We start from the raw sequence: 127,365 nt of genomic DNA on the forward strand, positions 1-127,365 counted from the left end.
AATAACCATGTCTTTAACATAAAAACAACCTCCATGTAGTTTTCGAGTGACAAGTTCATTTGCACTTTGATTAAAAATCCTTCTTTCGATAAAAGTTCAATTTAATCGGAGCTAACAGTTTTCCAAATATAAAGGTTAGTTATTATGTTCCGAAAAATATTTTCTCGCAAAGGTTATCGATGGAAAATTTAAATTTTCGATGAAGTTACGTTTTTGGGCTTTTAAAAAACGGGAGTTCGTGTGTATTTTGTCAAAGGTGCATAATAGCTTTAGCATTATGTATATAGCCCTTGGACCAAAATTTATTTTAAAATATCCTACTTACGGTACATTTGTCTCTTTTTGTTAATATGATTATTATTATATGATTATTTGGTCGTTTAACAGATTTTATATATATATATATATATATATATATATATATTAATAGTTGATATGATGAAAGAAACTGTTAAAGTCGTAAAAGTTATAAGTCTGCACTTTTCTACCTTTGATGTTGTGATTGCGGACCTTTTCCACAAACGCAGAAATAACACGAAATTAAATTATTCCAGTTTTCTTTTAAGACTTTTTATCGTTTGAGGACTTTGATGTGGTTGAAAGATCAAAAATAAACGTCAGTAATTTTATTTTAGCGTTTTGCAAATGGTAATATTTTCATGTTTATGCAGAGGCATGAATTAGAATAGGGCTTAAAAAAATGTATTGAGAACTTTTTGTTCCTCGCTCTTTTAGTCATTATAATTAACATTTGCATGCTCGACAATTGCCTTAGGATTATTTTGAGATTCGTGGTAAGATTGCTAAGCTCTAAGTTTTTAGTTTTCCGAATAATATCATCAACATCACTTTGCTTGGACACAGTAACCTTTAGGAGCCTTCCTGTTGACTTTGGCGGGTCTACTTTATCTAATCTCTGTATTTTCTATCGTACAGTTAACACTAAGAACACAACAGCTAAGACTTATAATGAATATGTGTAACACGAATCTTAAGCGTTTATATTTTCATAACGTGCCATCTAGGCATCTAGTGGTTTACATTCCTTATGAAAATCCAGATGACCTTAAAAAGATCCAGAAATTTTAACTACCTGTATTGGAAGAGATAGAAGTTCTGGAATTTGATTTCAACAACATCCAGTATGGGTTTGCAGAGAGTTTACGTCAGTACTTTTTATGCAAAATCTGTATTGTTATGACGAATTCATAAGTATTGATAAAATTATCAGTTTTCACGATAATGCTTCAAAAAGTAAACAAAAAAAAAAATAAAAGTTTTTATTACGTCAACTACGTGTACCACTAGTCTACCACTAGCCATCCCTTATAAATCCTGAACAACTCATTAAATTATATCTCATTTAAATTGACTTATTTACTAAAAAACAGTTATTGGGAAATGTTGCAAATTAATAAATAGAAACTGTTACGAATTATATGTTGCTGATTGAAAACAATACAGAAATATAATTTCTTAAATAAAGTAAGATAGTTTGATGGTATTCGATAGAATTTTTTGTACAAGTTTCCATCTAGTTTATCTTATTCTAAGTGCGTAACAATTTTAAGAATGTAATAGTGTGACAATTTAAAAAATGTTTGCACTTCCTTTTTTCTTAAATATTTTTCATGAATGTTAGCAGCACGTCCAGCTACAATTAAAAAATACAACACTTATTAGAAATTTTTGTAGATATAAACAAACATATATAAATATATGTGGTTCATCAGAAATAACAGTATTTTGTCGTAATATGTAATATAAGCTTAAGATAATTAAATATACAGGGTGAGGTTTTTAAAGCATTAAAATGATTCTATCCAAGACAAGTCTACATATTTTAGTAGCATTTTAACAGCGTTGTATTGATTCAGGGGGACCAATTTTGCGTACTTTTACACATAAAACTTCTTATACAATAAATTTTTGATTAATTTTTTTAGTTCTGTTAACTTTCTTTAAATTCTTTGAAACTTAGGCTATATATGAGACTATATACCACTATTGATCATCTCAAAGTGTGGCATACAGAAAAATTATTTTTTTTCAATTGCAAAATTAGTTTTATTTTTAATTTATGGTATGTATTTATTTATTTAAATTATTAACATAAAACAATTAAATTTCGAGGGTTTAAATTATCGTAAGTTGTATGACGCATGAATGAATGACTGTTAAAAGTCTGATAAAGCAAAAAGATTTCAAATTACAAATCGTGATGACAGGAATAATGTGTAACAGAGCGCAAAATAATATTTTTATGTCATTGAGATGCCGCATTGTTATACTTTTAGACCTTTACCCTGTACGTCCAATCTTTTAATTAATATTTGTTTTATGCTTTTCTTATAATAAACTTAAACTTAAACCTAGACTTTAGGGACATTATTGTTGTCATTGTTAAGGATCAAAGAATTTTATTGTAAATTATCTGTGAGATGTTATACGCTTGAAAAATTTTATATTAATAAATTTTTAACTGTGAACATTAAACAAATTTTGCTAATAGCTTTTAATTAGATATATAACTTCATATGTTCAAACGTAAACAATTAGACTCTAAGAAATATATCATGTTTATTATGAATATTGTAATTGTGTCTTTTTGTGATGTTCTGTATATTTCAAGGCATTTTTGTACGTAAACGCATTTATTGATGTTTAATAACTAATTGTAGGATAATATTATGGGTTAAAAGTGTGTAAAATAAATTCTTTTATTTTTGGTAAAATAGCTGAATATTTGTAATTTATCTTGTGTGATTAGTATTATATAGTGAAAATATTCATTTTTTTACAGTTATTTAGCGATAAAGTTAGTTAAAATTGTTGTTGTTATTTTAAAAATGTAACATCAATTTAAAATTAAATATTTTGAATGGAAAGTATTTTTATTTATCTTTTTTAGATTTTAATATTTGCAAATTTAGGAATACCTTCGTTAGTTAGAAGTAAAACAAAAAAATTGCTTAAATTATGATATGCCTATTTTATTCAATTTATTGTCTATATTTTTATGAAAGCGAAGGTTTGACCCATAAAATGACGGTTAAAACTTGGACTGGATATTAGATTTTCAATAAAAATTTAAATGACACAATTGTTTATTGTACATTTAAAGGTAAAAACATAGAGTAGACAAACTCAAAAGACTTTTTAATTCCTAACAGATTACGTTGGTATTATATATCTGTCGAAACGTTTTGTCAAATGTTTGTTTTATATAGAAATTTCAAATAGATTCATTATCAATAAAATGATGAGTTAATCTTGATATAGACTTTTTACTATTGCTTTAACTTCCATTGTATATTGCTAAAAATAAATTAAATGCGCTTCCTAAAATGTTTTCTCTTTTAAATACTTAATAAGATTTTAAATTAAGTGCCGGTAAGTAGAGCCAATTTTGTTTCCAAAAGAAATAGCTTTAGTTAGTATGCAACAGATTTCTTTTTTTTTTAAACTTTAAGAATTGAAAAACTGGGAGTGACCTTTAAGTTCTGGTATTGTATTGCCATAAAATCCTGCCAGTCTTCTTATAAGTTAGACGACATTTCCAAAATTTAACAGCATAATACTTTCTCAGTTTACACTGGGTAAGGTTCTTATGAATATCTTGATAACTCTGAAGATTACAATCATTTATTTTCATGTATATTGAATTCTCATGGATATTAATAATGGAAAGGTAAGTATCTCTCTATAGCCTAGTCCCACTATGAGTGGCAGGCCTGTAAGTTACAACGAAATTAGACATGGAAAAGTCGAGCACTATGAAATACACTGTTGGAACTACAACTTAAGAATTATATGTTTTTAGATTGCGTAGTAAATCAATCTCGCAAGTCAAACTAGGCTATCTATATATCTATTTTATAAAAGTACAAGATCTCCATTCAAACATTTTAAGGTAAAGATCACTCATTCCAAATACAAGTCTTTTCCTACTTCAAGCTGTAGCTTTTTAGTTGCGTACCTACCATTCCTCAGTCATCTCGGGGAAGAAATCTCAAGGATATTGGGATCGTATCTGTATAGATAAATTTATTGAATTTTCATGCTCTATGATTGTGGTACCATCAGCAAATGAAGTAATTTTACTTACTTGGCTTATTAAAGAAAGATCATTAATATAAATTAGTAACAAGAGTGGACCAAGTACGGATCCACAATATTTAATACACTATTTACCGTTCATACATTATCTCATCTAACGCGCCTCTTAAGCAAGATTCTAGACTTTCAATAGGTTATACATTGCTAGGTTATTATTGAGGGAACTGTTGTGAGGTTATAAAATTAAAGTTTTTGTATAAGAATCCCGTGCAGTCAAACCCTTTGGTTAATGATGTGATTGAGCTTTGAAAACCATCCAGGATATCAGAAAGTAGATCCAATAATACCCTATTAGATCTAATATTTTTTTCATTTTTAAATTCAAATTGACTTTCTGAGCAAGAGTTCTTACTTTCAAGAAAAGCAATGCAAAAGTTGTTTTGCTAGTAATCTTTTCATGACTTTAAATACAATGAGCAGTTTCAGATATTGGTCTATAAGATTAAAATTTACAATTGTCCTTTATAAAGAATCCTAAGCTCCTAATTTAAATAAATATTTTCCAATCCAATAATTTGAAAGTATAGTTTTAATTAAAAATAACAAGTAGGTCAGAATTTAATTTTAGGAATTTAAATTGTGACCAATTTATTATTTTTCTATTAATTTTTGATAAAACAAACAACCTATGACCACGAAACAATATAACCAGAAACAGAAAAACAGAAAAACCCAAACTCAAAACACTTTCCAATATTTAACAAATTACATTGGTTTTGTGGATCTGATGTTGAAATATTTGGTTTATACGAACATTTCAAATATATCTATTTATGATGGTTTAATCTTGATATAGACTTTTTATTTCCAGTTGAAATTTCAATACTTCTAGCTGTATTATTGCTAAATTTAAATTAAATAATAAAATGCAGCTTATATAAAACATACGTTGTTCTATATATTAGTTTGATTAATTTTTTAAAATATTATCTTATAATAAGAGTGTAGGTATTTGGAATAGAAAACAAAAGTATGTTTCTTTTAAAAAATTACTTATCTAAAATATTGCCCATTTTAAAAACTTCCTAAGGTAAAGAGCGATAAGTATATTGAACAGGACTTACGTATACAGAGAAAAAATGAAAAGTCTCAGTCTTAAAATATCTTTTTATGTATTAATCAGGTAACATGTTTCGCTAATAAAGCATCATCAGACCTTATAGCTAGATGACCTGCTAAGTACAGTACTTTTTATTATTAATTGTTTGAAAAAATATCAACATTAAAATTAAATTTAAAAAAAGGCGCAAGAATTAAGAGCTTCATTTAATTTAAGAGAATTTGATAGTTAATTTAAAGTTAAATTTAACATTCTAACGGTCTGGTATAACTATAAAAAAATATTCCTGCTTCAAAGTACGGATACTCTATAAGAAGGTCAGACTAACTAACAAGAGTTAGTTATAATAAGGAAGATATTTTCTTAAGGGAAGTTTTTCCCACAAGACAAATGCCAATCTTGTTTATTAACAAGGACTTTTTTTAAAACTTTTATTAAAAAGTAAAACGTCTAAAATCTATCTAAATATTATAAGTCAATATTTTTCGAAAAAATTTTATTATTGAAATAATTGTTAAATAAATAATAATTAATTGACTCATTCATACGTCTTTTTTCAGCCTTGAAGATGGATAGACCTTAAAACAAGATCAAAACATAATAAATTTATTATCAACTATATTCAAAAGAATGCTTTGCAAAGAATAAATAAGAATTCACAAGTAATAAAACAAACATTTTGGATATATCATAAGGTACTAAATATAAATCTGTTTTCCTACCCTCCCTACCACCGCTTTGTAAATTCAGAAGTTTATTCTGATTGAATTAATAGTTTGTCAAATACCCAAAGATCTCGTAAGCCCTATGTCTTTGGTCTAAGTTATAAACTTATTAGAACTATAATTAATGCGATGCAAACTGCAGTAATAATTCTAGGAATTTCTAAAGGAATATAGAAGATAAAAGAAATAATCAGTCAATATTACTTGTAAAAAGGTTAAAAAGTTCTTCCTAAGAAGCGTCGCTTTGACTCACACAAACGGCTTTAATTGCCCATGGAGAGAAGTGTCAACTGCATCTTTCTGTGACTTATAGAAGGCCTATATTCGACTGTCTTTGTCACATAATTAAATTTTATTACTATTTTTTTTGTAGAATATGCTTGATTCTCGCTTGTCATCTAAGCCCTAAACCTGCATTATACTTCACAGTGACAACATATATGTTCAGGTGTTTCTTCCTCCTCCTGGCAGAGCCTACAAATATTATTGTCTATGATTTTTAAGGTTGTCAGGTGTATGTTTATTTTGCTGTGGTCTGTTAGAAGATCGACAATTATTCTTATTACCTTCTTCTGTTATCCTACTATTCCTAAACTGTTCCTTATGAACCTTTTTAGCCTGCCTTTTTTTCACCTTCATTCCGATGGTCTTCAAAGCCTGGTATATTATAATATATACTTCCCGCAATTGTGTTTTTTGAACGAAATTTACCCATTTAACCTAATCTTTAAATGTATGATGGTTCAGTTCGTTCTATCCGGTTACAAATCGAAATAACACTGGGCTGCTTTACAACAAAACTGTTCTTGAGCATTTCGCATATGAGCATTAGAAAAATCATTGTGACGCGGACTCTAAAATGATTCTAACCTGATACCTTGGATTGAGCCGTCTTTCTAGTGTGTACCTCGAACCACTCGTATTATAATATGTTAGCCACCACTGGACATAACAGCAAGCCAATTGGAAGTCCTTCGTCTTAAGCTTAAAGCCTATCTTTGAATTGAAAATAGGAGTTACGAAGACAAACTTTCCAATTGAATCATCAATTACTTTTTGCAAGTGTTGCGTCCTTTTTGAGTCTCTCCCTGGTTATCTTAAGGAATTCTCCGACGGGCACATTTGTATAAAGACTCTCGACATCAAAGCTTACTACCTTATCGGTGAGTCTAACTCTAGTGGCTTGAAGCAGTTCGATAATGCTCATCAGAGTTCATACTCTCAAGAGCTCGAACATGATCATTTGGCAAATTCCAAAGTTGGCGAATCCCTGGAGCTGGTGGTAGGTCACACAGGCATTGTTTCTTTGTATATTTTAAGAAGCATCTAGAAATGTAGAAGTCCTTGCTATCAGAGATGTAAGCAGAATACTTTTTAAGAGCTCTGCAAATTTTTTCCTCTACTGTTGGTGTAGGATTTTTAGTCAGTAGTTTATTTTCACCTTTATTCAATACTTCTTTAAACTTGCTGTAGTTTTCTGCATACATTACAACTGCTGCGTTGCCCTTATTGTCAGGATCTTGCTGTTGGTATCTCTTTTTAGATTTTTCAATACAGTCTGTTCGTGGCTGGAGATATTTGTGTTTGATGGTTTCCTTGCCGGTTAGTGCAGAGTACTTCTTATCTCATAGCGAAATTCGTCCGCTCCTGCCCGATGTAAGCTAATAGACTCCAGAGAAGTGATAACACCTAGGACTGAACGTTTCTATCCGATTTAATCTTTGCTTAATACCTTTTCATTAGTATTGGAAAGGGTTCTCTCGGATACGTTCACTATGGTTTACAAATGGTGGAAATTTCAGTCGAAAACCCATCGGAATAACATCGTTATCCCTGGCTTGTGTTACCTCATCCGATCAATAATAAGAATACACCAAATTTTACTTCAATTAGTCTATATTCCAATGAATGCCTTTCAAAAAGCTTGCGAAAATCAATACAATTTTGCTAAAAAACTCCTACACGATTTCAGGACTCTTAGCAGTTTCACGCGCTTCTTTACAATGTCAAAATAACATCCATTAAAAGAAATATCAAGAAAATAAACTTTTAAAAAATAATTATTTTCTCGTAACAAGTTTTACAGCATACAAGTCATTAAAAGTGTTTCCTATTAAAGAAACATTTTAAATTTCAATGGTGTTCCAAGTTAAAGGCGGTAGTTAAAAATCTTATTAGGACTCACTTTATTTTCGAAACGAATGCAATAATAATAGTTAAAAGTTCGCCAATTAGTTTTAAAGGTAAAGAAACAGCATTTGTAAAATTAAATGATTTTATTCAAGTAATAACTATACAAAATTTTAAGTACAACAATTTTAACAGGGTAAAGTTAGCAAAAATTTCCCTCAAAACATTCTTAATGGAAAAAAAGTTACTTATTTAATTTCCTAGATGAGATTTTTGGGTTTTTCTACATTATTTTTTGGTATCTTTATTTTTAACTATACACTAAAGCTAAAAATACATATTACACACGATTTAACAATTATTTAAAAATTATCTAAATTATTTAGAGTTAAAATTTATCAAATTTTAGATAATTTAACTTTTGGTGAGACTAGCAATATGATAAAATATTAAAAACCAAAACTACTTTACAAGTACTAAATAAATAATAATAATACTATAAAGAAAGCAAGAAATATTGGTTAAAAATTTACAATATTAATTGAATTTTTACAAAAGAAGCAGAGATCTGTGGCACCGAAATTGAATTGGCAAAGCATTTATTTCCTTGGCTACCCTTATTAATTAGACTTTACCAGTTTATTCATTTATATGCATCTCAGTATTTTCAAGTTACAGAAAATATTTCGCGCGTTCGATTTATCGAGGAGGAAAATTATACTCGAGTTTTTACTTGAAAATTTTCATCGACACTTTAACTGAACGAGTTAAGGCATCAAGTGAATTTACAATAGATGCGGGGGTGTTACTATTTGCATAGATGTCAAAGAACGGCATCCTAGCAACTTTCTTTTATATTTTCGTGTATTTATTTATTGGCACTATTGTTATTTATTATATTTATTGTTTGTTATTTATTTTTTTATATATTTATTGGAGCTCCTTTTTATCACATATACCTACTGCTGATGTTTTAAAAATCCCCTTAATTTGTGCACAGTTCTAGTATTCGCCGAGAATACCCAATCTTTATTGTCACTTTTAGGATTGTAACATACGTTTGATAATATAAATAGGGCTCAGTAAATAATATTTCACATTGTTAAAAATCTCATAGAAAGCATACACATCATTAAAAGAAATACTTTACTATCCGTTAAATTTTAACAGTTACTTTAATAAAGAGGTTATCAGAAGCCCTTGATGTCAAATTGACCAATAAATTTAGTTACGCAGATTTCACATTTATGGATTAAGCAACCAGATACATTAGATACAAAATGTGTTTCCGTTTAATATTTACCTAAGAGAATATAATCTCTCACAAAATTAATTGGTTAAACATTTCAAAGATAAAACTTTTGCACTTTGGTACTTTTTCCATAAAATTATTAATATGCAGAATAATTTTTAATTCTAATAAACACTTCAAAGATACTAGGAATAAGGCCAATACCATTATTCTCAAACTCAAAACTTCATTTAAAACTTTTTTATATTCATTAATTATACAACTCTAATTTTTTAAAGAGACTTAAAGAAATACTCAACAACTAACTATAATTCTGAATTAAGATCAAACGATAATTCTGAATTATAAAGGAGTAGGTAAAAAAAGATATAAGGAGCACTAAACTGTTATAAAATGGTATTCACTGGGCCAGGTTTAACATTTAACTTTTATGCCCAGAATATTATATATTTTACATTTATTGCTGTATTTATTATAAATGTACAATAAATTTATATTATACATATTATTGCTGTTTTGACCCAATATTAAAGCTGTTATGTGGTCTCCTTCTAATCCCACATGATTTGAAGGAATATAAGGATATTTTAGAGGTAAGTCCAAATATGACAACACTTTCTCTTAAATATGCGAAAGCTTATTTCCGATATTTTTTACATGATATTTTTTTACACCTACATGACGTTATTGATGATGTCAAATCTCCCGAATTATTGTCTTTGATACCCTTTAATTTTATTATCCGACAAGGTAAAAAACGAAACTTTTTAATATGCTATATAAGCAAATTCTAAGCTGATATTACTTTATTTAAATAATTACTCTGACAACAGAGTCGACGCGACGGTCAACAAATTAAATGTCTTTAATTTAAAAAATGATTTTTGATAAATGAATGATGAATAAAATTTACTAATCGACTTTAAACTTAACTTGACACCTTTTCTTGACATCTTCAACAGCTTAATCATGAATAAATATTTTGATAAAATAAAGACAAAATATTCATTTAATCATAAAATTATTAAAATATACTGAATTTTATTTGTTTGTAAGACAAAAAATGTTGATTCCGATATCTATTATTTGGTTACTTTTATAAAATTCTATTAAATCTCTTTTGAGTTAATTTCACCGACCTCAAGTTGTAATATACCGGGTGGCCCCGAATAACAAAAACACTCTATAAGTTAATTTTTTTGGAGCAAAACAAATGAAAATAAGTACGTTGTATAAATGTTAATTTTTCTACGTAATTCATTTTTTTATTCCCAGGTTAAATTGCCTTTATTTTAAGTGGTACACCTCCTTTTTTTCTTACATATTTCGATAGAAATTTATGCTAATAACAAGGATATGTATTATTTTTTGAGACAACGTACACATAAAAAAAAATTAATGTTTTAAATTTTGATATAGAGTGCTATACGTCTTATACCATAAATCCCATATAAAATTATAAAATTAAGGTAAAGTAAAAACTGAATGTGACAAAAAAAAGCGAATAAAAATTTCAATTTATTTACTTACAAAGCAACGAACTTATAGAGTACACCTATGACCCTTGGCCACCGGTATAAATAGATCAATTTAGCAATAGGAAATTTCTTTATATAAAAAACAGTTGTTGGTCGCCACAGATTCATCTTCGTTTAACAAAAAACGTCAAAAATTATTGACTGATAACATACTATAAATAAAGCTTATAAAACAAATAAACAGACTATACAGGGTGTATAATTTAGGTAACTCAATTGCAGCTATCTTTCTGTCGAGGCAAAAAAATCATCTTGTTCACAGTTGTATGAATTTATTAACCGAAGAGTTCGCAATATTAAGTTTCGCATATTATTGTTTTTTCCGAATTATATATCCTGTATAAAAGTCATCAAAATAATACGCTTTAAAGAAAATAAAATAACAATAAATTAAGAAAAAAGTAAATGCAACAAAAAAAATGACTTCAGTTTTAGGTATAAAGCAGTGACCTAGGAAGTTTTTAAACTTCTAAAACCTTATTTTCTTATAATAATGAAATGCATCATTACTCTAAAAATGGCAGTGGATTTATATATTATATAATCAAAACACGGAAAAAAGCATTGGTTAAAAACTCTCCTTATTGTGGATATATATTTCAGACCCTTCTGGCATATTTAACATAATTTCTTATATAATAATATTAAAGAACATTAGTTTTACTGCTATAAATATTATGGCACATAGGTGGTTGAGTTTTAATTATATAATGTTTATTATTATTAAAACGTTAGAATACAGTTAAAGGAAAATCTTTAGTAAATGACCACTATAACTGTTTTATTTTCATTCTTTTTAAATCATCATTAAATAACTCGTGATTAGCTAAAATTTGCCGCTGCTTGCGGCATAAGTATATTTATAATGTATCTTCTCATTTCTGTATGGTGATTATCTATTAATAAATATGACATATACTATTTTATGGTAAGATATTGTATTTTTTGGTTTTGTGTGCCAAAAAGATGCCATTTTTGCAACCGAGATTTTACCCATATTTAAATTAATATACTCGTTATAACCTGTTGATATATTTTCAATCTTTAGTAAGTAAATAATGTCATGAATATGTTTTTTATTCAAATTATTAAAAATGCGAATTAATACAGAGTCAATTAAGAATATATTACTTAAAATGCATTAATTTTCTTAGTATATGGCGATAGCATATTTAAAAGATATTGTTTTAAAAATGTGGATTTTTATATTTCGGATAAGCTAATTTTATCGTTTTTACTTCTTTTATTTAAGTACCTCTCCTAAAGGTTATTATGAAATAGAAGTGATCTTCAAATTATTTTCCTCTTTAGATTTTTAATCTTTTATTTAATAACCAGCATATCTAATTAACAGTCTCATTTAAAATTGAAGTTAAAATAAAAGAAACAAAGCAGCTTTTTAAGCTATTATCTGCACAACTCCACTTAATATTGATAAATAGTAGATGATTAAAATAATACAAATTAACTGGACATTTGTTGGTAACAATACTTTAATTTTAAGAATTATTATCTTTAAGAAGGTATTAAAATATTGACATTTTTCATGCAAATACGAGAACAACCGGACATATTGTGAATATGAGACCCAAATATCTTGTTGATGTTCAAAAGCATAATAAGGATTTTTCGTTATAAAATCTTATCAATAGATATAAAATCTGTAACTTGTTTATATCATTTAAATGGTTTAAAATTCTTAGAACAATATATACATTTTCTATATGTATTAGAACCTTGCATTTCCTTTTTTCACTTTTCTGCTTAAATCTTCTTATTTTCAATTCCATAATATTTTAAATAAACATTTATTAGCCATTCCATGTAAAAACTTTTATAATAAATACCTACTTAAGTAAAACACTAATTCTTGATAGTAAAAAATAATACTGCTTTGTTTCTCTTTAATAAACGCCAAATAAAATTTTTGGTTTTAATCCATATTTCATATATTAATAAAAATATATTTAGATAAGACCATACAGAAATATTTTCTTCATACTCGATAATTCAATAGTGATTATAGGCCAAAAAAATACTTACTGGGGTAAAACAAAAAATTATCAGAAAAATGTCTAAAATAAATCTGTTGCATGAACGATTGTCTTGAATTTTTGAAATAAACAATTCGTTCAAAATCGTCGATGAAATATTATATTTGCCGCTGATTGAGTGATATGGGGTACACAAAATACCTATTATTGTTTTTACATCCTTAAAGAGTCTTTTTTTACAGGGAGTTCTTAATTGTCACATCAATATTCAAGCAGATAATAAATAAATAATGTCTTGAATGAATAATAAAATCGTTAAGACATATTAAAAAAGAGTGATCCAACTTAAGTTTTCATACTTCAAAACAAAAGTGAATACACAAATATATTAAAATATAATTATTTTACTCGGTTCCAAATTATAATATGTATTTCTTTATACACGTGCGCTTGAAAATTTTCGAATATGATTTTTGCATAATGTGTAATGAGACGGAGTAGAGCCAGAAGAAACTTGGCTCCACCCTAGGTGGCTATCGCGTCGTCGCACAGTGTTGCAACCAATGGACAAAAATGCACAAATAAAGTATTTAATTTTTAAAACATTATTGGTGTTACGTTTAGCAAAATACCCGAGTAAGATAAGGCTTTAACTTTTTTTATTTAGAAATTTTTGGATAATAAAAACATTTTATACCGATAAAGATTTGTGATTATTTTTAGAAGTTTAGTTTAAAATAAAATTGTTGTAGTGTGCACTAGTGTTTTAAATTAATATATTTTTAATATGTACACTTAAGTATGAACAACATTTTCGAAGGTAAGTTATCATTTTCATGTTAAGCCTTTTGCAGATATATAATTAAAAGTGTTAAAATACCCTTTTTCTCACTTTCATCAAGATTTACAAAAAGTAGTTTAAAGTTGCTTCATAAAATTTTTAGGATCAATCCTCCAAAGTGTTTGCTTTTAAATGACCCCATCACTTTTTGCGGAATAATGCGGAATTTATGTTTTTTAGAAAAAACCATACCTAATACAATCCTATATGGAAAATGGCTAAGTTGCAAAAGAATAGAAAGGCATCAAGAATAATGGAAACAATTAAAACTTATTTTGCATTAGATAATTCTTCAACTGACATTGAAACAAAGCTGCTAAATAGCAGCAAGCTATTTTCTGTTTCGTTATTTACTCTATCTTCAACCAAATATTCCAACTGAAGCAACTGACATGGAAGTGGATCCTCAACCAAGACCTAGTCGTGGAAGACCGCATGTGCCTTTTGAAGCTGCATCAAAAAGAACCAAATTGCGCAGAGTACAAGAGTTGTTGACAAATTATACGCCAGAAGAAATATGTTTTGCGGCAGAGAGGATTAATTCTCAACGAAAGGAAATTCCTTCAGAGCCAAAAAAATTAACACCTGAAGACGCCTTAGCACTTTACCACGACCTAAACCTTTCGGTTGAGAGATAACATACTGCGTTCTAAGATTAATTCTTTGCATACAAACTGTTTTCCCAGCTATCGCACTCTATTTGAATGTAAAAAAACATTTTTACCCTCGCAAATTATTGTGACTGACACTTCAGCTGAAGTTAATCTTCAAGAGCTTCTAAATAAAACTGCAGAGTATTTTAAAAATCCAGGATAAAAGAATACATTCTGACAAAAATTTTAAATTAATTTGCAAATGGGGGTTTGACGGTAGCTCGGGGCATAGTCTTTATAAGCAAAAATTTGAAGATAGTTTGTCAACAGATGAGTACATGTTTCTTGTCGCATTAGTTCCTCTTAGATTAATTGATAATGAAAATGGAGAAAGTATATGGTCTAACCCACGTTCATCATCATCAATGTATTGTCGACCAATTGCATTTAAATTTACAAAAGAAACTTCAGATGTTGTTCGAACCGTTCATGGCGAAATTGAGTCATTAATAACTAATCTTAATAATCTTTTTATTTCAGAAAAAAATATAAATGTTTCTTACGAAATGTTATTCACTATGTTTGACGGTAGTGTGGCCAATATCCTTTCAGAAACCTGTTCTACATCCAGGTGCATTATTTGTGGAGCCACGCCAAGGCAAATGAACCAGGACTCAGTGCTTCAAAGAACACCAAATGCTGAAAATTATCGCTTTGGCCTATCGACACTTCATTGCTGGATTCGTTTTTTTGAGTGTGTATTGCACATCGCCTATCGCTTACAATTAAAAACGTAAGGTATACAATTAAAAGCTTACAATTAAAAACGTGGCAAGTAAAAGGTGGTGAAAGTAAGGGAATTTTTGAAAATACAAAAAAAAGCATTCAGTTAGAATTTAAAGACAAATTGGGATTAATTGTCGATAAGCCAAAGCCCGGGTATGGTTCCACAAATGATGGAAATACTGCCAGGACATTTTTTAAAAACGTAGAAATTAGCTCTGAAATAACAGGTATCGACTCAACTATAATTAAAAACTTTCAATTAATTTTAAGAGTACTTCCTTCAGGTTCTAAGATTAAAGTACCTAAATTTCAGTCCTTACTTATTGATACTAAGAGCATTTATTTCAATTTTTATGAATGGTACTACATGCCTAGTACTGTTCATAAAATTTTAACGCACGGTTGCGAAGTTATTAGCTTTTTTGAACTTCCTGTAGGGCAGCTGGCAGAAGATGCTCTCGAAGCCAGACACAAAGAATTTAGAAAAATTCGTTTACATCACACACGAAAAGTATCGAGAATTCAAAGCAATACAGACCTCATTAGAACTCTTTTGATAACTTCCGAACCTAACTTGGCTTATCTTAAAAATCAGTCAAAAAAACAAAACAAACCCATAACGTGGGATATGGATATTGTAGAATATTTAAATGACCATATAGAAACAGATTCGTTACTTTTAGAAAATGATAATGTACCCGAAGAAGTTTAGTGTTGTAAATAACTTTTTTTTTCACCCTGTATAAAGACACCAATTTCTATTCAAACTATGTATAATTTGATAGGTGTCTGAAAGTCAGTCTTTGAAAGTGTCCATGTATAAATAAAACCAAAAAAATGGTTACTTTAACTTATAGTTGAATAATGATTTTTGTCCTGATTTGTTTCACCCTGTATAGAGACACCAATACACTTTTTTGTTTAAAATATGATTTAATGTTATTGGTTAAAGTGTCCATGTATAAATAAAAAATTAAAAGTGGTTAGTTTTAACTTTTATCTAGTGATAATGATTTTTGTCCTGATTTCCCTATAAGTTGCAATAATGTGCGTCGTTGCGCTCATCAGTCCGGTTGCAATTCCTTGCATACCTATGTACGTGTTAGCCGATCATGTTTACAATTTATTTCAACCTGTGATACGAAGACGGATACAGTAATAAAATAAAAATGGTTTTCACTGTTGATCAAAAGATTAATATCATGAAATAGTATTGTCATGCGGATAGTGCAGAAGAAGTTGTCTGCCGTTTTATATTTGCATATCCTGATGAGCAAGTCCCTACTGCTAAAACAATTTATAAACCCCATTTATAGTGTAAATCGGTGTGCAAAATGTTCTAGTGGCGATCAGGAACCTCGTCGAACACCTGACGCTAGGATTGAAAAGGAGATCAATGTGTGTGCTTTTGTTGAAGTAAGTGAACCTTGTTTTAGCTCCCAAATTTCTGAAGAACTTGATATTCCAAGTCGTACAGTGCGTGATATTTTGAAAAGAAATAAGTACAAAGCCTATAAAATTAAAAACACTCAAGAAATTTTTCCAGAAGATCAAATAAAACGCTTGGAGTTTTGTAAAACTTTTTCTCTTCTAGGTCGACATAATTCTTCAGTCGTGAGTTATTGGTCTCGGGAAAATCTACATTTGAGTGTACCATTACGAACTCAATACCCACAAAAGGTAAAGTAGGCCCCTTTTTTTAATTAATGGTACCTTAAACTCTGAGAGATATTTACTTTTATTGCAACAAAATATTATAACCGCTGTACGAAACTTGGATGTTAATTTTGAGGAAATTTGGTTTTAACAACACGGATGTCCCGCTCACAACGCTAGACCAGTGCAGGACTAATTAACAAACACTTTTCCTGAACGGCTTATTTCCACAATAGGTACTATACCATGGCCTCCGCGATTTCCAGATCTGACGCCATGCGACTACTTCTTATAGGGCTATTTGACGGAAATTCTTTACCAACACCGACATGAAAGAGCCGTTAATTTGGACGAATTACGTATTAGAATTATTAATATTTATAGGTCCATTACACGTGAAATTTTAGCCAATGTACGTAGAGAATTTTACGACAGGTTGGGATACTGTGAAGCCCAACAAGGAGATGTATTTGAACACCTTATTAAATAATTTAATTAGAATTATTATTTTGCTTAAGTTTTAAGAGTTATTTTTCATTTTATTTTAAAATATTGTATTTAGTTTTCACCAAAGATTTTTAAGATTGAGTGCAGTTCTAGATCTTCAATAGCGTTCGATCCTTTTAAGGTAAAGATTAATTAATACCTCAAACATTTTGTGAAGTATCTCAGCGACGACTTAACATGAAATTAAAAAATATGCAAAAAAAACTTAACCCAGCGTTGCTATGTTCATAAGAAACTTAAACATACTTAGTCTTAAAATATGTCAGAATGATCCCTCTTCGTTTGTACAGGACATTTAGGAACACCCTTTATAAAATCATACAAGAGTAAATCAGCATTTTAATTATTATTTGTTATGATTATATTATCTGATTAAGAAATGCACGTGTAATAAAATAATAAAATATGCAGCTAAAACTGGATCACCTTTTCTTACCTTAATGTAATTGTAAAATGGACCAAAAAATAATCTCCTTCAATATTGATTTCTTAGTTAAGAACTCCCTATATAATGACATAAAACTTTTATTGTTTCCCTAAATTGCATTGTGGTAGGTGAGGTTAAACTGAAATAAGTAAACCTCACAGTCTAACTTACATTCTTGCTTAACGGCCAGCCTAAATTTCAAATTTTAAAATGACATGTGCAAAAAGAGAATATTTTTAATCTAAAAACGGGTCTATTCGAGGCCACTACAAAACTAAAGATATATGAGTGTTTTCTTTTTATTGAACCCACGAGGCCGGTACCCACAAGGGTTCCGTTTCAACCCTGTTTACTGCCGACAGGAGCTTACCGAACGCCACGGCCAAGCTGTCGTTCACGATTGTTTCGTCGAAGTAGTGATCGTATAGGAATTCGATACGTTCTGCGTGTTTAATCATGTCCTCGAATTCTTCTTCCTAAAAGTAACAAATCACTGAGGTAAGCGCAAAACAATGTTTTAATGAATGAAGATTATACAGGTTGTGGGGAATTGAAGATTACGTATTGTCCAAAAATAATAGCCACACCAAACCGCCTCATTTTGATGTGCGACTTCACGCTGCACTGTTGAATTTTAAAGCGCTATTTTTTCTCAACCTATTATGGCTGTTTTTACTTCTTCCAAAAGTGTTCAAATTATTAACTTATTTTATGGAAGCAATTCGGCAGCACAATGTAAGGATTTGTTTTCAATTATATTTACATGGTTTTTCTTTAACTCAGGGAGCGGATATTTTGCATGAGTGCTCAAAAGGCAAAAAACTGGACTTGTTAGAAAAAATGGAAATAACTAAAGCTAAGAAGAGCCCTGTCCTTGTATGTGTGAACGATATTTTCACGTTTGAACCTCACCTCATTTATAACAACCTCTCTTAAAAAGTCTTTTCTTCTTTTTTTCTTTTTCGATTTTAGATATTTTTAGTTTTTATTGTTAAGATTGTTTACTTATATTCACACATATTAGTATAGTTCGGATTGTTCCCCATTTTTGATCATGTTACTCGGTGGCCTATGGGTTAGACGCGCGCCTGTGAATCTAAAGGTTGCTGGATCGTTCCCCACTGCTGACATTTTACATTTTTACTTTTTTATTTTTTTAAGCATATATTTTTACCTATGGTGGGAATTGTTAACTTAACCTAGCTTTTCTTTTGTCGTTAGTTGTAATGTGATCTGTGTAGGTCTAGGTACTGAGTTTTATAAGCGTTCTTTTTGTGAAAAATATCTTAATGTACTTTTTAGGCCTAATGATGCTCCGATAGGAGCGAAACACGTGTAGCTTTAAAAAAAAAAATTATATGGATTTGATGAGACCGTGACTTTGTGTTTTAACCTTTCTTTTGTTTTCGTTTGGTCTTTTAGAGAAAAAATGGATGATACGTTTCTATTTCAATTTTAAAAGTGGTTTTGAATTTTGAAACATCGTTTGTCTTTAAGATGTCATACATGCCACACTAAAGTACAAGAAACAGAAGAACGACTGGACCCTAGAAGTAGATTCAACAATACCAAGTAGAAGTGTTGGAGAGGAACTGGACGTGGAAAAAGAATTTTTTTTACTATTTTCAGATTAATCTTATTACAGAACTTTTCAATTCTCTACTCAATATCCTCAAAAATTGAATGTTTGGGCTGGTATTTTGTACGATCATAATATAGGGACATTTTTATTGATTGTTCTTTAAACGCCCAAAAATACCTTGAATTGCTGCAAATCTAAGTTCTTCCTTCCACATTCAAATCATCCCTGATTTAGATCGTGGATCGGTTTATTTTCAACAAGACAGCTGTCCTGTTCATAATGTGGGTATGTTAAAAGAATTCTTAACAAAAAATACTTTTCCTATCCTCTTATTTTCAAGAGATTTATTTTTGTATATGATTTAAATTTTTCTAATTTCATCACAGTTTAATTAATTTTTTATTAAAATAACGCTTTAATTTTTATTATGCAATACAGTATTATAACAGAGTATAATAAACATTTTGAGGTGATCATGATTCTATGTAGGTTATTATGTAAATGCCTGAATCAGAAAAATATATTAAAACGGCCTGAATTTTCGCGTAATACTTATTGGAACTAATACAGTTACCCCTATCAAAGTTGAGAAAAATAACGGCGTAACAGGCAAGTAGGAGAACACGCGAAATACATGAGTATGCGTTGCATATCGCATATTGATCTCTTGACTGATCACCCGAGCATTCAAGTTTCAATTGGGCTTTTTGGAGCTCATTATGTTTTCAAAAAAACTCCTATTTATAAACAAGTAACAGTAATTTTCCCCATGAAAGGATATTCCAAAATTCATCTCCAAATATGTCAGTATTATCAATGTTAAGTCATATAGCTTATCTATGATTTAATGGATGAATATAAATAAAAACATTTTGTGGTAACGTTTTTCCTTTCAGTACCTCTTTACGCGTAGTGATAGATTCCCCCAACCTGCATAGAAGAGGGTTTACAGTATCCTTCAGTTTCACAAGAGTCAAATATTCATCCCAATAAATTCCAAACTACATCATGTCAAATTTGATGCTCACATTTGATACAATGTTTACTATTCATCGCAGATTTTGCTTTTTAGGTTTTTTTATGAGACAAACTGAGACCAAAAGAATCAGAGCTCAGAAATACTCTTTATTCACTATAAATTCCATAACACATATCATGATTAATACATTTTATAAGTCCACTGAAAATGACTTATGCAGCGATTATTAACGATGTATTATACTATTATCAAAAGACTACGTAAAGTAGCACAAATTAAAAAAAATATTTGTATAAAAAAGAAAATAATAGAATCATCAATAAATAAAAAGTAAATAAATGTTACAAATACCACGGAAGAAAGGAAGTTTTTAAAACTTCTTTTAGTTAAAACGTAATAAAGGTAAAATGGGCGTATGAGATATGTAAAAATTTATTAATTCGATATATATGTCAGTATTATGATTTATTTGATATTTTTAACCACTTGCTTTATAATCTTTTTAATTTTTTTTTCTTAGGTTCAGCGCGATACGCTTTTGACAGAAATAAAGCACAATGATTTTATACCTGGTGGATGATTAAATGCTAATATCAAATATCCTGAAATCAAGATTATTAAAAAAAAATGATTCCATAGGGAATTCCATTGTAAAAATTAATATGGTTGGCTTATACAAGGATTAATAAAAAAGAATAGTTAAATAAATTCAACAATGAATCTCTCAGAAGTCTGTATAATATTAATTTTTCAATGAAACTGGAAACACTAAAGAATAGATCGAGGAGAAGTCGTGTAAGACTCATTACAGGCAGTCCATTCGACAAACCCTGACAGGTGAAAAGTCTGTTGATTTAATTATTCAACCTGCAGTCAGGTTCTGAGAGCTAGAGCAAGATAATGCACCTCCACGTATGCAAATATAGTTGCAAAATGTTTCTTAGAAGGTGAAGGTGCGGCAGCTTTGGAGTGGCCTTCTTGTTCACCAGATCTTAATCCTATAAATAACTTATAGGATGAAATCAAAAGAAAGAGCAAATAGACCTCGTCAAAATAACCCTGGTAAAAGAGAACAACTTATATAGACAGTTTCAAGGGAAATGGGTAAATGTTCCCCAAGAAGAAATTAACAACTTGGTAGATAGCATGCCGCGTCGAATTCGTGCTTGCATCGATGTTAGAGATGGTCATGGTAATTAAAAGAAATGACTCGGTGGGTGATCGGGCTAACACTTTACAAGTAATTGTTTGAGCTTTATAATATTTCATATGGTATTAAATTTTGAGCACTTAAAAGCATCAATAATAAGTTTCCCTCATACGAGGTCTGGCTATTAAATAACGAGACTGGTTACGAAAAAGGGTTTTATTATAAAAATTATTATACATTCGAATGCTCCCCTTTAATATACTCTCCTCTCCTCGCCACACATTTTTCCATACGTTTTTTCCATTGATCAAAGCCGTGCTGGAAGTCTTCTTTGGTAAGGGCCTTTAGGAGCTCTGCCGTTTTTTGCTTTACCGCTTCCATCGACTCAAATCGGGTCGCTTTCAAAGCAGATTTTATCTTTGGAAACAAAAAGTAGTCGCACAGGGCCAAATCTGGCGAATACGGCGCGTGCTCGAGCACTGGAGTGCGCTTACCGGCCAAATACTGCTTTACAGATAGCGCGTTATGGGCAGGTGCGTTGTCCTCGTGCAAAATCCACGAGTTGTTTTTCTACAACTCGGGCCGTTTCTTACGAACTCGTTCTCGCAGTGTTGCCAAAACTGACAAATAGTAAGTCTGGTTGACAGTCTGACCCTCTGGAACCTATTTAGTCATCACGATACCGTTAATGTCGAAAAAAACGATCAACATTGCCTTGAATTTTGATTTGGACATCCTTGCTTTATTTATTCTGGGCGATTCAGGCGTCTTCCAATGCATCGATTGCCGCTTGGTTTCAACATCTTATTGAAAAATCCACGTTTCGTCGCAAGTAATAATGTTTCTCATCAGTCCGGGATCTTTTTCTAACCTTTCAAGGAAATCTGAGCAGATCTGTTGACGCAAGAGCTTTTAGTCAGGAGTCAGGTTTTTTGGCACCAACTTCGCACAGACTTTTGTCATGTGTAATTCCCCGTGTAAAATTTTTCTAACCGTTTCTTTATCGGCGTTTACAGCCTCGGCAATCATCTGGGTGCTCATTCGACGATCTGCACGCACAATTTGGTTGATTTTGGTCAGTGACAGGGCGACCTGAGCGCTGGTCATTTTCAGTGCTCTCTCGGCCCTCACTAAAGCGCTTACACCTCTCAAAAACACGCGCACGAGAAAGAGAATTTTCTCCATAGGCCTCTTGCAACAATTTATAGCACTCAGTCGGAGTTTTTTTCAATTTAACGAGAAATTTAAGATTGATGCGTTGCCCTTGTTTTTCGTCACACATGGTTTTCGGCACGAGAAAAAAACACGTTCGTTTCAAACCGCTACTGCACGAATACTATAATAGTGACGAAAACGTGTTTTGGTACGTGCATAGACAAGATATCTAGATACCCAACGCACTACTCGTTTTTTCCCCACCCGTCTAGGGCGCCCTCTAGGCACACAGTCTCGTTATTTAATAGCCAAACCTCGTATTTCTCCCCAAATACAATAAAGCTAATAATTAAGAAACATAAGATACACACAAATTGGACAAGGATCCCAATGATTTATTTAAACTACTTTGATCACAAACTAAATAATGCATTACTACTGATTATTATTATTAAAAATATATAAAGAAAAATACCACATAATAATACAAAATTTGGCAATTTGTCTCAAAAAGCGGATCCCATCTTGGTCCTTTACATTAATATAAAATAGTCATTTAATTAAACACACTCCATTAAAAAATAATATTTCTTACCGTGAATCCTCTAGAATTATTTACATCGAAAGTACTCCTAGCATGGCTGGCATTCCTCGTCTCTTTCAATACATCCAAACTCGGTGGCTTAATGTAAATGATATAAGGCTTAAGTTGAGGCGTCCGCAGCGTTTTTAGCGCTTGATAATGCGGATTTAGAATGCATACGTGACCTGAGTTTACGATTGCTTTTACACTATCGGCACTTGTTCCTAAAAATCAAATAATATAAGATTTTGAATACAGATTCAGAACAAAAGTAGTAATAACTAGTTACCGTAAAGGTTTCCTTTATATTCGCCGTACTCAATAAATTTTCCCTTTTCAATATCTGCTTCCATTTCTTCTCTGGAAATGAAAAAGTATTCTTTTCCGTCCACTTCGCCTGGTTTCATGGATCGACTTGTAACTAAAATTAATATCTTAGTTGTAGAAAAATTATGCATAAACCGATTATAAAGTCAATAACTCCCAATTTTAAGATAGCACCAGAAGACTTCTTGCAGGCTAATCCTAAAACTTTTAAAATACCTTAAGGTAGAACTAATTGTGGGTCATACAACAAAATTATATTTTAGGAATTATAATGTATTTTAATCATTGTGGAGGTTGGCGACCTAATAGTTTTCAAGGTTAGTAGCATTGGACAATTAGGACAGAACTAATAAAATCATATCAATCATCAATCACTCTTTTGATAAGTTAATCAAAAGTACAGCTTTTAACGAATTTTACTAAATTAAATGTTGGAAATAGCCCTTAATATACCTAGAAGAGGGAAGTGGCTGTGTTGCTCGAAGGATAATATAAATTAATCAAGCTAGTTGTATTCAAAGTAATTTATTTTTAGAAGCTTAGCAGAGCGCTTTTGGCGTATGAGCTATTCGGCGATATATTTTATTATATAATTAAATAACCCCTTTTTAAATACTGTTCGTCCTGTTTAGTGTTCTGTATAGTCTTAAGTGTGTCTAAATGTACTATCGTTCCTTACAATAATTTTCATACCATCAAATGTGTTCCCACTACTGAAAACTTCTGGGCTTAACTGACAATTAGCACTAATGATGGCTTATACGCCGAAAGCTCTGCTAAGCTTCTAAAAATAAATTGCTTTGAATACAATACGCTGTAAGGTGTTCCCAGAAAAAATTACCTAAAGGATTCATGTCGGGCGAGCGAGGGGGCCAGAGTTATGGGCCTGCCCACCCACTCCAGCGATTATGATAATTTACATCCAAAAATTGCTGCGTGGTAAAGTGGGGTGATGCCCCATCGTGCATGTACCATATATGAAATCTTTCCATGCTTGATAGTTTTTCTAAAAGTCCTGGTAAAACAAATTCTAAATACATTCTGGACAAAAAATTACCCGAAAAATAACCACCAAAAACCAATATATAGATTGAAAACAACTTTACTGTCAAGTTGTTTACTAAATGTTGCAATTGTTTTCAAAGACAACCCTTGATTATTCTTTATAATCTACTACATATTCCCTAATTACTTAAGAAAAAACCACCAGTTTAGGTGTTGTGTAATGTAATTTAATTTAGTGTTTATTAAAATCTATTGTTGCTGTTACATGATTGTTCATAAAAAAGAGTTTCTTGTGTGGTCTAGAGTCGTGCAATTAAGTAACTATATTTTCTTAAAAATTAAACAAGATACGAAAAACATTTAACAGACAAAAAAGATGAAGTTTTAATTGGTTTATTTAAAAAGAATGAAAAAAATCTACAAAAGTCAGTGACGTGCATTTTTATAGTCAAAAATAGTCGTGTCAAAATTGCTTTTAAGGGCTCCAAAAATACCTTTAAAGACGCCATTGGACTTGAAAACATCTTGTCGGACTTGCATTGTCTTATTTATTTAATGTAACACTGTAAAATAATGCAAGTCCGACAAGATGTTTTCACTGTACCATTGTCTACCACCTTCAAAAACAAAGCCATTGGACTTGGAACAAAACGTAATTAAACTACAACTAAAACAAGACCCTACTAGTATAAATTAAACCGCCAAATTACAACAAAAATGGGATAAAGGATAATTAAGGTATTCAAGAAAACCCAAATTATTTACTTCAAATTTAACACACGCTGTGTCTCATAGATGAACTACCAATAATATGATTACTTATAGATCGTCCAGCATGCGCCATTTCTTCCTGAAGGCTTATCACTTGGCAAATTATTTAAATATCTTCTGTTTATACAATGTCCAAGATAAGGATGTCTATCATGGGGATCTTAGAGAACAAAAGAGATAAGCAGATTGTTAAATTAGAGAGAAGTTGCGCATTTTCAATTCTAACAATATGCCGTTTAGAAATTTTTAGAATTCCGAGTAGTTCCGGAGATATGCCTAAAAACCCGAAATTTGCCGATTTTGTTCTTTTTTTTCTGACGTTATTTAAAGATATATGGAAAAACAAAAGTCACTTTTTAAGCTTCACAAAACAAACTTGAGAGGTTTTCCGTCCGATGTCTCGTGTACCAACAACCATAATCCTTTTTATTATTTATATGGCGCGAGTAATATCCACAAACCATACTAATACTGCTGATTAGTGCTGAGACACCATAATTCCCTATATAAATAGAAATAGTATTATTAATAATTAACATTAGATCCGTGTCAAAGCTAGTTGCTGTTCGGCTAATCGTTCAACCTAAACTTAAGTTTTAATTAATCATTTATACAGTGTGTGTAACCCTTTTGTAGTAAATAAAAGGAAGTTTGCCGGCTTGTGTATTTAATTCGCGTAAAAAAGGTGGGATTTTATTTAATTCCGAATGTTTTGGTGTAATAGGCGGTGGAATAATGGCGCTGAGAAAATTTCAAAATATTTTTATTGGCATATTGACACATAGTGTTGAACTTTGTTCTTGCGTCTTGTTGCTAGTTTTTTTTCTGTTACAAAATGGAATGTTCTTTCCATCTGAGAAAAAGTTTGATATGTTGAAATGTTATATCCTATCCTACAGCAATGCCGTTGAAGCTGATCGTATGTATTTAAATAACTATTGAAAGAGAAAATAACCCAGGGCAAATAATTTCGAACGATTGGCTTCGAATCTTAAGCACTAGTGAATTTAAGAAACCAGTACTGTCAAAAAATTAGCCCTGCAATAAAGCAAAAGAAAATAATGTAGTGTTAACTATAACTGTATATTAGAAAAATTGATAATACCACTGGAATACCGAAATGTATTGCCTATTTCATTTTGAGAAAACAGATATTCCACCCGTTCAAATTCAGAATTTGTTAAAGCCTCAAACCTGGTGACGAGAAAAGGCGAAGAACATCTTGTGAATGATATACCAAGAAGTGCCAGGAAAGTAAAACCTTTTTCCTCAGCATTATGTGGTCGCATGAGAGTATGGTAACAAATAATGGACTTTTTAAGCGGATAAATACCTATTATTGGTCAAGGGACAATCCCCGAATACATTAAATGGCTAGACATCAGCACCATTTTGGTTTTAATATATGAGTTGCTGAATAGATTTTATAGCCCCCTTTTTTTACAAAAATTCCCTTACCTCGGAGCTTTATCGCAAATAATTGGAACGCGATCTGAAAGAATCGTTGGACAACTTAACCTATAAGAATCTTTACCGCTAGCAAAGGTTAGAAACTGTTGGTTTCAGCAGGAGTTTCAGCAGAATGGTGCGCTCGCTATCAAGGCCCCAATCGTACGCGAGTATCTATCGAACAGATTTCCAGGAAAATGGAGAGGTATACACATTCAACAATTCCGTGGCCCCCTAGTTCACCGGACATAACTCCCCTCGACTTTTTTCTCTGGGGGTATTGCAAAAATTATGTTTACAGCCGTGTTTTTGAATCTGAGGAGAACAGTTCTCGAAGCGTTCAAGAGCATTGTACCTGATATGTTAAGAAGTATTTTAAATTCGGCAGTTAGGAGGTGTTATTTGTGTTTGGAGAATAATGGTAATTTGTTTGAACATTCTCTATAACCTAAATTAGTTTTCTTGGGTTTCTAGTAAGTAGTTCTAAACTAATTTGTTTAATTAATCAATTTCACATCATTTCACCATCTACTATACTAAAACATTAGGATATTAATGAACCTATTTTTTTCAATTTAAATACTGCGATATTATCATATTGGGTTATAGGTTGTTGTATTCGTAATAAAATATGCTATTCAATAACGGGTATACTTTTTTTAGCTTCAAAAATACGAGGATTTATTAGCTTTAATATATTGCCACCACAATTATGACCGCCAAGAGTACCTTAAATATATCTTTATAAAAAGAGATTTTTGAAAAACGTTTAATGAATTAAAAAACAATCAATATAATACCTTACACTTACATGGGGTAGGCGTCCGAAACTTCTCAGGATCCGTATCAATCAATCTCCTCTTCAATTCGTTTCTACCAACACCCGGAGGTCCGATAAGCACCACGGGTCTATATTGTCCCGGTCTCGGATAAAGTTTCGCCACCTCTTCATAGGTGGCAATCAATTCTCGATCGAAATCGTCGTTTTCCGCTGTATCGTAAATGATTTTTTTAGTTTTGTTACGCATTTCGGCAACTATAAGGCATCGCGAGGGTTTCGGGCTACAGGTTAAGCCGTCCTCAGGCACTACGGACACGTTGCACAGCCCTAAGCAGGGAAAAGGGCGGGGATTAGCCTTTGATGGAGCCGCTGGTGGGTCGAAAACGAACGGTTTTTGATACATGCAGTAAGGATAAAGCAAATAAAAATTACATTAATATACAAGGTAGTCTTTCGGGAACTATATTGATGGATTATAGGAAAATGTTGCAAATTTCCCATCATGGCAGGGTTATTGCCAAATTTTTCATAGTTTACCTATAATCAATCAATATAGTTCCCGAAGAACTACAGGACAGAAAAATACAGGGCTTTTTAAATAGTTGTAATAACAAACATTAATGATTCAAAAGAATCAGTCATAGATGAATCAGAAGATAATGCACGGCTTAAGCTATTAGTTGTAAAAAAGCATTTAAACAAAATAAAAAAGGAAATATACAAAAATTTGCTACATGTTTTAAATAACTGTGGCTAAGAAAAATAACAAGCACTAAATGGCAAATAATAATGAAAAAACTAGAAGTTTTTTGTGTGATCAACGTCAATAAACTTACCACCATTTTCTTCTTTTTCCTCCTTTTCTTGCTGGGTCCTCTGGTGAATAATTCGTTTTTCTTGTAACGCCCTGCTGGGTATCAAACCAGCCCTCATCAGTTTATCTCCTTCTTTTCTTGCTTGCCACCTAAAAAATGTTAAACGAATAAAGAAATATAATCAATAAAAGGATCTCTTACCAATACTGATCATCTTGACAAACAATATGCAAGACATCCCCTTTCTTAAAATCCAAACCCGCCTCCTTACATGGAATATAAGGATCTGTGGAGCTTTCATAATCAAAATGCGCTCTAACTCTCACTTTACTTTCCCTCATGTTTATTTTGCTCTCGGCTGGGATTAGTTTAAAGGTGATTGTACCTTCGGAGCTTTGCTTTAAAAAAATAATAAAACTAGTATGCGGAAAGCAACATTTTATAAATATTTACCAATATGGCCAAAACATCATTTGGTTCTTTCCCTTCGACATTAATCGCGTTTACTTCAACTACTTCATCGCCAACATGAATTAATCCAGATCTGTCGGCAGCACCACCGTGCATAACGCGAGCGATTACAATTTTACCAGTTGCTTCATCGGTTTTAATAGTGGCACCCTATATTAGAAAATTTTAAATAGCGGAAAAGTTACGCATAAAAATATCAGCAAGGCAAAGAAATATACTTCAAAATATTAATTAACCAGTTCCAGAACCAAGAGTGATTTTTTTTTCATTAATACCCATTCATAAGATCAACATCAATGCCTATTATCTACATTCCACACAAATTGATAATGCTGATGTGAGCTCTGACAAGTCTTGTAATTGGTGGTGTTGTAAGATTTTTTAACATTTTACAACCTATCATCATGATTTAAAGAAACAGAAGTTAATTGAAGCCAGCTTTCTCTTTTTTTGTTTTAAAATTAATTAAATGGATCTTTAACAATAATAATAAAAATAACTAGTATAAACGACTCTGTCAACATGGAGTAATTTTTTTAAAATGTGGTTTCAACTTCTAGATCACCTATTAAAATCTAAAGGATATATACGGTGGGGCATCGAAAACTAAACACGAGCTTTTTAAAAAACGCTCGAACCCGTCGATTTTATTTACGTGAAGGACTTTAATTAATCACAGAATCACCTTCATACGTATAACTCCCTAAGAGAGGGTGGCACCAACCCTAAAAGCTTAAATGGAAACAAGGGTCGAGTGATATTGTAAAGTAAAAGGTTTTCTAGCGCCTCCACCATTTATTGTAACTTATAACTTCATACATGTTCGCCTTTAGTTCTTAATGTAAACCTTGCTTAATGTAAATAGTTATTTTTATAGGAATATTTAGTTTTATTTGGTTGGCAATTGTGAGTTATAAAAGCGCATGAGGGGGCTCTCCCCCCCCCCTTTTTGATCTGTACATAGAATGGTAAAGAACAGCAAGACCAATATAAACACTGAAGACTGAAAAACAGGTGATTTTAATTTCCCTCGAAATTCCTAAAAAACATATAAAATATTAAGAAAACTAAACGTTACAATATATCCTTAGAAAGATATTCCAAATCTCTTTACAATGATTCCTAATAAGATGTGGTTCAAGTTAGTACTTTTTAAGAATTTCGCAGTTAAACTTTAAAAGGCAATTAAAAAAAACTTTATTACAGGTTCTTTTAAGAAAAAATAATATCTACTTTTAAAAATTAAGGATATTGCATAACACGACAGAATTATTTAACGAGCACCACGAGAACAGCAGGGTGCAACAAAAATATATACTTAAACTTGATTCTAACTTTCGAGAAACTTAGCGAATAGGAAACGCAATATTGAAAATCCCGTAAAGAATGAAGATATACGGAGATGGCTATTCTAGAAAATGTTAATGTAGCTCCTACGTTAAGCCTCCGTCAATTTAAAGCTGTAATCGGTTAGTCAACGTAATAAGTATTCAAAGAACTATAAAAGCAAAATACATATGATTTTGACCGATCAAAATTTTGTGAAATTATGAAAAAACGAATTAAACAGAAGAGGAACAGTTGATGATAGGTTCATGTGTCAGTAAGACCCGTTGTTCGTTCGACAATATTTGGATTACATGTTTGCAGCACGGTGGTTGGAAGAAAAGGTGCTATTGAATGGCCTCCTCGGACATCTGATTTATGATCTATAGACTTCCTTTGGACCACAAAAAGACTGAGAATGGAGCTGGCCATTTCCAGCATTTATTTAAAAAACCCATAATAATCTGTAAAATATTTTAAGTTACCTTTTAAAGTTTAAATGCGATAAGATATATAAAACAAAATAAGTGTGTAAACTGATTACCTGACGTGGCTTTTGGCCCATCTATTTTATAAAAACTTTTTTACATGCCTTTTTATATATATTATTTTTTTATTGAACATCTTCAATCGTTTTTCTTGGATTATTATTCATCCTACTATACAGATTTATGTACAAAAAGTAAAACTTATAAATAATACTAAAATCATATTAAGTGTTTAAGATAATCAGTTTTTTGCATAATATGGAAAAGTGCATTGCTAGTAAATGTATAAAAAGAAGTAAAAGTCGGCATGCTAATATAAAAATTAAATACAAAGAACTTATAGCTAATAATAGCAAAATTGTAAACATACAAGTGGATGAATTTTTAAAAAAATATTGGATAAGCTGCAAAACATTTTGTTTTAGACATTGTCATAACCATAGCTTATAAAACCTCAAGGTCTTAAGATAATGATTGACACAATTTTTTTTACTACTGTAAAAGTGATAGTGGTCGTGAGTGTATCGATCAAACACTAAAGAATACTATTTATTTCTAACCACGGTATTTTAACGAAATCTTCACATTCAATTCTTTATTTTACCGTTGGTAGCAACCTTTTGAGGAATGAGTTCTTGTATTCCGTACAATATTATAAAAAATCTAAAATAACCAACACCAAAGTTTAAGAATATACATAGTGTTCCATGCCTCAAAGTAATTGGTTCATGACAATAAAAATCGGCTTTAGCAAGATAAATCATTGGCAAATTCTTTTTTCTTAATAATGTAAAGTTAATAAGGTTTCTAACAACAACTATTTTTTTTTAACTTTAGATGTATCCACTGCCTGCTAACTTTCAAAATGCTGGTCACAAAATTGTAAAAAAGTTTTCGTTAGTAGTTAACCAATACTCAAACAACCACCACTCTATTTGGTTACTAATATTTTTGCAAATTCAAAAAGGATAATAAAGCAACTATAAGAGAAGCATAATAAATACCGAGGAAGGGAAGCCTAAAAGTTGATAATATATGAGCGATACACATATACTTACAACGATCGGCTCAGCACCTTGTTGTGTACCAGTCTTTGCAAAAAAGAAAAATTTTGCATAAATCACAGTGGCAAAAATTAATGTTTAAGCGCAACAACTATGCACTACATAAAATGTTTATCAGTTATTGTGACATATAAAATATTGAATTGGGTTGCCTTTATCACAAATATTTACTTTGATATAGATAACCCATACAAAATATCATTTTCATAGCTAATTAATCTAAGCACATATAGAGTTCTTACCAGTGGTTCGTTACTTTTTACTAACTGAACAATCTTTATAGTTTGTTCACTCTCATCTTCTTCTTCTTCTCTTGGTACATCAGGTAGATGAGGATAATAATCTTTTTGAGCTACTGCATCATGAGCACAAAGTAAACCCTAAAATTCCAACAATGCCACATATCCTAAGAGGAAAAAAATAAGAAGCATATACCTGCAAATGAGGTATTTGCAGCATAAGAAATAGCTCTTGCAAATCTTGACTTCTTCTAGGGTGTTGCAGTATCATTTCTAATACATCAGCAAGAACTTGCATGCTATCTGATAGGGCTGGAACAGGAAAACATCTAAAAATATCATTGATAAAAATATGACACTATTGTTTTAAACTGCAACCTTTTTCTGTCGGCATTGCTTATGATTTTATTGTGAATGTTCACCAAGGCGTTAAGTTCCTTTGATTGTAGCAGTTCATTGAGAAAAGTGAGCTCTTCATCCGTGCTGGGGAGATTTGATGCCTGCTGAAGGTTTTGGTATAAATCTGTCAGAACTGGGAAATAATTCAATAAGTTAATATGCCTAGTTCCATAAGCTTAACTAAAAAAGTTATACCTGGATCTATTTTTTTCTTCGTAGTGCCTAGAATTTCAGATGTCATCCTGAAAGATCTGTAAGTTTAGGAAAGCAAAAGTTAACACAAGTATAATTATACAGAGTGACTTAAAGAGTCATTACTCACTACGTATGAATTACTACTATTTAATATTGATAAATAACGTCTAAATTTGATGATACAGATGACTATACTATATTTCTGCCAAATGCTTGCAGTTATAGCAATGCTGTTGGGACCATTCTTGTAAGCTAACAATTTAACATTTTTAAATAGTAATTATTTCAAAATAAGATTGTAAAAGAGCTTGGTATTGACAGTTACAGATAAAATATGTCTGATAAAAAACTCAAGAAAGCTGCATTAAACTTTACTTTTTTACACTGATCTTAAGGTATAATCATATATTTTTTACACCAGGGAAGTTGTGTTAAATCCATTGTTGGACTATGATGCAGACACTGTTTATCCTCCATTTAGAAAACACCAAAATAATATCAGGCATAAAACAGATATATATACCTCATAGATACCTTGATACCTCAAAACAATATTTTCAAAAGAAAACATAGTAGTAGGTATTAAGTACTAAATTTCACAGTGATTCCTACTATTTTAAGTGTGATTTCACTAAATGTTTTTAAACAAATAATCAACATTCCCTTCAGTCAGAATTGTTCCTGTCAATAGATTGCGAATAAATTCTCCCTGATTTTGCAGCTGAAAAATCAATACACAAAAACTTGTGAATGTAAGTGTTGGAAAAAGGGGTTCTTGACTGGGCTGTAATAATTTGAATAAAATAAATCGGATTCCGAGCATTGTTTTTTTATTAATGTTGTAAACTGATTGAACCATTAAATTAAACATCTTTTTCTAGACAATAACAGAAAGATAATTATTAAATTTATTATGTACTTAAGTCTAAAATTATTTTAAAGTGGAATTGTTATAGTTTAAAGCATGTTGCTTATTATGACTTATAAATCATAAATGCTTTATAAAAAGCGTAAGCATAAATGCATAAATTCTACATCATGTTCAATTTACCCATGTCATATTGATTTGATTGAGTTTGTTTAGTGCAGGTTTGCTAAGTACTTAGCCTATCAACTTAGTGGTATATACAGCATTTAAGGGATTTTGACAATGGCCAACTTTTGACCTCTTTTATCTACATCCAATGCACCTGGGAAAAAGTAACCTTTTTGTTAAATCTTTATATGGTTTAATTAATAGTTTAATAGACTGTCCTGTTCTCCCTTATAATTTTTTCTTGGTCCCTAGGTTTAATACTAGATACCAACAAACTTTCTTCTTACCAAGCCTTGCTCCAATATGTTGTTAAAATCACTTTTATATGATGTAGTGTGCAATATATTTAATAAAGTGTCTCAGTTGTGCCACATAAATATTTCTTCAATAAATGTGATTGTTGATGATGGTATTGGTGATCAGTAATCGATTTATATTATCTTGACTTGGATTAGACTCTATTTTGGTTAGTTGTATTCAAATATTATTTTTAGATTTTTAATATTATCGGATTATAAAGAGCCATTTATATAGAGTGATCGTAGTTAACCATGCGTGGTGTTTGTCAACCAGGTGGATGGTTGTGATTGTTTTGTGCACAGGTAAATCATGTCAACATGTGAGTAATGTTTTATATTGTTGTTGTATAAGGCCATGCCCATTATATATAAGTCCATTATTGTCGATTTCTGAGCCTCTTCATTGATGAGAGTTTAAGGTTTGACAACCACATTTTGGTCCTCGCTGCTAAACTTTCTTCTGGTTGTTTTGCAGTCAGGGTTGCCAGGCATGAGTTGAGGGGGCTGTTTGCTCATTCAGTTTATTTCGCTTTAATAGACTCTCATATCCGTTATGGGTTGCCATTTTGGGGTTTGTGCTCCAAGGGACTCCTTAACATAATTTTTACTATTCAGAAAAAAGCATTAAGGTATTTGTGTGGTGTTGGTCTGAGAGTTACCTAGTTAACCTCTTTTTGTAGCTAAAAGAATTTTAACAGTTTTCTCACTGTTTATATTGGAAACTGCAACACTCATACATAAGTCCGTAAGTCCACCATCCTGCACCAGTCATAATACTTGTCAAGTGGGCAACTTATCTCTTCCAATCCCCACCTCCTCACTTACGAGAAACTCTCTTATATTTATTAGTCGTAAAATATTTGATCATATTCCTTTTTCGATTAGGACTGTTACAGACCTTAAAAAGTTTAGGAGAGAACTAAAGAAATTAATCTTACCAAAAGCTTACTACAGCATTGAAGAGTATTTTAAGGACTCATTTTAATATTTAAAATTAATTATATATCTGTTGATCAGATTAATTTTATTTATTTTGTTCTTTTTTTTTTTATTATTCTTGTTTTATGTTGGTTCTCGCCTTTTCTTCTTTTTTGGTTTTTTCTTTGATTATATAAAATATGCTTCTATGTACAATCTAAATTGATTCTGTATTCTGTTTTTGTCCTGTATCCTGTATAACCAAATAAATACTTGTATTAGGAAGCTTTTAGCACAAGTTTGTAAACTTAGCAAATAAAGTATATTTTGACTTGACTTGACCATGGCTAGAGTTTTATGGTATACCAGAGTTTGTCACTGTTTAGCGAGGTATTACCAGGTTGTGGTTGATTGTGTAGCAATCAACAGGGATGCCCTGTGAGGGTGCAGTTCCTTTGAGTTGGTCTTGTGAGTTATAGAGGGCCCTCACTTGTCTTCTCGATTGACACATTTGGATTCTAAGATCTCAGTATATGTTATCTTAGTTTCCGAGTGTTGAGATGTTTACTGCTTAGTGGCAGCGAAGCTTCTGGGGTAGCCTTAAGTATTTTGAGGGACACTAGCTAGTCATTGAAGAACACAGATATGTATATATATGTAAAATATTAGCAAACATAAAAAGTAACTATATTGATGGTTGTTGGCATGACTGAATCAAGAGGACCGAGGTTGCCCGGTGAGTAAACTTAATCTTTATTAGATGGGTCAGTACAGTAAATCTTAGACATTTTTGTTTGATGGTACTCTCAATCTCTTGCTGTATACATGGTGGAGCTCACTGAATGAATTGCATTGTTAATACTCACATAAGTTTAATTTTAAAATACCCAATTTTTACACATAAGTGAATAAATTTATTGTACTGTATTAATATTATTATTAATACTGCAAAGAAAATGTTAGTCATAAATCAGTAGATAAAATGTAAATTGTGGGAACCTGACAGGATTATAACTTGCTTGCATAATAAAATTTTACTGTTAATAATGTGTGCTAGAAGCAGCCAATTAATTATACCCTATTTCATATTACCTGCTTCCTTTCATACCCTTTAGTTTACTATTAAAGTGCATAATTTAAATAAAATTACCTAATTTCACTAAAATCACTGGTCTGATAGGTAATTATTTAAAAAAAAACTAAACGTAACAGTAACATAACACTAGTTCAAAGGTGAATAACCCAAATGCATGAAAATGCAGAGTTTTGCAAATTACTACCCATCAAAACAAATAATAACATAAACAAATTACCACCAATGTTGTTTATTCTAACCTATAAGTTGAATATCACCGAATTTTCATGCCTTTAACACTGCATGTCAGGAATTCTTGGAGAAAATCTTTTTAGAAAATAAACATGAGAACATGGCGATCCGGGAAAACTTGACAGTTAGAGGAAAAATATCCGAGTTTTCCTGTCGTCGCTTTTCCGCAGCTTTTCCAATTGATATTTTAGTAAATCCGCAGTTATAGCGCAGCGCAGCGGAATAATTTGCGCTTAAGGGCCAACTATAACAAATGATCCCGGAATCCGTGAACTGGGCGGAACCGATTTTCAGCTCGACGTACATATACAGGGTGTCAATTTGAAAACTTTCAATGGGCATATCTCTCAAATTAGAAAAATCAAATCTGGAACAAATGTTTTATAGGTAGGGGGAAGAAGAACTATCATATCATTTATGGTACTACTGAAATATGACGTAATTGGTGTCTCTGAGCCTGAATCCACATTGATATTGTAATAGAATATGTAATAGAACATAATAGAATAGTAATGTTGTATAAGAGTACGCACTTAGTAAAAACTCTAAAACAATTTCTCAGTTTTAGGCAAAGTGTAAATTTTTAAAATCTTATAATATAAAGTAATCACAGTCAAACATGTTTTAAACATGTTATGCTGTATTGTTTACTAATAAAATGAAAAGATTTCATATAGAAAAGGTAAGTTTATAAGTAATACAAAATTAAAAAATATTCCTTAAAGGAAAATGAAAAACGTAGTATCTGCTTAAAGTCGTCACTCTGAACAATTAAAACAAAGTCTCCCATTACATATGTGGTGCAAGATTCATGCCACCAACTGTTATACCAGGAACACATAATCCAGTCAACATCTTCAAACGATTCTGAGTGCAATTCTCCACATCCTGGGCAACGTTCTTCCTTTTCGACACCTTTATTAATTTTCTTTTTTCCCTTTTTTGTTTTCTGAGATTTTGAGCCAGTAACAACTAGTTTTCTCTTTACTGCTTCAATTTTTTTTTCTTCTTTTCCTTTCTTAATTCCGGCAAGTTTTTGAAGTTCATCCTTGAATAGAGTAAGAGTACTAGAGAGTATTTTGAATTTCTGTGATCTTGGTCTAGAGCGATTTGGTTTTTCTTTTATTTGCGGCAAAGATAAAATTTCTGATGCTGGGATCGACCGATTTAAAGCCTCCTCAAAAGTAGACGAATTCTTTAATATAAGTACCCCGTCTTCACAGACTATATCAAGGCTGGCAATATCCAACGGTGGCGCAAAATCATCATCGTTAAACTGATCCGGATTATAGGGATATATTCCGGAAGCTCTGAATAAGTTTTCTGATTTTCCAATATTGGCGACGCTGGTGTAAGCTTGGTTAAATAGTCCGGCAACTTGCATCTGCGTTATTACCTTTCCAGGGTTACTTACCATCCACTTATCACACTCTCTACTGTAAGCACACTTTAATAGGCCAAAGAAACCAACATCCAGAAATGCCTTAAAATTCCGCAACCACTGACAAAATAATTCTTTGTTTTTAAACCCAGAATCCGATATCATTTTGCAGGTATCAGTAGGTGCATTTAAAACGAGCTCATCTTTTATCTTTTTTCTGGGAAATATCATAGCCGTAGGAATATACAATGTCCCCGTAACGCTAAAACAACATACCGCCGTAACGAGCTGTCCCCGATCTGCACTAGCTACTTTTCCGACCAGTTTTTTGCCTTTGCTGGATAAAACCTTGGGTAATCTATTAGGTACTCTGGATACCCCTGTTTCGTCCATGTTGTATATTGAATTTGGTAGGTAGTTTCTTTTTTCATAAAGAGTCTTAAGATTTTTAAAAAAACCGATCTACTTGGCTTTTATTGAAACCCATTATTCGACATTATTTTGTATCTTTGACAAGACCCTTTTAGCCACGATTCACCTGCCATTTTTTTAATATTACTGAACCTGTGCTGAAGTTTGTTAGCTTCAGCAAACTTATTACTCTTAAAAAAACTTAAGCAAACTTAAGCCTCTATTTTCAAATCTTTCTTTGTAATCCCATAAAATCTAAAATCCAGGTCCCTTACTTGTTGGGCTAAATCAGCCTCCATATCTAAAGGTATATCAGTTTTGAATCGTCCTAAGGAGCTGGGAATCGTTCCTGCTTTTAACCGTTTTCTTAGTGTTGCTTCATTTATTCCAATTTCCCTGGCTACTTCTTTTACTAAAACAATCTGCAATTTTTTGTCTAATTTCTTCCATATTGCCTGAACACTAGCTTCCGCTCACTTTTTCTTTTGTAACGGCTCATATTTTAAATTTGTTAATCTGAAAAAAAATCTTGATTTTTATGCTATATGCACAAGAGCTTTATTACTTATAAGAGTACGCACTGCAAAGTCTAAGAGGATGCACTGCGTACTCTTATGCATTGCTTACTGCATACTCTTGTGCATATGTTGATAATTTTAGATTTTGCTTAATATCTTCATTATTAACCTACTTCTCCTCACAAAGGTTCTCAAAAAGGTACCTCACAAAATACTAATTATCAAGCACCAATAATTAGATCGCCAACCCATGCAAACACTTCTTGGCCATTTTTAAAACAAGTGTGTCGATAATGTATATTTCTATCGTCGTATGCTATTTGGAACATGACTGACTGCATAGATAATTTAATACATGGCGATATGTATTAAAAATAAGCCTGCGTACTCTTATATAAAATTACCCCATCAATATGGATTCAGGCTGAAACATGACTGCATTCTGACTTTGATAATGAATATCGAGCTTCGAAGACGTGTAAGGCAGGATCGACAATCTAGAGGAGGCGGCGTAATTTGGTACGCATTAAAAGAGGCATATATTTTGAAATGATCTTGAAATAAACCAAACAATTTATTGAACATTTGATTTTTAGTCTACATATATAATAATAAAAAACATTTTTAAATCGGTAATTAAAGAACTTAATAAAGAATTAAAGAGACTTTGGACTGGACTCCCTCTGACCTGAATTATATTTAAAATGCCTAAAGATACAAAATCTGACGCCCATGTAATCATTTTTTTTTAGAAGGAGTTATGCTTAACCCAAAATTTACACAAGTTACATGTAATGATAATGAGATATGTCATGGTTGCGCCACACCCCTGCAAGGCTAGCACCTAAAAAATAAAAATCGTCACGGTATATTATTAAAATAAAATTATTTTTTTCCAAAATATACCCCTTTGTATAGTTTTTCTACAAGCCCTTTTATATCTATCTATAAATATCCAAAAAACGTAAATATTTTTGTCCCATATACATCTACTGGACAGCCAATAAGGCCCCCCTTACGTTTATAGTAATATTCAAAGGACGTCTATGAGATCAACTTGGGATGATCCGATTTCAAGCCCCTACTGCTCTAAAAGCACGTCCCTGGGAAGTGAGACATCCCTAAGATTTCATGAGATGTTACAGGACGTCTCTGCGATGTCTCATTTTTGCGCCATTGAGACGCCTAAGGGACCGACTTTTGCTGCCTGGGAATCATTATACTTGGAAATTTTAATATAAATATGTCTGACCCTGACAACAGAGTTTCGTGCTTGCTTAGTGACTCCTATTACCATTTAACTTTATACAAATTATTTATAGTTCCACTCCAGTTGCACACACCTGTCTAGTGGTGCTACCCTAACAGATCTTATATTTTGCAATCCGGATCTGGTCAACGAGTATTTAATTTGTATTTAACTGTCCTTTTTAATTCCGGTTTTGCGTTTTGTTTTCGGAAATTACACAATATTGATATGGGACTCTTTTATGCATGGCATTCATAGTATATCATGGAATACTATGTATAGAATGAGAGATATTGATAGTGGAGTGCATTTATTGATTAGTCATATCTTAGATGTTTTTGACCGTGGATTACAAACAATATAGGCCTAATACAGAAGGGTCGAAACAATGCTCTAATTTCTAAATAAATATAAAAAAACCAGAAATCAGATACACTGGAATTAATACTTACTTACTTAGATTCCTTAAATTACCTTACAACAACGGTGACTTGGTTTGGCTCTATGATTCTAAGAGAGGGAAGGGTCTGTTACCGAAACTGTAAACATGCAGGGTCATACAAAGTACTGGCAGCCATTCACGATGTTCTTTACAGAATACAAAAGCGCCGAGGTAGTAGGCTTGAGTCAATCACCTGAACCGACTGACCTCTTATTATGGAAACCAGGAAGACTCTGAGCTGTGGCAAATCCAACCAGAGTCAGATCTGACATTCGATGCACATCATTTTAATGACCGAAAGAGTCGGTGCGGCGTAATATGTGAAGTGCAGCAAGACCTGTTTACTGCTCCAGCTAAGTATATGGTCTGGCACATTGTGTCGCTAAGGATTTACAAATTTCTGGAGGAATAGCTGAAGTTTTCCGTAGAAAGTTCTAAAGAAATTCAAGAGCTGCGTCGAACTCCAAAGTCCGGCAAGCACTCAAGTTAACTCATGAAGGGACTGGTAGAAAGATCTTCTACCGGAGGACCATAGAAAAGCCGCGCACCAGAAGACAACCCATGAAGACGTTTGGGATGATTTGTGTTCTCTAAAAGAGGAGTTGTTTGCCGACGATCTGAGAAGCCTAGTCATTTCCAAACTATCATGCGCACTCTAGAGCATGATTTCCAGCATGTTGGAAGTGGTCTTCCGGAACACCATTCTACCGAGTATATAAGGAGCCGCATGCCGGAATTATTTTTCTGGTTTGTATTCCTGGATAAGAAAAATAATAATACAACACTATCATTTTATGTAGTTTAATTTAGACAAAGATGAAATAATATTTTATACAGATATGATATAATTATATGTATGTATATGTAAGTATTTATATCACATTTAGGTACAATAAAATCATACGATCCAACGGCATTTTTACACAAATATCAAATATTATGCAACAGTTTATTTGTTCTTTTTCTTTCAATTGACTTATAGTTTTCCAGATATAAACTATCATATGAAACACAATAACTCGTAACAGTTATAAATAAGTGTAAAACAAATAATTTACGTAAAACGTTACAATATATTTTTGTGCAGTAATTTATTTAATGTGCGCCCATTAATAAAAAAGAACATACAAAACTAATTTAACTCTTAAACACAACGATTAACACTTTTTAATTTTACAACAAGTTTTTTTTTTTACAGTGAAAAATAGAACTTGGAATAAACTACAATTTTAGATGTAAAACGCACCTCGGTTTAATCAGAGAAAATAAACCTGTTTTCGAGTAACAAGGATAGTGCGTTTTTAAATTGACTTACTGAAAAGCCTTTATTAAACCTTTTATCATAATGTCGTTTCTAGTTTATAAGCTTTTTTGTGGGTATTTAATGATTTCCTCCTTTACATCCTTTACATCCGAACATTCTCCTTTAATCTACCTCTAATTTACACCAGATAATTTTTTATGGTAGATTTAAAAAATATATTTGGTATACGTGTATCAGATAAATCCAGATTAAAAAAGAATTGGTGTTAAGAAGTGACAAGATATAATTACAGAATTTCATTTTTTACCAAAATATGTAACAATATACTGAGTGCTCAATTTTAACTTGTCTTATGGCCATAAGCAGAGAGAAATTCAATCTGGATTTATCTTGTATGTATATATTCCCAACTTTAAAATCTTTCATCAAAAAAGAAAAAAGGTTGCTACTTATTATTTAATTATACAAGGTGTATGTGTCGATCTTAACTATCCCAGTTATTATAAGAGACAATAAGCCCTTAAATTTGATAAACCATGAGTTATCTATTGAATTAGAAATTACCAAAATTATAAAGATTTGATTTTTTTTTCAATAATTTTCATTTGTAATTTCTATTTGTAAAACTCTTTAATTTAAAAGTAAGTGGCTTTGTTTTTCTTTGATTTTAAAAACTGTGATAATAAATAATAATTACGTAATTATGTATAGTATATAATTAAATGAAAATTATATATAATGTTTTTCGATAACCTTAAATGTGTGGATACATTTTTTGTGAAGAACATCCTAATTTACCCATTCCTCTCTAACTGTTTCTGTTCAATAATTTGTAAACTATAAAAAAAATTATTATTAAGCTAAGTATATTAAAAAAACTATTATTTCTGTGATAAAATATTAGTTAATTTGTTGCATGCCTTACAAAAATATTTTAATTACTTTATTTTATGCGAATTTTCGAGTATTGGTCAGATTGATTGAGGAGGAAACGTATTATCAATGAAATACCATTTTTAAAGCAAAAAAAAAACATGTAGCAAATGAAAATGATTTCATGATGATTAATTTAAGAATTATGAGCCAAAAATCACTTTCAACGGCTGAATGGTAGTCTCTTCCTTAGGGGCCTTGAAGTACTAGCTCGAACTTTCGTAACACCCTGTACATCACATATTTCTAGACACTGATTTATCTAATACTTCAACAGATTTTATTAAAAAAAACACGATCACAGGTTTTTCTCTGATCAAAATAACATTCTAAAAAGCATAGGAAGCTGTAGATATATAATAGATTTCCAATACAGTAAGCTGTAGATATATATATATAGTATATTACTCAAAAAAGCTATTTGTTGCGTTCGTATATATAAAATTAAGGATTTGATTGTAAAATAATTTTTCACCCTGTATTTTATCGGCTTCGCATTTCAGATATGTAAAAGTTTGATTTGTAATAATTCTATTTTTGATTGTATATTTTCTTTTTAGCAAACTGTAGCTATTTTTGTTGAGTTAGTAGATTTCGTTATGTTATTAAGCTATGGACAATAATGCAGTAAATTAATAGCGTTTTTACTGTGAAGTCCCTAATAATTAATATATCGCTTAAAATTTGTCACAACATATAAAATATATTTTATTCATCAGGAGATTGTCAGTATACTTTTTAAAATCATAAATAGATAAAATTCTATAAATATGTATACTATAATAGGTATAAATATATTTCTGGGATATAAAGGTAAATAATTTTTAATAAAATAATAGGATAATAAGACAGGTAAGAGATTAAATCTAAACAGATAAGCTACTATATTTCCAGCACTAAATAAGCTACTTCACCAATAATTTCGATTCTTACCATGATATTTTGATAAGAACTCAATATGATAGTTTAGCCCTATAATGGAATCAACTTAAATCTAATGGTCATATAAAAAGACGAATATTTACACAGTCAGTGCGTTGATAGAGAAGTCGATATATATAATATCGATACAAAATATCGATACCATAGCGGCCTAAAGACAAACAACTCAAGCTAAATATGTTTGCCTTTAAAGTCAATGTTTGTCATTAGGTTTTATAGATGTGTCTGTTAATTGTAACATACTCTTTACGTAGAAAAAATAGAAGGATACATTCTTTTACTAGAAGGGATATACAAAAACTAAATTTAGCATACATATGATGTCAATTATATAAGTACGAATCTACTTGATGGCCATCCTAAGTTTCTGCTTCCGGACAAATTCCACCGCCATCCGGTCATTGTTTCTTGATTCTAGAATTTGCAGTATTGGGTGGTCTGCATGTTGCATAAAAAAGTTTTATTATTTAGGGTTAGTTTATGTAAAGAATACTTACTTTTATTGTGTTGCTGCATTAGGACTAAATCAACCGGTTTCAAGCCGTGGAAATTATCTGCAGAAGAGTTTTCTGCTACTCCTGATATTGTTCCTAGCGCTAGGAAAGCTTCTCCTGCAAAATCGTTTGCTGTTAAGACGTCGTGGTCCATTGCAGTGAAGGCTACCATCGCTCCAGGTGCTCTATAGGGATTTTAAGAAAATAACAAAATTAAAAGTTTTTCCTAAATATATGGAAACAAATGACTTCAGGTTATATTTTTTTATAAGATTTTTAATATACCCCAGTTTGGTTTCCAGCAAGAATACGATTGTTTTCATTCAAGCCTAACCAACAGGAAAAACCTTACAATATTATTATAGCTTTCTTTTGAACCTGGATAATATAAGTATGTATATAATCTAAAATATTGCATAAAAAGGATATTTCTGGCATATCAGTGATCCATCTTATTAAGGCTAGATCAATAATTGTTTTTGCCTTTCGATTTATATATTTTCCCTTTTTCCTACCTTTAAAGTTTAATTTACTTCTGATTATAAAAGAAACAAATAAAAGCTATTTAAAATAAAAAAATAAATAAAACGTGACCTACCTGCATTGCTCTAAGGTAACACTAAATTCAAAACATTCATCAAATATCGGATGTAAAGTCTTCTTATGAACGTTTGTCTGTTGCTCGTTGCAATGCGGAAATATTCTCTTTGGCAAAAGTTCTATTATAACAAACGGATCGCTAAACCCATTAGGATCTAACGGAATTATGTCTCTAGCATGTAGCACCTACAAAACGAAAATGTGTGCTTAACATCACTTTGCTATATATCTACATGCTTATTTACCTCCACACATAAAGAATCATGATTAAAATAAGCCCTTACGGCTAAAGTCCCATACGGACTAGCAGTTGTGGCATACTGATCCTGTAACCTCTGACCGTAAAATATCTCTATCAGCTTTTCGGTATCTGTTCTATGGTACTGCAATCTTTGCTCGATCTGACAAAATGTTGGAGAATGCAAAAGCTCGGTACAAAGACCTTGGCCTTCAGCATGGAAGAAATCTACCATGAGTTCCAGGGCGGAGTGAAGCCGTTCGTGAAACATTGCTGGAAGATCCTCGTTGGTTGCACCTCCGTCCATTTGGTGATTTAATTCGTTTAACGTGTATTCCCATACCTTAAAATTTAGTTTTCTTTGGTAATTCCATACCTTAAAATTTACTAGTTGCTACAAAAAGGATCCAAAGAAAAATCTCGGAAATTAAACAAAGATCAAGTATTTAAAGGTGATTATGGAAAAAGTAAGGCCTAAGTCATTATGATTCCACCTATTTTTTCATATTTCAGTTTTTCTGAATTTAAAGATTATTGGAAAGCTTTTGACTCAACCATCAGCTGTTTTATCTGTAATCAGAGTCTATATTTTAGAAACACTAGAGAGGGCCCTCACTGACACTAAAGTCTGTGGAACTGTTATGTACAATATATATCGATGCCTGAAGAAGATAAACCAGACAAATATTCTTAAACATTAAGATATTTTTTATAAGGTCAAGTGTAACGTTGAATTCGCATAATCAGATGCAACGTTTTTCTTGTTTTATTGAATGAAATTAAAATGGATTCCCAAGGAATTAATACTTCGGCGACTGAAAAAAGAAAATATATTGCTCAAGATTATCAAAGATAGACAAATGTATTACCTCGGTCATATGTAGAAGGTTATAGGATAAGAAAAAAAAAAGAACGAGAAGAAGAAATAAATGATAAATACTCGAAGTATCATGGATTTCTCAACTTCATAAGATAATTGAAGACCCTGTCTTTATAATTTCAATTGTAGTTCCACAATCGCTACAGGTTCTCGATTTCACAGATTATAAACTTATTGATCTGAACTTAAACCGATTTGGTTGAAATTTGGTGTAAGTATTTGAATTAATAATGCGCTTATTCGGCTCTAATTAGATTACAATTAATAGGGGCACTGGTGTATTAGACGGCACTACAATGATATAAAACAAAACACTACGCCAATGACTTTTTCTTGTAGTTTTTAGAATTTTTAGGATAATCAATTTGAAGTCTCTTGTGCTTTCTTTGTCTTAAAGAAAAAAATCGCTTGATTCATATCGGGATTGCAAGCTGGCCAATTTTGAGTTTCTGCAAGTTTAATCCAGAGATACTAAAATTAGGTGGAGCTCCATCGTGCATAAATAATATATTTACTCTAACTTGTAACTCTTCTAGTAAAATGTGTTACGTATTTCGCAAAAAATCCGTGTAGGAATTAATTGTTATAAAAATATATAAATTATCTTGCTAATAAAAAATGGGCTAATTTTGGACTATGGACTAATGCACTAAGGGGAAAATTAGAGGACATTTTTGAAGCTTTCCAATTGGTTTCTGTAAACTTTAAGCCTTTGTGAAATTTTATTAGTATTGTTTAAAAAACCCTTTTTTTATTTTAAATTTGTAGGACATTGAAAGTCTAGAATTAGCATTGCAGCAGCCTGTTTGTTTGTGACATATATGATGAAATGATGCTAAATACTTTTCTAGAAAAGGGAAAAAACTTTATATTATTATAAAAATTTATCACTTACTTTTACTATCACAAAACCCAAATACTGTTGCTCTCTATAAAGAAGTCAATATTTAAAATTAAATGAATGCAGATAACGTATATTAGAGAAAAAGTCAACAACATCGCAATGCCGGTCGATGGCATTGTTGATTCCACCGACACAAGGAATCCTTACCAGTGACGTCGTCAAAAAGTATTTACATAATAATAAATTATGCTTTAAATTATAAAAATTATTAACGTTTATGAACTCTGTATGCGTTTTTTTAACGTACTTCATTAAAAGTAGTAATCTAGAGTAAAAGTACCTATCTAATAAAAAGTATTTATTAAAACAATTATGAGGTTTTTATTTAGGCTTATTTCTATGATTCCCTACGTTTATGATGACGGTTCTCCCTTGATATTATATTATGACAGTAACGGTATTTACTTGTGAAAAGATCGGCTTGAATCGATTTTTCTCATGGCGGGCGCGGCAAAAACTCTATTTTACCATTGTTTACCAAAACACTCCTCGAATGAGAACTTTTTCTTTTTTCAACCGAAAACTAAAGAAAAAACACAGAACTTCACAAATGCCGAATATAAACATAAAGCCGTTTGGCAAGTTGATATCAGCTTTTGCTTGCGGCGTTACCACTCCAAATTTTTTAGAAGCGGCTTTAGGAATAAGAATCTTAATAAACTTTTTTGCTTCAAAGATATTATTTTCTCGCTTAGAATAAGTAATAATCAATTTTTACTTTTTACTTTTAATCCAAAATCTAACAGCAATGAGAACTTCTCAAACAAAGTTGTTGTATACTAATTCTAGTCTTTAAATGTTCTAAGTTTAAACTGCAAAAAAATCATTGGCGTACTCTGTTTTTTTTTTGCTACTGCATTAGCTAGTATTCAACAGAAATTCATAGGCTCTAGTTTGTAGAGAGGGAGTAGGAGAAACACCATAGTTTTTAGTTAGCCAGATATATATACATTATATGTATACATGCGCCCTATTACTTTAAATAAAAACAAATTTTGACCAAATAAATGTATGATTTTATGAAATTCTATTAATACTATTTTTTTTCGCTGGTTTATAGAAACCTTTTTTTTAAACGACTTATTGAATCAGCCTCTTTTCCATTACCCTTGTAAAACTCCAATACAAATGAATACCTACCTCACAAAGCACTTTCTGAAAATTTTGAGGTAACAATGCTACATTTAACCCCTTTAGGTGTGTGTATAAATAGTCAAATAAGGGATCAACAGCTTGTTGTGTCGGTAACGTATCAGGAGACCAAGCTACATGAAACATCGCTTTTCTCAGGGCTTCCTGCATTTGAGGACCTACACGTTTTAAGATGTCTGCTATTCTAACCTATAAAACCATTGAGAATTCATTAATAAATTATAACAGAAACGCAGTCTGGAATACCTGAAATTGGCTTAAAGTGCTATCTAGTTGATTGGTCAATGTTGCGAAATGTAGTTCTGGCGCTATAGACTCTAAGGTAACAAAGTCAAAGTAGTTTTCTACAAAACAATGCGAAAAACAACATATGGATGTAATATTAGTGTTTCGAATTTACCTAGAAGTGACACGAACTTATAAACATACTCTAAATTATTCACCGCAATGCACATCTCGTCAGAGAGTCGAAAAGGACCCAGTTTATCGAAATAACCGGTCTCCATTAGGTTCTGGTATGTCATGTCTGCATATAGTAGAGCCGCCGAACATATACAGTCCAATAGCTGACTTAGCAAACATACGCTGTTTACTTTAGGCCATTGAAGTAATCTCCAAAAATCACGAAGTTGACAAAACATTGCAACGACGTCTACCGCTGATGAACTGTGTTTTACTAATTTATCGCCTTCGCATGGTTTTTGAAGCTCTACTCCAGTACGAACCTTTAAAACAATACATACATGTTAGAAACTGCTAAATTAGTTTTTCACTACTAGATTAAGTAGTCTTATTTTGTGTTTATTCGCGGTTAAAATTAAACAAAATGAATAACGATTGGGCTCCTTCTATGTGAAATCATAGAGTTTTAGTCTACCTTACGGAAGAATACATTCTTCAAAAAGACTCAGATTATGATGATTTATCTGAGTGTCTATCTATGGTGATTATTGTCAAAATATGATTTTTGGGGTCAATGAAATGAAGTTGAAATTTTGAAAAATAAAAAAAAAACCAAAAATACAAAAATATTATTATTTTGTTTAGAGAATGAGCTGAAAGATAGGTATTTTAAAGTCCGTAGTATTTCAGCTTAGCTTAAAAAAAATTTTTTCAAACGTTTGTCTAAGGCTCCAGTAACGTCATCATTAACAGTAGTTGTTACTGATGTCTGAAAATTTTGCCTAAAACCTCACTGTGCACTTTAATATTCAGTGTCTGTGTTCTGGAATTCAATACTCAGAAATCCTTCATCTTTTCAAATATTTTGGGAATTGCATGTAGAATGCTTATGATTTAAAGGTCATTGAAGGTATATGGAGTAGAAATGGAGGTCGGATTACTATCGTTTTTTTTTTAATTGAGAATTCTATTGGTAAACGATAACATTCTTCAATGAAACATTATATATGTTATATTTTAATGAAAGACTCTTTATATATTTTTTTCATTTGGGTATAACAGTATTTTATATAAATATACATTTTAAATTTTTGTTAATTCAGTTTTTACAATATTAGGTTTATAGATTTTTTTATTTAAAAGTAATTCATAGGATAATATCTGAAATTTAATGAAATTTTGTTAATTTGTTGATAAATGTTAGTTGTATTTTTATGTGTCAAAAAAATAAAGATAAAATAATTATTTTCATTACAAGAAGAGTGATATATATACAGGGTGTTTCATTTAAAATAAATAACTGCCAGTTAAAGTAATTTTTGAAAAATTTTTATGGTGCATGATGCGTTTAAGGGTGGATAAGCAAAGGTGGGACCTCTAATACTGAATTTACCTTAAATATTTTAACATTTTCCAAACTTGATAGTTCATTTCATCAAAATGAATACATTCTGAATACTTAACATATCTAAACGAACGTTAGAAAAAAGATGAGTATCTTACCCTTTGTAATGCCTTTCCCTTACAAACGCTCAGCCAATGACTGACAGGAGGTTCGAACCACTCATGGCAACGGACTAACAAAAGCTTATGGTCTCCCCCCGATGGTAAGTTTTGCTGAAACGTCGCCAAGTCCTTTACTTCCATGTAAATTGAGAAAATCAGGCGACTGTAGGCCGCATCCGGGTGCTCATTTTGATTTAGGAAATTGATTACTTCGTCTGCTAGCAATTTGTCGATTTGTTTGAATACCACGCTGAAATATGGGATTCCATTTGTCCTAAAAATAAAATATTACATAAATTATTAAATAGATGTTTTTATTCTTAGGGTAATGCAATGAAATGTGCAGGGCTTTAAATAAGTATGTGATAAGATATAAGAACAATTAAGACTTACATTAAAGTTAAGAATTTACATTAAAGTTTCCATAAAACTAGAAGTGCCTTAATATGCTATGCTATGAATATACAGTAACCCACGAACTTAATAAATATACCTGGCTGTTGGCCGTATTTTTGAAACCATTCGACTTTGATTCGCATACGAAATTGGAGGATTTCGCACGAAAAATCGATATTCGTATTTTCGGCCGCTTCGTATGCGAAAAAGTTCGCATACGAAGCGGTCGAAAATATATATACGAAAGCTTTGTTTCTTTTTAAATTTGTGTGAGTTGGTTAAGTATTTTCGTAGTGTTTTTTTGTTGTTTATTAAAAAAAAATAACAATAATCAAATGGCAAGATTAAACAATCTTGTGCAAAGAAACGTCGTCGATGCACTGGAAGAGACTGAAACTTTGGCAGATAGAAGGAATAGGATGTACTCTTCATTTCTTGACCCATTTAAAATGTATTCAGATGCTCAATTTAATAAATTATATAGATCAAGCAAGCCTATTACGATGGAATTGATGTGCTCTTTATGTGCTCCAGAGACTGTGTAATCTGTCCCCTACTTTTATCCACAAGGCTTGTAAAGTTTTAGCTGAAAAATCTTGGGTGAATTTGCCCGACTTTAATTCCGGGTGCTCTTCCATAAATGAAATTAGTTCTTTCTTTTGCTCACTTGGCACAAAACCGCAATATTTTTTATTTTTTGAATCCATCTTAAAAAAAAGTCAATTTGAAAAATGCAAGAAACGCCAAGAAAAAAACCTCAAAATTCCCTGATGTTTTTAAACTTAAATTTCGCATGGTCTCGGAAATACGGCCCGGACTGCCAATTCAATGAAAAGTAAATGACCATTACTAGGTGGCCGCCATTTTCCGTGATCGTGTTCTTTCGATGTTGGTCACTCTGGCAAATTTCAGGTGTGCCAATTGTAGGGAAATAAAACAATTAAGGGGGAGGATACGTTTAAAAAAAAAACTAAATAAATAGTCTATGCATTTGTGTTCTGTGCATTTAGTTAAGAATAAATGCGAATAGATAGTTGCGTTATTAGATCTGAGTATTTTTCTTGTATTTCTTTAAGAATTTCGTTAATTTATGAAAGAAAGTAATCCTCACCTAAAATGAGATAAAGTTTTATTTAACTTGGGACAGATGCATGCACTTGTTGTTTAGAATCAGTCATATCGAGTGATGTGTCGAGATTTTAGTGCCTCATTTTGGAATACCATTGATGATTTAAAAACGTCAATTAAATAAATAAATTTAGTTCGTCACAGGTCACACGTCAAACGTCAGCGTCGTCAACTTCATTACTGGTATTTCATTTATTTTTTATTGGCAACACTGAAAATGTTTAGAGTGACCAACATCAAAAGGACACAACTAGTATAAAAATGGCGGCCACCAGGCAGTGGTCATTTTTGGGTATATGGGCCATATGCATTAGCAGTCCAGGTATATTTATTAATTTCGTGTTGTAACCATATTGGAAACGCGGAAAAACCAGCTAGAGGATCAGCTGGTTATTCCGGAATGATACAAGTGACATACCGCACGACGTCTTGAAAGTCACTGAATCTTCCGGAATTATGGTCAGCCGAATATAAAAGGATCCGCGTCTGAGAATCGACTAAGAGTCAATTGTCAGTTCAGTGCTTTAAAGTTTTGAATATTGGCGCCAGATATAAATGAGACATAAATAGTTGAAAATAATATTTAAATAAATACAATAAAAATAAATATTTTTTCTAGTCGTGAGTGATCGTGTATCGTAGTGTAAGTATGTAAATAAATTAGTTGACTATTTTCGATTGTTTTAATTCATACCTAACGAACGAGAAAAATGCTACAATACTATATATAAAATATAAAATAGTTAAATTACAAAAAATAAGTTGCTAAAGAAAGACAAAAAAAAAATTCCGCAATTGAGTAACTCCAAGTTAAAACGTTAAAAAGAAAATCACTAAAAAAACAAATTATGTTTGTGGTTTTGGCGCACTTTGTTCCCCTTAGTTATGCAGCTTTACTCTCAAATTGTAGGCAATATAATTATTTTTATATTTTGTTCAATAGATTTTTCTGTACAAATTATGGTTCAAGCAAAAATTTTTATATAGTGTCACCATGAGAATGACCAAACACATATCTTTCTTAATCTTTTCAAATTAATCACTAATTACTGACAAAAAAAACGACTGAGTTGATTTTTTAGATTTACAGACCTCTTTTGATGTCACATTGACTATAGTATAGCCATTTACCTTAGATATAATAAAACCAATATTATCAGGTAGAAAATAAATAGATATGTTGACGTTAACGCCAAAGAAAAATGGAAAAAAACAGTATTAAAAATTTTCTACAATTTTTATTGGGAAAAAAATTGATTTTTCTATCATTAAAAAAAAACAATCAAATTTAAGTATTTAATATTTGAATTTTTTATTATAAAAACGCACACTGAAAAAAAACCGAAAAAATTACCTTAGTAAATAATTATTTAAATCTTTTTTATTTCCACTGAATACAATTTGTTTCAATAAACTAATTCTTGCTTGTGTCAAATAAATGTATGTATTTGAATATTTTTAGTCATTTGTACTACATATTTAAAAAGTTCTTTTTTTCAAAAAAAATCAAATAAAAAACTACATTTTGGTACGCTGTGTCTACTCAAGCGTCGCTTTCCATTAGTCGCCCGTCGAGATGAAAACATTTTTAAAACCATAACAAGCAATAAAGAAGAGACAACAAAAGGCTTATCGTTGCTATTCATATTGCCGCATTACTACCCTGTCCATGTAAACAACCCTGTTGATTCTATTAATCTGCCTTTTCATCTGCTTGTATGGATGAATTGCCAATATGAAAACCACCCGATTTTATTAAGTTTATTATATAAAAGGCTCCCATTTTCCGAAACTGTCTTTTTGTTTATCGTTGTTCGAAATGGAAAATGAAAATTCGTATTGTTAGTCTCGATAATAATGGATTTAATATAACTTATTCAAAAAAATAAGGGGACATTTTAAAATTGGATTGTTATCTCGATTGAGAATGCCACTTAAAGTCAAGTTGGGAATAATACATTTTTGTGAGAAATTTTATAGTTAAACTTAAAAGCCTACATATTTTAGGCAAAGTGCTGGTAATAAAAATAATTCAATTTCTGGTTATATGCTTAAATAAAATTTTGCGGTTTTCTGCTATTCGTGGTATTAAAATGATCCTAATATTTTGTTAAATAAGTTTTATAAAGTATTTTGTTTTTATGATTCTAGATAGTCTTTTAAAAAGCTAACAACCGATTCCCGCTTTTAAGCAAATAAATAAACAGACTTAAAGCATCAAAACACTAATACTTCTTTCAATAATTGAACCAATACTTTTTACACTATTTCTTACCCTTCAAATAAAGGATGATAATGATTGAGTCCATGTTTCAACTGGACATAAACCTCTGCACAAAAGTCGACGAATGAGGCATCGTACTCGTCAGGATTCATAATTACATGCTTAAGTCCTTTAAACCATTCGGGAGTTCCCTTTCTTAGGGTCGCCACTATTTCACCACGTATCTCTTTGTTAAATGGGCAGCACTTCCAGAAAGATTTCTAAAAAAAAAAATAATTAAATGGTTATTGCATTGTTTATTGGGTAATGTATAAGATGAATAATTTTGAGCATCCATGTATTGGATCTATATACTGATTACACAATTTTTATTCTTTTATATCCATCCCGGTCTGGATTATCATAATTAATAATAATAAAATATTATTTTTTTATCATAATTGAGTAAACTATTTAAGAAAAATGTAATTTTCAGAAGATCCAGGTAAAAGAATTAAATCAAACGTTGATATAAAAAAAAGGTAAATTTTTTGTATCTTCCATTCAGTATGAGTTATCATAAAAAATGATAATGAAGTAATGCTTTTTTATTGCAATGAAAAATACAATTATGTATTATAAATATAAAATGTTTGTATTATATTTTGGTAAACCATTCAGGACAAACATAATTTCTAAAAGGTATACATAGTGTGTAAGAAGAAAATTATTATATAGGAAAAATTGAAAAAGTTTAATTTTCAATCTCATCTCAGTAAGAGGTATCATGAAGAATGGTAATGGCATGATGTTTTTTCATAGCATTTAGGTAAACTAATCGAGAAAAACAGAATTGTCAAAGAATCCAGAGAGTAGAGTAGAAATGAATATAAAATGGAAAAAAAGGAAGGTTTATTTTTTTCATATTTCTATCTATTATTACAATTGAGTAAACTATTTAGAACAAATTCCATTTTTCAGTAATAAAATAATACTTTATATTGTAATTAGCTAAACTATGAGAGACCAAGACTTCAGAAGATCCACATAGAAGTATAGAAATGTATAGTTCCATCTAATATTATACATTTTATATTATAATCACAATATTTATTTTATTTACCATATTTGATAAATAGGCCAAGCATCTGAGTAGGTATTCCAGTCTTACTAACGATGGTGAATGTAATACTGGAAATAACTGTCGGTGGTGACGTAATTCGTGTAACCATCTATCTGGAATTTAACAAATAAATAAAATAATTATATGAAATAAAGTTAATAAATAAAATTTTAACGTGACATAGAAAATAATGATACCACTGATTTAACAATATTTCTAAAAAGTGATTACATATGACAAATAAAAGATACTGAACTAGGTAGAAGGGGAATGATATTTTAGCCATAAATGATTTTAAAGAAGTAAGTTAATATGTAATAAGCAATCTGACTAAAATAATTAATAATAAAAAAAATAAAAGCAAAACACAAAATAGCAAAACCATGGTTTTAATTAGACCATTTGTGGGTCTAATTAAAACTGTTGAAAAAAAAAGCTCAAATGAAAAAAAATTTAAAACCCACTAACCAAAATTCAAAAAAATTTACTAATTACCTAAATAGATTAAAAAAGCTGACCACAATTACCAAAGCTGACTATTAAAAAAATGAAGCACGAACATGCCGTTAAAAAATTGTACAAATTAATTAATGAGACCACAAATCAAAATAACAAAAAAAATCACAAGCATTTCAAATAAAAAATCAAAATATTATCTTGACTAACAAAAAAAATAGAAATTTTACCAAGGATAATTTCATTAATATTGGTAATCATATTTCTAATGCAATTAATGTTTCAATTATGCCAACAGCTATAAACCACTGAATTTCTAGCTCTATGTATTTGAAACTTACAATATATTTGGTATACTAGAAATAGAAAATTGCAAAAATTCCCTTAAATGACGTTTATATTCCTCACACCCAAAAACCTCTGATTACAGGTTTTTATGTCGAAATCTCAAAAATAGCTTAAGCTATAGAGAAGAAATATATTCCAAAATTATATTTTAACTGCCTGTATCTTATTTATGAGCTGAATTTTACTAAGACACATTTGGTTCAACTTCGACATTTTCACGAGTTTAACCTATAATTGCTTGTTGGCGTATTCATAACGATTATCCTATATACATTCGCACATGAATTTTTAATTTTAAATTAATAAATTTATTGTAGATACAAGCATGCGTTTAATATTAAATTCTTTATCCTAAATACAGCGAATATATTTACAACTAATTTTAATTGCTGTTCTTATAAATGATGTTTAAGTTTTGTTTAATTATTATTATTTAATAATAGAAATAGGAAATGTTTTAAAATCCAATTAATTTAATTAATTTTCCAAAGAAGACTGTCACGTACATCTATTTCAATATCAATTATGCAATGATATCGATTTACACAAAAGAAAATTGCTTTTATATATTTTAGAGTAGCTAGTTTATAGAAGTTTTAATAATTCATTTTTATACTTTATGTAAAATAATTTTTAAACATAATTTAAAAGGAAAAAATGTGTGCATTTGCAAAACCTAATTTTTAAGGATTACTAAACAAACTATAAATTCATAAAACTTTAGTTCAAAAAACTATAGCAAAACTTACCTTCCATAGCGCTGAACTTCTCGGCTAACCACATTTCTTCCTCCCTAGTAAGCGTGAAGTTATTCCAAGAGTTTTCAACATCGGTCAAGAGCTGCAACATCCATCGCGGATCCAGTGGGGTTTTTAAATAAATTCTAGATGCGGCAACAAATCTAGCTAACGCAGTCTGAAGTTCGGTCAAATCGCCTAAAAAACAATAAATATTTTAATAACTTTCATCCCTTCTAAATCTTATTTCATAAGAATTCAATACTCATAAATAAAAACAGTTTTCTCTTTCACCAAATATTGCAAATATAGGCGGGTGATGGCTTAACGTAAATCCTCAAACTCGAAAAGACTAAAAAGAACAGTGAGTTTTAGGGCGGCTCTAAATCCCTCTATATGTGGAAAAAGGATTTTATTCGGACGAACAGCGGTTTTTTCAAATGGGTCCTGGCACAGCGAAAAAAAGTGAAATAATGAAAAAAGTTTCCAGATCAAATAAATACTTTGTATTGCTTTTTATTGTATTAAATTTCTTAGAGTTTATACAGAAAAAAAATAAATTTATACGTTTTATTGAGGCATAAACTTCTGTTATTGTAGTTTATTTTACTTAACTTTTTTATTTGCACTTTTGTTGAACACTGCTTATAAAGGAATAATAAATCTTATATATTTGTATCGTTGGCTTATGGAAGTTGCAAATATAACTTTGATTTTTGCTTGTAACTGCTATACCTTGTACAGCATGTTGATGAAGAATGGTAAGAGCCGGACCTGGTAAGTCTCCAGGCCAAGTCCAAGTTTCCCTGCTCCAGTTTCTCAATTCGTAATCCACGAAGGTTGCAAAAAGGCTCTCGTGTTGGGTAAGCTCTGTCCAATTATCATCATCTGCTACCCCGCGGTTTTCTCTGGTAGAAAGCCACATTTTTAATCTGGAATAAAATTATTAGAATTAACCTTTGACTACTAATTTTACATAATGGTTCATTTTAGAAGACATAATCTCATCTATCTCAAAGTAATATTTACGCGTAATGAAACAAAAAAAATTAATAATTAATATAGTTAAATATATTATTATATTAATTTACTTTAATTAAAAGATATATAATTCTAAACTGAAATAAAAGCTACCATTTAGTTGATGAATAAAAGGTATATTTACTCAAACTATATAGGGTAATGCTATAACATATCTTTATTGCATTATGTTACAATGCCTCTTAAATTAAATATAGGTCTATATATCCATTCTCGTCATTTCAAAGACCATTCTGGTTTCCTCGTAAAACGTATTTTATCTCATCGGTGATTTTCCAATAAATCATATTACGAAAGTTTTATACTTTCATAAATAGCGCAGTTTCTGGCTTTGTACCATTTAACTTTAGGCAATTTAAAAGTAAATAAAATAGTTATATTCCTTTATAAATACACTATATAAATTTTCTTAGTAAAACTATCTTCATACATTTTAGAGGAAATACAGAGGAGTCTTCGAATTAAACTCGAGCTAACTAACTTTTAAATATATTACTTTAGATTTCATATGGCGTGCCATTTCCATTTTAGTTATGCATTTATATTTATATTACAAGTAAAAACCGCAATCTAAAAATGATAGAATAATATAATCAAGTCATTCTGAATCCAACGAGACCATCCGCAAGATCGTAGCTTTTACGATAGCCGAGATATGGCATTTTTGATGCCCATTTTTGGCCTCAAAAACGGACGTCGAAAACGACTTTTTCAGGATTTTCAAAGTGCTCTCATTCCCTTGGTTCTGCTCGGATCCTGTTATAACCCGGTGTTTTCGTAATCTAGGTGATCAGAATAAGACGCTAGGATACTTAGTTTGATTTCGAAAAAAATCAATTTTTGGTGAAAAAATTCGATACGGGGAGGTATACCCGAAAAATGAAAAATTGGAGCAAAAGATTACCTAAAGCTCAAAGCCCTCTGCCCATTAATAAATTTTATTGCTCGAAAGTATAAATTGTATGATTTCCTGATGAATACTAACTAATATTTCATTACGAATAATTAGTTTTGTGAGAAGCATTATTGTTGCCAACAGGTTAAGTGCCTGAAAATTAGTTCGCAAACTAATTTGTAGCCTTCTAACTGGATTTCCTGACTAGTTTGAAACTGTTGTACGAACAAACTTTATTTATAAAGCTATATATTGTTAAAATGGGGGTATAAAAGACATACAAGTCCCTATTCAGAATGTTTTTGTAATTCAAGAGTATATTTAAAATGCTGCAAATATACAAGCTGATAAATTTAGCGGCAGCTGGGGACACATAAGACTTCTAAGATTAATACTTCTAATACGTTAATATATAAAGGGTGTTTTTTTTTAGAGGCGGAGAACTTTTATTTGGCATCACTGTTTTTTATGACAGCCGACCATCGATTCATCATGAACAGACGCACGCCGAAACAACGTTTCCAAATTGTTCAAATTTATTTTGAAAGACATGGTTCTATTCGAGAAACACATCGGGCATTACGTGAGTTTTATGGTGCTCATAATCGTCCTTCAGAGAGATTAATTCGAGAAACTGTTGATCGTTTTCGCAATACTTTTACTCTAGTCGATAATACGCATCCCGTAAGACGCCGTACAGTGCGCACGCAACAAGCGATAGCTGTGTCATCCAAATGTGTCAATTCGTCGTCGTTCTCAACAAGTGAACTTATGTCCTTCTTACTTCCACTTTATGGAAAATTTTGCGCAAAGATCTCGAATTGCGAGCATATAAAATTCAACTTGTCCAGGAGTTAAAACCCTAGGATCATCTTTTGTACCGTACATTAGCTGAATGGGCGGAAGGAAAAATTGCTGTTGATCCACGATTTCATATGAAAATTTTGTTCAGTGATGAAGCACACTTTTGGTTAAATGGCTATGTAAACAAGCAGAATTGCCGAATTTGGGGGATGAGAATCCACGAGCTATTACCGTTACATCCAGAAAATCTAACCGTTTGGTGCGCTTTATAGGCCGGTGGAATCATTGGTCCTTATGTCTTCAGAAATGCTGATGGTCAGAACGTTACAGTAAACGGTGAGCGATACAGAAACATGATAACCAACTTTTTTGTGCCTCAATTGGAAGCCGTTGCAGGCGTTGCAGAAATGTGGTTTCAGCAGGACGGTGCCACGTGCCATACAGCGTGCCAAACAATTAATTTACTGCAAGAGACATTCGAGCAACGAATAATTTCACGGAATGGATCTGTAAACTGGCCAGCTCGTTCGTGCGACTTGACGCCATTAGATTATTTTCTTTGGGGCTATGTTAAGCCGCATGTCTAATGTCTACGCTGATAAACCTGAAACACTTGAGCACTTGAAAGCCAACATACGACGCGTGATTGCCGAAATACAGCCTGCAGTACTGAAAAGAGTGTGTGAAAATTGGACCTCTAGATTACGCCACGTACGCGCCAGCCGTGGAGGTCACATGCCCGAAATCATTTTTAAATATTAATGCCAAAAAAAATTCTTTAATATAAAAGCAAATTCGTTCATATCAATAAAATATTTTGTGTTTAATTTCAATTTAAAGTTCTCCGCCTCTAAAAAAACACCGTTTATAATAGTTTGTATACGTTTTCAATTTAAAAAAGCATTTTATTTTATATTCATGGAGCATACATTGTTATTAAACATAAAAAAGTATTATCACTTCACTTTTAATACTGTGTTTTACGAGTAAAATGCAGTAGATCTCTATCATACCTGAAAAATATTAAAATTCTTGGGTGGATAACATTTTTGTAAGAATTAATAAAGAGGAAATAATAAATAATAGATCTCTTAATTGCAAGCTATATATAAGCTTCCAATTAAGAGATCTCCTAAAAATCTTACCTAAATATTTAAGAAAAATTAATACTGATGGGATTTTTTTTATAGGAATCTCATAGTAATAGTAATGCTTGAATTAAAGGAGTATAATCATCGGGTTTTTACAGTTTCCCGAATTAACTTATGGCATTGGTGGAGATTGATTCTAGATGTTGCTTGATTTTACGAAGAAAAGGGTCCTCGAATTCAGAGTTCTAGCTAAAGGACTTTATAATTAAATGATTGCGTGAGAGATTTAATGATTAAGACATTTATTTACAGAAATTAGTGAAGCTCTAGAAATAATATTTTCGGCTGGTCGATACTCGAATAGTCGATAGTCGAAATACCCTGTATTTCCTGTTCATTTCCTGTATAAGTGAGAACTTTATTAAAAAATATAATTAAAAATATGTATAGCTTAAAATAACGAGTTTTCGAAAACATGCCATCGAAACTAATAAACAACCAAATTTAATTATAAAATTAATTAAGCATTAGCTAATTTATTTTATAATGTCAAACATATTCACACAATAATACCTTTTTAGGCGCCATTATTTTGATATTTTATAAACCACCGATATTTAGTTAACACAAAACATGAATTCGTTCAATCAAATCTAGCCTAAATCAGATTTCCATAATTTATGAAATAACTCAATTTAGTTTGTTTAGCCCTGCTCCTATGGGGATTCGCAGTAATAACATACATAATGAAAATAAATGAAATGAAATTATTCGTTATATAGGCATCTGCTTTTAAATGAATAATAATAATTAAAATGAAATTTGTTTATAAAGTTATGTTTGGTTTTTTTTAAATGCTTATGTATAAATTTGATAAATTATGGGTTGACATTTTATATATAGAATATTACACCCGACTAGACATCATTTGTCACTGATTACTAGATAAATTTTTTAATAGTAGATTTTTTAATTTTTGTCAACTTTAAACGATTGTTATATTATCAACAAAATAGCTATTTAACAGAGGAAAAAAGCACATAAAATAAATTCCATAATAAATAAAAGAGAAATATTTCGGTGGATATTGGAAGTAAAAATAGGCATTTTATTTTTCGAAACTAATTAGTGTTACTAGTAGAGGTTTTTGTATTTTTTAAATATAATAAGTAGCAACGGCAATCACTAACTTTCGAATTTTGAATTAAACACTATAATCAAAATTTTTTCTTTCAAAAAAATTTAATATTTCAGGTAGAATCCCTATACTAAAACATTCAAAATATATATTTATTTCATAAATCATACCCATATGAATTTTCAATAAATATTTTTATTGCAATAAATATATACTAATAAGGATTATATATTTTATGCAATAAATGGAATCTGCAGCAGCTTTTTTAGTTTACATACATTATAATTATATTAAATGTATAGATATGATGACGTTTAATAATTGTACTGAAACAAAAGAATTTAGAGTTATATGACATACCCCATTTAAAAAATAATTAAAAAAAAACTACTATGAGAAAAGTTATGTTGGTACATTACAATTATTGTTTCTTGTTTGTCTATTTAATAATTACAATTAGCGGTTATTTTTATAAAATTCTTATTTTAGAAGAGTAAAAATATTTTATAGGATTTGTTTCTGATTAATAAAAACGTTAGTACATAACTCGTAAATGAAAAAGCTTTAATTTGTCCCATCTTAAGTGATAATCAAATATTATATTTTTGCATTTTTTATTTATCCTCAATTAATGTATTATTTATGATAAATTCTATTTTATTACTGGAGGGTAAGCTACTTATTTAATAATTTGCGCTTAGCGTCTGAAAATCTTTAGCTACTATTATGAAAAAAAAAAAGAATTGCTAGAACTGGTACAAAGCTTACATTAGTCTTTTGCAGCCATTGTAAATATAAATAAGAAAGGTATAGTAAATATGCCTACCTTATCAAACTATTAAATAACTTGAAATTGGCTCCATATAAAAACGAAAGTACATACAAAAATTAAAGAAGCAAAAAATTCATTAGATTTCTAAAAAGTACGAAAGGCCAATTAAAAGCAATATGTACATGTTTAAATCTATAGTATTTCCTTCCAAAATAAAACAATGTTAAATTTTCATGTAGTACATGTTAAACAATTTGCAGAAGCGGGTAATAGGAAACGCAATTTGATTTTCGGCTGCCACTTTATACAGAGGATAGAGAGAATTCCAATAACAATAATGAACAATTTGAAGCACAAACACTTAATCGATTTTCATTAAAAGTGTGCTTCATCACCGTTAATTGGAGCACCGTTTAAGATTTAAGCTCTTTTATATGTGTTCATACACTCATGCTGCTATTGGATACACTTTAATTAATTGCCAATAAATTATATTTTTAAACTAAGTTGTTGATTTATGGTCGCTTTTCTCTTCAGATGTTGCAAAATTATGTTCCTCAACAATATTTTCTAATATGTTTAAAATTAACGTAAAAGTCAAACATAATAATACTGTGAATTAAATCGTTGGCTCAATAATTTTCTCTCTCTAGTATATATTTAGAACTGTATTTTTTATAATTAAATAATTTTTTTTTGTTGCAAAATAATGTCTTGAAATATTGACATAAAATGTTTGTAATTTTATTTTTTAATACTATTAGACATAATCACTTACTATATTGCTGAATAATCCCTAAAAAGAAATATTTATTTTAAAATAATATATGACAAAAGGTCAAGAGCCAGAAAAAACAGTTAATATTGGATTACTAATATTTTAATATTACTGGTATACTTGTTGTTATAAAGTTATTATTTATATAGTTTATTATATTTATAATATCATTTAGTCCTAATGAGTTTTTTCAAGGTTGTATATATCCAAAAATATTACCAGTTTAAGTGTTTCAAAAAAAATTAGTTGAAGCATTTCACAATATTGTAAGGATACTTAAGAGAACGGGAAAAACGCTACAATTGGTTGCGCAACCTAAACGATTAAGAATAAAGAAAATGTTTTTTTTTTAATCAAAATCACCAATATAAAATATAGGCTAGTATTAACTAAAAATATTCCTAAAAAATGTCTAAAAAAAAACAAAAAAAATATGTTTATATGTAAGGGTTTTATTTTATTTTAAATTTCTGAGTTTTTATATTGAAATTTCGTATATTTAAAATAGCTAAGCAGAAGTACTAAATATGTGAATTTATTTCAATTTACACTGAAAAATTACGGTAGGTTAAGATTTTAGGTTAATTACTACTGGTATGAAGAATATATAAATTTTATTAGGTTAGTAGGACTGAGGCTACTGAGAAAGATAATCATGTTGATGCGTTTTTCGTAATTTTAAAGATTTTGGGGAAAACTGTTTCTAAGTACCAATCTTATTTTACCAGTAAGAAATTGTGTTATTTAAATAAAAAGTTAATAAATAAATACCGCCTATTACATATATTAAAAGTCAAATTACTAATTATCTTTGATACAATAAATAAAATGGTAAAATGGCTTAAAGAACAATAGTATAATTAAGAAAAGTCTGATGTCTGAAGATTTGAAGTTTAAACATTTTTTTGAGGTATTATATAACCTAATATAAACTTAATATTAAACACACTCGGTACTAGATCGTCTAACTGTTAATAACCATTTTTACGACCTGTGTTTGCGCGGCCTTCCGCAAAAACCTCCTGTGTTATCCTGATCCTGACTGACCCCTAGGTAAGTCTTTTTACTTTTAATTTAATTCAATCACTTTTATATTTTTCGTCAGCAGGCTGTGGTGTAAAACCGTCCAAAGGTACATGAACCATTGCAACCTATAAATTTTACAGTCTATAGGGCCTCAATTGATTAGAACCATTTTCTAATCAATGGCACCCTATTACCATGAAGGCCGCGCAAACACTGGTCTCAAATTTATATTGATTTATAAAATTATTAATAATTTAATAGACTGCCCTTTCTGTCTGGAAAATTTACATATCAACGTTAATCCTTATATTTTGCGTAATAGATCGACCTTTAGCATCTCAAGATATTCTTCAAACTATTTGTCTAACTCTCCATTGTTCAGATGCGCCCGTAGTTTTAATAATTTTCAAGAAACTAATTTGAATAATGATATATGTTTCTATAGTATGGCTTCATTTAAGCGATACTTAAAAAATCTACCTAATTTCGCAAAGAACGATAAATATTGTCCTTTTTTTCCCTATTGTCATTATTCATATGTATATATGCTTCTTTATTGTTTATAAGAGATACTATTAAATAAGTTAGTTAGGTTTATATTGCTTGGTGTATTTGTTGGGTTTGGTGAAAATGTAATGGTTGGCAAAGCGCTTACTTGTATTTAAATTCATAAGATACTTTGTGCTTTCCTATTATTGGATTGCTTAGTCTATCTGTAGGAGAGCCTTGTACTTAAATAAATAAATAAATAAATGTTTTAAGATTTAAAATATTAGTTAGTAGTTGTTTATATAATTCTTTTTAAGTATTCACCGTATAAAAATTATATCTGAAAAAGTCCTTGAGGTTGTTTAAATAAAAAAAAATTTTCGGTGCATTAAGATATTTGTATTATCTATTTTTGAATCTCTTAACCTAACCTCAACTCTACTAATGACGTAATAATTATTATGTTATTTGTCAACCATATTTTCAAAGTACCAAAATGCGCGAAAAAACTTTATTTATATAAAATTATGTGTTACTATTTCAAGTCATTATTTTACTAGAAAAAAATTAATTCACTTAAAAGAAACTAATATTAAATGTATACTAGAGAAAGGAAATATGAGGGAGCTAACCTCTAGACAAAAATAAATAAAAATAAAATAAAAACACATAAACTTTTTAGACCTATGTGAGGTAATCTTGTCAGACTACCTTAATACTGTCAAAGTGGACTGTAACTAAAAAACATCCTTTACTTAGGATTACTTTATTAAGCAACAATACAAAAATGCTTCATGTCAGAAGCCCTGTCTTGCTTAAAGTTACTTACTGACTAACTGCGTTTTTATTCAAGTGTCCTCGTGCACGCAATGTTAAATTAATCTTAAATCTACTACAAAGAATATATTGTGTCTCACTTAAAAAACACTACATGATTATCGTCAAACTGAAAAGTCAGCGTTTTCACTAAATCCGGCGAATGTCTTCTTGAGCGGTATATCTGATGGATTGTTCAGGCTATAATTTTGCCGATTTATTTTTGTGGTTATTTTTCAATAACGAATACCGAACAACCTATTTTACATAGTAATAAGACAGAAACTTTGTCCCAAACAAAAAACTCTAAATATAATTATGTCTACAAAATCTATTTTATTTGGTTATATATACAATATACAATATGCTAATATAAGAATATTTCTTAAAGGGTCTAAACCTTTTTGCAAAGTATATTCAATCAAATATAATAAAGAATGAAAGATTGAAAAGTTTAATATATTTTGCTCAAATATTAACCAAAATCCGAAGAATACGAATTACGTATATAGTATACTCACAACAGACAAATATTTCCCGACGTTCCATTTCCCCGAATGATAACATAAAATAAATGAAACGATGCTGTTTACATTCCAATTTTTCGAGTTGTTCCATTGTAAAATGACGATATTTCAGTGTAACATATGTATGACCGGATTTCGATTATATTACGGAATTGTCGGAATGCAATAACTGCGATTTCTGTCGGAGCGGTGTCGAATATTGATAATAATTTTCCGTTTTTCGAATATTTAATTAAATTTTCGTTTAACACAAGGGCACGTATTGAATATTTAAGTTTTATCTATTTTTTGCAGCTGTTTCATATTATCTTCATAAGCTCGCTTAATAAAATGTATAAAAGATACAATTTTAGAACAAATATTTTACGAATTATATAAGGCTTTAAAAGAGAAAATTAAAAGTAGTCAATTAGAATTTTGTCTGTTTTTAAATCATCATCTAATTTACAAGAATGGAATCAATACAGTCGAATAACAATAATGAACGCGCGTCTAGGGATTATAGAATTCCTTAAGTTTTGATACAATCAAAAGGGTTCTAGTAGTCGACAAAGGCTAAATGTAGTGCTCGAAAAGTGGTTGATCGTGATTGATAATCAACCGGTTTGTTATTATTATAAGTCATTTATATACTAAGGAGGCAAAATTCTATTTCTAGGAACCCATACTCATCAAGAAAATGATTAGATGATATAAAAAAGGTAGAAAAATCGAATTCTTATTTACATATCTCTATCTCAGTCTGAGAATTAGAAGAGTATAAAAAGGAAGTGATATTTTCCGGTTATATTTTGACAAACCAAGGGAGAAAAAAAAAGGTGGAAAAGTCGAATTCTCGACTTTTCTGAATTTCTGAAATTCTGAAATGAATCTCAGTCTCATAATTAGAAAAGTATGAAATTGAGGTGATGTTTTTCGAGTACAATCTAACAAACTAAGGAAGAAAAACACTCTTTTCAGGCAATCCAGACAGTGTTAAGAAAATTAAGCGATGATGTGAAAAAGTCGAATTCTCATTTATATATTTCTATCTCAGTCTTATAAATAGAAGAATGGAAATAAAGTGACATTTTCTGAGTATCTTTTGGCATGTTAAGAGAGAAAAACGCTATTTCCAGGCAATACAGATACTGTTAAGGGAATGAGGCGATGATATAGAAAATATAGAAAAGTCGAATTCTCATTTATATATTTCTATCTCAGTCTAATAGTCTTCTAATATCTCTTTTAACAGTCAATTAGAAGAGTATGGAAGTAAAGTGATGTTTTTCGAGTATCTTTTAACATGTTAAGTGAGAAAAACGCTATTTCCAGTCAGTCCAGACATTAAAAAAAACGACGCGGTGATGAGTCATATTCTCATTTATACAGTTTATATAATTCTAAAATTGCACTGAACTTTCGTAATATCTAAATTGATTTTTGTTTATTAGTTTCTTTTTGACCAGGTATATGTAATGTAATTAAAATATAATAAGGATAATGGATATGTCTGTAATTTGATACTGTATTGCTATTTAGTCCCTTAAATTAATATTTTTTAAGGTTAATAACTTCTAAGTGAACATCATTTATTGTCTTTATTTGGCACGCTATGCACGCCATCTGCTAAACAACTTTAGTTACAAAATAGCTAATACGTATTTAATTTACTAATTAAACCAAAAAGTTGAATATTGTATCTAAGCCAATTTTTTTATATGAAACAGTGACAAATTTATTTTTGATTTAGGTAATTTGTCATTTATCAGTTTCTTATAAATTTGATTATTGTATTGAGGAAAAAGTTATAATGCCAAATTACGTTTATTTTTAGAAACTTATTTTAATTGAAATAACAATGTACAAATATTTTACCAACATATCGATTACAGAGTAAATACTTCCTTAAAATCCTATCGTTAATTAGTAAAATTTCACAAATCATTGGTTGGCCAATATACTCACCTAAAATCAACAACCTTCGTTTATGCGAAATTCCATTTAGATTAATGAGCAATTTGGAGGAACAAACATCAGAATAATCGATTATTTGAACGAAATGCTGTTTTATTTTAATGTAATTGGGGTTGACTAATTAAAAATTAACTAACTTTTGAAGTATGATAAGAAACTTTGTTTTATGTAAAAAAAAATCATTTATAATATCTACATGAATTTTTTTTAAATTACTCTGGAATATCATGTAAATACCACGAATTAAATAATAAATAATTTTACCTGATTCGTCCTTGTACGGAACTTCTTTGTGATCTTGCATCCAGTTTAAACCAACCTTCCAATCCTGTTGAAGGAATATCTTGTAAAGGTATCGTCACACATCCCAAAAAATCATCTTGAGAGCTCTGACGGGCTGACTGGCATACTTGCTTAAAGAATCGACCCAATCCTTAAACAAGAAATTATTGATTTAATATCTCAGATTAAACCACTCTTTTATTACCTAAAAAATAAGAAAAATATGAAGAAATAACAGTTAAAAAATATACTTTACCTCTTACTCCTCTAACTTCATTAAGTTTGCTAACTGCTTCTAGAACTGAGCTTTCGTCATCATGGTCCCAAATGTCTAAGTGAAGTGAGTCACCATTTATGTCATCTATATCGCTAAAGAAAGAATGTAGAAATGTAGTGTTCTCAGTGATGATCTTAAAGAATTTGGATACGATTGGATACATTTATCCCGTCTCTTTTTTGTAACCAAATGTTTGTTTTAAGAAAAACATTTTTCTTTCTTATCAATTTAAAATTATATTTTTGTGAATTTTCAAAATCATCGAATGGAAGCTACTATAAACTTTCTTTTTTAATTTAATTAAAAATTAATTACTTCAGAAGTGATTTTAAGAATTCATCGATGCGGAATTAGTTCATTTTTTGCCCTATTTGAATTGCAAATTATTAAATATTCATCGTAGCATTAAATTGACCATGGAGACGGTAAATTTTTTTTTTTAACTTGAAAATAAGAAAAGGATTATTTCAAAAAGAAATTAAAGAATATAATAATAAACGATATTTATATACAGGGTGATTGAGGGTTGATGGGACCTTAGACGTTTACTACATAGAATGGAAAATGGATTTTTTTTTTGAAAATTTGACATGATGGATTTTAGCTGGTGATCTAACGATTAAAAATATCTTTAGCGATACAGCGTTGCCGCTTATACCAAAAAATAGTAGCAACTTTGTTATTTTAAATAGAATACCCTGTATATTATTTTATTTTCCGATCCGTTATCACTTCGTGATAGCGTTTTTGTATGTAAGTCGTTTCTATACCTATCTTTAGTGGTTTTCGAGAAATTAATTATTTTCTTTATTTTTTGACCAAAACATAGCTCCAAATAAATTTTTATTATTACGGCACTGGAACGCGCAGAAAATTGAAATGATAAAGGTAATTTACGGAAGTATTGTACATTAGTTTTCACTATAAAAATTTGTTCTACGTTATACAGGGTTGCTCAAAATTAGCGATTTTACTGCTAGATACAAAAATTGTAATATATACTATATGTATTCTAAAAGGAAATTGAAATCCCTTTCTAACGAGGTATTATGTTCTTATATCTAAGTAGTTCAGTTTCTGAAATAAAAGTAATTTTCTGTAAAAATCGGAATATTTTGACATATTTGCTTTATTGATGTTTGACCGTTACATTTTGTTGATTAATAGTAAATACCTATGGCCTAAAAATTCATTAAAATGGAAAGAAACATGAAGTTTTGGATGAATCTATTTATTATTCATGGGCAATGTGACAAAATGGTAGCAAGAACATGCAGAAAGTTTACCGAAATTAAGAAAATAATAGAAATATTTTTATTATTATTTATCTTATTATTTTAACTGTGATTTAATAGTTTAACACTAAAAGTAATACAAAATAATTCCTTATTGCCTTTAAAATTAAAAAAAATCATAATTAGCTTAGTAGTGAATCCGGTCTAGATCCAGAGCTTCGGAACTTATCTTAAAAATTATATTTTGTAATAATTAATTTAAAAATTATTTTTAAAAAATTTTGTACTATATCTGCATCTATAGGCCTTTAAAATAACTTCTGAGATAACTACTCTTTTATTTCCTTAAGTTCCGTTTAGTTTATTGGAGCCTGTAAATACCAAATGCCAACTTTGATCTAGGTCCTACTCAAATCGTAAAATATCTATTTAGACTTTAATTAATATAATTTAGGGCTTCAAAAAGTACGGTAAAAAAATATATTTTTCTAGACCTATAAATTATAAAACATTTACTCAAACAGAGCCAACTTAAATCAGTAGAGATGTTTTTTTCCTTTAGTGCCTAATTATAAATATTTTAACCTAGAAAGTTGAAAACATAATTTTTTTATTACTTTTAAAATAAAAAAATGTAATAATTATCTTGGTAGTGAATCACTGTCAATCCAAATAATAAATTTGGTAGAATATTTTTAAATGTATAATCCTAACAAAAACAGAAATTTGATAGGTCAACAAAATTAAAAGAAAATATTTCTCGATGATCTAATTAGAAACATCGCCGTGATAATTGAAATAAGAAATTAATATCTTGATTAACAATCGATTACTTTTATTGGACTAATGGATTTTGTAGAATTGGGTGATATTTTAAAAAAATATCTCTTGTTAGCTTAGAGGGCAATAATAATTATCTTTTTGGAAAAACATTTGGAGCCACTAATTTTCTAAATTTTATCGACTTGGACCCAAAAAATTATATATGTTTAAAGATTCATCGATACTAATTTTTTTGCTCTACATGGATTGTAATAATAAAATATTTATTAAAGCATTGATTTTTTTACCTTTTTAATACAGTATGTATTAAATCTAGAATTTATTTATAATTTAAAATAATAAGTCGTCAACATCATCTGAGACATAAAATTAACATATTTTCTTCAGTAGTAATAAAAATTTTATATTATACATGTCCAACATCCTTTTTTTCATTCATTTTAGACATTTGTTCCATAAATAAATATACTTCTTAAGGACTTGGCAATAATGATCTTAGTGGTAAATTTAAAGAGTCACCATCACGAAACCATTACATCGGAAATAAAAAAAAACATTATCTCAATCTTCAACTTTAAGATCAGTAAGCCCCAAACCAAGTACAAAAAATATTTGATTGTTACTGCCTTGGAAACAATACTCAGATAAATTATTGTCTAAAAAAACTAATTCATTTGTATTATTTGTTTCATTCCTTTCCTACAAAGCAATAAATCACACCGCAATACTTCGTCTATATTCAAATCCGAACTCGAGAAAATAAATATTTATAGGCGATAACGATTCGTATACCTCAGAAAATCAGTCAGGGGATTTCATATCCAAAGCTTTTAAGTAAATGAGTTACAACCTCTTATCGCGACCCTCGTTCCTTCTAATGTAAAGTCCCATTCCAGGAATTGAGGCTCTATCCCCCTTGAATTATTTTACTTCTTTTCGCCTTAGTTTTTCGGGTTAAATACAGAAACAGACGATATCATTTATTTCATTCAGCACTTTGTAATTCAGTTTGGAAGTAAAAAGGAGAGAAAAATAATTATTGTACTGCCGTTAAATATAATTTCAAGGTACAGAGGTAAGAGTAATGATCGTCATTATTATCGAGCGGGATTTCATTTCAATTATAATCGAAATTATTTTAAATTATCCTGATATAGGATGGTTATCTGAAAACTGCGTCAATGGATTATAAGAAAATATTGAAAATTTGGTAACAAGATAAGTTCTTTGGAGAATACGCAACTAAATTACTTTTATAATGTGGAATTTTCTTTTATAATGGAAGTAGATTGACAAATAACGGAATAGCCTATACAGGTTGGGAAATCGATCATTAAGTGTTTAAAGGCAAAATACGGAAACGCGCAGGCAATGGTTCACTCAGCTACTTACCTGCTATACCATTGTTGTTTAGTTCGACGTTAGTAAGCATCTTACTTTGATAGGGGTAACTATATTACTTGCAACAAAATGATTACGCTGAAATTCAGGCATTTCTAAAATATTTTTCTGATGCAATCTTTAAATACATAAGTATACAACCCACATAGAATCGTAATCTCAAAATTTTTAATATGCTATTTCCAGAAGAGTTTCCGGTTGATGAAATTGGCACAAGCAACAATTATCTCTCGCAGCTTCTCCAAATTTGTTGGTCTACTATATTCGTGTTTGTAAACGGTCTCCTTAAGATAATTTTTAAAATAAAAGACATTTGGGGATAAAAGTCTGTGTAGTCGTTTTTTCCTGATTTCGAGATAAAGACAACTTGCACCTCTCACCATAACTTGCAAGGGAAGTAGCCCTGGGAAAACATCAATAACTTGATGATATATGAAGTAAGTAACTTTAACCCATTTTGCAGGAGGCATGGGATATACATGCTCAAAGATTTAAAGCGTAACCTTTTAAGTGTATTATCTTTTGTTAGTATAGCATACTATACTTTCGATCGTTTTAAATAAATTCAATTTTCTGCTTTAAAAAGCAGTCTTAGAGTGAAAGTTTTGTGAGTTAGCAATAACAACCAAATTTAAGAAGGGTATAATTTTTTTTCACAGAAGAATGTAGAATTTTCAAAGAATATAAAAGCTGAATTTAATGTTTTTGAACTTAAATTACCCGAAATTGATTAATTAGAGATCGACTACTATATATGAGTTAAATTGTTTGTTTTTGCATTTGAAGATTAATAATATTGATTCTTTTTTTTAATTACACCAAGCTAACAATTTATAAAAGATTTCTCTAAATTTATAGTTGACTTGAAAACATATGTTCTAATATTTAATCTAATTTATTTTTGCTTACCAACATACCTCACATTTATCATATTTCTATTCTTGTTGATATTAAATAAATAAGTTTTTAAAGACGTATTTGGTAAACTGAAAATGTATTAAGTACAATTTTTGCTGCCAGTGTATCGAGAACTTTTTTAATTGTGCGTGTAACATAATCAATATGCCAAAGTTACCATCTTAATTGTAAAACACAGTTACGAGCTTATACACGCTTATTACGAGGTATGATACAGGGTGGTATTAATATCCGCGATGTCATAGAAGCTGTATATTTTACCAAGAGCCTTATAGGAACGTTTTGGCAGAGATTTAAAAAAAAATAGTGATATGAAAGAAAAACATACTGATCCAATAAGAGCAACAGAATCTATACATGATAATCTTTCAGGCATTACTAACCCCCAATATTACGTCCCCCTTCAAATCTGTGGGCATGGAGCGGTTATATCCATGCCTCCTGCAAAACGGGTTAAATATAATATTAATTACTTCGCTTGCTCAGAACCACTTCCCTTGCAAGTTATGGCGATTTCTACTTCTACGGGCCTGACTCTACAGCATCACGTGACAAAGGTGGAGAATGCTCTGGGATATAGAAAAATCTTCCTAGGCGTATTCCTAGATAGTTAAGGGTCGTTTGAAAATACTACTTTCGCAGTAATCTGCCAAGCACTGAAAGAATGTTATGACCCAGGACCCTGTTTAGTGAGATGAGTCTAAAGAGTTGCTGTTAGCAAAAGCAAAAGCTACAAATTATTGAAGTTAAGTTGGTTCAACAGTCGAGGTATTCATAGGCTCTGTTAACAAGTACTTTTCCTCTTGTATTTACTTTTCTTTAAATTTTATTATTTCGAATTTTCTATCTATTACTTTTTTTAATTGTAATACATTATTATTTTCCCAGTATACTACGATAAAGTTTTGTGTTTTTGATAAATTAATGTTCAGCAGTGTTTCAAAATAAATTCAGATAGGTTGGATTTTAATATTTTTCTAATCAATTTAAAATTTTATTTAATTGTTTTAATATCTTTATCCCCTATAGACCATTTTGATGTGTGATTTGATGTATTTGATTTAAATTATTTCTATTGTAATTATAACCTTTTTTATTTTATTTTTTATCGCAAGTATGTATTTAACTAACTTCTTAAATAAATGTAACAAAGTAATTTGACTTTCATTGATTTTTTTACTTTTCCAGACATTTTTTAATTTCACACTTTGGCTTTGGCACCCATTTTTTTAATTGTGCTAAATACACTCAAATATATTATTTCGCTAGAATAAAGTGAATTATAGCAATAAACCGCTCTAAGTTAACAGCAGCTAGTTGAGTCGAACGCACAAAAGTAATTTTAAGTCGAACGAATCTTAAAGGCATACATTTTTAAGGATTTTGTGTTGAAACTTTAAGTCAAATAAAATCTGTGATAAACTACTTAATTTATAGTTTTACTACAATTCACCGAAGCAGTTTCCGTAGAATCACCCTATGTAGAATGATTTACAGTTATTACAGGAACGAACCTGTGACCCAAATTAGAAAAAAAGTCAAAAGAGCCATTTAAAAGTGGATTTAAACTTTCGCTGCGCCTTTACATTTTGTTCTGGTTTCTATGTTCCCATGGGTATAATACCGCAAAAACGTGCTTGAGGGGTGTATCCACCCACTACGTTTTTTTCAAGCGCTTTAAATATAATTACTTATTTAATATGCTCCTGGCATCCTAACCCAATAGTTTACAATTTCGAGTACGGGTTTTGTGTCAAATTTAATTAAAAAAAGAAACTTTTATTTTATAAGGGAAAAATGTTAATGAATGCGTTTGAGTTTAATATAATGAAAACAAGGGTTTTATTAAATATATTTTATGGGAAATAACAGGGCTACGATCGTTTTTAATTGTTTTGTTCATTGTAATTTTCTGACAGTTATAAATGAATTCAAATCGGTTACCAGGAATTATTTTGTGTAATTGTAATTAAATACTAAAATTAGATATATTTAATATAATTTTTGTTGTATGTTTTAAAGGAATTTTACTATTATTGTATTAAATGTAAAAAAAGTGAAAGAAAGAAACTATAAGGCACAAGCGTATCGTTTTTTTTTTTATTTTTAAGCCAAATGAATGCCTAGAAATAATAAAACATAAAATACTTCATATTTTAATGGGAATTATTTTAGAGGTTATGTTTGATCTGTATACTTTTTATCTTTTTTCAGTTCTACTAAAAAAATATGCATTTTTCATGTTTGTTTAATTTTTTCAGGAGTCTTAAAATAATGAAATTTCCTTTGAAATGTCCACACAAGAAGAGAACATTTTTTCTAAAAAACATTTTTTTTCTCTTTTTCCAATAGCGTGTTCTAAACAAGTTTAGTTATAGTATTGTAAAAAATTTCTGTCAGTAGTTCAGTATTCATCAGTCTTTAAATTATTTTTTTACCAGATCAGATCCCCTTTAATCATATGGTCGCTGTGATTTCACTCTTCTCTACTTGGATACAAAGTTTCTAAAAAAGTGTAGGTTTTATGGCTTCTGTTATACCTCAGCAAGCGAGTATTTTACTTTGCTTTGATCTTACTTTAATTTGCAGTGTCTTTAGCTATTATGTCAGAGCTGTATAAGCGCCATATAGCAGCACTTGGGTTGTAAGATTCATATCTGTTTCTGCATTTAGATTTATGCAAGTATTTAACTTCTCTCAGTTGTAAAAGTTTTAAGGCCCGTAATTTCCACCTATTTATAAACAACACTATTATAAATTTAAGTGAACTGATATTTAAACCTTCTTTTTTTGTCAATTCTCTCATAGTATTTTTGTCTGATTATAGTCATCTGCATATCCTGCTGGGTTTGGCTTTATTTAGTTTTAGGAGCACCCGCTTTATAAAAGGGGGGACAAGACCCCTCAGTAGAGGTTTTCATTTAATTTGCTACTTTATAATCTGCTTTTGGGCATACAGTCAATTTATTTGTATCAACTTCAAGTCCCTTTGCGACTCTTGTTAGAGATTTAAATAATGTTTTGTCAAACACGCCTTTTATGTCTAGAGAGGTGACCATCATCACTCTTTGTTCTTCAAAGTCTTATTTACTTTGGATGCTAATAGGTGTAGTGCTGTATTTTATTGAATTAAAAAAAAAGGACGATTAACTAGGGCTCCGTCTCTAGTGTGGATGTATATTAATTTTTCATGTGTCTTTGGAGCAGATCATAGCAGACTGACATTAAGAACGGTTGGTTTTTCCAGGCTTGGTTATAGCTTAGGACCTAATAATGAAAAAAGCCTTCTTCAGGTAACAAAAATACATTCTCCAATTTTTTTTCCTTTTCTCTCGTGTAAATGATAAATTAAAATACGATTAAGAAAAGATTGGGAGAGCCCAAAAAGTACAAACAAATATTTATAGTTTTAAGATTTTTTAAATAATCAAGAACTATTGTATTGTAGGGTTTTTATATATATTAAGGCGACCCTGTACCCTCCAGTTACTTTTAGAGTTTCCCTGCTGTATGTTTTTAATAAGACCATTATTTTCTGGATCTATAGGTGATTGATCCATAGTTATTCTTACATGAATTTAAGTTGACGATAGTTTTCCCAGTTATATGATATCTTGACCCTTTTGCATTTGTACAAAATATTTGTAAAAAATTTATATATATTCTAAGATGGTTCCAATATTAGTTATAAAAGTTTAATAAAACTTTAAAAATATTGATTTTATTATTTTAAGGCTACTTGGGTTACTCGCATTACTAAAAATTATATTACTAAAATTAAATTAATGCAGATTTAAATTGCATTCCTCTATACCAAATTCATAATTATTCTCTTGATAAATAACTAACATAAAAACACTTATTGGGGTTACTCGGATAACTAACAACTGCATGCCCAGCGAGTAATAACGGAAGCGAATTATTTAAATTAAACAAGTTCTAAGAAAATTTCGACGCACGTTCCCGTTTGTAAGCTGTAATTTTAAACTAATCCCTTAGGAACGGTCTAGAATCATATTTCCGAGAATATAACTCAATTTATCTTAAAGGCACACATAATCGCCCCAAGTTTTAAGTGGTCTAATAACTAAAAGTAAACAAATAGTAAATGACGGAGCGTTCGATTAATTTAATATTTTATGAACTGTAAAATGTCCCATAAAAGTTTTATCAAAGTACCCTCTTTTTTAGGCCACAGACATCGAATTCACGTAGCATCAATAATTAAACAAATACTTACAATCGAAACTTCTCATTCCATTTTGGATTTAGGGTATGAGGTTTCACGGAAGTGGCCCTTATAAACTTTGCAGGAAGGGCTCCGCCCAAGCTATCCCGGTGTTCCCTTACTCTTCCTTCTTTTCTTTTAAAACTTAATTTGAAGCTGCAAAAGAATTTATTAATTTGAAACTTCATGTCCATTTTTTAATTAAATAGTTTGGTATTAATTCAATGATCGATGAGGAAATATTTCCTCATCTATCACAGATACTACGCAAAAAGGTGAAACTTTTAGAAGCGGGAATTTTTACAAATAAAATACGATTTTGAGATAATTCTGGTAGTAGCAAAAAAATGAATTAGAGGGAAATGGAATTTAGTTGGAAAATTCATTATTTTTTAATTTTTTTTGAATTTTTAATCATAATAACCTCTTATATTTAGCTATCATAGAGGATATTAAAATTATGCCTATTAATACCATTGAGCTAAATTATATATAAAGGTAGAGTCAAAATTGCTTAGGTCGTAAAAAAAAATTTTTTCTTAGTCTTAGCTATACAAAGTGACCAAACGAATTTTATATATGAGTTTCCTAATATATTTTGAGAAAAGCGCTCAATTAAGTCAAAATACTTTTAGAGAGATTTATTTGGATCTCTAGGCGTACAATAATATTCAAAAATAGATAAATTGTAACGTCCATATTTTTAAAATTTTTAAATTATTTTTTCCATCTTTTTTGATCCTACTAAACTTAACACCGCCTCTGTTGCTTTAAATAGTAATTTCAAACTACTAATCTAAATTTGAAAAAATCGAACCTGAAAAAAAATTGATAAATATATTGCTTATCTTTATCTTTAGCGCCTTATATAACCCGAACTTTGTTTTGAAATCTTATTTTCAAGATTTTCACGAACAATATTTTTTTCAAATTATTTGTATTTATTAATTCACCACCTGTCGCCAACACGTCTCCCACGTTTACTTTTTTTAAAACTTTTTTGCTTCTTAAACTTGGTTTATCATAACTCGATTCCATAACTTTTTTTTCCTACTAAAAGAAATCAACTTTTTGGCTTCTTTACCCGAAATATTTATTACAGCTGAATGTTAGAAGCAAATATTTAAAAAAAATAATCAAACTGTAATGGCTTGTATGACTCAATTATTCAAACAATAATAATATTTTGATTTAATTTCTTAAAATTTCACTGGAGTTAATAATTTAATTATGCCTCAATTAGGAAAGGGATTACAGGTCGTGATTATAAAAACTTTTTTTTACCTAAGTCCTCTATCATGAAAATTATTTATTCTTAAAATGATGTTTATAAGGACTTCTTGCGTATTTCTTATTAAACAATAAGCCTCTAAAATTTGGCCGTTTATTTTTTACAATATTGCAAAAGTTATTAATAGAAAATATCATAAAAAAAGTGATTCTATACCTGTGATGTTTTCGTAATTTTTCTCCTACCCCACTATGATTTAGTTCACCCATGACACTTCCTAAGCTGGGTGAACAGGCATCTGATAGGGTACGATTAGGAGTCAGAGGTTGAGGAGAGCTGGGAGCAGCCATTGGCTTAATGCCCAACATACAATACGGGTCACTAAAACCTGTAAACAAAATTACTACTCAAATGACACCATTTAATCATTAATATCAAGATCATAGCTATTAAATTAGGAATAATATATGTAACAACAATTGCATAAAATTAGTAAATTTACAATTTAAGTACAAAAAATTTAAGTTAAACAACGTGTGCATTTAAGTTATGCCAAAACACCAACGTACGTAGGGAGGGCTGCTATATTTTTATTTTATTTTAAATAGCATATACTTAATATATGTAGTCAATGAATATAATTTTAGATTACTGAGAATTTAAAATAATAGACAACATTTTTTAAGTAAAATTACTTGTCAAAAATTATGAATTTCCTAATTGAATTGTGTTTAATATGTAAATAGAGTATTCAAAATATAAAATTTTGTTACAAGAGTGAATTCTTAGGATATCACTTTTTAAACTACTCATATAATAAGAAAATAATAAATAAAAGCCGTATACTAAGAAACTAATAATTTTTACTACTATGAAAAAAACAACCTAAATTCCAAATTAAAATAGATAAATACCACTGCGCAGTTAATTAGCAAAGGTTAGTTTGAAGTGGCATTCATTCAAAAATTCAAAGCGAATATTTCTAAAGATCAAAGAATGTTCCCATCTAAAGAGAAAAGAGCTTAAAAACAGACTCAAACGACTAGAGCTATTATCTGTACGTTTTTTGTCATTTACAGTTAAACTAACGTTCAGGCTCAGCTTTTTTACGCTAGAGGGAGACTAATTTTGCGGTTTGGATAAAAAGAAAAATAAATTTGAATTTTTCAATAAAAGAAAGTGTGTGCGTTAGTTTCATTTTTATTTGCTACACCTTTATAACTTAATTAACCATATTAAGTTATAATAACTTATAATGTTAATGTTGAGTATTTAGATTTCGAAGTGGACAATATCGAATAAAACCTTTAAAAAAATTTGTAAATAAAGGTTTTTAATACATTTTCCGTTTTTAACTTTTTTTTGATTATTTTCTTTTTCACAAAATGCAAAGACCTATCAATTTTACACTTTTATACTTTTTTGAGAGTTGTTAGCTTTCTGCATGACGCTGTTCATTTATAGGAACTCCATTAATTTATGGTTAGATATTATATAAAATGATACAAGATGAAGCTAAATCACGAGTTATTATTATTTATTGATAAATAGGTTTTTAGTTTATTACAGGTAAGTATAGCAAGTCATTGTGCAAGTATTTAAATACAAAAAAAAACGGGCGCTAAAAAATCTGGTATGAAACGCGCATAAAACAATTTTAAAGCTCTTGTATCAATAGACTTTTAAATAAAGCACAATACTTACAAATAAAGATTGACATTAATGACAATTTAACCCAAAATTTTAAAAAATATAGAAATTAAAAAAGGCAAAAAAAAGAGAAAATAATCACGTTATGTGAAACAATGTGAAATATTAAATTATTTATTCAAAATTGTTCATCCAAAAATCAAGTTTTATAACATTGTTTAAATTATAACATTGAAATATTATATATCAATATTCAAGAATAAATATTATAAATAAATATTTATTTATTATAAAATAGTATAATATATTTATTAATAAATGACTATAAATTAGGTCTCAGACGATTACAAATTAATACAGCATTACATGAGATAAAAACGGTGGTATGATGCAATAAAAGTTTAATTACTCAAACGTAGCAACCGCTTAATAAACTTACTCGGCATAATTTAAATGGATACGATTAAAATTTTTTTCTTTATTAACTTTAGTGTGAAATCTCCTGCAAAGTCTATTCTATGTTATTTGTATTTCTTTTCAATTTTATAAGTTATTGATCAAAATGGTCTTAAAAATGGTTAATATCTTCGGAAACGTTGTAGGTATATCCTTTATTTCGCATCAACAATAAAGTTGAACCTTGAATATTAAAAAACCTTGTTTTTTAATAATCCTCTTATATCTAAATAATTAATTTGCTAAGTTTATTTTTATAATTTTTATATTTAATATTTCTTTCAGGAATCGGAATATTTTTTTAATAAGTTTATTTGAGTTAAACCTTTTCTGAGTTAAATCTTTTTTTTTTTTTTTAATTGAACATGATTGCGATGTTTTACACCTATTTATTATTCAGGTTTTTGTTAAGCTTAAGGGTAATTATAATTAAAAAATTCCTTTTGGTTTAGCATTTTTTCATGGTAAATATAGCTACCAAATAATTACAGAAAATGGAATAAATAAATAATAATAATAATAATAATTTAACCATTTTTTTCGGCATAACTTAAACAGATAAGACTCCTTTTTCCCTATTTTTTATTTATTACGTTTAGTTTTAAATCTCCTACCAATATAACGAGATTGTTAACAGTTACTACTTGCATTTTTCTTTCGCAATTTTTCTTATACCACATCTCATCTTGTGTAATTACTTGATTATTTTTGTATTTTTTTACTGCAAGTATAAGTGTTTTGTGAAAAAGGTTTTAACAATCAAAAAAGGTAACAAGCGAGAAAGGACTGGCCATAGAGTTTTCTTTTAAATATTTTTGGATGCTTAATTTTTTGTTTATTATTAAATTTTATAAATCTATTAAATAATTTTTTTTTACTATCGAGTTTTTTACATTATTTTATTTCCATTTAAATATAAAAAATTATCCTAAATACGGACACCATTCTTAAACTTTTCTAAATTTGAATTAAAACTAATTAAAATTTTAGTACAAAAGTTAAACCTCTATGAAATAAAAATTCAACTTTATATCTTATTTTGAAAAATTGCACTTTTTAAATACAACTGTGTAACTGTTAATAATAAGCTAATATAAAATGCGTATATAAAATTTTTTACTAACTTTCCACTAACATTACCTATAAAAATGGCATAAACTGATATAATGTACGTACATACATTATTCTGTTTTTATAGCCCGGTAGCTACCCCCACTACTTGTTGCCCTATAAAACCGTTAATTTTTAAAAGTTTTACGGCGAACAAATTTTATTACTGCTATTAGTTCCTTCAGTCTTTACAGCGACGCTTTTGCAGTTTATCACCCAAACGTTTATTTTTTCATGTTTGGCGTTTATAATCTAAGTTAATAGTTGTTTTAAATGTAGGCCTTAATCATAATAAAATATTACTTAACTCTAAGTTTAAAATACTTAATTATTCTTAGTAAAGAGAATCAAAAGCCTTCATATAAAGTTACTTATTTAATTGCCATTAAAAACTTTGAATTAGGCAACGTGACATGCCATTTACACTGACTTCAATAAGGTTTTCGACAAGTTAAATCTCTTAAATTATATATTTCTATTGTAAGATCTTTACCTGAATTTTCATTTGGTTTTTACTTGAGGTTTGAGTTGGAAGCTTTATTTGTCGTGCTTTTAATCAAATCTATATTGGCCGAGCTGCAAATGTTTAAAACAAATTTCTAACATTTTCCAGTTTTGTAATTTTTAAGTCAAGGATTGAACTGTCTGATTGAAATTTATCCAGATTATGATAAGATCTGAGGTTACGAGATATTGTCTGCCAGAAGGGTATATTCTGATACTTGTTTTACCTACAATGCTTTGATTAACTTAATAAATAGTCGGGAGTGACTAGAAATGTTTAAATTGTATGTATCAGAAAGCACGACTTATACCCCTTCTACAAATTTTATACTGCAGAATATTTTATTTGCTTTGCAGTCTAATTAATAGATTCTTCTGATTTTCACCGCCTTGATAAAATTTAAGCATATTATTGTTATTATAATTATTCATATTATTGTTTTTTTTTAAATTTTATGCCATATTAATATTAGTTGACAAGGGAATCAGAGCTTGCAACAAAAGCAAACATTTTTGTAATCTTTTTTTGCGTCAGTTGAAATATGAACAAAAACTTGCAGTAGGGTATTCTTCTTTTAAGCTTTATGGTTTAAGCATATCTCCTAATGTAAAATGGCTGCAACGTTGTTATGACTGTTATGCTTGCGCTAGAGTTTTTACAAAGTCTGTTGCATCGATCGTTGGTATGTTGCTGATAGTACTTTACTATAATTTTTTGTGTTAATTACGTGTATTATTATTATTAATTTGTTAGTTTGTGAGTTCTTCATCGTTGTTTTCTATTAATTTCAGGTCGTTAATGTTTAAAAAAATGGCTTGCTTTTTGGGTTTCCAGTATTTGTACTATTCAAAATCGAACTTAATGCAAACAAGGCTATACAGAAAATCAGTGAAAAGAAAGAGTCTCCTTGATAGATGGAGATTAGTGTTCCAGAGAGGCATAATTCTGATTATAAACGAGAATAATAATGGAGATTTTCTGTATATGTTCATCGTATCAATTAATTAGCTATGAGGTACAATGTCAAAAGATCTTGTAATCATTATATTCTATTGAGAGGCTTTTTCTTGAGTTTTTGCAGTTTTTTTGAAGCATATTACTTATGAGGAGTGATCTTTACATTCATACATACTTACATTCTGACACTTTTTAACTTAGAGCGCTATTAAGAGCTGCTTTGAGTTAAACTTCTGTAATAATTTTCTTTATAATTCATTTAGTTTTAGTTGTCTTCATATATTCTTTCTGTATCCAGAATTCTGCTTTTTAGTTGTCTTTAAATTTTTTTCCCATATGCTTTTTTAATATTTTTCTATTTCCTCTTGCTTTGGTTTGCTTGCATTGCCTAAAAATTATTTGCTTTGTACGTCAGGTATATAGAAAGTATTATTATAAAGAATTAAAGCTGAAAATTTTTAAAATAACTATAAAGGCTTAAGAGTATTTTCAATTAAAAATAAAATTTCTGTTAAAAATACATTTTATAGCTTGAAAGTTATATACGGCTTTTAAAAAGTTTTTTTGAACTTTGTCAAAAAACTTCTTAATAGAGACCTAAATGGTTTTTTATTTTAAAAAACGCCGTAAGAAAGTTTTGCGGTATACTACGAAACTACAAAGTAAACCTATAAAAGCTCATTTTCTTTAATAACTTCCCTGAAAGACTTTTTCAATTATTTAATATTGTGATTTTTTTAAATTATATTGTACTAAGTCGAAAACAGAATTTCTCGGAACTGTATCAATTAATTATAGGAAAACTATAAATAGAACAATACTAAAATTAATCATTCTGTATTAATATTTGGCATATTTTATGCAAGTAGATCCTTTTCTTTGAAGATTTTATAATATGATAATAAAAACATCTATATATATAGGCAAAAATTAAATTTCTTAATATCCTGCAAACGTCATTTTTGTATAAAATTAAAATATTTTGGTATAGAACATTATACATAAAATGTGCCTAAATTAGTAGTTTCTGAAAAGAACAGTTTCTAAAAATATGAAAATCTATACAAAATCAGATTCAGATTCATTAGGATCATGGGTGGCTATTTTTGTAAATAAATTGAATCAAGGATCAGAGGGTTCAAATTTTATGCCAGAATTCTTGAAATCTCCTTATAAAATTAAAAAAAAAATAAAATTGTAGCTGATTTAATAAAAACAACATGCATATACAACTAGCAAATTACATTATCGAAGACATTCTAAAAAATAATGAAAGTTCTTGAAGTTTGAAAATAATCTTATTTATTTATCTAAATTAAAAATTTGATATTAATTTAATACACTATTATAGATATTACCGGTAGACTAATAAAACTTCCTATTTTATTACTTAAGAGATAAATTCATTATTATTCATCATTTATCTTAAAAAAATATCCAGCGGTTTCCTACAAGTGTCAGTTATGATTTTAGTCAAGAATAATAAATCATCCAAATCCGCAGGGAAACTCTTAAAGTTGCTTATCTTGTCAAGGGAGTTTTTTTTTGAGTTTTTATGTTGATATTAAAGGCGACGTTCTCATTCTTTTACATCATGAAAAATATTGTGCTTACACTTTTTTTAGTTTTATTACAGCTATAAAACAAAATTAGCATTTGAAAATTATATTTTAAATTATGTAAATAAAAGCTACGTGATATATTTTTTTTAAACAATTGAATAACGGCTTTGTATTTAATATGGTACGGGGCAGCATTCCTAATCAATTTAAGAAACATACAAAATATTAAATTTATTATTGAAAACCTAAATAATGTTGGCATTTACAAACCAAATTGTTTATATTTTAAACGGTTATTGATTTGAAACATATTCTATACCTATATTATAAATATATAATAAAAATATTTTATAATTTCATTAGGTTTAAAAAAGTTGCTTTTGTAAATATTATTTTAAGCAATTTAATAAAAGATTTACATTTTATATGTCCCTACTTTTATTCCTGCTTGATTTAAAATTATAAAAACATCCTTAGAAAAATTTTTCCTTAGAAAAGTTTTTATTTTATCTTGATGTTATGGTTGTTTTTGTTGAATTTTCGTTTTTTCGGGTTACATAATTTTAATTATTGTTTAAGTCTGATGATGCTCTAGTTGAGCGAAACATGTAACCTTTGTAATTTTATTAAATGTATTTGTGATGCTGTAGATTTTGTGTTTTTACCTTTTATAAAAGTGTATGACCAGCATCTTTGGGATAATGGATGCATTTTTCGAGTTAAATAATGCTAATCAAGCTTCACTCATCCGCCTCTACCAGAAAAACCTTATCTCAAGGAAGAATTACCTACTAAAGATATGGTTTATTCAACAATGCTTGCTTTTTCATGGCTGAAAGAAGAAATCAAAGACCACTACAGGAAATTAAACAACGTCAATGTAAAATTGAAGTTTCTATTTTTCAAACTTAACAACGTATTACATTATACGGAATTTTTTTTATTTGGATTGTAAATTTAGAGATGAAGTAACAACTTTCGGCTCTACTACTTTTAATAGATTACACAAGAAACTTAGTAACCTTAAAAACAAATATATAACTTCACTTAGACTCAATGATTTCCACGAATATCGCAAAAGTTATTTTAGTCATGTTTTTTACGATAGATTTATGAACCTTGTGGTGTGGTGTTTCTTTTTCTGAAGTCGAATTAAAATTTCTTAACAACAATTTAAAATTTAATCTTCCTACTAGAACCGACCGATGTGTTAGGGAAACATTGGCTGTAGAGGCTGAAAATGCTCTACAGTCAACGGATATATCAAATAAGAGCATTTTAGGAGCAAGAATAATTTTCTTTTTAAATCAAAATTATTTCCTTAACAATAAACAGAGAATAAATCAAAACAACAACAAAATATTAAGACCAATAAAAAAGAAAATGAGGGACAACGATATAGTTTTCACAAAAGCCGATAAGGGATCATGCTTACTTTCCTTAAAAAGAGACGATTACATAAATAAAGTAATGGATTTTCTAAACACAGATGACTTTGAAAAGGTCGACAGAGATCCGACAGGTCCATTCTTTAATAAATTAAAAAAAGTCTTAGACATGACCTTGGTAACCTTAGAATATTTTAATTCCACAAAACAAAAACTATATCCCATGAACCCTAAAACACCTCTATTATATGGGTTGCTAAAAGTCCATAAAACTAGCATGCCAATTAGACCTGTGGCTTCCTTTGTTGCCTCCCCTTGTTACCAGTTATCATCTTGGCTTAATAAAGTTCTTAAAAATGTCTCAAACTTCAAAGCGCCATATTCTGTAACAAATTCAGTGAATTTTGCCAAAAGCATTCAGAGTGTTCACGTTCCAGATACAGCCCAGCTTATATCGCTAGACATGAAAAACTTATTTCCAAGCATTCTACCCGCTGATTGTCTGGTCCTAGTCAAAGATCTTCTCAGGGGGAAACTTGATTCACTCTTGGTGCAAAATCTACTTTTGCTCCTTTCTACTGTCAAAATTTTGCGTAAACGTGCCTTAAGGTACAGTTTTGGATCCCTTGCTATTTTTATTATGTATTAATGATAATGCAGAGGTAATCCATGTGTAGTCTTGTTTGCGGATGACCCTATGCTTGTAGTAGACAGAGACAAACAGATGCAAATAAATTTAAATAATCGCTCAATAAGGACAAACTCTTAAATAAAAGTTTAAATAAGTATCTCAAAGACTTGTATATTTGGCAAAAAATTTCGAATAAGTCCTTCTATAGACATCGATGGCATAAGTATCTGTAAATGGGGAGAGAATTGCTTATCAAAGCGAAATAAAATACTTTTGGCACAGTTTTGAATGACAACTTAAATTTTCATTGTTACGCTGATTATGTGATAAGGAAATTTTGAAAGAAAGTCGTTGTTTTTTACATAAGCAAGGAAACTATCAATGCGTGCTAACCTAATGCTTTACAAAGCAATTATTTTTTCTTTTTCAGTATTGTTTTACCATACTATTTGACTTAATAAATAAAAAATATATTAAATGACTTAGCTGTGAGGATAATTTGTCATAATTTTAATTCTTAAGCGTTTTTTTTTAATTAATAAATAACTTAAATACCTTTATTATTAATGACTTAAGCTATTTTCCTTATATTCAAAATTTTTTTTATTCTAAACATTTATTTCGATATAATACATACATACCACAAAATATCCAATTTTTAATTGGATTTGACACCTATAACCAGAATTTATAACGAAACCTTTACAGTATAGGCGGAAAGTCGATCATTAATTCTCGACTGCGTTCCTAACCGCATACGACAATTAATTTACTAACTCCCGAACTATTACTGTCATTTCTCTTTTCACTTGCTGTTTCTTCCCTTTTAAATTAACTTAGTTTCCATATGGTCGAGTTTAGTTAATGAACTTTTTCATTTCATTACCGAAATCGGTTTAGTTGTAGTTCTTCGTAAAATAGCCGGTCTTATTTAGAAACGTGCGAAATTGGATTATACATTATACCTGTCGTTTAAAAAATTAGTGTTTCTATTTTTTTAATTACATTTTTGGTATTCTTACTTATGCTTGCTGGTTTGTTTTAAACTGCTTTCTTTCGTTTTTATAATATGTTTAATTTTTTGTATTTTTATTTGTATTATCTTGATATTTTTGTTTTTATTGACTTCGAGTCCGACTTATTGCACTGGAACATAAGATTTTTTTCTGAAGATGTTTGCTTTTACTAATTTAAATTAAATATACAAGTAAAATCTAATTTTTGAAATTTATACTTATTATTTAAACCTATAGACTCTATTATAGCTACTTTAATAGGCACCATTTAATACAAGAGGTACTATTAGGATATATTTTAAATTTAATTTCATTAGTGATTTACATAAAAAATTATATTAAGGCTATTTGTTACCACTTATATTATTCTAAGATAAAGGGTATATAAAAATACAATTCAAAGTCGGACATGACGCAAAGTTTTGTATTACCTCAAATGTAAAAAAAAATCGAAAATTCATAAAAAAAATTTTTACAGAAGTTGTTTACACCTTAGCGTAAACTTACTGTACAGCTTGTTACAGAATAAGATGCTTATCCTTAAGGGTTTTGATTTTTAGGTTATTTAAGAAGAAAAGATCGTTTCGTCATCATAACTTTAATAGCTAGCTTTATGTTTATAAAATTATTAAATATTTTAAAAAATACGTACTCTACTGCATTTCCCTAAAAATAAAAACTATTTTTATAATTCTCATTAATTTTAGGGCAAATTTGATTTCTTGACTTTTTTCCTCCGACATGCGATTACCGCGGAAAAAAAAATAAAAACATTTTGCATAGTCAATTTATTAGTAAAAAAAATTATTTATTTTATAAAGATATGTACATACAGTATTTTAACATTAAATTAAAAAAGCAATAGGTGAACAAAAATGAAAATGGCCACGATTGTGATCCTCCCAATATTAAAATAATCCAATTTTTTGATTATTTTAATATTGATTTTTAAATCAAGTAGCTGGACACTGAAGGAGGCAAGTGCACCATTATGCATTAACTCTCGTACATACGATGTTTCGCGAAAACAGGGATGTCGTCTGGCAAATTTCGTAAATCCTGTTCAAAAAACCGGTGATCAATGGGATTCCCTGATGCCATGCCAATTTTCTTCAACCTAGGGTTGTTACGGCCCCACGTTGGGCTCCATCTTGTTATGTTATAAATAATATTCCGGAAAGACTAACCGGTTTACAGGGACTATTTCTAGGGAGTTGAGTTTGTTCGGCAGTCTTAATTTAAAAGTTTTAAACAACAAGAAGAATAACTGATAGGTTACAGAAACCCTGTTAAATTTAAATGATGAAACAAAAAGAACCTATCAGTTCGGCTTCGTGGATTCTCTGTATAGTCAGTTGTCTCGTACTTATAAAGTTTCGAAAGAAAAATTTAGAATAAAGTCATTTTTAAATATTTTAACCAAATGAATAAAAGTTAGGATTCTCCAGATCCCGTCTAAAGCGTAATTAATCCTGTAACAAATTTCTTATGTAGTTCTTGGAAAAATTAGCTTCATTCGTGAACAAATGTTGACTTCAAATTGGAGATCCTTTAAAGAAACCATACGGAAATTTATCCGTAATGGAAAATCCTGGACTCGTTGGACATGATATGGATACAGTAAATAATCATAAAGGATTCGCGATACTAGAACATGAATATTATTTAAAATATTTCCAAGTTTTCTGGTACAGTATGGTGTGGTCCTTTTAGATACTTTTTTGGTTCAAAAGATTTTCGTGAGTATTTCTATTTGATATTAAAGTACCACTAGCCTTCTAAAGCTAGATTTTTTATAGTGTAATGATAAAATAATATACATATGTTTATATTTTTATATGTTTATAAAATAATTGAATTTAATTTATATATATATATTTTTTTACTAGTAAATTGACCATGCATAAAACATTTTATTTTTTTTTCGCGAAACTCCCATGACCGAGGAAAAAAAAGTCAAGAAGAACTAAATCTCTCCTAAAATGTATGTGGGTTTTAAAATTAGTTTTTATTTTACGAAAAAGTAGTGGCATACATAATACTTTTCAAATATTTTGAGTCTACATTCCTGTACGGATGCCACTAGTTAAATTTAAAAAAAATACCTACACCAAAAAATGCTTGATATCAGAGGGCGATGAGGCTAAATTTCATAAAAATATCTAGAAAGTTACTAAAGTTATCATAAAAAAAAGGATTTTTGTAGATCAAAAGCTAAGGAGTTTAGGACATAGCTTTATTTAAACTTTTCTTCTTAAAATCACCTAGGATTATTGGCCTTAAGGATCAGCATCTTATTCTGTAATACCTTGTTATAATATTATCTGTTGTTGCATAGAGAATTAAATTAAAACTCAATTTTTAATCCAAATCGTTCAAATTAATAAAAGAATAATATGTCAACCTACATAAAAATAGTAAATTACTTACCATTAGCATCTTTAGCCTCCAGCCCTTCAGCCTCGATAACAATTACACTGAGCACCACAATAGGAGGTTGCTCCTCTCCTGCTACATGAAGCATCCTATAATGTCTCTCTGGAGGCATAGCGAAAGCTCTCTGACCATACAAGTAAAGATCCTCCTTATAGTGTGCAAATTGCCCTCCGGGGGCTGGGGCTCCCACCTGATATATATCTATTATTAGTATATTTAATTTAACAAAGTGTGATTTTTTTCAAAATGTTATTGAAGTAATTAAAGATGTTTTTAATTTATTATAACATTATGCTCATTAAGGTTATTAAAACCAGCAAAAAATTTGGGTGTTTCTTTGGTACCTATTTTAAGAAAGCATTTAACAGGTGTTCAAACAAACCGCTCTCTGATTCTCACGGCACAGACGAACAGTGAAATCAAACGTAAGATACTTGAAATAAATATAAGAGCTCGTTATTTTTCCATCATTTCCCCAGAAGTTTTTACTCGAGAATCTGCGTCTCCTGTGGAGCGGTGAAAAACTTCGACGTAGGAAAGTTTAGATGGAAAAACTTGAGGAGGGAAACGGGATTTTTTTTTGGTCGGTTGTCCCGATCTCGCTTTTCATATTATTTCGGTCGGAATGTTGGCAACTTATATAAGCAGAAAGGTCATAAGATATTTTCGATTAAACAAATATTTAATAGTTGTGTAAAAATTTGACGATAAAAGGAAATATCATAGTTTAATAAAACTAACATTAGACTACTTAAAAGTACCTAGAAAGATTTTTCTTTATTAACCTACCGTATTAGCAATGGTGTAAAGCATCTCGACATAAAGCTTGTCTTTTTCGTTCTGAGAACTAGAATAGTCTATGGGATTAATACCAAGATCTTGCTCAGGAGGTGGAGCCTCTGAGGCAATAGTCTCAGCATTTCTGAGTACTGCCTGTCGTTGATTTTCTTGTTTCCAGGCCAGAGCCGTGAATGATTCGAAGTAGGAGCCATCTATGTCTTGAACTCTGAAACAACAGCAAGGCAGACCTTAAAGGAATTGTTTACAATAAGGAAGGTTTACAATAAACAATATACATCCAATATATTAAGTTTAATTTAATAATGAATTGAACAGGCCTGACAAGAAACTTTGCTTCCTTGAGGAAAAGGTTTTAATAAATTACTTATACACTGATAGGCAAAGGTAATTTTCTATATTATTTAAATTATAAAGTATTTTCGTTTACAAGTCACTTGGGGCGAATTTGGCTTAGTCTTTTAATTTACTTTTATTGAATAATTTTTTTTAACCAGTTGCTTTATTTAATATTTACAGCTCATTTTTATTAAACAATAGACAACTTCAATAAGGTTCAATACCTCAAATGTGATTGATTTCAAACTTGGTGAAATGTTGCCCAGTGGTCCAGATGTAAACGGAAATACGATATACTTCAAATTTAGTTGTACATTGAGCGAATGGGATACTAGGATATAAATATGCGGCATTTATGTGCAACAAATATCATAAAAGAGTGGTCCATTTGGTGAACTATTATTATTTTATTTAGCCCTTTTTAAATTATTTTCTCCACAATCTTTAAAAGGAAAAAGGTGACTAATAATGACATTTATTCTCTTTGATATCAGGCTTAAGATAAAACTTTCTTGGAATATATATGTGAATACTCTATGAACAGAAATAGAACTAGAAGAGTATTGATTGGAGAAACATGGGATGGAATCTAAAAATTAATAGTATAATGACCAAAAATTAAATAATTTATAGTAAAAATGGAGTTCTAAGCAAAAAGGCTTAAATATCTTTCTTTTGTACTTTTTTTTCGCATTAATTTTAATTCTATTTCGTAAAAGAAAGTACATAAAATATTTCTTTGCGATATGAGACGTATTTTCAAGTTGAACAGGGTAAATTCACTAAAAAAGGTACAACAACGTATTAAAAGGAATCCAGGACTATAATATAGAGCATACACCATAGTCTTTAAAGCTATAGGTAACATAAAGTTATGCGTGCTCGAGGATTGATCCAATAGAATTATATATCTTATAAATACGTGATCATTTATAGACCGTTTTCACAAACAGCCAGACTATAAGATTGAGAAAACATTTGGGGATACCAACAAATAAATTCAAAAGTAGTACAATTTCTTCAGAAAAAAGTATTTAGGTGTAAATAAAAGAAGCAAATCTAAGCAAAGAGGTATCTCGTTAAGTTTATATGATTTGCCTTTCTCGTATTAGAAATAAAGAATATATTACATTAAAGAAGATACTGAGACATAGAGGCAAATTTAATAGAGGCCAAGATACTGGAGAAGAGTATTGCAATTAATTTTTAATTACATACCTCGATCATAGTTCCACAAAAGTATTACCCTCTAGTGCTGTCAGAATTCTTAAGCCTACCTCAGCTTAACTCTTCCAGATAAGGGTAATTATTAGGAATTTACAAATTTTAAATATCAAAAAGGGTTCTCGTAATGCTTTAATTAATGGGTTTTTTATCCTGATATTTCGGTATCTTATACTTTTAAAAGCCGTTAAACAGTTATAAAGTTATGACCTATTAAGTTTCTTAACATAAGTCATTACACAGCGTTATCTAGACATATATAAAACCGTGTTTATTCTAAATGTTTATTATCTCTAAATTGTCATTAGTTTATCGAGCATTACCCCTTTTTTATGCACCGTATGAAACTTTTTATTTGTAAAAGGAAAAATGCATTTAAGCTCCTTTCAAAAAAACCTAATTTTAGAAGAATTACATTGTTTTAATTTAACGTTTCCAACACCATTTTCTTAGCAAAAACATCGCTTTTAAAGAGCCATAGAAAAAGGATAACATATTTTGCTTTCTGTACGCATATATATGTGCTTCTATATTCCTCTGAAATCGAACACCCTTTTTATATTCCGTACCGCGTCGGGAGCCTTTCTCACTTCGAAAATTTGCAAAGGAAAATAGAAAATGGATTGGCCCTGATGTTTGCCAAGACACGAAAATTTAATACATCTCCACATCCGAGTAGGTGTGATCTTTGGGAAAATGCTTTTAAATATTGATTATGTTAGTTTCAATTCACGAAAACTTTGCATAACTTAAGTATTTATGTTAAGGAAACAGTAAGATAAATATTTTTTTTAAATGTTTTATTAAAACAGAAACAATTTACTTACTAGAAAGAGCCTCATTAGTCCAAATAAATGGAGGTAAAAATCCTCACCTTTTTTAAATAATCAAATAAGCATAAAATAAATACCAGTTAATCATGTTATGACGTATAAACTAAATATCAACATAATTAACGAACTCCTGGTATTGACATCCTAATTTAAAGTTGCTTAAATACTTATAGGCGATAATTAATTATTTAATACCAAAACATATTGTTAATCCTGATTGTCTCATTTAAAGTTAGTTATAATTCGGTATATAATAACAACTTGCTAATAATAAGCTGAGTTTCTGAATATATACGGTTAGTTTATCTACACGCCTATGACCCCAATACGATGAAGTTTGAAATGATCAACACCGATTTGGCGTATATTCTAGATGGGTATTATTATGGTTTATAATTAAACCGTATACATACTCAAGAGGAATAATATCCATTTATGTTATGCCACATGATATATTTAATAACAACATAATTAAATTCGTGGTCTTGACGCTCTAATGTAAAGTTGTTTATTTCCCTAAAGGGATATATAAATTAAAATTATTTATTTAAAACTAGAATATATATGATAGTATATACATAATCTATAAAATCTATAAACTGCAAACCATCCTTATTAATTTATTATAAAATTTACTTTTCTTTAAAAACAGACTTTATTAGTAAAAAAATAATTCATTATCTTAAAACTGCAGAACAATCAAAAGATCTACAAAATAAGCGTCCTACAGGTTGCTTAATTTATAAGCTTATAATACTAAGATGACAAAATTCGATATAGTCAACACCAAATTAACATATGTCTAGATGGATATTATAGTTTATAATTAAATAATGTAGCTCAAATCCCAATTTAGATTGTATGCAGTTGTATTACAAATATCTATATAATTAACGAAGTGGCATCGCTGTCTCAATTTAAAGCTGTTTGTTTGCTTACCTAAATATATAATGTATAATTACCTATTTAATGGCAAAGATAATTAAAAAAATATTTATAACCATTTCAAATATAGTCATACAGAGATGTACCGAATGATTATGAAATATATATATTCTATTTTTCTAGGGGTAATTCTTATATTACACAGTTTTAAACAAATTTGTTATTTAATTTAAATGTGTATTATACTTGCTTACGGTTAAACTATATATAAACCAAAAAATATGCATTTAAATTATCAGATGTAGATGTAAACATAATTAATAAACTTGTTGTCTCGACTGCCTAATTTAAAGTTATTGAATTGTTTTGAAAATTCTGTTAATATTAAGATAATAACAGTCTAGTTTTTTAAAGACCTCAATAATAGTTAAAGATTATTGTGAATTTTGAAAATCGATTAAAAGAAATTGGTTTTATTCGCATCATTTTGCATTAAATTAAGTGAGTTTGATGTTGATCATATATTAAATAATTTTCATTGACTAATAAATATAATTTAGGAATATTCTCAACTTATATCATATGATCTTAATTCTGTGAAAATGTAGCAACCAGTTTGATCGTGGTTCAGCCTAAATGTGACTCAGTACATTTAATAACTATGTTATTGAAAGCAGGAGTCTGCTTTATTAGACTTTTTACTTAGACTATCTTAAAACGCACAACCGCATTTTCTAACATAACCAGAACGCAAAGAAAATATTTCAAATATTTGTAAGGTATGTTTCGTGTGATATTTACTAAAATATGTTTTGTCTTTTGATTTTTATTGATTGCTATTATTTGTATTTGGATTAGTTATCTAAGCTATAGTGGATCGTTTTTTAAAAAGGTATAAATAATTGATCTTATACTCGATTATAATAATATAATCGAGTATAAGAGAGTTAGAGTGATTGCAATTTGAATGAGCTATAAATTTCTCAACAGTTTAGGTTTTAACGGTCATGAAATAAACTAAATATTGGTGATTTATCCAAAGTATATGAATATACTGCTCATAAGTGGCATATTTTTATACGTCTAACTGCATTCAGACTAATGATTGCATATTTAATATTAGTCAATTCGAAAAAGACACTGTAATAAAAAAATTACAAAACATCACTGCCAGTCTTTAACAGGTATCTTAAAATAAGTATAGTGTAAATTTAATATATCTAGGTGAAATTCATAGATAGTTATAATTTTTTAAGTAAACCCTTCAAAAGATACAAAAAAATCACAAGAATGTATTAACTTGTTAATGCCGTTTGCAAATTTTATCATTGTTATATTAAAGTAAAGCTATCTTCCCGCCTAATCATTGTGTGAAATAATATGCAGGGTATTTTATTTAAGAAAATACATATTTATAAGATTGCTCTAGCTCGTGCAATTTAGGCGCTATCTTTACCGTACACGTTGTTGATGAACTCTGTATAAATCCTCTGATCAAAGTATATAGATTTCAACTAGTTAGACTGTTGTTAGTTAGTTGTTAGACTGTGCTCTGATATTCAATTAGAGACTACTAAGAGGTCTTATTTTGAAATTGTCTAATGCTTAATATATTCAAAAGCAATATTCTTAAACTTAAATGTAGTATCGAAGATATTTACTTGAATGAAGAGCTTATAATCTATAAATAAACATATTTTGTTAGTATCGATAGTGGTTGCGATATTTGTTACCGTATCGTACAGCAGCTGTAGCGGTTGATTTGCCCCATAGCCAGATAATAATAAATTAGTTTTCGAAATTCGAAGTTTATAACGTTAATTCGACAAAGTTTAACATAATAATTAGTATTCATTTGGTATAAATTCCAAATAGCTAATATTATAGCCTAAACTACATACTAACTAAATAACGACCATATTCATTTAAGTTATGCCATATGATATCAACATAATTAACGAATTCATGGTCTTGTCGTCCTAATTTAAAGTCGTGTATAGATCTAAATGGATATTTTACTCTATACTTATGAATATTGGTTCAATAAAAAATAAGTAAAAATAATTCCTAGGCTACTTTTTATTACATAATATTTAATTTTAATTTTTTCACATCGTGAAGTTATGCCGTTAAGAGCCCATTTTATATAAGAAGGTAAATTTTACGTTATTATAAGCAGAATTTTTCCTCTAGCGTAAAAATTCGTCAAAAATTCTCGACAGAATTAGCCCCGAGGCGGAAATTACAAAATGTACGAAAGAGATGCGAAAAACGAAATAAGTGCCGAGCGCGAGTGACATTACTACTAAATTTATTGAGACTAGTTATTTCTACTAGAACTTTGGAAGTTGGTGTGAGAGATAGCTCGGAGTATATACGGTAACTTTTTTAAATGCCAACTTGTCTTCACATGATCAGTATAAGTATACTTTGTAATAGCTTTCTTAAAGAAAAGTTTTAAACTAGTAACGGGAAAACTTTCTATTTTTTAAGTTTGCATTTTTTAGTAAAAATGTTCTACAATAATAGTAATAGGACAGCTTAAGTAGAAAAAGATAGTAATGCTTTATATGCATGCTGTGTATTTTAATTTTAGGCATGAAGCGATTTGACACGTTTTCTCACGTCAGTGACAGTATTCATTTTACTGGTGCCCGTTTGGTTTCACCTGAACCGAAAACTTGCAAATTTTTCAATTACATTTAATTGAATAATTCGCTTATTAAAATTTTTTGAAACTTTGCACAAGGATTGGCCTGATCGGTCTCTTGAAAAAGTTATCTTACATTTTTCCTATAAAATGTACAGGGAAGCTAATAATTGACCCCCTTAAAATTTACATGCGGTTTCCTATGTTCTGCTCGGCGACGCACCACCCGTTAAGTTCATATAATAAACGCCATGAAGCGAAACGATACAACGTTGCCGCTTCTTACACTCTTTTAATATAAAATTATTAAAAACACACTAGTAATACCGTAAAAAATAATCAGATTACTGATGAATGCGGTTCTATTGGCAATGTCGCCGACAGATTCAGGTTTTAGAGTAAAATAAGTCTCGGCGATTCCTTAAACAGGGGTCCGAGCCAATTTGAAATATTTGAAATATCTGAAATATGACCGGCGCTTTCGCCAATTATTAGTATTATTATTTCAAATTGTCCCAGACATAGGTTTAAGGTTTCTTAGATTCACTCGCCTGGAATGTATATTATGCGATGTGATTTTATTAAATTTTGGTAGATAAGAACTTTGTGTTATTTGAGCGTTGAATGCGTATTTGCAAAGCGGTTTTGTTTTGTTTTATTTGGGTGGCATTTAGTGTTGTAGTAAGATGAATACGGTGTGGATGTCTTTGTGCCTTTTATGAATTGCTGTAAGTAAATTATGTTTAATTACAGTTTGTTTTTTAGTCCTTTCCGTTTATTTTTTATACCGGGTGGTGCGTCGCCGAGCGGAATATAGAAAATCCCATGTAAATTTTAAGGGGATCAATTATTGGCTTGCCTGTAAATTTTACAGAAAAAATGTAAAATAACTTTTTGAAGAGACCAATCTGGCAAACCTTCGTGCAAAGTTTCAAAAAATTTTAATAAGCGAATCTTGAATTATTCAATTAACTGTAATTGCAAAATTACCAAATTTTCGGTTCAGGTAAAACCAGACACCAGCCACCAGCAATTGAACTTTGCACAAGGATTGGCCAGATCGGTCTCTTAAAAAAGTTATCCTACATTTTTCCTATAAAATGTACAGGAAAGCCAATAATTGACCCCCTTAAAATTTACATAGGTTTTCCTATGTTCTGCTCGGCGACGCACTGCCCTGTATATTCCAGAAAATTGGACAACTTTTTTCCTTTTAATACCTGATTTGTTGAAATTGTTCATCTTGGCATTTAACAAGTTTGGAAATCTAGTCTGAGGTTTACGAAAATTACTTCAAGGCTTTGTTTTAACCTTTGGCAATACCAATATTAACCAGCATCGCAGTAATATGGTTAAACTTGTTAAAGGATATTTAAGATTGCCGGAGAATCTTTTATCATATAAAAATTCAAAGATCTAATCATCTTACCCAGAACGTATTTGATGATCAATCTCAGGCCAACTTTGTCTTCTACAACAAAAACTGCTACCCCTCTCCGAAGTAGTCTTTGGAGACCTGACCCGGAAACTTCCAGGTCTTCTTACCGGAGGTGTGGGCACGAGGGCTTCAAGAGTGCTGCGTCGACGTTGCACCAGAGCTGTAGCACCTGGTGCTGGTAGAACTTTAGGAAATCCGGGAGTGTTGCTGTCTCCAGAGTTTGATCTGGATGTGGGAGAGACTCCCGAGCTTTCGGATGTATCTGTTCTGCTCAGTGAAAATCTGCAAGTGTTGAAAGAGTATGTGTATTATAAAGTCAATATTGGATCTTTAGTATTTAATAACTACTGATGAAAGTTTGTTCTTATAATTCTGGAGGTAGAGTATTTTACTTTAGGAAAATCACATTCCACTTGCATCCGTTATTTGAAGTGTGATGATAAGAAATAAAAAACTCATTCAAACATGGAGTAAACGTAGGTAGATAAGAACAAAAAATCATATTCCCATGTTAAATACTTATTGGTTAAAAGTTAAACAAATGTTCAAGTTACAACTTATATAATAGTCCTATGGTTGGAACCTAACTTAGAGTAGTAGTTAATCATAGTTTTTAACGGTTTACCAGTGGAAAAAAAATTAATTACAGATTTTAGAAATTACAAGTTTCTATATCGATAGTAATTTTAATTATTAACCAGTATGAAAATAATAAAAAATCTGTCTTCCTTTTTTACTATCTCGGCAATAATAAATTATGTATCTTAGCAGTATATTTATGGTTTTTATACCACAAAAAGATCTTTTATTATCTTTTTAAATCAAATCATTTTATCCCATTATACGTCAAGACTAGTAAAACCTATTTTTTTTTTTTTTTATTATTCAAGAAATGATAAAGTTTTAAAGTAATTTAACCTATCATAAACTATTATTAATTAATATTTGAGGCTAATAATTAATGTTAGCAACACCCTAATCAATTTTATAGCGATCAAGGAGCCCTAATTGCTTTTAAAGTTAATTTGGGCATAAGCAAATCCTTATTTAAAAATGATTGCCCCGTGGCTTATAGAAAGCTAAATACAACCATAAAAATGAAAAATATGAGTAACATAAATTGAAACCGACTACCTTGGGGAGCTGGAAATTTTTCCTAATCGAATTAAGTCGAGGAATATTACTCTTGGCCTCTTATACTTAATTTTCATTTTGTGAACTTTTTATAGAAATATTTTTTTTTATGGAAACAAAGCAATGAGCTTACGCAGTTAAAGATTATTATGGGAATTAAATATCAACCGTATGAAAGGTCTAAATTATCTGCTTAAAAAAATAATTAAGAATTAAAAATTAATAAAAATCCCAAATTCAATGTCTTTCTAAGCTACTTACCTCTTGGGACTCAGCGATAATCCCGCGACGCTGTTGGTGACGTATTCGGAAAGAGAGTTGAAAAAGCTCATTTTTTCTTTAGTCACTGAAAAAAAAATTAATTAAAGTTTCTAATCCTTGAAACAATAAGAGCTTTACTTTTTTTTCAGGTAGAATAAGTAATATAAATGACACGTGAATCGTGGAGAACGGTAAATGGGCGTTTCATTTCACTTGTATTTTAGTTTACATGGATATTTTTCTATTAAATAATAAATCAGTTTTTGTGTTTTTATTTATTTAGTTTTTAAAACATTTTAATCACAACAGATTTTATATATGTAATAAATTTTCTGAAAAATTAAAAACTTAGTCTTTTTATCTTGTAATATTTACTCATAACCAAAATTTAAATTAAACCCGAACATCTTTCTTTTTGCCTTTTTATTTATTTTTTTAATATCTGTGCTTTGAATTTAATTGCCTAGTCATATATTTTTATATTTTCTTTTATGTAAAATATTAAATGCAGGAAAAAAAAAGATCGAGAATACTACATAATTTGTGAGTTGTAGCAGTAGCATAACTTAAATGGCTATGACTTCCGTTTACTTATAAAAAATTTAAATTACATTTAAAAGGTCTTTTAAAGCCCTTTTTTATCTATTGGTAGTTTCATAAATATCACAAAAATATATTTAAAAAACGAGTTGATTGGTATAATTTAAACACAAATAGAATGTAAGGTTTTCAGTAAGTTTGACCTCAAAATTTACCATAAATAAAATATTGTGTCTATCCATTATAATCTATCACCGTTTAAATGCTAAAAATTTAAAAATTGAGCTACTGATATATGAATTTACCTTCCAATATTATACGAACTAAATTATTGCGGTACACGTCATGCTATAAATATAAAACTGTCGATTTTTAAGTTTATATAAGAGTAATAAGTAAGTGTCTGCAAGTAAGTAAAAATGAAGAAAAAACATTATGATTAGGATTAGTGAGTCCAGTTACGTTTAGCTGGTTCCCTGGGTGAGACTATTATTTAAAAAATTCTTCTCTCGTATTTATATCTTTTTATGCATTTTTCTACGATTTTATTAGGACAAACTAAATAACGTGGCATTTCTTTTTGCATGTTAATTTACCTATCTAATTCAAACTTCCTTGTTTCAAAAACCGCGATAAAACTTAGCTACGCATCATAAACTTCCCCTCTGACACAATAAAACATTGTATTCACAAGAGTTTTCTACTTCCCACTTAATCTGTTTTTGAATCACACAATCCAACGGGAAACCTCGAGAGGCTCAAGGTTGAGTGTAACCGGATTTTAGGACCCGGACTTTACCCGGATTTTGTCTCTTTCAGTTGTTCTTTAGCCGCTACATTCTTTGCATTTCTAATCGGAGCCGCATCATTAGATAATAACGCATCATATTAGATGATCAAGGACTAAATAAGTATTAGGGTTCATTCCAGGATAGCCTAATTAATTATTTAATTTTAAAAGTTTAAAGACTCGTCTGAAAAACATATGTATTCGGATGACATTAAATATTATACCAAATTATGATAAATGTTTATAAGTTAGTTACATTCAAAATTTACTTTTATAATTAAATTAGATTATAGTGGTGATTATAGTTAAGTTTTGTTAATAAAAAGTATTAGCGAATTAATATTTGTATTTATTAGGACTCAAAATAAAATGCATAACTTAAATGGGTATATTTTTCCTGTTGATGTATTCGAAATAAAAATTGCTCCTTAACAACTGAGGATGTATAGAAGCATTTAATGGTGCAATGTTATACAGATTTTTGTTATTTCTTTTTATTGTGGTTAAATTCAGCTTCTGATAGTTTCTTATGTTTCAATATTGATCTGACTTACCCTGGTAATAGTTGGGCGTTCTTTGGCACCTGTGGCACTAAGATGACCTGATATCTTGTTTTGTCCTATGTTAGTAAAAAAGTAGTATTCGCGCATCAACTTTTTTTCATCGCGAATTTGTTAATTATTGCTCCTACGCAGATAATCAGATACTATGATTTATAAGGCTCTTAGGATGGTATCGCAATACAAATTTACCTTTCATTGAAAAGGGTTTAAAACTGCGTATTAAAAATTAATTTACAAATAAGATGTTTTTTACTTATCAAACGATCTCTATAAAAACATTTGATGTTAGAACTTAAAAAACATCGTTTATTTATGTACTGTGAAGTGTGTGAATGGCTTCTAAAAGCCTGATGATGCTCTAACTAAAGCGAAACACACGTAGCCCATTTTATTACATGTTGTGAGATCGTGACTTTGTGTTTTTCTTTGTTTTTTGTCAATTTTGTATGTTGGTCTCTTAGAGAATAATGGATGAGATTTTTGGACTTAAAAAACATATTCATAGATCAGAATTAATAAATGTCAAACATAAATATTATACAATAAATAAAATTAAACAATAATCAAAAAACTGAAAATCGAAAATATCATAACTTAAAAAAGTAAAAGCTATAAACGCTCAAAGGTATTCAAGGTAATTAATATCAAAGGTAAAAAAATATTTGAAGATGTATATTTTTAAAAACTGGTTTAGAAATTCTTGCCATTATTGATTTTGAAAATGTATATCAACTATTATCTTTTTTAAATTCTTAACTTCTTTTATTACCTTATTTTTCCTATGTTTTTTTAAAATTAAGCATATCTTTATTTTTACTTGACATTCTTGTACTTCTTAAGTATTTTAACTTTTGAACCTAACATTTTCATTTTACGCTAATAATTTTTTAGTTATAAATTCATGAAAAATATCTCTAGGAAAAGCATTGATATTTGAATTCTTTAGGATAACTTATAAATCTAGCTTATTATAAAAAATTTTCTCAAAAAATAAAAGGTATTTGGTTACAGGCATTAATAATAACTAAAGAATAAATATTGCGTAGATACTTCGCTCACCAGGTGAAACTTTCAAAGCTTTTTAGGAATTTATTAAAAATCTCTTATCTATACGTTCCACTGCTTTTGATCTTATTTTGTGTTTAAGTAATTAATTATATTTCAACTAACGAGCCAAATATTGTAATAAAATCTGACGTGATTAATATAGCACATGTCTCAGACTAACGACTTACCTGGTGTGTCCTTAAGCTACCAAAGAAACAATTTTACCTTTAAATATACTAGGGATATTGAATTTAATGAGACTGCTTGAACTACTAATTAAAAAAGTGTTTATTATGAGCTAAACTTCAATGCTAAAAAAATTTTTCTTCAAGAAATAATCCTTAATTTGTTCGATCATTATGATCCTGTTATAGAAAATCCCTGTCCTGTAAAAAATTATGCCTGTCATGAAACAAATGATGCGTATAAGGGATAATGCACTCTCTAGTTATTGGCAGTCATTATAAAAAATTAATAAAACCATCGAGAATTTCAGGCAAAATTGTCTTTTTATAAAAATTTGATAAACTTGGTTACTACCCTTACTCGTAAAAAGAAGAAATCCTTTATTTAGTCTGATTATCGAAATATAACAAATTCAATTGCTCTCTGGAGCAGATTCAATAAATTAGATCATAAAATTGCAAATCAGCTTAAAAATCCTGATAAAATTAATAATTTAGTCCTTCAGCATTTACCTAAGATTGATCTTTAATTTACTTTATTAGTAAAAAGTTAATTGGTCTTGATGAAGAATGTGATTTTACTGTTGCTTGATTACTCGAAGGCATTTGAATTTCTCAATAAAGTTTTACTAGCTAAACTGAAATGTTATGGAGTTTCTCTGGTTTAGGTGTCTCTCAACATAACCAGTGGAGTACCACTAGGGTTAATTTTGGTACCTTTACTGTTTACATTGTTCACAGCTGACTTACCTAAAAATCCTTTAATCTCTTATCATGTGTATGCCGACGATTGTCAATTATTATTTTTCTCTACTGGAGTCTCCATATTTATGATAGATTAGATTAGATATAGATTAGATAGAAGATATATTTACAGGCTCAAATTCAAACTAGACATAAAAGCTAAAATAAAACTAATTGGCTTGACAATTTTGTTACTTTTGAACTATTGCGATGTAGACTATAGGCCCTGTTCGCTTGGACTAAATAAGCGCGAAATTCGAATATATTTATCGTTTAGTACGCGTACTTGTGTATTTAATAAATGATTTTTTGCTCATACCATAAATCTTTTTTTTACAACTATTCACCAAATAATATTAGGGATATTTCGAATTACAAGTCTTTAAAAGAAAACTTTGTATGTTATCAAACGATGCTTCTATCGTTTGATCCCAAATTACAGTTCTTTTTCTCTGTCTTCTTTGATTATTACGAGAATCATAGTTTATTAAAATTTGTTTTTACTTATACTAAATTTTACTGTAAATAAATTATTATAAATTTTATTATTATTATTACTATTCCAAAAAAGTCCCCTTACTTACTTTTTCTATATTACTACATATTCTCTTAATTAGCATTCAATCTCTTTTTTTTGCTTTAATAAAGTTTAAAATTTAATGCATAACTTGTATGGAGATAATAACTTGAAGAAAAAAAATCCTGCTGTTAATTTCTCTGATTAAAATCACACTTTCTTGTAACAAAACCCGCGTTAAAACTTAGTAATGCCTCATAAACTTTCTCACTAATACAATAAAATAATCTATTCACAAGTTTAAAGTTTTCTACTTCCCGCTTAATCTGTTTATGAGTTACACAATCCGCAGGGAAACTTCGAGAGGCTCAAGGTTGAATATAACCGGATTTTAGAACCCGGATTTCATCTCTTTTAGTTGTCTGTCAACGGCCACACTCACCCTCTTTGCATTTCGCAACAGAGCCGTAATTAGATGAGGCGTCGTCGTCGAAGACGGTCTGGTTAAATTAACTTTTTAGCTCTCATTTTATGAATTAAGGGCAGCTGGTGTTAGGCAAGAAAAAATTAATTTAGTCAGAAATGCGCTTCATCTTAATGCTTTTTGTTTTTAGCGTGGGGCAGTAATCAGGTTGAAGATTATCTTAAGAAAAATCATGAAAAAAAAGGATTTTTCATTATAATAGAAAGAGGTGATTCATAGTAGTAAAAAATAATAAGAAAAAATGTGCTTTTTTTTAGTAAAATAAATATACAGAATTACGTATAAAACGTATGACCAACATTATTGTGATAATGAATAAATGTTTCGATTTAAGTTAAATTTTTATTAGTATTTTTTATAAAATGTAATATAAATACTGCGTTCAAATGAATTAAATTATATTTAACGTATTCATTCATCGTATATTTAGGTTTGAATTCTAGGATTTCTTTCTAAGATAATTAAAATTCAGACTTAATGAGTGAAAAAGCAACTGAAAAAATATTTAAAACTTCAATTTTTTGTTCCTTACTGCAGGGCTGAATCAAATTTTGTAAAATTTCTATTAGCACATTTTTTTTTAATATCAGGAGGAAAAATTATTTAACGTTCAAATATTTTAAAAATGCAAAAGTATTTCGATCGGTATCATTTAGAAAAATACGAGTAAAAAAAAAAACAAGAATCACTGTGTTACTTTACTCAAAAAATTTGGTTGCCACTATTGCTAGCGTAGTTTTTATGAAATTCAATTTACATGCAAAAGCTCGCGAGTTTATATTAGTTCAGTCGGAAAAAAAATTTAAAATATTATTACTTTTTATATTAAAGTATTTTAATTATTTTTTTTATAACATTGTGAAATAATTTTTGTGATTTTTAGTATTTAACTCTGATATTCTTTGTACAACTTAATTAATTTTTTTTATATGTTCTTTAGTAGTAGGGAATAGGTCTGTTCTATGTTACCTGTATAATAAAACTCATTTTTTTCGCGAAAATTGTCAAAAACTATTATTCATAAAAAAGACCATTTATAACATCATAATCTGTATTTATATTATACAATTACAAGACTGTAGCTTAATACATTTTGAGGGTAAGTTTTATCAAAATTAGGATAATATATGAATTTGATTTCGATAAAGAGAATTTGTAATTTGTATATATTATTTTGAGGTTATTTTTTTAACTTGCGATAGCATTTTTAATGTAATTATGATTCAGTATACTGTCTGCATGTATTATTCTTTAATAGTAATAAAAATGCTTGAAAGGGCCTATTGAAGGTTTATTTTTTGAAGTTCAGAAGGCAGAAATTAAATACATTTTTATTTTTAGGTTATGTGTCTTGTTATATTGACCAAAATACAATATTTTTTTTTTATTTATCTAAAATTCGGGGTAATAAAATAATCTGTATTTTTCATTACAACCATTATTCATGAAGTGGTACTTTTCACTGTTAGAGTTTAGGATAAACCCAACTTCAGACTTAGACATAAAAACAAAAAGTATTACTTTTGTTATTTAAATTGGTACCCTTTTCACGAAACATTTAGAACTATCTACAAATTGAATTAAATTTTTTATGAAAACGCAGTATTTAATTTAGAATGTTCAAGAAGAAACGAAAGAGGCGTTGGGTGTAAATAAGACACATTTTTAAACTAATACAATATTATTATAAATAATTTTTTTTAAAAACATAGTTACATAGTTATAATTCATGATAACAGCGGAATCCGAATTATATAGTTATATTCCCCTAAATGCAAGCATCTATGTGGAAAGAAATAAATAAAAAGAGTACAATTTTTATTATTTTGTTCAATTTACTTTAAATAATTAAAAAGGAGTTTTTCCCAAGTAATTTAAAAATCACTTACAGTGAAGTAATAAAATATTTAACAAGATTAGGGGAACTATAACTGTTTAAGATTATTCTTAATAAAGGGCTTCATCATTTTCGAAAACTTTATTCTTTATACTTTCCAACATTGCTTTAAGAACAAAACATAATTTAAAAGTCATGACTGACTTAATAAAATAGAGTAGTATTATTTGTTAATAATGACCTTAATAATAGTAATAACTGTATAAGTAGTTAAGTAGAACAATAGGGCGAAATTTGATCAGCTAAGTGACACATAGCATCAGTCAGCCATCCCACTAATCACATTTATTTTCACTTTTCACATTACTCTAAGTACAACTTACGAATTAAAAAAATTAAAATTAACCACAATGAAAGTCTTAAAATAGCAAATAAATAATATAGATAAAATACCAAAAACGTATCTACATATTTATATTTATCCGTATATATCTATTTGACCTGACTTTACCTTGAATATGGGGATTGAGGGAATAATTAAATAGCTTACTTTTGAAAAATACCATCTATTTGTTTTATATCACTTTTTGTCGGTTATTATGAGAAGTTATTTTAAGAAAAAATAAAACGAGAAGGATCTATTATAATCGCAGGTGGGTTCAATGTAAATATCAATACAAATTTTATGCTACAAAACGATAGAGCGTAAGAATATTTAAAATTAGATATATTGGACTTGCTGATTAAAATACATAAGAGTATTAAATATGAAGTGTTAACTATACCCAAAATAGATGACCACTGCATGATATTGATCATTTTAAAAATGTAGTGTAATTCGATGTTCATCAATGAACCTATAGAAACTACAATAATATAAAGAAAATTGAGTTTCAGACAGTCACAAAATTAACTAAACATTAGTATATTAGCTAATAAACTAAACGAAACTATTTTAAGCTAAAAAACATGCTTTAGTCAAAAAAAATAGTTCACAAAATACGCTTATGGTGAATACTAGAAATTGGTTGTGATATATTGTATAAAAGAGCTTTAGTAACTCAGTCATACAAAAAATAAGAAAATTTACCTTAATTTTGAAATTTTGGAAAAAAATAGTTTTACAAGAATTGACAAGGCTCAATCATATCTGACAAACAATTACGCTTTTATAAAATACAAAAAATCACTATGGAAAGCTTTGAAATCGATGATTTAATGCAAATGATAAGACATCACATTAAGCATAAAAAATATTCATTCTGATGCTAGGTTAGAGTTTTTTCAAATGCGACTTCGGTCTTTGTAAGGGAATTTAAAAAATAAAGACTATTGGTATATGTGTCCTATTAATGAATATTTACTGGAACTGGGTCATTGTCTAACTCCTGGAAATTATGAATACTTACTTCAATTAAACAAACAAGTTATTGTAAAGTGTTTTGTCTCATTAATATAATTCGAGTTGACGGGAAGTTAATGGAAACATCTATTAATAAATGTGTGGTACATTAAAGAAAATAAAACATTAAGTACATGTCAGACAGGTTTTAGAAAGCACGGCTCATGTGAGAGTACACTGTTGTTAGTATTATTAAAAAAAAACTGCACTAAAAAAGAAGTAATAGATGCAGTATATTCTTAGTTTCTTGGAATATTTGAAACGATAGACCATAAATTGTTGACTTTGAAGCTAGAAATATAGATTTGATGGTATTACTGATAGGATGCAAGCAACTAATATTAATGGTAAAGACCATACAGTGGTATACCAGGACAGACAGTGAACCCCAATATATTGTATAACATAGGTTACATATACATGATTTTATATTACAGGTTGTGATATTATTTCAATATCATTAACTAAAAGTATACTTTTAAACCTAATTTACCATGGTAACAACTATGTTTGGTACATAAATAAAATAAATCTTCTAGACTTTCTGTTCAAAAAAAGGACTGTTACTTGTTTGTTCATTTAAAACACTTTCAATTTGTTATGCCTAAGTAATATTATGCTTATATATAAGAATTTTAAACAGTTTTTTACATTTAGGTCAATTAACATTTACAAGGTATTACTATTATCATTTTATTTTATTATGATGTAATAATCTTATTACTACTTAATTTATTAAAAAAAAAGATTTTATTATTTTCTAAAACATGCCTGGGCTAAATACCTATTTTATGGAACTTTCTTAATAACTGGGAAAACAGCCTTTAGCCATGAGAATAATGTAAAATGCAAAAAGGAAATAACCTCTTCTACGACAGTTAATAAAATTATAATTACGGCATTAAATAAGAAAGATAGTTAAAAACTACAATAATCTAAATTTTTGATTTTAACGAGTCTGCTATAAATAGTGTAAAGCAATATATAAATCAATGTTATTAATCTAAAGAAAAATAAATTAAATTATAAATAGTAATACTAAGAAGCATTTGGCTATAATGTTAAGATGTTAGAATAATCTCAACGAATATTATAATATAGGATTTTATTTTTGACGTTTATATGTTATGATTTTATAGAAATATAATCTTAGGAATTAGAAATAGCTGGCATAAAAATCAATAGTTGTCCTTTAATTTAAAAAAAATGTATGGTCCTATAGTAAGCTTAAAATTAATATGTAAAAAGTTGTTTTTATATTTTTTTAGTTAAAAATTAGTAAAAACTTAATTGCTGAAAGAATAGTGATCTATTTTTTTTATTGCTTCTTAGATATCTCATTGAAACACTTATTAACAGAAGATAAAAATCAGTAAAAATCTCTATTTTATAGATAAAATATTAATTTATGTCACAAGAAATATTTTTTATTATTTATAAGTTTAAATAAATGCTTCCGGTAAACTGAACTCAAGCTGGAACTGTTGAAAACTTTAAAACATAATCACAAAAGTTCTAAATGGAGTCACAAGTTCATAATTTCAATTGTTTTCGTGAAGTTTGTTGTACTGGAGTTTTCTCTTAAGGTCTGAGCCCAACATATTAATAAATTTCATTTGTCCCTAATTAACATGCAACTCGTATGCCTTTAATATGAAGTTATATTGCTGCATCTAAAAAGTTTATGCTATAAATAATTTTTAATGAGTTCATTAATTGCAGATTTATAAGAAAATATTGGTGTTAATTTATCCATTTTATATGTATTGATACATTTTTTTCAAATCTAAGAGGACTTATTAAATTAAATTTTACACCAATTGTATTAATTTCATTTATGCAGTTTCTCAGTAGAAACGTGCCCATTTAAGTTATGCATTTTTTAACTTAAAATGTATAAGAGAAGCCTGTAGATAAAATGAAATGATTAGATTTAACTATAGAACTACTTATGAATTAAGTTTTTACTGAGTAAGTGAAAAGGAAAAGGCTATATAAAAAGTAAATATTGAATTTTTTTAAAATAACTAAATATGAAAATGGGAAAAGCTTGACAAATTATATGCCTTGTACTTTTTCAAGTAATAATAGAGTAATATACTTTTGTTAATATATAGATTTTTATACGGTATTTTTCCCAATAACAAAAAAGTGGCTGAGAAGTATTAGTTCACTGTAATAAAACTGAAAATTTGTCCCAGTAATCAGTGCCATTTGATTATAATAGAAATATGATATATACTTTGAAGTTGCCAGAAAATATATTAAAAAACAAAATGTATAGTTTTTAAACAGAAAGATGGTTTAATGCTAATTAAAATAACTTGAATATTCATATTACATTTTTATATACTTTCAGCGTTTGTTTACTTTAGTAATACATACAGGCCAATAACAAACAACCCTTCTCGCTAATAAATATTGAAAAACTTCCTGAAGAGAGTAAGTTACCCAATTAAACCACACAGGGGTCAAATTATTCACACGAACGAGCGTATTTTTGCATGAAAATGTCCTTTGTTGGTTATCCACGTTTTAATTAATCTGGGGATCAGAAAAAAAACTGGATCAATCTAGGCAGGGTAATTACGAAAGAAGCACGTCTATTTGATTAGCACCCTTTATTATTGGACCCCATTTACTCTGACATATATTAGATTTTTTTCAATTAGAATGTGAACCCTAACCGGAAATGCATTTGGCACCGGATTTGCCCTTTTCATTTGAACTTTTGCTCACTGGCAAAGAAAAGTTACGTAATAAGAGATAAATATCCGGTTGTAACCTATTTGATTTGTGGTAAATTTGCTAATGATTTACATTAATCAAATAATGTTTTTTTTTTTCATTTAAGTAAAAAAAAATCTAAATTATTAAATTATTAAATTAGATTAATCAGTTGCCTACTTTTATTTTCCTAAATTAAATGAAAAACGTTTTCCTTTTGTTCGAAAAGTAATAAATCAAGGTTACATGAACTGTTTGGGTTTCTCCCCTGCTACTTAACCCTTTTCTTACAAGGAATTCAAAACCCTCACAATTACTTTTGGTTTCCATTTGAGTTGGAGAAGGTGCGATTACATGCCCTTGCGGTTTATGTTGCCAAATTTATAATCATGCTTAAATTATAGGTCTTAATGGGATCTCCTTGAAATAGTTGTGTATATTGTTGATTTTAATTAATATGTTAGGTATTAAATGTGTTATAAAGAGGTTTTTGAACATTTGGTTTTCACTAAAGATGTGTGATATAAAAAGTTTTATGTATTACTTAAATAAAAATCAAAAAATTTATTATAATATTTTGCTTTTTTCATATATATTTGATATATTTCCTCTTAAATTAAGCTTTATTACCATTTAACTACAAAGAGGAATTACAAAACAAATTACAAACAAATCACTTATACACTAACTGGTATCAGAAATTTCTCACTTAATCAAGGTAGTAGACCAAAAATCATTATCTTTTATTTATAATTAAATTCAAGGGTTATGAAGTAAAATCTGAAAAATTTATTATGCTTCAAATTTCCTACGAAAAACATATTTTAAAGAGAAATACTTATAATCATTTCCAAAAAAATAAATAAATATTTCTGGATAAGTGATTTATATTTATTTGTTATAATTGTTTTAACTAGATTATTTTTTAAAACGATTCATATAAAATTCGATAAATATTGAGAATGAGGTTAATGCGCTTAATTAACATCGGAAGAGAACACAAATGAAAATTTATATACCTGAAATATTTTAATTTTGATTTTTAGATTTGCATAAAAACTTGAATTCGGATTATTTTTGAGATATTTTATTGAGATACTCCAGAGACATCCATGAAGAAAATTAACCAAGCAGAAAATATTTTGTAACGAATATTCTAAAACTATCTATTATCTACGTCTTAATTTTTTTAAACAATATTCTTCTTATAAAAATAAATAAAAATTAAGTAATAAAATCAAGCAGTACTCTAAACGTAATCCCTATAATTATTTTATTTCGTATTAATTTTGCCAGGTATTCGAATAATTTATAATAACTTGAATATTTGAACTGAATGTTTTATGAATTAAAACGTAACTGAAATCACCTATATTATTAATTTTCCATAATGACACAATAATAGGAATTACTGGAATACCAAATACCATTTTAAGATAAAACATGGACATTTGGCAGTAAAAGCTATAAGCATAAATAGGATTAATTCTACAAAATATTACGATTTACATTTTCAGATTAAAAAAAGTATTACCCTTTGCAAGCACCATAATCAATAATGATCCAGTGACAAGAAAAGTATTTTAAATCATTGCTAGTGGTGGTTTCTTCATCAGAAACTTTACGTCCTAGAGGTAGAATAAAAAAAGATCTTAAAACAAGAGTTAGTCACAAATTAGAAGTTCTGATCAAACTGATGCATTGATTTAGAATCCTATAAACACCTCTACAAAACCTTACACCAACTATTAATATAACTGATATTATTCATTAATATCGATTTATATTTCTATCAGTTTTTAACCTTAATGGCGACTTATTTTTGTTATTCTTGAAGATATGTTGAGATTTTTTATAAAATTATTTTTGTGGTAATTAATATATTTATTTTTTTAGAAACTTCTTAGCCAGAAGGTTTTTGATATGGTTTTCTACCGAATCTAAAAAATGTATTATTCAAAAAACAAAATTTTATAAAAAATGTAAACTGAACCAATTAGGTAAAGGTTATCGAAAATTTTCTAGGCTTCGAGGTTTGTGCACTAGATTTACTTGGCAATGTTACCAGTGGAAATGCACTGAAATAGCTATTGGGTCCAATATAAAAAAGCGTTGGTGTTTTGTCAATATAAGCGAAAGACCTGTTTCTTCACCAATAGCATTTATTATTGAAATAAGAGTTGTTTAGCTGAGGAAATTGCTAATGTGTTTGCTGATTATTTTCCAATTGTGTATGCACATACTAATGTAATGTAATGACATTTCTACATTAAATTTCAAAGATATTTAGTAAGGTATCTTCTCCTGACACCAACATAGGATTAGGACCAAATGAAATACGTAAATTTTTTCTAAAAAATTGCGTCTTTAACCTATCTAGATCATTGTATCACATCTTATTATTTCTCTCTTTAAACGATGGAATTTCTATATTTATTGTTGAATTTATCTTTAAGTCAAATGATAGAGCCTCTATTACCAACTATTATCCGATTAGCGTACTCAGTGCAACTCCCAAGGTTTTAAAAGCATGATCTGCGACTTCCTATTTCCACTGTTAAATCCATTCTTGTTGATCTTTAGAGTTAAACCTTCTTATTAAAACGGACTTCATATTGGATGCCTTGGAGAAAATATTTTAAGTGAATACAATATACAATGAATTCTTCAAGGCATTTGATACAGTACCACAGAATAGGTTGCTTCATAAGCCTAAGCTTATCTTGGTTAAAGTACTACTTATCCAATAGAAGGATTATTGTTGGAATTGGTATTTTCTGTCTAAAGTAATAAGCATCAAATATATTTCAACACCTTGGACCACTTCTGTTCAATGTTTTCATAAATGATAGTAATACATTTTTTCCTTGCTGTAATTAGCTGCTTTTTGTTGATGACCTGAAGCTAAGCAGTATTGTCACATCATTGAAAAATTATAATATAACCTGGATAATCAAAATTTCATTGCTGTATGTAACTAAGTTCCTCTAAATATTAGTAGTAAATTTGTTTTTTCCGCACTAGACGTTGTATGAAATTCAATTAGAAGATTAACCAATACATCCTCGATGGAGTCGCTGTATCACATACCTTGTTGTTGCACTGGATTAAAAGATAAAAGTTTATTGTTCATTTGGATAATGTTGCTAAGAGATTTATAAGAAGACGCACCAGATACACATGATAGAACATGAACACCATATAAAGATATACGAATTCATATTAATACCCTCAGATTGGTTGAGCACAAGTTCTAAAAACTTGTAGTATTTAAGCTATATATTTTAGATAATTATGAAGATTTCCAAATCCTTGAATTACTGAATTGCCCCTATTACAGCACGTTATCAAAGAAGAGATTTGTTAACCCTAAAAATTCTTCATAGTAGAGTGTCATGATCTGAATTCCAAAGAAAAATTAATTTGCATGTTCCATCAAGACCTGAAAGAGGCAACATTAGTTTTTCCAAAAAAAATCACTGTACTAATAAACTTGTTTCTAGAACCACCAAACTTTGTAGTCAACATTCTTAAATTAACTTCTTTGGTTTATTACATATATTCCTCATGCAGGTACATGACAGTATACATTGATATTGATATTGTTATTGTTTGATTGTTTAACTCATTAATAATTTAAGATTGGATTAATTAACGTTATATATTGTAATTAATTAATTTTTTAAGATATTTGATTGTTACGTTTATACATTTTATAATTGGCGATGGCTATTGATGAATAATAAAAATAATAATGAATGAAACATCGAACTTCTGAGAATATTTTAATAATTTATAAGATCTTGAAACGAAATATTGAACTAAATTTATTCGGAATTTCTAAATACAACTATAGAGTAGTTTATTCAAGCAGAGAATTTTTTATAACATAAATGAATTTGCCAAATATTGAATCTTCTAATATCATTATTGTTCTAGCAATAATTATTGCAATACATCAATTATTCTATATACCACAACAGAATTAACCAATATCATCAATTTAGCAGAACACAGTACTATTAAGTAAGACTAAGATAACAAGCAAGCATTCTAAAAGTGAAAATAGGTGTTTTTTGGAAAAGACTATAACAATTAGTATTGGGTCTTTAAAAACACTTCGCTTGAAATTTCCTTATGACAAGTATCGAAATAGTTCTTAACTGAAACTTGCATCCTAAAGTTCTAGCGGAGATCATGCAATTTTATAATATTTCTCACTTAAAAACGCAAGTTGGTAATAGAGGTATTGCAATTGGTTCTCTCTTCTTCTGCTCCTTTAAATAGTATTTCTAGTTTTTGAATTGGGAAGCTGCAGTAGTATTTTGTGATTTGGCAGAAGCTTTTGACTGTACCATATCAAATACTGCTCAGGAAGCTAAACGCTTATAGGTCAATGGCTTCAGAAGTTGAATAAACAACTTTTCTATTACATTGTTTTTAATAAAGTGATTTTATTGGGAGGAGTTGGAGGAGTTCTTCAGGGTTCAGTACTTATTATTTCTTCTTTACATCAATGATCTGCCATCAGTAATGTACCTACTTCTTTTGCTTATGATACTACTTTACCTTGAAATGATAAGCCTAAAGAAGGATCATTGAGGTTACTGGTGTTATTGCAACGGCTTGTCTCTTAATGTTAGTCTTAGACTAATAGCTTAAAGTTTAAATGTACACAAGTAAAGAATTGTACCAAATTTTAACACATTTTTTAGGATTGTCTTATGGCTGGAACCTTTGGTTGGCAGTTTTACCATTAACCAAAACTCTTTATTTTATTCTCGAAAGCGGATTTTATGATTTCTTGAATTGGTAATCCAATTAATAAATAATTGGTTGGTTTGATAGACACGTTGAGTTGTTATCCTTAGGGCTGGCAGTGAGATGCTTTACAATTCAAACTATTGATCTAAGCAAGCATATAGTCAAAAGTGTTTTCTATACCCTAGTACCGCACTTACAATATATGATTAGATTCTGGGATAACTGCTCATCTTATTTGTTCTAGTCTGTCTTTGTCCTAGAAAAAAATTCTAATAAAATATTTTATCTCTAAGAAAATTTTGACATTGCCATGTATTTTTATATTGCACCAGTATGTTTGATGCACAGAAAATATTTCTTCATTATTGCATCAGATATTAGAAATAACAAAATACGCTTTTTTAAAATACAGCTCCCAATAGCCTTTCAAGCATGCCTTATAACTGAAACTGTATATTATTTAAAAAATATTTCAACACCTGCTAATTTTAAAAAGAAGGTTACCTATCTAATTTTAAATTGTTTCAAGAGATAAAAGGTCTATTAGCTAATGAAGCGTATTATAAGTTAGATAAAAATTTCGTCGGTTCTCTCTGATTTCATTTAGTTATTATTTAGTAGGAATGTAGCTTAGTAATTTTCATGCTATATGCAGGTTTCTTCTTACTATGCACATGCCTCGTGCTTTGTTCTGTTTTGTGTTTCCAAATAATAAAGCATATTTTGACTTTGACTGATTTTGATGCTGATAATTTTTCCACTTGAGAGCGTCATACTAATCGTTGATCTTTTATGCATAACGATCACCTATTAATTTTGTAATGTGCATATTTTCGAATACAGTAATTCCATGCGTGGTGACTATTGTTTATAGTCACGAACAAACTTAATGAATATGACATCAAACGAAGTATAAAAAAATGTTAAATTGCAACTAAGTTATTCCATGATTTCGCTGACTAATAAAATGTATACGACTCAATTTTTATCCAAATTATTAAGGTAATAATTAGGGCGGTCGCAGTTCTGTAAATCTTGTGACCATTTTAATCACGTTATAATGAAAAAAATGTACTGCTAAACTGCTTAATTAAACTCAAAATTTACATAAAACATATCTAAAGCAATTAATTCAACATTATTTTTGCATATGATACCAATCAAGTACAAAACGTTATCGTAATCTTTAGAATTATCATCGTATAATTTTAAAACAATTTTTGACCTTTGAACTTAAACTCCCCAAATTGTAAATAAAACATCTATTTATAACAATAAACTCTAATATATGAATGTCTTAGTATGTAGGCTGGTAAATATAAACTTGCACAACGCCTTATCAGAGGCAGAAACAAGTACATCAGCATCTAATTACATTTTGAATAATAATTAGTGGGCGTAATAGAATTTCTGATTAAAGGATCTTCGTCTTGTATGCTGTTAAAATTGAAATTTTGTAGATTATGCATCACAGAATAAGCCTGGCTTTAGTTGCAAAGTTAATTAGCAAATTTAACTGATATTTTACCTCGAAGCCAGAGTTTCCTGGCTCTAATTAAATTAAGGATAACCCAATTTATTTTGAAAGCTGCCTTTTATTCAGCTAAATAATTCATCAGCATTATTTTTATTATTGTGTCAAGCCCGACCGAAGCATTATATTAAGCATCACCTGCATAATTTTCACATTGCAAGGAAGTGCTTTGTTTTATCCAAGAAAGGAGACCTCTTTGATTAATGAAGGGGCAAATTGTCATTTAGTAGAGCCCGTGTTATATGAGGCCACCTGAGTTTGTCGCTATTAAATTTTCTTCTTGTCTACCCTGCTTGTTTTCTAAGGAAGTTTGTTGGTCGTAAATTAATGTATGGGGAATTTAAGAGATTTTGTTAAAAATTGAACTTTTTACTACGTTTTAAAATGTTGTATACTTTAGTAATAAATTTTAATTTTGTTGTTAAATTCTTTAGATATTTATTTGATAATTTTATTCTCATTATGTTTTTTCTTAATTCTTTTATATGTTTAAATACGCAGATATAAACAGATGTTGGCATGAATAATATTTCAAATAAATAGTAAATAAAGAGACCGCAAACGAATTATTGTTTTTCCTGTTGAAGGAAAATGAGAAAGATATGTAATGTTTTAATAACTAAATCTTCGAACTTGCAATGCCATTATTTTTAAATTTAACACTCAAATAAATAACCAAACAAACAAATAAAGGCGTTGCATCGTTCGACGATTAAGACTGTATCAATGTCTACCACCTTCAAAACTATATAAGGTTTTATTTGTTAAAATTTAATATTTTTTAATATTAGGATTTATTTTAAAATCTATCCAGTGACCTCGTAAACCTAGCAAAATGAATACAAAATATTGGGATTCTATTCAAAACGGTCCAAGAATATTCTAAATAATTAAAGAATTAGCTTGTATAAACATATTTATATTTATATTTATATATAATTCTTAGAAAGTTTGGTGTATTTTTGGCATAAAATATTGTTTTCTCTAAGAAATCTTTATTTTATAATCCAATACCATTTTATCTATTTGAAATGATTGGCTAATAATAGTCCATAGTATTATAATATGATACTAGAAAAAATTTAGAGCTATTCATATGTATGTTTTTAAATGTTTGAATATTTGTAGTGAATATTATTATATTATATTCAAATAAACATCTTGGACTTATTAAAAATATATATATTACCGGAATATTTAAAATAGTATTCAAGAAATATTGTGATATTCCATTAAAATATGAGATTATCAGAATATTTCTGCATTATTTTCCTTTGTCTATAGAAAAATATACTCCATTTCCATATATCCTAATTAAAATAAGAAACCTAATAAATCTTAAGGGTATCAGTTACATATTCCATGAAAATGAGCCATGATATTTGTAAGTCCTAATGAATATTAAGTAATTATAATAAATATAAAAAATATTCTGAAAATGCTTAAATATTTATAACATTTAGAAAATGATCTGTATCTTGGAGCATTTACTCATTCACTGATAAAGCTATTATGTCAAAAATATATAAGATTTATTTAAAATTTAAGACCAACCGTTTTCTAGTAAAAATGTAATGCTAAGATTCATGGAAATGTTATACGATACTATCAGGGAAAGGTATGCATATTTAAGGTAAATGTATTTTCACTGGTAAAATTGATTTATATAGAATACACTCCAAAACTACAGCCAAAGATCTACCTTTATTCAATGATCTTAAGTTTCATAGATATTGTGTAGGTTGACCTACAAAATAAAAATCACCTGGCAGCATTAAGACACTGATTCTTGCTATCTATAGTTCTAATATTTAGTCATAAATAATACAAAACCACATGCAAAAATCCGTTATAATACTTTATTTATGTAACCTCGATAAAGTAATCTGAAACAAATCGCATAGGTAACGAGTATTCTGACTTTATATAAGAACTGATAAGTTTGGGTTAGAGTAATTCGAAATCAAGCATTGGAATGCAACACTGGCTTTAAACCGTTAAAATTGTTTCTTTTTTAAATGTCTTAAAAGTATTAAAACATTATGAATGCTGTATGTAAACTTTTATTCAAAAATTTGCCCTAGTATTTACCTGAGATTTATTTATTTTTTAAATCTTTTTTCATCAAGTGAAATTTTTTTTGTATTTTAAACTAATCATCAGGACAATCGCCCAATATCGACTACTATCTGAAAAGAACCCTATAGTGCCACGTATATTCTTTAAGACATTTATTTTATTTTACTTTTAGAGAAAACTCTGCATAATTAGGCTTCATCGCATATTTCCAATAATAAAAAAAATCTATATAGAATTCCTAAATTTAAAAAATAATCCATTTTTGATAAAGAAACCGACATACAATTATTGCAATAAATAACAACTAATGCAAAAGCACACATGTCCATTTTAAACACAAACCAAAAAAGATAAATAAAGATATCTAATTCGGGCTTTTAACAGATTTTCACAAAAGGCATATCCTACATATATCTAAATTTAAAGGTAGGGAGTTCAAGCAAAACAAAAGATATCCCAATGAAACCTGAAAGTAAACAAAACAAGAAAAATCTTTATTTATTTTTTTAGTATTTCTCAAAATAATTAATAAGTTTAATATTTTTTACATTACCGACTTTATTACTCTTTTTTACAAAAAATATTTTAACACTTTATGAAATATTCTTTAAATGTTCTATCTGTGATTTTTTGCAAAATAATCTTATGATGTTAAATAATTTCAATTTCTTCAGAGGCAAGACAGCAAAAGAGCAAGTTCCTTAAAAATAAAGATTCATCTCGTCGAGTATTTTCCATCACAACCAATAAATCAACTTTAAAAGATAATTCAAAACGATATTTAAGTTGCCCCTAAAATCAGTTTATTCTGGAAGTCTGGTAAATCTCGCAGAAAACTTTTCAGAAAACATTTTATTACCTCTAAGGGTTTAGCCGGGGTTTCTCGACATTTATTAAATAAATATATAACGGTATCTTTCAAATAAAAAAATTAGAATTCCTCTAGGTCCTGCATATCCTTGGATAATATGAAATAATTTTTTTTCTAAATAACCTTACATGAAAATGTAAATTGGCAAAGACAAATGACGTAATTTTGTTTCGCAAATTTATAAATATTTAATTAAAAAATAAAACATGTGTCCCTTAGAGCTTAAAATGGAATTTCTGAATTTTCAACGACCTCAACCAACTTTATAGTGTAACGCAATAATAAAACTGAACGATAAAATTCTTCTAAAACTTTACGTGTACTAATAGAGAAAAACATAAAATGCTACGTTTCATCTGAACTTAAATGCAGATAAAACAAAGTGAAAATCATAAAAAAAATTTAATTTTTTAAAGATCTCAGGCATCTGTTCGCGAAATTAATTCTATATAAAATGTTCCGTGCCATTCAGCGCTCTAATATCCCCGTGAGATTCATCCAAATGCGATTCCTTCCGCTCAAAATTTTAAAAGCATCATTTTATGTAAACTTTAAATGAAAAGTTTGCCCTAATTCGTAGATGGTTTTACCTGAGCTTTATTTATATTTTAAATCTTCTTTCATGGAGTGAAAATTTTAAGCCTGAGAAATCCGAAAAACCTCGCTTAGAGTAAGTTTATGGAGCAAGATGCAGAAAAGTGAGGCGAACTTTAGCTAAAAGGGTTAGTTTCTAGTTAAAAAGCATGAAATTTTCGGTTTTGTGGTTAAATGATTTCTTAGGGTATTAAGTTGTCATTTTAAAATTTTTCATTGTGGTAAGTTCAAGTACTTAACTTTAAAATAAATAATATATGCTAACGTTTATAAAGCTTTTTAATAATACCCAACTATATTTAACAGAAGAAGACGAAATCCACAACTATTATCCAGTTGTGGATTTTACATTTACTTTTATATAGGGTTTAAAGTAAAAAATCGCCGTAGGAGTCTTTTTCGCATAAATTGTCTTTTTAATAAAACGAAATTTATAAATAAGTTTCCGAACTCGAGTGGAAATATACTCAACGTAGTGGTGCCACTTTAGATTTTCATCCAAAATAACATCTAAACATTTATTCTTTGTCTGTCTTTTTATTTGTTATGTGCAAAAATATTCAGTTGTACCACAGTTGTTTTCATGCAATGTGATCTCTTATATGCTAGATATTCTTTAATCTACAGAAAAACATAAAAAATTTGACTTTTCTGAGTTTAGTGTTAAATAATTTAAACCAAGTCAAGTTTTGATTTTTTTCATGAAAGACTCCGCAACAGTCTTTACATCCTTCCATGACTTTTCCTAAATCATTATTGCGGTATTAATTGTTAATAACTACAGCAACTCATTAACATATATAAAGACCAATACCGGTCCTGTACCCCAGAATGTGCCCCATATTCTACCAACCTAAGCAAACAGTCACATCCGTTTATTTTGATACTTTGTATTCTTTGGTCAATGTAACTTTCAAGCAGGTTAATAGGATACCGTATGTGACAGTGTCGAACGCCTTGCTGAGATTTAGAAAAATTGTCATGCACCTGCCATAGTTAAAACACTTCCTGTCTGTTCTGTAATCTGTTTCGCATCTCCTGTAGTCTTATTTTGTTTAAATCCAAATTAAAATTCTGACAAAAAATGTTTTTTTTTTGTGAAACTCGTTAAGTCTGAGTTTCATGCATTTCTCTGTTTTAATACTCTTGGTAACCCGATTTTTATGGTAACTTGGCAGTGATTTAAAAATCTTTATTTACATATAAAACGTGTATTTTTTTATTGTCTGGTATCAGATAATAAATATATGATTATGTTTTTTAAAGTAGGGCAGTTCGTCGATCCATACCTAGAAAATTTTAGCAAATTTTTCCGATTATGAGTTAAATTGTTATAATAGAAATATGACAGCACCGATTTGCAACGTACATCACCCTAGTAAAAACATATTTTAATATGTAATGTTTATCTTATCAGTAATTTTAAAAATTGCTTGACCTAAGTTTGAATTTAAAGCCAACCATTATTTTTTATAAATAAGGAAATTAAATTTATGGTACGACTTTAATATTTTCATAACTTATGCTCATACTTTTTACGAATATTACTATTAACATTTTGTCTGTAAATATTAAATATTTTATATTATGAGAATATCAATGTATTTAATTTGATTAAAAAACTGACCTTTGAGTTTTATGCCTATGGGCTCAGTCTTGTGTAAAAAATTTAAAATTATAAAATATTCTTTAAAAAGAATAATTTTAATTTAATTACATTTTTACACTACATATACCTGATGTAAAATTAAACTTGAGCATTGAAAAATATTGTATATATAAACAAGAAATTAATCGAAAAAATTTTCTTTACATTTTCATATATTTACATATTACATACATTTTATATCTTATCAAGTACCTCACAATTAGTATATAGTTGTACATTAGATTTACAAAATTATTTCTAAAATGACGCAAATATCAAGGTTAAAATATCAAAGTTTGAAGGCCAAAAAAGGCAAATCTTAAATGTAAACGCTCTTAAAATCCAAGATTGGACAAAAAATATATATTCAATTTATATATACTAAATGAAAATATAAAATATTTTTGTTATTTGTGTTCATTAAATGGTTTAGCGAACTGGAAAATGTATCCAGTTCAAATAGCGAAAAAACCACAAACTGCCCCCATGCACCTAACTATCGACAGTAACGGATTTCGCCAACTGGAGTTTACATAACGCCCGCAGAATTTCCAATATTCCAATACTAAATTGACAGGCATTTTGAAATTGGTTTAGACTCCTTTTATAAGTTCCAGCTAGAGGGGCAGTTAATTTACATTGTGTGGAAACAAAATATCCCAAACAAGTTTGGAGTTAATAAAACAAAGTTTGTTAACGCATGAATGGTTTATTAACATGTTATAATGTAGATTGGTAAAATATTAAATTTATTTTTGCATTATATGTATATTGGTAACTTTAATTAAGTTTAAATAAATTAATATTTTTTTTTAAATAAAAGAAGGAAAATTACATTAAACGATTGTATCACGAAAAATTTAATTCAAATTACGATTTATGTTTCACCAGACTAAGCCATCATTAAAGCTACAAAAATATAACTATTCTATTCCTATTAATATTAAACACGTAGTTGCAACATCAGTTTTTTATTTACACACGATAAATTAGGATTTTAAAAAGCCTTTCCAATTTCCAACAGATCAGGTTTTTTAAATTAAATTTCCTATTAAGGGTTTCATGTGAAAAAGTCGATTATATGTCGAATAAAATGCTATAAGCCTTTATGAAGTTGGTGAAAATAAACTGTATTAATATTACACCACCTGTTGCTGAGTCTTCAAAAAATGTTAAATAATATTCCAATATATAGCAAATCAAAAAGGGAAGAGAGAAAAAAGGAAATTTTCCGTTTAAACGTGAATTTTATTTTAGAGGGTTATAAATTCATATATTTAATAATTTGGTAATGTGTCCCTAATTTCGCGACTTGGTTATAAACAAAAGTCCATTGCTTAGCCCTCTTTCTAGAATAAAATAGAGTAACATAAGAAGATTTTCAACAACTCAAGTATCTAATTTCGCCTTAAGAATATTTTTCCTGACGATAAGTTCAGACGCAGGATTACTGGCAAATGAGTTTTTGACATTTTGGGTCATAATTGCTGCCATTGTACTGGGAACATAAACATTTTGAATACTTCTGGCAAAATCAACTTAATTATTTGCTGACAATGCGGATTGAAAAACGCGCAACTTATCACGTTAGGCTGATTATTTTTATTACGAAAAGTCACAGTTTAGTAGAATTGTTTGTCAAAATGCATACATACAACAAAGTAATTTATGGTAGTCGAGAAAATAGTGGTAATTTTGGATTTATTAGTTAAAGTTTATACTTAATGGTAATTTTTGTTTTGCAAACATTATAAATAACACCAAATTTGTAAAAAAAAAATTATTTACTTAACATTTGAGGTCCAACACGTGTTTAATTAGAATCAATAAAAGACATTTAATAAATTGACACAAATAAACTGCCCAGAGGGATAATTGATCATTTTATTGCCATATAAAAGTTATATCTCTTCTTATTCATTAACGGTTTGCCCATGTTTCAATGTAATTAATTATTATACGAATCAAGAAATATTTGTAACTTTTTAGTGGGGTAAGTTGCAGAAAGCATAGTTCTTGTAATACTGCCATAATTTGTTGATGCACTAAGCCTTTTAAAATCCTATAACTGGATTATTTATAATAATTAAATTTCCTACACAAGTTTTTACTAATTTCTTACAAGTATTCTGTGAACACTTGCACTGCACTAAGAAATTCAGTGTAGGATCTAAAACATGGAGGTATTTTTATATCCTTTTGCATAACTCACTTAAAAGTGTGTCTGAGGGAGACAGGTAGATTCTGGAAACTTTTTGTGAACGACTTTATTTTTAGTTGGCAAAACATGTTTAACAACTACTTGTATAACAAATAATGCTGCTTAAGTCTGATCCCAAGTAAATTTACGAACATCTGTCTAAAGCAACTGCTACTGCCACCTATTTATACATATACTGCATTATATTTAACACCTTTTATCTAAAGTTTTTAAGATCGTCACCATCATCTAAAAGATCAGCAGAATCAGGCTTTATCTAACAATGTTAACCTCGCTATAAGTCTCTCAATTTAAAACGTTTCACTAAAATCCTTCTTATAATATAGTTCCTTAAATAGAAGATACTATGAGTTTAATACTATTTCATTTACTTTACAGCCATGATGACCAACACACATCAAGTCCTATACTTTTATACCATAGTAAGTATTGCTTGGTGTGCTGTTTGATATAGTTTTTTCAGAGATTAATAATGAAGAGCGGTAAAGCTTACTTTAAAATATGATAAACTGATTTAATAATGACCAGAATTATAGTATCTGGGAATTAGATATTGACCACTTCATCCTCGTGAGTCACAGTTTGATCCGGTGTTTGGTGTCATCAGACCTTTCTTCTTTAAAGTTGCTACGGGTTCTACTAATTCATTGATTCTTAACTATTTACCTTGCAAGAGCGATTTGTATAACGTGTATATATTATACATTGCAATTATAATAATACATTTATCTCGTCACTGATCTAAGTAGTTCATCAACCTACACCAGTAAAATAATTGGATGTATAGTAGCATATTTAACTCGGCATTGATTTTAAAGATTTAAAATTAATTATTATAAGATTTGTAATTATTAAGTAATTCCAAGATTGCGCATAATTATTTACGAGTAGAATAAAAATACATTAATAATCTGTTATTAATATCTTAACCAAATTTTTGGGAAAACCTTTGCATTTGTATAAAGTGTACTTAAAAAGTCACTTTCCTGATCTGCCTATATCTTGTCTATTGCTTTAAGGAAAAATTGGCTTTAATCATTTTTTAAAACATACATATATGAAACATGAAATATGAAATATGAAATAGAGGAAAAAATTCGATTTAGAAGCACTTTTAAATAATGGACCACACTGGTGAGCGCTACCATAATACTGCAGATGTAACACTGCAGGTGCTGATGGCTACAGTAGACAGATTATTGATCTTTCTTTCCGCACTTACTATCCCAAATAACTTTTACCATTAACAGATGTCTTATTACTGAACTATTTCCAGATCAAAGAAAATCTGCTAATGTTTTACCTACTGTCAAACTTAATAATGCAACAGACTATAAGCATACTCCCTTACCGATCGATTTGTCTCTTAGCATTCCATCTTGCACGTAACATAGTCAGGTTTTAGAGCGCAACACAGTACTACTACCTTTATTATAATAATTAATGTTGTTGACGTTATCACATTAAGGCATTTGACACCATCAACCATGATATACTATTATCAAAACTGAAATACTTGGGTTTTGGTGCTGGTGCCAATAACCTGATAAGGAGCTACCTTGTCGATAAACTACAAAGGGTTGTTTGTAATGGCATCTCATCGGATCCTGCTATAGAATTGCAAAGAGTTTCTCAGTTAAGCGTTTTGGGCCTTTTGTTGTTTTTACATTAATAACCCCATACATTAACAAATTGTATCCTTTTATGTAGGTAACTCTTTAGCCAAGAAAGCAACCACTTAGAGAAACCATAGCATCTAAATTTAAAAATGAGCAATAAGTGGATGACTGTATCAAAGGCCTTTAAGAAATCTGTATAGATGGAGTCGACCTGATGACCCTTCTCGAAAGCCCTGACAATAAAGTCCTGATATAATACAAGGTTTGTGGAAGTAGATTTACCCTGCCTAAACCCATGTTGCTCGTTGATCAAGAGACCTCTACAAAGCTAAGTAAGATATTTGTTCAGGATAAGCTCAAAAAGGTTAGGGATAGCAGATAACATAACAATGGGCCTTATAATAATTTTTTATCATCCCTGTCACCATTTTTGAATTATAAAACTGTCACGCCATTTCTCAGGGAAAGTTTGTAATTTTAAAGACAAATTAAATAATGTACACAAAGGTCTAGACAAACTATAAACACATCTTTTTAGGAAATAGGTAGGAACATTATCAGGACCATAGCTTAGTTTGTCCTTAAGACGAAATATAGATTCAAAAACCTCAGACAGGGTGAGCTGGATAAAAGGCATGTCTATAGAATTTGCTACTGGAAAATTAAAGTTAGTGAGATCAACCTCATCAGAGTGATACACTAGAAAAATAGGTAGAAGATAAGTTTGCAATATCATCTCCCGAATCTGCTGAAATACGATTTAAATGCATAGCATTTGGGATACCATGACTTTTATCAAGGGAGTTAATATGATTCCAAAAGTGTGTGGTGTCAGATTGAATTGACTACTTCATAAAAGTTATTCACTGAATTATCGATGTCTGAATCATCAAAAATACTAATCCTGTCCACTAAAGAATAATAATCATTCAAACTTACAAAATCAAAATAAGTTATACTATAATCCAACCTTTCAATCCTATCACTAACCCTAATATCACAAATTGTTGCTAAGAAGTGAAAGTTGTTTGGAAGAAGATTGTCCAAAGCTTGTTGAACAGATATTTTAAGGCATTCGTCAATACTGTTAAAAATCAGGTCCAAAAATACACCATGATGGTTTGGAATAATGTTAGATTGTCTTATATTCAGATAAGAAAATGATTCACAAACTATTTTGGCTACATAGGTGAGTGCGCACTCAATTAACAGACTGAAAGGAAGAGTAAGTTGTATCTCCAAATAGAAATACAGTTATACTGGAAAAATTGTCCTTAATACTTTCAACTGCTAAACATTGGGTACAGTAGAGTTCTTCTGAAGAATTTGAAGGAATGTAAACACAACCCAAAATATTAGATAGCTCACTATATTCCACTTAAACAAAAATGTGCTCCACATTTAAGATATCAGTTTTGAGTTGTTTGGCTTTAAATTTATTGTGTACTAATATTAATACTCCACCACTCCGTTCAATCAAAATAATGACATCATAATCACATTGCAATATTGCACTAAGGAGTTGATCAAGTTTAGTACCAATGCCACCCAGATTCTGGAAATAAATAGATATGGAGGTTAACGTGTTCGGTTTTTTGGTAGTGGCTTTTTGGTAATGCATGGACCACTTATAAATTTAATAATTAAATCAGTCTTTCTTTCTTGTTCTTTGCCGCGTAGCTCAGACAGGACAGCTTTAAACTGTTCTTGCTGAAGCTTTGTTTTATCATAGCCTATTCTTATGTTACCATCAAGTCTATTTCGCCTTTTCATTGCATTCTTTACCAAATTTGAGTGTTTAGTTACCACTTTAATTGGCCTATTCCTTCCTTCGGAAACCTGCCATTTTACCATCATCCTGTGCGATGCCAAAATTTTTTAAGATTGGGGCGAGTACAACATTGTCATTGTCAATTCTTTCTTGCATACTGCTACTTCCAGACTCGGGAACACCATAAACCATTAGATTGTTCGTCCGCTCTGCATATATTGAACATTCCGTATTGTAATTTGTTTAGATGGTTAGGTAGTAGAATAGTAGTTTTATTATTATTTTTAGTATTATTATTATTTTTACATAATACAAAACAACATAATACACAATGGTTTATCGCCTCTTAAAACCTTTTGCAAACAATAGCTCCAGAACGTTACATCTCTTGATCTGGTTAAGCCATCAAGCCGAAATACTGTAGCCAAGCTCAAGAAAATATTATAGAATTAATTTAAAATAATCTTCCCAAAAACTCACAAAACATATAATTAAGAGACGTCTTTTAGCGTTTTTGACTAAAAAGGACGCAGATTAATTTCATTTGCCAAATATTCAACATGCGAAACGATCACTTATATATCAGCAATCCTATACTCATTATTCATAAGTTACTCTTTTTTCCTAATAACTGATAAACATAGACATTTTCCTTTTTTTAATAAAACTAATCTTTCTTAGGGTTCTAATACTTTAATTAGTGAACTTTATGCGCAGCACAAAGAGTTAAAATTTGTACAAACAGCCCTTTCAAAACAAAATCCATTAACACA

At 29.4% G+C, this 127,365-nt stretch overlaps 2 protein-coding genes across 8 annotated transcripts; both read right to left on the bottom strand.

The window, feature by feature from the left end:
- Positions 1–12,590: 12,590 nt before the first annotated feature.
- On the bottom strand, positions 12,591–36,118 carry LOC126739488 (MAGUK p55 subfamily member 7). 7 transcript variants are annotated; one of them, XM_050445183.1, is made up of 13 exons: positions 35,974–36,118; positions 32,408–32,463; positions 32,192–32,345; positions 32,010–32,142; positions 31,817–31,954; positions 31,569–31,601; positions 28,679–28,846; positions 28,427–28,623; positions 28,247–28,374; positions 27,441–27,779; positions 23,367–23,498; positions 23,090–23,301; positions 12,591–18,104 (listed from the first exon to the last, which is right to left on the bottom strand). In XM_050445183.1, the coding sequence occupies exons 2-13, from the start codon at positions 32,451–32,453 to the stop codon at positions 17,928–17,930; spliced, it is 1,857 nt and encodes a 618-aa protein (XP_050301140.1). In that variant the 5' UTR covers positions 32,454–32,463; positions 35,974–36,118; the 3' UTR covers positions 12,591–17,927. The 7 variants fall into 7 exon arrangements, with proteins under 7 accessions (XP_050301140.1, XP_050301144.1, XP_050301139.1 ...); XM_050445187.1 differs by having other exon boundaries at positions 27,441–27,620; positions 35,996–36,105; XM_050445182.1 differs by having other exon boundaries at positions 35,996–36,105.
- A 4,857-nt stretch (positions 36,119–40,975) lies between these two features.
- Positions 40,976–98,746, bottom strand: LOC126739770 (BAI1-associated protein 3). The gene is made up of 20 exons (XM_050445579.1): positions 98,656–98,746; positions 97,252–97,542; positions 89,883–90,099; positions 89,088–89,283; positions 77,599–77,770; positions 76,164–76,307; positions 67,566–67,678; positions 67,292–67,460; positions 56,430–56,626; positions 55,707–55,892; positions 54,154–54,266; positions 53,103–53,311; positions 49,301–49,577; positions 47,796–48,120; positions 47,642–47,739; positions 47,384–47,584; positions 44,467–44,802; positions 44,220–44,407; positions 43,625–43,806; positions 40,976–43,565 (listed from the first exon to the last, which is right to left on the bottom strand). The coding sequence occupies exons 1-20, from the start codon at positions 98,724–98,726 to the stop codon at positions 43,471–43,473; spliced, it is 3,780 nt and encodes a 1,259-aa protein (XP_050301536.1). The 5' UTR covers positions 98,727–98,746; the 3' UTR covers positions 40,976–43,470.
- Between the last annotated feature and the right edge of the window lie 28,619 nt (positions 98,747–127,365).

This window comes from Anthonomus grandis, chromosome 8 (assembly GCF_022605725.1).
Source record: "Anthonomus grandis grandis chromosome 8, icAntGran1.3, whole genome shotgun sequence".
Taxonomy (NCBI): domain Eukaryota; kingdom Metazoa; phylum Arthropoda; class Insecta; order Coleoptera; family Curculionidae; genus Anthonomus; species Anthonomus grandis.

Bases quoted from the DNA above. Each gene is read 5' to 3' on its own strand.
- LOC126739488 (XM_050445183.1), bottom strand. From the start codon at position 32,453: ATGACATCTGAAATTCTAGGCACTACGAAGAAAAAAATAGATCCAG. The intron at 31,602-31,816 runs GTAAGAACTCTA...TTTTTTGCAAAG, and splicing joins TAAAAAGTAACGAACCACTG to ACTGGTACACAACAAGGTGC. The intron at 18,105-23,089 runs GTAAGAAATATT...TGTTACTTTTAG, and splicing joins ATAATTCTAGAGGATTCACG to GAAGAAGAATTCGAGGACAT.
- LOC126739770 (XM_050445579.1), bottom strand. From the start codon at position 98,726: ATGAGCTTTTTCAACTCTCTTTCCGAATACGTCACCAACAGCGTCGCG. The intron at 89,284-89,882 runs GTAGGTTAATAA...GATATATATCAG, and splicing joins TTTACACCATTGCTAATACG to GTGGGAGCCCCAGCCCCCGG. The intron at 47,740-47,795 runs GTAAATTCGAAA...ATTGTTTTGTAG, and splicing joins TAAGTTCGTGTCACTTCTAG to AAAACTACTTTGACTTTGTT.